At 40.0% G+C, this 144,179-nt stretch overlaps 5 protein-coding genes and 1 long non-coding RNA gene across 6 annotated transcripts; 4 read left to right on the top strand and 2 right to left on the bottom strand.

The window, feature by feature from the left end:
- Positions 1-11,849: 11,849 nt before the first annotated feature.
- On the top strand, positions 11,850-21,003 carry LOC120725823 (endophilin-A1-like). The gene is given in 9 exon segments (XM_040018870.1): positions 11,850-11,924; positions 12,997-13,069; positions 13,179-13,322; positions 13,492-13,625; positions 13,750-13,908; positions 14,360-14,463; positions 14,556-14,621; positions 14,623-14,687; positions 16,168-21,003. Coding segments are annotated over 9 exon segments (951 nt in total). The 5' UTR covers positions 11,850-11,915; the 3' UTR covers positions 16,365-21,003.
- A 5,553-nt stretch (positions 21,004-26,556) lies between these two features.
- Positions 26,557-34,765, top strand: LOC120725829 (acidic leucine-rich nuclear phosphoprotein 32 family member B-like). The gene is made up of 7 exons (XM_040018876.1): positions 26,557-27,031; positions 31,043-31,192; positions 31,628-31,750; positions 32,175-32,361; positions 32,439-32,533; positions 33,750-33,816; positions 33,978-34,765. Exons 1-7 carry the CDS (start codon positions 26,978-26,980, stop codon positions 34,055-34,057), a joined length of 756 nt encoding a protein of 251 aa, XP_039874810.1. The 5' UTR covers positions 26,557-26,977; the 3' UTR covers positions 34,058-34,765.
- A 2,582-nt stretch (positions 34,766-37,347) lies between these two features.
- LOC120725820 (coronin-2B-like) lies at positions 37,348-42,795 on the top strand. The gene is made up of 13 exons (XM_040018868.1): positions 37,348-37,945; positions 38,052-38,168; positions 38,303-38,452; positions 38,763-38,963; positions 39,033-39,149; positions 39,514-39,618; positions 39,722-39,818; positions 41,132-41,247; positions 41,325-41,415; positions 41,510-41,664; positions 42,288-42,455; positions 42,536-42,604; positions 42,682-42,795. The coding sequence occupies exons 1-13, from the start codon at positions 37,745-37,747 to the stop codon at positions 42,745-42,747; spliced, it is 1,653 nt and encodes a 550-aa protein (XP_039874802.1). The 5' UTR covers positions 37,348-37,744; the 3' UTR covers positions 42,748-42,795.
- A 2,335-nt stretch (positions 42,796-45,130) lies between these two features.
- Positions 45,131-53,633, bottom strand: LOC120725821 (acidic leucine-rich nuclear phosphoprotein 32 family member B-like). The gene is made up of 7 exons (XM_040018869.1): positions 53,159-53,633; positions 49,008-49,157; positions 48,447-48,569; positions 47,835-48,021; positions 47,663-47,757; positions 46,382-46,448; positions 45,131-46,220 (listed from the first exon to the last, which is right to left on the bottom strand). The coding sequence occupies exons 1-7, from the start codon at positions 53,210-53,212 to the stop codon at positions 46,141-46,143; spliced, it is 756 nt and encodes a 251-aa protein (XP_039874803.1). The 5' UTR covers positions 53,213-53,633; the 3' UTR covers positions 45,131-46,140.
- Positions 52,312-53,386, top strand: LOC120725822. Its single transcript, XR_005694222.1, has 2 exons — positions 52,312-52,396; positions 53,065-53,386. It is a non-coding gene; the product is annotated as an uncharacterized LOC120725822 (long non-coding RNA).
- Positions 53,634-64,717: 11,084 nt separating the features above from the next.
- Positions 64,718-114,308, bottom strand: LOC120725808 (endophilin-A1-like). Its single transcript, XM_040018856.1, has 9 exons — positions 114,014-114,308; positions 70,054-70,122; positions 68,912-68,984; positions 68,659-68,802; positions 68,356-68,489; positions 68,072-68,230; positions 67,516-67,619; positions 67,293-67,423; positions 64,718-65,808 (listed from the first exon to the last, which is right to left on the bottom strand). The coding sequence occupies exons 1-9, from the start codon at positions 114,056-114,058 to the stop codon at positions 65,612-65,614; spliced, it is 1,056 nt and encodes a 351-aa protein (XP_039874790.1). The 5' UTR covers positions 114,059-114,308; the 3' UTR covers positions 64,718-65,611.
- Between the last annotated feature and the right edge of the window lie 29,871 nt (positions 114,309-144,179).

Here is a 144,179-nt window from a genome sequence, read left to right as displayed (position 1 = left end):
ATAACATTGGCTGCTGCTGGTAAAATAAATGGACCGTGTGTAGGAACCTGGCTCCGAGACAAAAGGCTCTCGGCACTTTGTGTAATAAAATCACTTCTGCCTGGCAGCAGTGCACAGAACAGGAGATTATACCGTAACACCTAATGAATCATATAAAAGCAGCACTGGACATTGTTTTAAGTGAAACTGTAGCTGACTAATGATCATGTTTGTCCAAACTGGATTCAACATGACACCAGGAAGTAATTAAAGTGACACCTGAGCTGTTTCACCATCGTGAATATTGAATATGAGGGATTTCCAAAGTTTTTTTAAGTTTCCTTAAAACTTTCCAATCTCAGACCTACAAATAAGTTAACATAACTCTTTATTGTCATTGCACAGTCATACTTAGCACAATAGTACAACCAAATTGGAAAACTGTCCCACGTTGACACTAAACGCAACACAATAAACTTTAACGTGGATAAAAAGTGCAAAAAAGGTATGAATAAAATTAAAGAATCAATATTCAGTGCGCATTATTGCCCCCCCCCCCCCCCAAAATCCAAGGGGGTAATTAATGAGGTCAGCTGTTAGCCTTGATTAGTGTTGCAAAAGCTGTCCTTGAGTCCTAACCCTAATCCTGCTTTTTACAGTTACAAAGCAAGTCAAATTTCTGTAATGTTTTATTTTAATACTATATTAGTATTTGTTATAATCAATTAAAAGGGTAAATCTTAACATTGAGATTAAACTGTTTACATCTCACAAAACTAAAATCTTTTGATGTAAACAGAATACTTCATAGTTTAGTTTCTTAGGGTTTTGGCATGGTTTGTAACTGAACAAATAAAACCAGAAAGCATTTTAATAACCAATGACTGAGTACTGTATTATTCGGAGGCGCATAAGGCGCATTAAGCGTAACAAAACAGTCAGATAAGCCAAACTTTACTCAACTAATTCAAGTTAAGTCATCTTTGAGTCAAGTCAAGTCATCTTTATTTATATAGCACATCTAAAAGACATCAAGTGTCAAAGTGCTGAACAGAGGAATATAATGAAAAGAATTCTTCTTGCTTCCTCAACTTCCGCAGTGTTCATTTGACTTTGGGACCTGAAGCGGAGTTTGGACCCAGATTACTCCGCGAGGCTCCTGACTACAGTAGCCGTAATGCTCTGACAATCCATCAAGTGGTGCGGCATGAGCGCCGTGTACCACATAAAATCGGTTCGAGGTCAGTAAGCACAACCAGAATTCATACATAAGGTGCACCGGATTATAAGGCACACTGTCGATTTTTGAGAAAATTAAAGGAGTTTAAGTGCGCCTTATAGCCCGAAAAATACGGTAATGGTTAATGTAGATTTATTAGCTATTTTGGCTTTGTTTCAGATTCCTGTCTGTCCTAGAAACCAATGATTCATCTGAAACTGGATAGGTTTGAATTGATTTTCTGCGTGTTGAAGGGTTCTTTCTCATCAGATGTCCTTTCATAAACCTCCTGAAACTGCAGTGGCTCCACACTCATTTGAATCTGTACATTTGTGTCGCAGCATCAGCTTCCTGCCAGATTCACACTTAAATTGTAAACGTACTGAATGAAAGGGCCAACTTGCAGCTGATGAATCAAACAAAGATGAACCTCGTATGCAGATGGCTGAGGATGGCGTGCTTACTCTGAAGCATTATTACTTCATTTAAATGAAACGCCCTACAGTGAAAAACTCCTGACCCCCCCGATGAAAAAAACATTATCTTGTGAGGCAGAGCTCCTTCACAGTGGCAGTAAATGAAGCAGCTTTAATGGTTTAAAGTGGTGCTTTGTCCTTGTGTACTTGAATGTATCACACTAATAATTATGGTAAATTATTTTTCCATAATAATTATGAACTACAAGTAGGGCTGGGTGATATGGCCTAAAATTCATATCGCGATATAATTAAAGCACGTGCGGTAACGATATATATCACAAATATTCTTTTGTTCTGTATAACGTATTTTCCACACTATAAGGCACACTTAAAATCCTTTAATTTTCTCAAAAATCGAGATTGTGCCTTATGTATGAATTCTGGTTGTGCTTACTGACCTCGAACCGATTTTGGCGTGCAGAAATCTGTTAAAAAATGTTTTAGTACAACTTTGGTAAGCCGCACTGCGTGATGGATTGTCAGAGCATTACGGCTGCCGTAGTGAGGAGCTTTGTGGAGTAATTGGGTCCAAAACTCTGTCCTCTTAGGTCCCAAAGTCAAACGAACACTGAGAGTTAAAAACGGTCTAAATTCTTTCATCTTTAATAAAATCATCAGCGTTGCTGCTTTAGCGGGTAACAATTAAGTTTAACATCCAGGCATCCATGAAAACAGAATTATTAAATTTAACTGAGTTAGAAGTTAACAGGAAGTTAGCTCGCTAGTTTCCACCTAAACATAAATATTTTTGGCCATATCTCCCCTGCTCCAAGTACAACTTGGTAAGCCGCACCTAAACACGACATAGCATGTTCTGACAGAGATTTTTGAAACTATTCAACGTACAGCTCTGCTACCACTTCCAACATAATAAAGACAGGAAACTAAACAGCAGTGGCGTTTGCAGGGTTGCTGAAGTTGGACTACCTGGTATATAATGTTGTGCTACGTGATTGCTAGCGACACAGCTATGTTAGCATAATATTAGCACAGTGAAGCTGGAGGATGAACGCCAACTTTTTTGATTTTTTTCCACTCGATAAAAGTTAACGTGAGGGATTCTGGTGGTCAGGGACAAAGCAATTGCATAGCAGGATGCTGTACACAGGCCAAACTTCAGTCAGGAGAACAACTGAGATTATTCATCCACAATACGAGGTTAGTTATTAATATACTGCAACAACATGGGAACAGAACAGCTGCGAGAGAATTCAACATTAATGAATCAATGTTACGGAAGTGGAGGAAGCATAGTTTTTGGCTTTCCCCCATATTTCAAAAGTGCTTCATCTCTTTGCTATGACTGTCGCCCGCCATAATTTGCAGATGATAATGGTTGTAGCCGCTGCGATGCTTTCGACCAAAACAGGCGCAGTTTGATGACATCATCAACATGCGCTATCGCGATAGAGCGATATAGTCAAAATCTCTATCGTTGGCCAAATTTATATCGTTTCTATCGTATATCGTTTCTATCACCCACCCCTAACTACAAGTTCAGCTGTTCTTTCCTAAATGCAGTAAAATGAAAACTAGTGATACAGCGTGCTGGGTTGAGGGTCATTAAAAATGCTTAATTATCTTTTATTACCAAATAAATTTTTTCAAAGGCCAGAATCACCAGAAATTTCAAAATATTGATGGAGATATACATGTTTGTTTTTCTATAAATCAACCTTATTACATTTTGGCATAACAGCCTGCCATCAATCCAGCCTTTTATCCATCTACAGTTCAAGATGGCGTTTGAGTGTTTGGCAGCCGTTCAGACTGATAGATGAGCTGACTCCGGCTGCCAACCTTTACTCTCCCTGATTGCCCAATTCCCTTCCAAACAAGATTTATGTCAGCTGGAGGAAAAGCTATCTTCTCTCTCTGCTGGCAAGGTGCCACAACCTTTGACCTTTGACCTCTTCGCTGTCGTTCCTGTTATGGCAGTCTTGTAATTAGGTTTATTTTTTTGTGGCATCAGTTGGAGTGAGTCAGCAAAAAAAAGAGAGGGGTGAGGGGGAAATCAAGGACAGAGAGAGGATGGAAAGGAGAGAAAATGATAACGAGCAACTGTGGAGGTGGAGAGATGTAGAACAGATGGGGTTTGTTAATGCCTCAGTGGTCTAAAAGGTGGTTAGCTTCTACTGTCTGTGTTTCTGTTTGTGTGTGGGAGGTTGTGGGTGTGAATGACTTTCTCTAGAAGCACCCACTGGGTCCATTTTTAGTTTTTATGTGTTTAAAGCCAAAAAAGTAACTTTTTCTGTGATTTGAGAGTAAAAAAAATCCAAATCCACTAATCCTCCAAGGGTAAATAAGGGATAGACACAACTACCAGGATGGCACCTTTTCTAACTTTTTTGGAGTCTGAATTTTGAAGCCTTAACATTAGCAAATGGTTGCTGCCACTTTGACTTTCTTGAAGTCAAAAGTGAACATATTCCATGAGAAGGTAGAGTCCTAAGTTGTCAGCTACTGCTAGCAAACATGGTTAGCAAGCTGTATCCGTACAGTAATTAGAATATCACTCACCAAAACTACAGCTGGAGGATTTGTTGGATGGTATTTTAGTACAAGTACAATAATATCATGAAAAATAGTCATAAAGGCACCAACAACATAAACAAGAGGTCCTTTAAAAAAGAAAAATCACCTAGTGGGGAAAGTGTATCCATAAGGACTAAACCATTATTTACTTGGAAGGAGCTTGGAAGGAAAAGGACTCTCCGCCATTGTTCTTAGAACTGAAGAAGATTCTCGGATGAGAGGTTCAGTCCAGCTGCTTTTCTTTCCAAGCTCCTTAGATTACCAAGACCTGGATGACTGAAAACCTCCCCAACCTTGCACCATTAACATGTTTATTTTTTATTTGAAGTTGGCCTTGAACCTCTATGGCAGCAGTGTCCAACTCCAGGCCTCAAGTGTCAGTGTCCTGCAGGTTTTAGATATTACCCTGGGTCAGCACACCTTAATCAAATGATTAGTTCATTACCAGGCCTCTGGAAAACTTCATGACAGTGTTGAGGAGGATTGCAGGACACCGCCCTTGAAGCCTGGAGTTGGACACCCCTGATCTATGGTGATCAACTTACTTTTGGAGCCACCTTCAAGTGGCCATTATGGGAACTGCAGTTTATGACACTTTCTGCAATGGCTTCATTTTTCAGCTCTGAAGCCTTGGAGGCTAAGCAGTAACCTCCTGGGCTGAAAACTGAGAAGCAGTTTCAGTTCAGCAGTTTAGCTCCTGCTTCTTTAAGACAACTTTCCTATGATGCCTGCTCCCTGTAAAGTTCATTGGAGGAAGCAAGCTACCCTAGTGGTGACCCCTTGTAAATAAGGGAGCGGCATTATTAAACCTCGTTAAACGAAACCTAGCTCAGTAGACTTGTCTACCAATTAGACGATCAGTGGTTCAATCCCCAGTCTCTTTAGGTAAAGCCCCCAGAATTCCCCGTATGCATTCATCAGGGTGCAAGTCTGTATGTGTGATATACAGAAAGTGTGTAAATGTTAAAATAAAAAGGGTGTAGCCTGTAATTAAAAGCATTATAAGTGCTCAGAAAGCAATACATGAGTAACAGTGCAGTCAGTTTACCATAAACACTCATGTTTATGCAACAGGAAATAAGAAAAAGCAGTATCGGTCCTCTTGAAGGCATGTGTTTTGTTTTTCAAAATGACGCCTAAAGCATAGAGCTGCTCATGTGTTCATGATCGTCGGTAGTGCGTATGCTTTTTGTGACCTGACAAAGACTGAATGGCACAGAAATGTTGTTCGTGTTAATCAGATTGTATTTCTGCTGTAATCTGTCATGTTACACTGTGCTCGAGGTTAAATGTGTTGTCATCACTTTATCAGGGTTTTGTTTAGTATCTGGTATCTCCGTGAAGGCAGCTTTGACTCAAAACAGACTAATGTCATGTTTGTAAAATTAGATGTGACAGCCTGGAATTGGTGAAGGAGTGATAATTTGATTAGCGCCTGTTGCTCCGGTGTTCCCGGTAGAGTAAATCAGCTCATCAGTTATATGTAATTGTGGTGTTAAGCAAATCTCTCTTCTATCTGTGCTGTGATTCACTCTTTGCATTATCAAGTACAAAGATAAACTGTATCTAAAAATCATGCTGTTATTGAGACGTAGACTGTGCTGTTTTCCACAGTTGGTTGAGGTATTTTACAGTAAAACACTGTGTGTTTGTGAAAGTCGCCGCTCCTCAACAACTGCAGCTGCACACTGTTATTACCATGCTGTAATGAAGGAGTGTAGGAAGGTGCTTTAAATGTGTGCTGTCAAATCAAAGAAACACTCCCCCAAAAAATTATTTTTCTAGTGCCAGTAGCACTTGTAGGTGTAGGTTGTTTCTGTGTTTAAAAACAGCCTAATCGTCTGGTGATGAAGTTTAATTGGTTGGTGTTTACTGCTGTGGAAATTATAGTGAGATGCCTTGTGAATTGCAGAGGCACCCACACAAAGGTATAATTCTTTTATAATAGATTGTGACAAAAGCCATATTTGTTTATGTTTTTTCCTCTTGATATGCTTGGCCTTTCTGGGTTAAACGAAAATGTAGTGATCTGGTTTTCGCTTCATACAAGTCTAACAAAGGGTCGGTCAGATCTGTGTTCAGTATACCAAAGGGGTCGGTAACAGCAGCGGTCCCCAACCCCTGTGCCATGGACCGGAGTCGTTTGGTACCGGGCTGCAAGAGTTGAGGCTTGGGTGTGAAATCTTTTGGTTTTCAGGGTTTTTATCAATTTTTGCATTATTTTTTTAATTGTTTTTTATCGTTAACTTGGTTTCCCTGGGTCTTTTCAATCAATCAATCAAAGCTTTATTCGTCACATGCAAGTTGCCCTGCAGTGAAATGGGACCCCCCCCGACCTTACACATATAGCACAAACACATGTGTGTTATGAATAAATCTTCTCTTTTTTTTGGTACTGGTACTGGTTTTATTTTGTTGTATTTATCCACGACACCTTAAAGGCCGGTCCCTGAAAATATTGTCGGACATAAACCGGTCCGTGGCACAAAAAAAGGTTGGGCTGCTGGGTAACAGGAAAAGCTAGCATTGCGTGCATGGATGGCGAAAGCTAACAGTGTCAACAGGTTGGAGATCTAAGAACCCTAATCCCTAGAATCATGTGATCTTGGACTTTTGAAAGACGTTCACTGAAGTTAGGCCCTGAGCTGGCAACACTGTTGCCTCACAGCAAGATGGTTCGAGGCTATAAGCTAGCTGGGGGTTTGCATGTTTCCTCTGTGCCTGTGTGGGTTCCCTCCTCCAGTTTCCTCGCACAGTCCATACACCTGAATATTGGGTTATCTAGTGATTCTTTATTGGCTAAAGGTTAGGTAGAATGGTGACCTGTCCACCTAGTAGCAACTGAGATTGACCTAGAGCTCCTGCGACCCTGGAGTGGATAAGCTTTGGTGAATTGATGGAAGTTTCTCAGAGTGTTGAAGACTTTGAGTTTTCACATTTTGCAAAGCCAACCAATGGGACAGCCAGTCATCGAGCTGTAGGTTTAAAGCGCTGAAGTTTAGCCTCATGTTACCTTATTAGCCTCTTCCTCAGGCTGAGGGATACAGCTTATTAAATTAACACTGGTGTCAGATCAGTAACCAGTATCAGCAGATGCCTAAAGCCCTGTATTGAAATAGGAAAAAGGTTAAAAACATTATGGAGGTACAGTGAGACCTCGAGAGCTCCAGAAATGTGAATTTTCCCTCAAACCAAACTTACATCTTTTGCTAACATGGTGTGAAACTCTGTGAAGAAAACCTGACTTTGCACCTTTCTAGATGATGTACAGCTTGCAGTGTTTCCATTCTAAAAGATGGAAAAATAAACATCAGCGAGGTGTAAACGTGGGTCGTCACATACAGCATGGAAGGACAGTAAGAGGGAAATATTACAAGAAAGCAACACTGCTGAGAGAGAAGCAGTTACGTAACAGCGTGTCAGCGCGCCGCTCTGCAGCCGCCTCGCAGACGACAGGAGGGCTGCCAATGTGTGTGTTTGGTTCTCAGAAATATGAAAGGATGCAGTCAGCTCCCTGTCTCCATGGTAACTGCATCTTCCTCCTCATCTGTCTGTACTGCTCACTTTCTTTCCCCGCTATTGTTTTTCATTATTTTTACATTTTCATCATTTCTATTTTTTCATTATTATGTCGCCTCGCTCTCTCTGCCTGTCTGAGAGACCCACTCAGCCTTGTGTCATAACAAGCACACACAGGTGCTCAGGTGCACAAGCCGTTACATAAACGCGCACATATTTATCTTTATGCTTGCATGGCTTGTTGCTTTGATGAAGATGTGTGACATCTGCTGTACCAGACACATATTTAGCTGCTCATTCCACGAATTGCATGTTTTCATAATTTGCCTCCATGTGTGCAGAAATGGAGAAACAAGTCTTACCAGAAAAGTCCACTTTAATTTGTACCTTTGGCATGACTACATATGTTACTGTTGCTGCTAAAGTGGAGTTACTTTTGACTACTGCATATCCAGTTCATTGGCTCCTATCCAAGTGATCATTTTAGAGGTTATGAAATTCAATCAGTCAATCAAATGTTTATTTCGAACATATAAGCAACAGGTCTTAGTAACCATAAAACCAAACCAAAAACAAAAAATAAATAAACATAAATCACTGAAAGCATATTTACACGAACAAAAAAACAAATGTTGATGATTTCCTGTTGGAAAAGGAGTCAGAAGAACCAAATGTTTATTCATTCTTGCCTCCCGATCTTCACTGTGGGTTGCAGTGGGTAGGGATATCTGGGTCTAATTTGGGTGGTTGATGGGTGTAGGAGTTTCCTCACTGAGTGAACCACTATACTGCCTGTTTGTATTTGTTGTTGGGTTTTTGTTTTTTTTCTTCTCTGGCCTTGCTCGAGTGTTTTGTTTCTGGATGTCTTTTGCCTTTTTAGGTAGAAGAGATGGTAGTCGGGGTTGCTCGTGCCATAATGCTAAACAACATTCACACAGGATTCATGTTAGCTGAATTTGGTAGCTAGAACAATGGGGTATGTTGCTTAGTTTTCTTAATTAGTCTTATTTGTATACTAAACAATGAAATTACATTATTCTGTTTTGTAAAAAAATCAAAATCCAAATTGCAGACTGTTAATGTTTACAATATGTATATTTAATTAGTTTTTACTTTATTTGATGAACTTTATTTTTTGTCATTCTAACATCATACTTTAATCAATGCAGCACATTTGGTTGAATCGTGTATGAAACTTAAGAGAAATGTTTGGCAACTGTTTGCCGATGAGCATTACAACGGTTTCTTATAGTACTGCAATAGTGGCAACAGCAGTTCAGATATTCATTTCACCCCGTCACGCATGAGCATACATAAGTGCAGCTGTCTGCTGTTGTTGCCATAATGTTGTTTTTATGCATTTGTTTACTGGTATCTACTGCATAGATAAGTGGAAAGGTGCATATGGGTTCACTAAGCTGTGGGTGTCTGATATGAGTCACGATTGTGGAAAATCCCTCTCTACTCCTTCCCTGCAACCTGAGGCGATTAGCAAGCAAGCAGTGTCACTCTGCAGCAAGTCCCTCTCCTACAGTGACAAGCAGAGCAGAACAAAGATCTATATATAAGCAAGGCAATATCTATAACTCACTGAGCGTCAGTGTGATTGCAGTCAGATGGAGGTCACAGCATTTGTGATGAGTCTGCTGTCTTTGCTGTGCAGACTTCATTCGCTTCACTATGTCTTTGTTATTACAGACAGGGCTGTAGTTGTGTAACGTTAAGTCCTGCTTTTTTGTTCAGTCTGAACTCTACAAGAGGAGATTTTTAGAGGAAATAATCACATTTTGGTTAAGTGAAGAAAAACTAGTACTGCTTGTTTTGAAAGAGATGAATTACTTGAGGTTACTTTGTGTCGTTTGTTGGTGGTCTGTGGACTCTTTGTGGTTAATTATGCTTGTCTTTAGGATCATTTCAGTAATTAAGTGTGTCTTTGTGTTTGTTTTGTCTCTTAAGTGTTTAATTTCCTTACTTCACAGGGGTGTCTGATATATGGATATTTCCCTTTCCTTGTTACTCATTTCTTTTTCTTCTGTGTCTCTTCAGGGTTGTTCTGCTTGTGGTGGGGATTATTTTGGTAATTTCAGTCGTCTTTGTGGCCATTTACTGGTGGCTTTTGATCCTTTTTGATTGTTTTGAGTGGTTTGCGTTGTCTTTGAATGGTTGGTTTCTGGTTGTTTGTATCTCTTGTCTCTGATTATTTTGCTTGTCTTTAGGGCCGTTCTGGTAACTTTGTGTTTCTATGAGGCTGTTTTTTGTCCCCCCCCCCCTATTTTTTTTTTAAGTTTGTGTCTCTTTGTGGCTGTTTTCCTTCTCGTTTGGTTTATTTCTGTAATTTTGTGTGTCTTTGTGGTCACTTTGTGGCTGCTTTGGGTCTCTGTAAGCTTTTGTCTTTTTGTGGCCCTGTTGTTCTTTTTTTGTCCTTTATGATTGTTTCCTCATCATTTTGGTGTCATTTAGATTACTAAGGGTGTTTTTCTCGCTCATTTTTTTGGGTCTCTTTGTAGTTAATTTTGGGTCTTTGTGGGTCTTTTGTGTATCTTTAAGGTCATTCTGTGGGTGTTTTATTGTTTGTTAGATTGGAGCTATTTGGTAATTTGGGGTCTCTTTGGTGAGTTTGGGACAGACATGAGTGAGGGATAGGAAAGGGAGAAAGAAAGAGGAAGGAAAAGAAAAACAGAAGGGGAGGGGACAGTGAGAAAGGGGGGGAGGAAAAAAAAATCTCCTGGATCACCTGTTGAGAGAGAGAATAGAAAACAAGCAAAAAAAACAAAGCAACATACTAAACACAACACCATCGCATTAATCTAGCTAAGTGTAAACAGCAGTAAATAAAAATATTCAATGTTGTTGTGCAGGCACGCAAGGACAGACAGCGCACAATGTGGCTTTGAAGTAGCAGCCAAGAAAGGTGTAATTTAAGTCTTACGAGATCAGTGAACATCGCGTGTGCACCCCTGTGTGGATCAGCGCGCTTGTATTCAAATGGTTTCCACATGTAATGGTCTGCAAGAGGATGTAGCGAGCCATAGCCCCGTCCCCCAGGGCATAATTGAGCAATCTTCTGTTGTCCTAACCCGTATTTTAACATTTTAAATGTCCACATTTTGATAATATCCACACCAAGACTGCAGTAACAAAAGAAAAAATTCAAGCAAAAAAGTGATTTATTCTCAGAACAAGTGATTACAAGTTTTAACCTTTTATTATTTTATTGAATAATGTAATATAGTCAGCTGAATATTCCCAGCTGGAGTTCCTTTGGTTCTGACAGGGCTCTTACAAAGAAATGAATTCAGCTGCAATAATAGCGAGAAAGGTGCAGGTTTCAAAACAATTGTAAAAACATCTGAATTGCTTTCTTGTGGTGCGCTGCAGCTGACTTACAGGAAATATCCATGTCTGTCTAAAAGAAGACCGCGGGGAAAGAAAAATCACATTATTATGTTTTCTTGATACATTCATCAGTTAATAAGCCTTAATAAAATAAATTTTAGCGCTGGAGGTTCAGTGTTACGGTTCATTGAGACATCTAATGAGGGTGAACATAATACCAGGTGAACGCAGATTCAGATTGTCTGCTGTCTATGAACTCAGTGGTGCCACTGGCTTGAATGTGTTTCTGAGAAAAATATTGAAGCATTGCAGTGAAAGCAGAAAGCCGGCTCATCAGTCGAGAGATGCTTGGCCATCTGAAAGAGGTTTATTTAGGGATGAAGAGACTGTCTGAGAATTTAAACTGCTCAATTTCTGCCTGCACAGGCCAAGGACACAGATGAAAATAAACTGTTATTGACTCACTCTGAAACACTGTATTCTAATGGTATTAAAGTAGAAGAAAAAAAAATCGAGGAATCAAAGGTTGAGTGAAAGCTGTTGTCACTGCACCGACTTTCCTTCTCGTCTCTTTTTTCCTGCATAAATTATTTTGCACAACACTTTTTTTTTCTGCCTTTGCTCTTATCACACAGCCAGACTTTCTAACTTTCTTCATTACCACTTTAAACGCAATTTGGTGTTTCTTCCTCTGAGGGTGGGTTTGAGTAATCAAAGCTACTCAAATATGAAAGTATTAACCATATTTCTTCCCCTTTCTGTCTCTTTCCTCTGATTTCTTATTACAGAAAGTCAGCGAGAAGGTTGGAGGGGCGGAAGGAACCAAGCTAGATGATGACTTTAAAGAAATGGAGAAGGTAATTACCTGTTTGTCTGTGATCTGATACCAGATTTAATCTTAGCTTAGTGTTAAGCGTAGAAGCAGAGAGAAACTGGATCTCTCTTACCTCTGCTGGTAGAGGTTAGCTAATTTAAAAGTTATACTTGTTATAATCACCCAAATAACCTGGAAGCTTCAATGACAATTTTCTGAGAGAAGGTTTGGTGCCAGAATACTTCTTGGATCTAATCCACAAAGTAAGTGGGCACAGCAGAGATAGACTAGCATACTTTTGTTTGTTTTGTTTTGTTTTTTAATTAAACAAGACATACGTAAAGGTAAAGTTTGGTGCTCTAACTACAGCCTAACTGGCTGCTATGTGTTGCTTCACTTTGACCACATATGACTAACTTGTAAACCTGTATTACACCAGCAGATTTTTTAATGTATATCTAAATATATCTAGAAAATATTGCAAAGCTGTATTCATTGTAGTATATAGAGCAACTTTATTACTTGATTAATAACTGATGAGCTGTTGGCCTTCATCGTGGTCATTAACAGAAACAGAGCGTTCACCTTCAAAGTAAAAGTGCACTTTTTAAAATGCATTGGTTTCGACATTAAGGTACAGCTTCCAATTTGAAGGTGAACATTCTAAGTTTCTAGTTTGTAGGGTTGGGGAATACACATTTTTCCCCTAGTAATATTTGGTAGAGGGGATGGCAGACCTATCTATAGGCCTATGTCACTGAGGGTGAAGTTGCACCTTTCCAGGTTATGGCTATATAAGGTACCACCCAAGTTTTCTATTGCCAGAGATAATCACTCTGTATGAGTGTTGGTCCCATGTTGTTGTTTTGATTTATTTTTTCTGCTTTATGAAATATCCTACGAAACATGTTATTAATAATATGTTTCATAATTACCTTAATGAAGGCCACAAGCCTAAATACACAGGAAGAAAAATAGTTATACTGCATACTGAAAACGTTGCTGGAGCTGCTCTATGCAGTTTGGAAGTAGTTGAAGTTGTTCCTGGACTTTCTACTCTGTTTATACGAGTGAGTATCTGTTGACATGCTGATAATCTGGTGTTTCCCCTGCAGAAGGTGGACGTCACCAGCAGAGCAGTGTTGGACATCATGACCAAAACTACAGAGTACCTTCAGCCTAACCCAGGTATTAAATATACAAAGGTTGCAGTATACTAAAAAAAATTGCAAAACTATTATTTTGTAATTCAAATTGTGACTCCTGATGTTACTGATGTTATTTCTGCTTTTTAAAGCATCAAGAGCCAAGCTGAGTATGATCAACACCATGTCAAAGATCCGTGGGCAGGAAAAAGGACCTGGTTATCCACAGGCTGAGACAGTCCTAGGAGACGCCATGTTGAAGTTTGGACGGGAGTTAGGAGAGGAGTCCAGCTTTGGTAAATGTATACCTGTTAAATGACTTAAGATAGTATCAGAAAGTTAACCATTTTAAATTATTTTTTCCAATTCAAGATTAGATAATAGAGGAAAATAGGTCATAAGCAGGTAGCAACCTTGGCGGCTCAGAAAAATTGGCTTTTTGCTAATTTCTCACTTCACTTCCAGGCTTGGCCCTCATGGATGCTGGTGAGGCGATGAAGGAACTCGGGGAGGTGAAAGATGCTCTGGACATGGAGGTCAAACAGAACTTTATTGATCCACTGCAGAATCTTCATGATAAAGACCTCAAAGAGATACAGGTCAGTAACAAGTAACATTAGATATGTGGGAAATTGAATTTATAATGGTGACATGTTGTTGAAGTCTTCTTCAACATGAATCTTAAATTGTTTATATCACATGTTCCTTTCTCATCTATTCCAGCATCATTTGAAGAAGATGGAAGGCCGACGTCTGGACTTCGACTACAAGAAGAAGCGTCAGGGGAAAGTCCAGGATGACGAAATCAAACAGGCACTGGAGAAGTTTGATGAGAGCAAAGAGATCGCAGAGCAGAGCATGTTTAACCTACTGGAGAGTGACGTAAGGATAATGTAATATATGTATTCCAATTCCACCATAACTTATTATTATCAGAGTTGAAGGTAAATATGTTCCTTAGCTCTACAGAGAAAAGCGTTAAATAATCTCAGATCATTAATACCAAAACAGAGTTTTGAAGACCAATCAGAAGAAGAAAAACTAATCATATTGTGCCCTCAGCAAATTAAAAGAAGATTTTATATTACAGCCACAAAAACATGTTCAATGTTATTTTTTTTTTAAAAAAGGGGGAACATATGAAATCAAATATTAAGGTCTATTCTTGTTACTGATATGTTCCAAGTAAAAAATTTGATGCTATATACAAACATGGAAAAGACAAGCAATCTTGTGCCTTGCTGTGCCAAACCAGTGCCAGCCCAGCGTGGGTATGGAGGATGGGTTTGAAAGAATAAAAACAACAAAAAACACGTTTATGTGTGTGTTGCAGATAGAGCAGGTGAGCCAGCTCTCAGCATTGGTCCAAGCTCAGTTTGAATACCACAGTCGTGCCTCTGAAATCCTCCAACAGCTCTCCAGGAAGATGGAGGACAGGTATCGATCCAGCCTCCTACTCAGGATAGAAATAAAGCTATAAAAATAGACTGTGTGGTTAGCTAGAACTTAACTGTGTGGCTTCCTTCCAGGATAAAAGAAGTGTCCAGTAAACCGAGGAAGGAGTACACTCCAAAACCCAGAATGACACTGGAGCTGCTGCCACCCCAGCGAAAGCCACAATGGAGGGATACACTCTGCCAAATCCCCAGGAAGATCACCAGGTAGAGAGAGGGTGTCAATCTTCGATGTGCAGTTAGATGACTGCCAGTATCCAGCTCAGTGGTATCTGTCAAATAATGTCCAGTAGAGATGAGGTATCTGCAGTAGTGTCTTGGTAAGTCAGGATCTGGGATGCCTCATGTAGTCTGAGCAAAAAGACGAGCACGTCTACCAGATAGAAGAAGCCGTGGGAGTTCAGATGAGATTTAGAAGAACGGTTTGGCCTACTAATTGCAGGGTTGGCAGTTCAATTCCTAGCCCTTCCTGTCCATGTTGCCAAGTGCAAGGCACTGAACCTTAACATACGATGCATCCTGTAAAAGCGGTAGATACTACAGACTCTACATAAAAGCCTTGAGGAGTGAACCAGTGCAGCAGTGCATTAACCCTATGTTAAGCAATCAGCAGGGAATAACTCCACCGGTTAAAATAAGTCTGGTTGTATTTAAGCGTATAAGAAAATTGCCCCAGTTCTCAATTGCTTGATGTTTTTAATCTTAGTCGCTATTTCAAAGTCATCTTTAAGAGAGTTTTGTGTTTATTTTTTAATATATATTCCTGATCTAGGTCAAAATTGTCAAAAATGATTTCGGAAAGGCCTATAAACAGACTTATTGGCCACATACCCACTGGTTTGTGAAGTCCTGTTGTGAAGCCTTGTAAATTCATAATTGTGAGGCAAATCGGACTGATTGGCATCGCAAACTTGTGATTGATAAGTCGTTATCTATCTGTCTATCTAATTTTCAGTCAGACTCCATGTTCAACACCTCAATTGGAAAAACACAGGAACGACATCAGAAATGCTTATCTCAAGGTTTCACAATGAGTCTTCACCATCAAAAAAAGGCCATCACAGTGGCTCATTGCTCTATCTGCCAGCCCCCCCCCCCCCCCCCCCCCCCCCCAAAAAAAAAAAAAAATTATTAATTAAAGCATGTCAGAAAGGAGACACAAACCAAGCCTCGGGGCTCGCAAGCTAGTGTACTCCCAGTGCTCGGCATCTGGTGTAAAGATGAGTTCCAAATTAGCATGCGCATCCATCCACTGTGGCATCCCCTTGGGAAATTATTTAGCAGCTGAAAGTTTCTTTCTACCTTCCAGAGTAGTATTAGAGTCTGTTAAACTTGTTTCATATTCGAGACAATTTACTTGTATGGACTTGCATGATTTTATTTTAAGTTTAATTATGAAATATACAAAGTTATTTTAAAGATTCCTGACTTTCTCTGGATTTTAGTTGTGCAGGATTTCAAATTTAGTTAGAATGGTTTTCAGTTAACAGGTGAGCCTTGTCAAACCATTATGTTGATATCCAGCAAATTAGCCCCGTTCAATGCACAGCAAGAAATTCTTAAGTAAAACAAAATAGGCCTCGTATGTAACAGTGTCATTAAGCTAAACCAAAACAAACCAGATAACCAAAAATGCCTCATAGAGAGTGAAACTGACTCGCTATGTTTTGCTTCTGTCCATTCACAGCCCCTATGGACCAGCCATGTTGTCGAGCGCTCTACGACTTTGAACCAGAGAATGAAGGTGAGCTGGGCTTCAAAGAGGGGGATGTCATCACCCTGACCAATCAGATCGATGACAACTGGTACGAGGGTATGATCAACGGCCAGTCGGGCTTCTTCCCCATCAATTATGTGGATATCCTGGTGCCGCTCCCTCATTAGGTCCTGTTACCAACCTTCCCCTTCCCCTCGACCAATCCAGACACCCAGAAAACAGCCTGTATTTGCATAAACAACAAACCACGCCCTCCTTCTACTTCTTCTTCTTCTGTGCTTCTGTGCGATTCTGCTTTCACAAAATGGACTGAAACGAGAGAGAAGCCCGAGATGGGATACATAAGATGCGGCAGTAGAACAGCGATTAGAGTAGAAGAAGAAAGGGAGAGGAGGATTATAGCGTGAGAGCTGCATAAGCAAGGGACTGAAAGAGATGAAAAGACAAAGAGATGATGTTCTTTTATAGCGCAGTGCTTGGCCGGGCAGCACAGAATACTGTGAGGTTATGGAGACTTGCGAATAAGGCACGGTGTATATGTACGTGCATGTATGTGTCTGTATGTGCGTTTTGACCTGTTCTTACTGTATTTATGATCAAGCCAGCACAAATTCCTGCTTGTCGGTTTAGCTGCCTGACAGCTTTTTTGTGAGACTGTCTTCTTTCTTCTTTTCTTGCTGTATTTCTCTAAAAGTAACTGTTCTTTCTACCTTAACTTGCCTTCTTGTGCTCTTTTTCATACCTAGATTTTTCAGAAACTGTCACAGTTTTACCAGCTGTCTATCTTTGTTACTTTCTCTTGTCTTGTTATTTTCTTTCATTGGGTAGCACTACCTTTTAGAAAGGCTCCATAGTCCAGATTGTAGACCATCAAAATAACAACCCAGAGCCACAGATCCATAGAGTTTACGATTTAGGTATATTTCAACCTCTTTCTAGCTCTTTTTGTAACACCCTCTGCCTTTGCTGACACTGCATAGCATTTAAATTCAGTGGCTGAATGCATGATCCAGCCAAAAAAAGATTGACTGTGTTGAAGTAAGCTTGGTCTTGCTAGAATGGAAAAGATAACATTTATCCACTTGTTTTTAAACCCATTTATCTTGTAAAATGGAACTTTTAGGAGGGTTTTGAGGCTTGAGGATCAAGAAACTCATTCAACACATCACTAAGCAGGAGTTCAAGTGATGAAAAGGAGAAGTTTGGGTTACTCTTTTTACCAAGCAGCACTGATTTGCCATCACAGCCACAGATGAATGTTATTGAACAGAGCCTTGTTTGTTTTTGTTTTTTATTTGATACACATTTGAACATTCCAGTATGCATAGTGAGAAAGAAGTTTGTTTGTTTTTTCCTTTCTATATACTGTGGTTTCCTTGTACTCTGTGGAGTAGGAGCTTGCTGATTTGTCTAAATATGTGGCTTTTGCATGCATGACTGTGTGTGGCTAGATGGCTTAAAAAACAGCAATTTTAGATTTCTTCAGATTTTCAATAACTCATGCTCAGAAACATAATTAAGTTTGGGAGGTGATACTCCCTTGCCAAAAGGCACGTCAGTAGGACATGTAGTAGCTGATGAACAGTTACAACTAGTGCTCCCAGCGTTAATCTCATTAAAATGACATTAATGCCATTTTAACGAGATTAACGCTGGGAGCACTAGTTACAAGAATTAATATCTACCCAACAATCTGTCTGAGAAGTATCAGTAAAGTCTACTGTGAATGACCATGGCAGACCCGATGACATGAACGTGCTTTGCATCCTTTATTTACACACAAACACATAGAGATTTAGCTCTCCTGCTGCCAGCTCAACAATATCACAACAACTAACCATCACAGGACCCGTCAGCGGGGCATGATTGCAGATGCTGTGAAGGTGCATCTGCCTTCCTTGCATGGCACCGCAGGCCCCACCCCGCCACATACCCCCATCGCCCGACTGAGGCCGGGCAGACATCCGGCCGAACCTACTCCACCACCACGAGCGGGAGAGGGGATCAGCCCGGATCGTCGGTGCCCCTGGCCCCTGGCCAAGGGGTGTCAGTTCAGGTGGCCGCCCACGAACCCAGCGGCGCCGGCGAAGCTGGTCCGGAGGTCAGCCGCGTGGCAGGTGGACGCGGCGCAGCTGGCACGGTCGTGAGCCCCAGCTAACAGGCGGCTGGGCAGATGTTCGGTGTACACCGGCCACTGGTTGGGGTGAGGCCGGTCTGGCGTGCACGTCCAATTGAGCAGGCTCCCCTGGCACAGGGACCTCCATCTCCTCGCGCGGCCCCTCCGTCACCACCACCACCGCAGCTCCAGGCTGGAGCAGCCCCTCGCGCGGCCCCTCCGTCACCACCCCCGCTTCCGGCTGGCGGGGACCCTCACATGCCTCCTCCACCACCAGCGATGGTGTAGCAAGTTCCTCCCACGCTGACCTCCAGCTCGGGCTGGGCAGGTGGGTGAGCTAGTGGTGGGCTCAGCAGTTGCTCCTTGTCCCTCCTCCGGAGAGCAGGAATGGGAGCTGGCCCCTGCCGGGCACAAGCTACTCCCACCCGAGGAGTGGGGAAGGGTGCGGTGACAGGCTGCGGACCGGCCACCCCAGAGGTGTCGGGGAGCACCTGTGGGGGTGGCGGCGGTGTCGGGCAGGACCGGATTACCACCGCCAGATCCTTCATTCTCTGCAGGTTCTGCTCTGTCTGGTCCTTCAGCTCTTTCTGCTGCCGGCGACACACCGCCGCCTGCTCCCGCTGCATGGCTGCCAGCTCAGCCACCATTTGCACCATCTCCTCTCTCTGCTTGCCCAGTCCTGAGTCTGCCGAGCCTCCCGTCCTGGGTTTCGGCACCACTGTGAATGACCACAGCAGACCAGGTAACATGAACATGCTTTGCACCCTTTATTTACACACAAACACACAGAGCTGCAGCTCTCCTGCTGCCAGCTCAAAATTACCACAGCAACCAACCATCGCATGATCCAGCGCTATGCTTAAGTCGGCGGGTGTATCCGCCTTCCGTGCACGGCACCGCAGGCAACGCCACATCTACGCTTTAATCTTTAGAGTGCTGTTAGGGGCCCGACTATTTTACATGATCATAGTTCCCACTAAACAAAGTATCTGAAATTCCGTGGTGAATATTTCAGAATCTTTCCAACTTTATTGTTATTTGGCAATTAAAAACTTCTAGTATTTTGGTCTCAAACACTAAAACTCTCTAACACTAGTTGCTAAGCTTTATGTTGAAACAGTAAAGCAAGATCAAAACATTTTGCTGTCATGAAACCTGTTGTAATGCTAATACTAGATTCCAGATTGTTTATGTCAAAATCCCGATAGCTTACCAGGGAGAATATACTATATTTTTGCCTGGTCATGATACCAGTTGCCTGTTATAGCTGTGTTTAATGGCAACTAACTGGGCCGACAAAGGTCAGTGCAGCTCAGATGTGCCATATTCACAATGGAAGTCATTCGCTAAACCATCTGCATTGAATAATATCTATAATGTAAAAAGTTGCACACAATGGAATTGATTCATAGCAATGTGGCAACCAGAGGCCATAAGAAGTCCATGACCTTCAGTGACTTCAAGCGACTATGGCCAAAGTAACCACTGGCAATGGGAAATGGATGGGATCCAAGATAAACTTTTCTCATCTTCCAGGTGAGCAACTGAAGTATATAACAATGAAGAGTGAAGTCTATTGAGTTTGGAAAGAAAAGCTTCTGGACTTTCATCTAAGAAGCTTCTTCAACTCTAAGAACTGAAGGACCTTCTTGGATGAGAGGTGAAACATCATCAACAAACTTAAAGAAGTCCAGACGCTTTTCTTTACAAGCTCCTTAGACTGCAGTGACCTGGATGACTGAGAGCCAACAGACAATGGATAGTGAAGAATATCTGTATTGTCATATGACCTGATAGTGAATAACAATAGAAGGTAACCTAGGCAACCAGTGGCCGGAACACTCACCAGCAACCAGCTGTCAGCTTCAAAGTAATGCGTGATGACCAAAATTGCTGTTTGATGACCAAACTTTTTTTTAGGTTGCACTCAAGTTTTAGAATTTTGTCTGCCTTCTTGTTCATAGAATGATACATTTTGTTATATCAGAAGGTTGTTAATGCCCTTAAACATCTCACTAAATTCAAGATTTACTCATTTATTTATTTTAACCCTACGATCGTGACATCTTTTTTGCTTCTGAACCTGTTGTCATAATCTCAGGCACAATTATACCATTCTTTAGCCAAATGCTTCAGATATCTCATTCTAGTTTTCTCTTAAACAGTTGCTGGAATAGTTAAATGTTAGTAAGAACTCTGTGTTGGTGGTAGCTCCCTGCTGCAAACGCGATGTGTAGCATCTAGCAGGATGGCTACAATGCCAAAATGCTTCTCATTATTCTCAGTTTCTGGACAGATCTGCAGTATTGTTAAAAGCAGTGTAAAGGAGTCTACTTTGACAACGACCATATGAAAAAGGTTGATATTATTTACTGTTAAAGGTTCTCTGATAAAGCAACTTTTAAAGATCTGGACTCACAATTAGAGAGATGACTCAGTTTAAATAACTGAAACATTCCAGTAATATTAAGAGCTCTCTTCGAAATAGAGGACAGAACTACAAACCTAACATGTGTTACTTGTTGAAATAGGCATCTAAGTATAGTTCTGGGTTTATGTCAAATCAACTGATAAAGGAAAACGACAACACCTTGGTCATCTCTGCTTTGAATTCTAGTTGTAATTTACCAGTCACACATTTTTTAAAACGGACTGTTTGATACTTATTGTACAGAGTTTAAGAATAATTTTAAAAAAAAATCTTAGGGTTCTAGGGTTTTCTATCTGAGCATTATTTATGAACCAGCAGGAATCTGTGTTAGCACGGCTGATGCTAATGTGCCAGAAGTGGCTAACCAGCTAGCCTTTAGCTTAACATTCCTGTACTCTTGCTTTGTTGATGCAGTGTTGAGCAGAATACGTTAGAGTATTTAGTGCCTGATTACTGAATACCTCATCTTAAATGTAACATATAGGCTATTGAAAACAACAGAGAAATATAACATGTTCCGAATTTTTCTAGAATACTCCGCCAGAAGAGCGGCTTTCATGTTAAACAGGTTATACTACAATCTTTTTTTCCTATTACTTACAGACCATTAACATATATGATCATTTTATACTACTAAAATCAACATACTAAGATCTATTAGCAGGTTAATGGTTTACATGTATAACGTGGACCATATTAAAATATATAAAATCTTTACGGTTTTCTACCAAACTTTAGGCAAAATGACGGGTTTGATTGTCTGCTTGTTAAGTAATCAGGTATTAAACCCTATTTCCAGGTATCAAAGCTCAAGACATTGAACTTAGGACCACAGTTTTTCATACTAAGCAATCCAAAACATGCAGTAACACACTGATTATTATTCATGTGTAGTGGATGGTGTCATCTCTGACTTCTAGGCTGATGTTTTATCTGTGTCCAGTGTTTTCTGTCTTCCATATGAAGTTTATATCTGCCAGCAGCGCATCCTCTTACATTTTTATTGAGAACAATTTAAGCCGCATCCTACATCCTCATCCCTGTGCTGATGTGTTGATATTAGCCTACCTATTGCTCTGTAGCCAGCTACAAAGGAGTAGATCATTATGTCAACTAACCCAACTTCAGTGACCCTCTATATGTTACTGCTAGTTTCCATAGCAGTCTTCATTTGCATCTAGAAGTGCTGTATGTTTATAGTTTTTTCAGAAAGACGTCAGTAAAACATGGTATACAGTCTTTAAATGACAACTATCTCAGTGACTAAAGTCAGCTTACTGCTAACTCTGCCAAACCCCATAGATCACTGTTTTAATGGATGCCTGGATAATAAATTATAACACCTGGAAAACACCACACTGATAATTTTATCGGGATCTAGACCTTAAAAAAAAAAAAAAAAAAAAAAAAATAGTGTTCAGAAAGGACATTTGGACCTGGAGATGGCTGATGAGGTTAGGCTTAAAAAGCAGATATAAAAAATCATGACCATTATAATTATATTTACAATCTTATTGCCTTCTCTTGCTAAAGTCTAATGATTAATCAGTGCATAACACATACCAGAGAAAGTCTATGCCACCTAAAATGGCACAGATACTTAAGAAGTGTGACAGAGGCAAGACAGAAAACAACAAAAACAAAATGCTTTAGTTGAGATATTTGTCAAGATAAAATATTTGATAGAAGTTTGATTGAAGGACGGGAAAACCTAAAGCTACTATACAATCCTTTTGAATAGTAATAATAATAATAAAAAAGGAAAAGTACTGGTTCAGACTAAACAGTATCTTCTATAAACTGTCAATAATACTGAATATAAAGGCAATAAGTTCTGATGGAACAATAATATTTAAGGTTTCATCAAAGGAAGAGGTATCTACCCATCTGTCTATTTATCTATCTATCTATCTATCTGTGAAAGAGCTAAGACATCTCTTCCATTGCCAAAGCACATGCGTGAAAACAACAATACAATCATCAAATAAAACTTTATAATAATCTCTTTCCAGTCTTCAATTTTTTTTCTGCCATATACCTGCTTCTGCATAAATGTTACAGGTTTTTGTAAAACACAGAGGTTTGGTTGGTGCAAACATATGTTCAGTGTTTTCTTTTTACTTTATTCTGTCTGTAAGTTCTGTGTCTGAAAACCTGATTTTTCTGAGTCTGCCTGTCGAATGTGTGTGAGCTGCATGCAACTGGACCGCTTCACGTCTGCTTTTTGAGATGGATTTTTTAAAAGACAAAACATTCAAAAAGGGAAAAAGAGAAGGGGGAGATGTTCGTCCTGCTGGCTTTTGTCTTGCAGTGCAGTGAACCTAGGTTAACTCTGCTACTCTTGTTTTTTGTTGTTCAGTTATTGTACTCTTTGACCTGTTGAAAATTCATATGGCACTCTTCTTCAACTTACAAAGTGCTTTAAGACTTTTTGTATTTCTTTGAATGATGTTTTTATTTTTGCTTTTTTGTTTTACTTCCACTGCGATTTGCCCTCTATGGCGACATGTATTCTAACCTCAATGAGGGACTTGTACAGTGTTACCCTCCATTTCCCCTGTTCACCTTGGTAAGAGTCAGACCTAGGCCACATTACCTACCTAAAGTCAGTTTCACCTCTCCAGTTGAGAGATCAGTCATGACACTCCAAACAAAAGCTGCAGGTCTCCAGTCTTTCCTCAGAGGTACAGCTGTTCTGAAAGGAGAAACACCGTCATTGTCTGGGGCTAAACTTGAGAAGCACCAGCTGGCAGATTCTAATATACTTTACATTTGGACTTCTGCTAAAAAAAAATCATTTTACATTAATTATGTATTAATAAGCAGGTTAATAACCTAAAAGAAAGCATTTGCGAAATTGTATAAGTATTGGTGTCTTGTGATAACTGGTTGGAGAAATTACAGGCTTAATTATTTTCTTGCTAACAGTAGCTTTAGAAGATTTAGGGGCTTCTCATAGCTGATGGTTTCCACCAGTGTACAGCAACAATGAACTAAAAAAATATGTTGTATAATTTAACAGTAAGATACAATAGTTAATATCACCTCCCACTTCATTATGGACATCTGTTTAACCTCTTGTTACCCATATATAAAATCAACCAATCACATGACAGCAAATCAGTGCCTTTATGCACTATGACTATGAATACTTAGATAATGCTGAGGGAAGAAACAATATTCACATGGCTTTGAATGTGGCATTGTTGCCACACAGGGATCTCCAGGGTTTTTAAAAATGGTCCAAAAAAAGACAAAATATCCAGTCAGTGGCAGTTCCCTGAGTGAAAATGTCTTGTTAAGGTCAAAGGTTGGAGCTGATAGGAACGCAACAGTAACAGTAACACTGTGCCATTCCTTTCAGCTAAGAGCGGGAGACCGAGATAGCAATTCACATAAGCTCACCAAAATTGGACAATAGAAGAGGGAAAAACATTTCCTGATCTGATCAGTCTCAATATCCGCTGTGATATTTAGACAATAGGATCAGAATTTGACATAAACAAAGCATCTTGCCTTGTATTAACAGTTTAGGCTGGTGATAGAGTGATATAGTGTGGGATATTTTTTTGGCAAAGTTTGAGCTCTTTCTACTAGGTGAGCATCATTTAATGTGACTGCTTACCTGAGTATTGATGCTGACTGTCTTCTGATGGGTGATCAGAGTTCATTGTATTCAAATGGTTCCCCACAGTCACCAGATTTCAATTTAATAGAGCATCTTGGGTGGAAGACGAGAGTCACATCATGGGGGGCGTAACTGACAAATCTGCAGCAACTGTGCGATGCTTTCTTTTTATATGCACCCAAATAAACGAGGAATGTTCACAGAACCTCGTTGAATCTATGCCATGAAGAATTAATGCAGCTCTCAAGGCAAAGGTGGGTCCAACCCAGTAGTAGCAAAGTGTACTTAATAAAGTGACCAGTGAGCAAATATACTCTCTGTGCTTCAGAATTAGTGTTGGAGTGATGTGAAACCCCTGAAGCTACAGCCAGTTATCTCGGAGAAATAAAGAATTGATTGTCTTGCTTGGCTCAAAGACGGCAGCATACACCAATAAACTGGGCTTGATTGATCTAACTACTTGATTGATCAACAGGTTAGGATTTGAGGTGTAGAGTGTCCACTTGCAAAAAAAAAATTAATGTAAGCTACTTTCCTTTGTGCACCAAGGATGACAGTATATTTAAATAAAAATTGGTGTTTTATTTTTAACTCAAGCTGTTTTTTGCTTTTTTGAGGCTCCACCTGTGAGGTTTAACTCAAGCAGAAGGATTTCTCCCAAGGGAGCGGGTCTGCCTCTGAGAGCTGACCTGCTTCAAAGAAACATTTGCAAAACTAAATCTAATCTCTGCACCATGATTTTTGGGGTGTAATAATGTGGCCGGGGTCTGAACTGTGGCTGTGTTACATAATCATACTTTATGCCTTGTGGCTGTATGAAATGGCCCTATGACTTTGGAACCTGCTGTCCTCTGGTGAGCTACTTGTGTGTATGTTAATATATACACACCTTGTTGGTATTTATTTATTTATATATGTATTGTATGTATTGATTTGGTTATTTATTAATTTATTTATTCCTGTGTCCTATTTAATGGTTAGGCACCTGTGACATATTTGACGGTCGTCAATACATTGGTGTATGGTGTTGAGTATGGGAGGGGTAGTGATTGGGGGGAGGATGAAGGGGTATTTTGGGGGGGTTGGGGGTGGGGTTGGTCAATGGAAAAAATCTAGCTGTGATACTAACTCTAACTGTTGCTCTCCTTGTATTGGACAATGATATAATCTAAGACCACTGTATGTATAACTGCTTGTCGTGAAGATGAACTACAATGTAATGACAATAAAGATTAACACTATGATGACACGGCGCAAACAAGGCTCCAATCTGTTCTTCACAATGAGTCGATAAATGGAGGGATCAGACAAAGAGCTACAGCACCACTGACTGCACAAAAGTGGAACTGCATCAACAACCAGCAATGATTGCTAGTTTTAAAAATCCTTCCTGTAATTTCATATTGGAAATGTTTCGGTTTGAGTCTATAGCACATAATTTGCAGGTCAAAGAAAAAAATGAATTCATGAGCAAACAGTTTTAATCTGCATTTTAATCACATTTTCTCAAAATTACTGTTAATATATTATGTTGTAAGTTAAAAATGATAACCACAATGATACATTAAGCTACAACAACAACGATGATGATGATGATAATAATAATAATAATAATAATAATAATAATAATAATAATAAATATAAATAAGTGAAGGCTATAGTGTGTAGTGAAAATGTCATAAAGTCATAGTGAAAGTGAATTATCTCACATGCCAGACATTTTTTGCTAGTGATAAGCAATTCTTCATTATCGTTTATATTAATGTGGAAATAAATGAGATATGATTTTTCTTTTAGAGTTAAGTTACTGCACGTGGTCGACTTTTTATATCTGTGTAATGATTCCAAATGACAGTATAGTGGCGCTGTAGAGTATTGTTCCCCTACTGCTGCCGTTTCCCTCCATTTACAAATCAATATCTGATATGTTCAAAACCACCCTCAGAAACTCGAAATTTACATACTCAAGCTGAAAAAAACTCAAACTGTCTATATCACAGGAAAAATTGGTGAATTTATAAAGCATCTAGTAAGGTTTAAGGAATCCAGCAGTCTTGAATCAGTTTTATTATCACTGTTTAAAAATACTGTCCGCATTAAATGTTTTGGCCTATTTGTATTATTTTTAGTCATTTCTGTGCGAAGGCTAAATATCTGATTTATAACTCAGGCATTCAATGCACCATACGGCCTGACCCACTTTTCCACATGCGCCACTGGAGCGTTCCGAGCATGCGTCAAGCTAAAGCGAGTACACTAGAACCTAAAGGAGGTTTCGTGTGTTCCAGCTAAAATGAGATGAAACGTAGAACTCTCACACGCGCTGGATAATCTCAAGACGAAATAAGTGCATATACGTGGATGAATTATAGAGTGCATGGCCTGAATGTAAAGTGTGCGAACCTCTGGGCGGAATAAGCAATGTTTCTACTTCCGCTATACCCACATAACCACAACTTTATTTTGAAAGCCGTTCCCGGAAATGACGAGTATCTATTGTGGCTAGCTTCACTCCGGTTCCGCGTGTTGATGCTGAAGAGAGGACGAGAGAGAAAACAAGCTTTCCATAACGTAAAGAACCAAAGCCAGGAAAAACCGGAGGAAAATGGACATGAAGAAGAGGGTCTCCTTAGAGTTGAGGCACCGGTCGCCCTCGGAGGTGAGTCTCTCGGTTGTGTGCTTCTTTATTGGAATTGATCTGCTGTAGACCGGCAGGAGGAGGGGTGGCGAGCACATGGCAGCGTGTCTGCAGCTTGAGGGGAAAAAGTGATTTTAAAAAAAGCATATCTAAAAAAGGCAAAAGTTTAGATCTAAGCTAACACAAAGTCTGCGAAATTCTTGAATTAGCTGCTTTCCTTCAACTAAGTAGCTGTTATCAGCCGCTCGCAAACAGCGCAGTCACGCAGTTGTTTACCACGTTGGTTTTCATTTTATGCCCACGCAGTTCTCGTTTTATTCATATTACTGATGCTCTTGAAAGTTATTAAAAATTTAAATGAAAATCCCCACGCATGAAAATTAACTTAAAAACCGCCTGCTTATCAGGGAAATAAAAATATAATCGACGTCTTTTGGGCCTGGCTAATTCTAGAATTTCATTTATTTCGAAGTCGATAGATGGCATTTTAATTCTAAAACCCCCATTGCGTATTAACATTTTATTTACTTGTTAATATTTTGTTAAAAATATTTGTTCTGCAACTCAACCGAGTCACTTTTTAAAAATAACTGTTTACGGAAAACGCGTTTCCAGAGATTAGTCGGATCCAGCGAGCGTAAACGCGCTAGGGCGCGTAGCCAGCGGGCGTGCTAGCGCTACTTTTATAAAGTGGCTGAATCGTTGTGGCCCGAAATTTACGACACTCGTTTAACTCATATCATTTCTCATAGAACACCGGAATGAGAGACATTTTCCGCCGCAGTAACCTTATCATTTTAAGGTCGATAGTGAGGGCTGCCGCGGAGCGGAGGGGCTGGAGTAATAAACACGCAGCTACTAGCAACAGAGCTAACTAGCAGCGTCACGTTTTGCTAACGAGTTACAAAACAGAGCCATCGGTCTGGCCCCGTTCCAACATGAAAACAGCAACGGCTTCCTCTGTAGGATCCTATTTTGTTTTTCTTTTTGAAACAAACTGAAAAATGACGAGATTTACAACTAAATATGATATACCCTAAAGGGTTTTGGTGGTTTTTTGAAAATAAACATATTGTATGTAATGCGGTTGTATTTCAAACATTACAGAATGTTTAAAATACTGAGGGCAATGTATGTACAGGTAATCTCTGAAGCCTCAAATGCTCAGGTATTAGGCAGTGTCTCTCTCTCTCTCTTATTTTTTTCTCTCCTTTTGGCTGTCCCCAATCTCCCTACTGTGGCCATTTCAGAAGTTTTTGAACCAATAAAAATCATGGAAAGCTACTCTTGGAGTTGGTGTAATGTTTAATTGGGCTAATGTGGTTGGAGTGATAGGTTCAAGAGTGAAAGGGAATGTTTACTAGATTGTCGTGAGAACTGCTGCAATGTATGGTTTAAAGATGGTGGCACGGTCAAAAAGACAGTAGGCAGAGCTGAAGATGTTAAGGTTTCTATTTTGTAGTGAGCAGGTTAGGACAAAATTAGAAATGAGAAAACAAGAGGGACAGTTCGGTTTGCGCGGTTTGGAAGACAAAGTTGGAAAGCCAGTTGGAGGCTGAGATGGTTTGGTCATGTGAGGAGGAGCAATGGTGGATATACTGGACAAAGGGTGATAAACATGGAGCTGGCAGGCAGGAGGAAAGGAGGAAGACCACAGAGGAGGATGCAAAGTATAGGGTGATCAGTTATCAAGTTATTCCAGATTTCCAGCTGAAGCAAAATTCAGGTATGAGGTGACACTTTAAGGTTTTGCTGTAGTGCCCACTAAAGGACAGCACTCAGAGAAAGGAAAAAAAAATGTTTGAAGTTTTGTCCACATTATTCAAATGAGTGAAAATTATTAACTGATGATGCTTTTTGTACATTTTTAAATCTGGCTGAAAAATAAATGTCACTACTACGACCGGAATACTAGCACATTAATTAATTAAGGCCATTGCATATTTTTAATACAGACCACTATTTAATAGTAAAAAGCTGCCGTATGTTATTGCCCTCTGGTGGTGACTAAAATACTGCATCTTATAGGACCGGAACTTCATCCATCTTTTATGGTGTCTGTGGGTATCAGTGTTTTTCGAACTCTGTTTTAGGTACATATAGACTGAAAAAACTGATTGAATGAATCATCAGTTTGAGGTGAAGGGACGTCCTTTTTTTTTTTTTTTTTTTTTGCTTGTTTTCCACATGACCCCAAGTACTGCAAGCCAGTAAATGGGTAACTTGTGTCAGCTTAACATTCTGCAAAAGTCCTCCTTTATACGTAGGGGATGATTGGGTTTTATTACAAGGGAGGCGCTGTGATCATACAATGAAACACTGACATGTTTCACGAAAACGCCGTGGAAACTCCCGTGTTCTCGCGCTGCTTCTGTGGGTAACCACGCTTTCTATTTGAAGTCACCTTACCCGTTAGGCAGTGCTCAGTACAGGAAAATGAATTAGTCACATTGACCTCGCTATTTAATCAAACCATCAAGTGAGTCATTTGAGGTTACAGATTTGTTTCATGTCACCAGCTGACAACGAGATTACAGCGGCAGCTCCACTGATTTAGCAGATTCTTCATCCACATGTAAACGCAGAAGTGGAGTTTCTGAAGAACTTAAACTTGGAAGAGTTTCGGTGATCTAAAAAGTTGTTTACATGTGAACGAAGGATCAAAACACACAGGGGAAAAAAAACAAAATAAACTAGGGCTGGGCAATATGGCCTAAAATCCATATCAAGATATAATTTAAAGCAGCGGTCCCCAACCCCCGGGCCTCGGACCGGTCCGTGAGTCGTTTGGTACCAGGCCGCAAGAGTTGAGGCTCGGTGTGAAATGTATGGTTTTTATCGGTTTTCAGCGTTATTTTGTTATCGTTTTTATCGTTAACTCTGTTTTCCTGGGTCTTTTCACGTGTGTTATGAATAAATCTTCTTTTTTTCGGTACGGTACTAGTTTTATTTTGTTGTATTTATCCGCGACACCTTAAAGGCCGGTCCGTGAAAATATTGTCGGGCATAAACCGGTCCGTGGCGCAAAAAAGGTTGGAGACGGCTGATTTAAAGCATGTGCGGTAACGATTATATCGCAATACGTTCTTTTCTTCTGTATAACGTATTTTACACACTATAAGGCACGCTTAAAATCCTTTCATTTTCTCAAAAATCAACAGTGTGGATTGTGTATGAATTCTGGTTGTGCTCACTGACCTCGAACCGATTTTATGTGGTACATGGCACTCAGAAATCTGTCAAAAATTTTTACGGACTTTGGTAAGCTACGAAGCTGCACCGCTTGATGGATTGTTAGAGCATTACGGCTGCTGTAGTCAGGAGCCTCGCGGCTGTGATGGAATACAGCATTAATGAATAGATGGTAGGGAAGTGGAGGAAGCACAGTTTTTGCCCATATTCCAAAATGCTTCGTCTCTTTGATTTTACTGTCGCCCGCCATAATTTGCAGATGATGTTGTTTGCAGCCACTGCCATGCTTTCGACCAAAACAGGCGCAGCTTGATGACACCATCAACATGCACGGTAGAGCAGAATAGTCAAAATCTCTAACGCTGGCCAAATTTATATAGTTTCTACCGTTACTGTTTATACCGCCCACCCCTAACATAAACCCTATGAATACCTGCGTATGTGTGGAAGCTGCACGATTATTATAAGGAAGTTTTTATTTTTGCATAAACAAAGTAAGCAGAGAGGAAAAGCTCAACTAGATTAAACATACAAGAGCACACAGTGTATTCAAAAAAAACGTTGATGTTTTATTATGTTTTTATTACAACATGCTGTTACTGTATCAACCATCACGCAAAAATTGAAAATGATATGTTGAAATCTGGAGGCTAAACGTGAAACATTCAGGGTTAAAAGTGGCGAAGAGTCACAGAGTCAAACTGTAACCAGTTTAATGTGTCACTCTTCTCACATGCTGCTTAAAATAGAAATAGTGTTTACAGTTATCCACTCTTTCACCCGGTTGGCGACTTTGAGCCATGCTGGATTAACGGCGCGCTGTCCCTTCTCTCCCCTCAGGTCCAGGAGCTGGTCCTGGATAACTGTCGCTCGAGCGAAGGAAAGATCGAGGGAATCACAGAAGAGTTCTCGAATCTGGAACTGCTCAGCCTCATCAACGTCGGCCTGACCAGCGTCGCAGACATCCCAAAGCTGGCCAAACTCAAAAAGGTGAGAGGGCCTGCAGAGCGTCAGGAAACCAGATGTTCATGTAAATGTTTGAAGAAGGTGCAGATGTTCAGCTTTGCAGAGCTTTCAGTTCCTTTTCCAGCACGTTTTCTCTTTGTAGTTTCTGAAAGGTGATTCAAATTTGATTGTTTGGTTTGTTATTGGTGAATTTCTCAGTTACGTAGCCTGTGGACAGCTGCCTCTGGTATACTTTGCTTGCTTTTTGGTGCAGCAGAGGGTTGAGAAGCTTTGTGTTTGGCTTCAACTGTCACACGTTTGATGGCTTTTTGTGTCTTTCTTTTTGTCCTGTCAGCGCTCTAAAAGTAAAAGACACTAATGATGTAATAATATAAAGCTGCGATATCACCAGGTTTTTAAAAATATATATATATTTCTGTTTGATTTTTTGATTCACAGCTTTTCTTTGTGTCTCTGCAGTTGGAGCTCAGTGACAACAGGATATCAGGTGGTCTGGAGGTCCTGGCAGAGCGGCTGGTGAACCTAACGCACCTTAACCTCAGTGGGAACAAGTTCAAAGACATCAGCACCCTGGAGCCGCTGGTGGGTGGAGTCTACATCGTTATTTAAAAAAGAAGTGACAGATCACTGCTGTGTGCTTTTGTATGTGAATAGGTTGTAACCATCAGTAAATCATATAACAGCATGAAACACAAACACATTTATATATGTATATATAAACAAACAGTTTCTATAGTAACAGCCAACATGGACGACAGTCAGCAGCTCTGTTATCCTTATACTGACATGTAGGTATACATATATGTGCTGGTCTCAGGTGTCCATAATGCAATTTCAGCTTGTAGTGACATAATAGTGCACGAGCTGTGGGTCGTCAGTATTATGTCCAAAGCAAACTTGCACACAGTGTGCTGTAGCCAAACGAGGGCAGCACTTTGTACTTCTTCATTAGTTCTTTGAAAATGTTTTCAGAAAACTGATCGGATGTCCGTCTTTGTCCCTCCAGAAAAAGCTGCCCCAGCTGAAGAGTCTCGACCTGTTTAACTGCGAGGTGACAAACCTGGCCGACTACAGGGAGTCCATCTTCAAGCTGCTCCCCCAGCTCACCTACCTGGACGGCTACGACATCGACGACTGCGAGGCCTCCGACTCCGAGGGCGAGGGAGACGGCGTCGACGATGAGGACGAAGAAGGTGAAGGTTTGATTTCTAGAAAACTGAGAGAAAATTAAAGCGACAGTAATATTAAGATAGTTCTTTTTATTTTGCAGAGGGCGAGTCAGAGGACTTTGAGGAAGAGGAAGAGGAGGATGAAGAAGACGTAGTGGCTGAGGAGGACGACGAAGACGACGACAGCGGTGATGAGGTGAGTTTGGAGTTAAATCAGTAACATTTACATAGAAATGCTGAAGAACGATGAAAGGAGGGAAAATGAGATGCAAAGTGTCTTCTGTTTATCTGTGACGTATTTGCTCGTCTGTCCTCCACATGCTGTCTAAAACCACTTTCATCACAGCATCACAGTCAAATGCCCTCTGTCCTGTGAATTTGGTGCATTAAGACTACAATAAGATGGAGTCAGTCTGCAATTTAATGAGGTTAAGTTGGCGTTTACATGTTACAGTTCGTGATGAATCTCTGAAAAGTCCAGGCAGAACCTCAGAAATGTAACCAGAATGCAACCAGTTAAGTGCCATACTGCACAGAGACGTGTTGCATTCAGGGACACAAGAGTTGCTCAGTATTTGCAGCATGTTGGGAATCTGTCTGCATATATAAATAATTAATTGTAAACTCCTCGACAAAGTGACTGCAGGCACACTGGGATTGGTTGGAGGCAGGTTGGCTCCCACCAGGAGACCCGTGCAGTTAAACACCCATATGGATAATTTATATACAACAGCTCTGTTTGTTTATAGGTACACACATGTGCTTTCATGTAGTCCTCCAAAACCCGACAGGTGTCTGTAGGTTAAACACAGATTGCTTGGAAAGGAACAGGGAAGCTTGTGGTGCGCTTGATGAGTCAGGAGAGGGTCTCCTTAATTCTTGTTCACGAAAATTAAAAATCGTCATGTTTGATAACAAGAAAGGAAACTGGCTACACTTAAAAACAATACGGCGAGAAAACACGTACACAAAGTCTGGCGAAAAGCTGTATGCCAAGCACAGTTTGCTATAACAACCCCACACACTATAGGTGGTTCCAGTAAAAGCAACGAAAGGCAGGATTTGTTTGGTTCTTAGCCAAGTAAAACCATTCAGGCGTCACTAGTAAAACATCATCATGCTTTTCTCATGTTCATGAGTAGAGGCTGGTCAGTGTTCTGCGCATGGCTGAGTCGGTCAAAAACACACAGCTTTTGCAGTAGTACAGTTTAAATGTTCACAGTTTACGTTCAGTAAACAGTAGTAAAACTTTGATTGTTAGCTTGTGGTACATTAGTCTGCTCTGACTTTCCGAGCGGGGTAATCCGAGTTGAGGGAGCGTTCCACAACACATTTCCAACTGGGAACTCGGACTTTCCGACTGATTCGGAAGAGGCACTGTGAGTTTGCATCAGCAGTCTTTGTCCCTGCAGGATGGAGAGGTGAACGGAGATGTGGACAGCGAGGAAGAAGACGATGATGAAGATGAGGAGGAGGATGGTGAGTAAACCTGTATTTTTCCTCACTATTACTTCTCTTTGTTTTGAGGAACACTCGAACACTCATTTATATCTGATGGTGTCTGTTGAGTTGGTTCAGTCAGGTGTAGCCAAGTAGTAACTAATCAGCCAAATAAAAGACTCCCATTGTTCTTCCTGCAGATGAGGACTCGTCTCCAGCCAAAGGAGAAAAGAGGAAGAGGGACCCCGAGGACGAGGATGATGATGACGATGATGAATGAGGGCCTGCAGAGACCCCTCCCTGACCCCCGCAAACCCTGCTGACCTCTTATCCACTCAGTCTAAATGTCTCATCCCTGCTGCCAATTCTTCCCCCTCTGCCTCCTCCCACTTTCACTCTGGGCCACGTCCCATTTCTGACTCTGGTCTCCTCGCTTGTCGCCTGCCAAATTGACATCCGTTATTGTCTAAAACGCCTCATTAATTATTTGTTTTGCTGTTTTTTTTGTTTTGTTTTTTTTTTTTTTTAAATACTTTCATTTCCACAAGTTGAGCCAAATTTTTTTTCCCATTGTCATCAACAACTTACAGCCTCCATTTAGTCCTCTGTTGTTTTTGCCGCAGTGTTTTCTTTTGGTTTAATGGCAGCACGTTTATTTTTTGTGAACTCAGGAAAGAAGAAAACACTTTAACAGAAAAGTATCTGTTTTCTCGTCCCACCATCAACTGTATAAAAGAGTTTGTTTAGCTATTAAAATAAGAAGCTGCAGAGAGATTCTCACATTTTTAGAAGCTGGAACCAGAGGATGTTTCGCCTTCTTTGGAAACCTGCAAATCTTCCATCAGAATATACAGCTAGACAGTTTTTTATTTGTTTATTTGTTTGTTTCATCACAGTTTACATTTAAAATGGGGGGGAAACAACCTAAACTTGTGCTAACAGGAAAGAAACCATCTGAACTCTAAATTCCAACTCTTGTTTGTGGGCAGTAAATTACAAGTAGGTTTAAAGTATTTAAATCGCATTCTGCCACTGATAATGTACAATGTTTATTACAGGTACACTTAGTCGAATTGAAATAAAAAAAACAAAACACTTAAACTGCTTTGATTTCACTTGTTGTAAATTTTATTTAAAAAAAAATCCCCTTTGATTATCATCTTCTTTTTCCTTTACTATTTCTTTCCTTCTCCTCACTCGACAGTAAGGTGATCTGTCTCAGCCACAGTAAAGGTCAAAGGTCAGGTTAGGGGAGTTTGTAACAACAGGAAGTGTGTGTGTAGCCAATAAATATTTAATAGAGACAAACAAGCTGTCTTGGAGGATGGATATATCACTCTGTGTGTGTGTGTGTGTGTGAGAGTAAATGATTAGGATCATTTATTGAAGAAACTGATTTATTATTGATAAGATTATGAAAGCCATTAATAACAGCAAATTGCATTATTGATTAGAGCCAATAATGCAGCTGCTGAGGTTCTGAAGCTCTTTCCAAAACAAACACATGCAGTCGTTTCTCCATTGCTTCAGAAGACATTACAACTGTCTGAAAATGAACAATAGGCTGCTAAATGTTTTTTACCTGAATGGCTTCATATTGTGAGGTTATTATCTTACAATCAATTAGCTTATCTTCTTATTTATTAGTCCTTTATTTATCCAGGTAAAACATCTCATTGAGATTAAAAATATCATTTCCAAGAGAGACCTGGCATCATGGCAACAAAAGTCAAAATACACATACCACATAAGTATATAACATTTAAAACAAATACAAAATCCCATACCAACATGTGAAAAATATACAATAACATATCAAATTAAGAGTGACATTAAAAACAGTCACACTGAGTAAAAGAGTTATTCTCTCGTTCCTTTAAGACAGACTTAAACTCTTCCAAACCAATTCTGATAATTTCAGTTCCTTCTGCAGATTATTCCAGGAAGCAGGGGCAGCGTATTTAAAAGCATTTTTCCCCAATTCTGTTCTGAGTTTTGGGACAATCAGTTGTATGATATTGTGAGAACGAAGGCTGTATTGGTTGTGGTTTTTACACATATAAACACATAAATAAGATGGAACCAGCCCAAGGAGAGATTTATAGATAAAGATCAACCAATGGGAGAGTCTGCGAATATGCAAAGAACAATGATGTACACGATTTCCACAGCCAGTAATAAAACATAAAGCACAATGGTACACAGTATCCAACCTCTTTAGGTAGTGGGCAGGTGCATTCATAAAAAGCAGGTCACCATAATCCAATAAAGGTAAAAAAGTTGCATGAATCAAGTGTTTTCTCACTTGAGAAACAATTTCTAAAAAAGTAACCTAGTTTTAACTTCGACACAAGCCTTTGAATGTGAGTTTTAAATGACAAATTCTGATCTATAATGATCTCTAGATACTTGTAAGATGTGACCATTTCAATTTCAGTTCCTTGAATTGTTTTAATCTTAGGAGACGTAGCTAACAACTCTTTGCTATTTGAGAATAACATGAACTTGGATTTCTCTGGATTTAACACCAACTTAAGTTGAGTTAAATGGGACTGAACATGATCAAAGGCAGACTGCAGAAATTGCAGGGTTTGTGCTACTGAAGGGGATGAACAATAAATAATTGTATCATCTGCATAAAGATGGAATCCTGCATTTGACAAATTATCACAAAGGTTGTTTATGTAAAGAGAAAATAGCAATGGCCCTAATATGGAGCCCTGTGGAACTCCTTTGGATACTGGGAGAAAAGAGGAAGAAGACCCAGCAGCATGGACACACTGTTTTCTTGCTGACAAGTAATTTGAAAACCAACTAAGAGCATTTACAGATAGACCAATATTGTTTAGTCTATTTAATAAAATAGCATGCTCAACTGTATCAAAAGCCTTTGACAAGTCAAGAAAAAGAGCAGCACAGTAATTTACACTTACTCTGATCTTCACATGGCCTAAAACTAATCTCACTCTAAGTTTTTTGTATCCAAACAATTCCTTCCTTTCAATCTGATTTTAACCTTAATTTATTAGGATACATCTTTATCCTAATCTTAAATCAAAGCTTTAATACCAACATTAAATTAAACCTAACTTGAACCACAACTTAGTGTCATGGCTACTGGACGGACTCACGCGCAGACAGTTCTTTCTTTGAGAACAAAAGGAGATTATATATCTACAACAGGGATCACCTCAGTGCTTTAAATGTACAGTGAGTTGGGAGGGGGGGTCCGGGGATCCACACACACGCTTTCTCTTCCACACAGTCACCGCCACAGCTCCTCCGCACACACGCACTCCTCTTCAGCCGCACTTGCTCCAAAACTCCACACACGCTGCCACACTTGGGCAGGTCCCGTGATTTGGTCCAGGGATATCTACACACAGAATTCAACGTTAGTTCCACAACAAAATACATGTAGGGGATTCTTTTGATAATGCCGAGAGCACAAACTCAGGAGGTTCAACATTCCAGCGGTGAGCTGCTCTGTGCCACTGCCTTAAATAGCAGCTGGGGAAATCAGCCAGAGCAACAGCAGGGGGAGACAATCACACAGGTGCGTGGGCCAAGAGCGAGAGCCTGTAACGAGCTCCACCCAGGCAGAGAGGAGGAGGAGAGACAAAGAAAACAAAAACAAAAAAGAACAACAACAAAACCTGTAGCCAGCGTGAGCCAACCAGAGAGACACGGGGACCGTGACACTCAGCCTATATCTAAACCAACTAAGCCTTCGCTTAGGTTCATCTTAAGTCTTCGCTTGACCCAAAATTAGCCTGTATTTATCCTAACCTTAAACATTATCCTAACTTCCCCTAACTTTAATCTAGTCAAGGATTAATCCTTCAATGATTAACATTAATCTAACATACCCCATTAGATTTCCCCCCATTTTCTGATTTCTTGATATAAATCTGCACCAAAACTTAAACTCCTCTAAGCTTGATGCTACTGTACTCTTGTCCACCAGATGTCATGGCGATCATCCTTTCGCTGCTCAAAGTTTCGTCACATTTTTGGAAAGTCTGCCACCAAGGAGCACAGCTACGACGGGGTGCCAATCACGCGTAGTGTCCATGACAACCACTACTGCTCAGCCAATCCCTGCTTCATCGCTGTGGTGACTGAGTGCGCGGGAGGCGGGTCCTTTTTAGTCCTGCCCATCCATCATGTACATAGGCCTTTTAAATTTAATTTCCTCTGAATTAACATAATAAAGGATAAAAAAAAATGGGGAAACCTAAAGTTTTAAAATAGTTTCATGTTCTCTCTCTCAGACAGGCAGAGTAGATCCTCAGCATCCGAGGGTTTGTGGCCACAGCGGCAGAGTCCTGGACGTCAAGTGGAATCCATTCGATGATTACTGCATCGCCTCATGCTCAGAGGACTGCACTGTATGGCAGTTAGTTAACGACTAACTAGGATTAACTTTGGAATTAGGTTTAGGATAAGGATGGGGTTAAATTATTGGGAATTATATAACGTTTAGTCTACAGCACATACACTTTGGTCCTGTGCATGTATTCAGGTGAAGATCTGGGATATCCCAGTCTGTGGAGTCCAACAGAACCTCACCAAGGCCAGGAAAACCCTGATTGGCCACTCCAGAAGAGTGGGGCTAATTGAGTGGCATCCAACTGCTGAGAACCTTCTGCTAAGTGCTGCCTATGACTACAAGGTCAGTGCCAATCATATAACATTCTGGCTTAAATGAGTACCGTATTTTTGTTAAAATAAACCGTCTTTGCTTTTGTGTTGTATTCAACTTCCTTCAATATATCTTATGAACATAATGCACAGAAATTTTAGAGAAGAAGCCAGTGGTTGGCATAAGACGTTTTCTATAATAGACACCTTACAGGATTGAACCAGTAAAGAAAGTATCAACACAAGAGAACCAAATGTTAAAGAGCTACACTCTACAATCAGTAATTCCAGTGCATTTAGGCTTCAAAACAGACATGAATTTGTCTCACTTACTGCTCCAGGTTCTTCTCTGGGATGTATCCCAGGCTGGTGCAGTTATCAGGTATCCAGTTCGGGTGGTGCTGATGCCCATCCACCACCGCTACCCATCTGAGGCACTGCTGCTTTCAGTCAGCTTCAACAGTGATGGCAGCAGGCTGGCAGTCACATCCAAAGACAGACACGTTCGAGTCCTGGACCCTCGGACAGGAAAGATTTTACAGGTATGATTATTGTATCTGAATGCGAATCCTGACAGAAAATTGCCAGGAAGGTAACTGATACTTCTGCAGGTATCAAGCAGTAACTCACACAAGGCCAACAAAGTTTTATACATCGGGGGGTTGAAGTTGCTTCTGTCCACTGGCAGCTCATCTTGGAACCACCGGCAGATCGTCCTGTGGGACCCTGTAAGATAGTTTTTTTCCCTTCAACTGTAATCTGAAACTTAATCTAAGCTGTGCTTGTTCTTAAACCTGAATCCAATTACCAGCATTTTCTAGGAGTAAGAATACTTGTGTCGTAAGACATGATTAAAAAAGAGATTGCTGAAAATGAGGCACATAGACAAAAACAAATAAATATATAATAAATATATAAAATTAAACAGCTGATAATAAAAACTGCTGCCTTGTGAAATGATTTAAGAGAATCTCACTGGAGAATTAATTATATAACTGTATATCTCAATTGAGCAACTTTTGCATATTTTAACTTGATTTTTTTCCCTTTACAATTTCCTCTACATTCATTCCCATATGTGTTTTCATGCAGGATGACTTATCTGAACCCTTATATGAAGAAGATCTGGATGGGTCAGCTGGAGTACTCTTCCCGTTTTATGACCCAGACACACACATGTTGTATCTGGCTGGAAAGGTCAAAAAACATAAACTGCTTATGGCAAAATGTGCCGTTAAATTTGAGTAACCATCATCAAGGAGGTTTAGCACCACTGTATATGTTGTATTTATGCTTGTAGGGTGATGGAAACATCCGGTACTATGAGCTAAGTGCTGAAAAACCTTACATCAGCTACCTGACTGAGTACAGGTCCCTGCTCCCACAAAAAGGACTTGGTGAGACCAACACACACACATAAGTGTGTTAGCTAGTAAATGATATCATTTATACAGCTGCCAGTCCAGCTTTGTTCCAGCTCTCACCTACAGTCATGAAATCTGGGTAATGACCAAAAGAGGAAAGTCATAAAATATCACAAAATAAAAGAGTAGGTCGACTCTCCCTAAGAGCTAAGGTGAGGAGCTCAAACATAAAGAGTAGAACAGCTGCTCCTCCATGTTGAACTCTGGGCATGCCCAACTGGGTGGAGACCCTGGAGTAAGACCTGCTCATCAGGTAGAACCAGAACAAGACGGGGCCAAAGACCCTTCTAAGTCTACTCCCACAACGACCCAAACTCAGATAAGTGGAAGAAAATCAGCAAATTGATAGATATTCCTCCTTTTCCAACTTATCATGAAGTCACGCAAATTCTGGCTTCATACTATGACAATTGGGAATCAGGTGAGCCTGGTATCAAAATGTAGGTAAATAAGAGAGTTTTGAGTTTCCATGACTTCTTCTGACCAGACATCTAATCACATGGTGACATGACCCTTTGGATTTTTACCCAAAATGCTGTTTGAGTCAAACTTGGGTAAATCATCAAAGCAGATCAAACATGCTTGTCTCTTTTACTCTCTCACAAACATTAAATTGGTTCCATTTTGTTATTATAACTATCAGATATTCAAGGATATTGGTTCTTTGATTGGATATGAAAAAAATCATAGAGCATTGTGATCCTCTTGAAGTGGATGTAACAGTGATTTGGTTGCAGTTTTTAACAAACCTAAAACTTTGTATCCAACTCATCATCTATACCTATAGTCATTTCAAGGTACTGACACAATTTTAAGAAAGCTTGTCTAAGTTCATTCACAGGCACTTTGATGCTGATCTAACAAACTTGACTTAAATGTCGACTTTGATGGATAATTTCCTTCACTGTTTCAATGCTACATCCTGCGGTCATGTTAACAGCTGGAAGACACCAAGAACCAAGCTTCTGCCCCAACAACTCAACAAATGTTGGTCAATCGTCGTCTTTTCATGCCTGTTGGTCATCCTACATTTCTCAAACTGTCTTATGTCTGGTTGCAAGACTGTTAAGGCATTCTATACAGGACCAGTCTTCTGCCTGAAAAACCCATGCCTTGCTCCACTACCCTCTCACCAACCTTTAAATATTGATGTTGTCGTTCTTTAAAGTCTAGACTTTCATGTTGTAATGATAGAAAAAGGCAAAGAGTTTAGTGCCACTTTTAGAATATCCACAATACTTTATGATACAGGACTAAAATGTGTTTTGACGTCTGACTCACTCCAGGGGTGATGCCAAAGCGTGGCCTAGATGTGACCGCCTGTGAGATTTTCCGGTTTTATCGCCTGATTGCCATCAAAGACCTGGTCGAACCGCTGTCCATGATCATACCACGCAAAGAGGTTGGGATGATGTACTTATCTTGAGTATAATCAGAGTACAAGAAGTATTGGTCCAGTTTTTTTCTTGTTCCTTCCAGTCAGGAATTTTTCAAGAGGATCTGTACCCAATGACAGCTGGAAACCAGGCAGCCATGACCGCTCAGGAGTGGCTGTTGGGGGTCAACAGAGGTCTGTAACCTAGCTGGGCCATCAGGTACACTAAAGATATTTACTCTCTATAGATCATTCAGTTTATCACTGATCTCTTACATTTCCTCACCAGGCCCAGTGCTGATGTCCCTGAAGCCAGACCCTCGAGTACCCAACCCTTACCCAGAAACCCCAGCTGAGAAGGGGCTGGTGAGGCAGCTTAGCTCCCTCAGGTTTCAGAGCAGCCCGGCTGCAGTGACAGAGATAGGCCAAGACTTTATAGAGGAGGTAAAGTGTGATCTGGTTATTTTACCTGACATTGCAGGGTAAAATATACCAATCTGGGGTGCCTTTTCTTGATTTTAAAGTGGTACACAGTTGTGTGAAAAAGTGCTTGGTCCCTATCTTGTTTTCTGTTTTTTAGTATGTTTTTTCACACTTAAATTTGTAACAGTAAAAGGCTGTAAAAATATCTGTAAAGATCACCAGTTATTGTAAATACTCGATTGGTGTTGTTGCTGCTAAGTATGGCCCAACAGGTTATTAGGTTTAGGGGGCAATCACCTTTTCACACAGGGCCATGTAGGTTTGGATTTTTTCCCTTTAATAATAAACACCTTCATATAGAAACGGCATTTTGTGTTTACTTGTGTTATGTTTGCCTAATATTTAAATTTGTTTGATGATCTGAAACATTTAAATGTGACAAACCTACAAAAAACAGGAAACTGGGAAAGAGGGGAAATGCTTTTTCATGCCACCGTACTCTTTTTAGAAACTTCTGTTTCCTTTAGACAAACTAGGAAATATGTTTTGCTACAGTAACCGTCACATCCTTCGAAACTGACCTGAGACCTGAGCTTTTTTTGGAGAGTAGTTCTCTGATACTTTTGTTGCTGTTCTCTGTTGAGGTTTTTCTGGAGGAGCAGCTGTCCTATCAGGATGCCAAATATCCCAAAGATCTGAGCGATCTGTCGGGGTGGCAGCCAGACGAGACCCAGGTCCCACTGTGGACATACTGCTGCACCCCGCACTGCTGCGAGCCTGCCGAGAGACCGCCACCAATGACCGAGTGTGAGGTTGGATAAATAAAAAAAAACTTCAGAAGAGTGTCTTCTTCTCTTGCACACAAACTCAGTCCTAGTTTTTTCTGTTTCAGCTACTCCAGGCATTTTACAAGCAGCAGGATGAGATCAGAGGCCTGAAGGAGGAGCTCCATCAGAAAGACGTGAGTTCACAAACAGTACGTTATCAGAAGTTCTTGTCAGATACTTTTTTATATTTTTGTGTTTTCACGTTCTGCAGATGAAAATTGCTCAGCTGGAGCAGGATATCAAAAACACCAGAAAGAACATGAGAGCGACCTTCTGATTCAGACCCTGCTGTGTAGGAGGGGCTTACAGAGACAGCGTGACCCACAGACAGCGGAGTTATCCTCCACAGACTGGACTTTGTAGATGAAGCCACAACTCTTGTTTTCCTAAAATTCCTGAAATGGTTTATTTGGGAGCAGAGACTATTTTCCTTCATACTTCACAAACTACCTGAAACACAATGGTCACCATCGAATATAAGAAACCCTGCGTCTGGGATGATGGGATGCAAAAATGCAAATTTCTTAAACCTCTTGAATTAAAGCTGTCCAAATACTTATGGAGCTAAGTGTAATTATGACCACATGCAAGGTGCAGTGATGTCAGGCAGAAGACACACACCACCTGCTCTAGTGACTTTAACTGGTGCAAGCAGGTTGGAAACAATGGAAGGGGCAGAAGGACACAGCAGATCTTCTTGTTAGCAGTTTGCAAACTAACTTCAAGGGTAAGATACATGGCCTTGCTGTTTTGGTAGGCCAAAAGAGCTAAAATGCATAAATCGCAAAACTCATGAAAAACACAGTGTGAGTGTGCAAAAAATGTTGAATGAAGTTTGGAACTGAACTGCATGAAAATGTTTGATGTAGTCACCCAGGGTTTCTGGACTCTTTGAAGCCTCAGTCCTGGTGTTTCATTAAAATGAATGTAAGACCAATAAAATATGAGTGTTTCCCTCAACAAAACTGAAGCACTATTCGTTTTGGGTGGTCTGCAACACACATAGAGCCATATCATTAGTCAGGTAATTACATTATGTAATATTATGTTCCAGATCAGCACACACACAGCTCCCGTGTGCCGGAAATTTAGTTATGAAGACCAAAAATGTGTTTTGCACCAGGCTGTAAATGTTCTTGTTTCTGCTTTAAAGTTTGCGATGAGTGAATCACTCCAGTGGCCATTAGAGGAACTGCAGTTTTCTGACTTAATTGTGTTTCATATTTAAAGTTGATTGATCTGTGATGTCACATCAGCTTGCAGAAATAAATATTTTAAAATCCAGCACAGACCTGACACAGAATGTCAAAGATGAGAAAAGGCTGAGGGACAAAAATCAGAACTGGACTGAACAATCAGTGAAAACAGATCTGATGGAGTCATGAATCTGATCTATAGAAGAACATGGGGCGGCTCTGTTATGGTTTTGCTCTGCATTTCAGCCTGTGGGGTTCTTGTCACAGAACCATTTGGTCCACTGTGTATATGTCCGCACAACTGCAATTGTGCTAAAAATTGGCCAAAAAAATTCAGTAAGCTACATCAGTGTCTACTGTTTACTATCATAGCCAAGTGGCTAACAAACATAAACAGAAGTTTTCACTATCCGTACTAATTAATGTTATCTTGTTGTATCCCTGTTGTGGTCAGTGCTATCCTCTATACTGTTGCATGCTGGGGCAGCAGGTTGAGGGTCACAGATGCCAACAGACTAAACTGATCCACAAGGCCAGTAATGTTGTGGGGATGGAGCTGGACTCCATTAGGGTGGTGTCTGAGAGGCAGATGTTGTCCAAGATAAGGACAATTATGGATAATACCTCCCACCCACTCCATGACATGCTGGCTAGTCACAGGAGCACGTTCAGTGAGACTGAGATTCCCAAAAAGCACCTAACCTCTGTTAATCCTTGATATGTATAATTGAATGATCTGTATATATTAGTGCGGGTTGGTTATTAGATGCTGCTCCAACCAGCCAGTGAATAACCCGCTGCCCCGCCCTCTCCTCCCTGTGCCCCAAGCAGCAGGTGCACCTCGCATACGGAGGGCGCCCTTCCAGCAAGTGGCCGATAGAAAATAGAGCAGTGCCAATGCCATTCCCAATATGCGCTCATGATGTCGGGGCAGCATGAGAACGAGCAACTTTTTTTGCCGATGCCCGTGATGCCGCCCTGGGCAACTGCCCATGTCACGCATGTCAAAAACCGCTACTGACTGTGAGCAGCGCTGGCTTTAAAAGACTAAACGAGACGGGGGGGGGAGACGAGGACACAAGAGAGCCAGGAGCAAAATGTTAAGATTTTATTTACAAAGTCCTTTTTGTATGTATTTTTTGTTTGCTTTCATTTAACTTACAGAAAGTAAAACACAAAAAAACCAAAACAAAAAGAAAACAACCTCGACTAGTCAGTGTAAGCTTGAAGGAACATCTGGAGCTCTCTACTGAGGAGACAGAAACTAAAGGAGGCAGAAAGAGGGAGAGGGGGGAGGAAAGAGGCAGAGCGTTTCCCCAGACAACCATACAAAAATTAAACAAAAACAAATTCCTCTGAAAAATATTTCTTTTAAAAAGCTCTGTTGGCAAAAAAAGACAACACGGTTTGCCCTGAGCAGGTTTGGCCTTGGCAACAGGAAGAGGGAGGAGGAGGGTGGGTAGCTTTTTTTTGTTTTTTTAAGATTGGCTTTAACACAATGATGTCATCAGAGCGACGAGCTACATCACAGACCGATGACATCAGGGAAAGAATAAGGAAATGGAGTTGGGTTCAAATTTCATTAATTCATTTATTAACTCCTCATGTTTTTATTGTCTTGTAAAAAAATAAAATAAACCACGCCCACATGCAATGGAAAAAAAGTTAAGGAGAGACATTTATTCTCAGGAGGAAGAGGAAAACTGACGTAAAGTCTGCAACGTTTTGTTTTTTTGAGCTTTTCCAGACTGGTGATGCATTTACTGCCCACAAACAAGAGTTGGAATTTAGAGTTCAGATGGTTTCTTTCCTGTTAGCACAAGTTTAGGTTGTTTCCCCCCCCATTTTAAATGTAAACTGTGATGAAACAAACAAATAAACAAATAAAAAACTGTCTAGCTGTATATTCTGATGGAAGATTTGCAGGTTTCCAAAGAAGGCGAAACATCCTCTGGTTCCAGCTTCTAAAAATGTGAGAATCTCTCTGCAGCTTCTTATTTTAATAGCTAAACAAACTCTTTTATACAGTTGATGGTGGGACGAGAAAACAGATACTTTTCTGTTAAAGTGTTTTCTTCTTTCCTGAGTTCACAAAAAATAAACGTGCTGCCATTAAACCAAAAGAATAACACTGCGGCAAAAACAACAGAGGACTAAATGGAGGCTGTAAGTTGTTGATGACAATGGGAAAAAAAATTTGGCTCAACTTGTGGAAATGAAAGTATTTAAAAAAAAAACAAAACAAAACAAAAAAAACAGCAAAACAAATAATTAATGAGGCGTTTTAGACAATAACGGATGTCAATTTGGCAGGCGACAAGCGAGGAGACCAGAGTCAGAAATGGGACGTGGCCCAGAGTGAAAGTGGGAGGAGGCAGAGGGGGAAGAATTGGCAGCAGGGATGAGACATTTAGACTGAGTGGATAAGAGGTCAGCAGGGTTTGCGGGGGTCAGGGAGGGGTCTCTGCAGGCCCTCATTCATCATCGTCATCATCATCCTCGTCCTCGGGGTCCCTCTTCCTCTTTTCTCCTTTGGCTGGAGACGAGTCCTCATCTGCAGGAAGAACAATGGGAGTCTTTTATTTGGCTGATTAGTTACTACTTGGCTACACCTGACTGAACCAACTCAACAGACACCATCAGATATAAATGAGTGTTCGAGTGTTCCTCAAAACAAAGAGAAGTAATAGTGAGGAAAAATACAGGTTTACTCACCATCCTCCTCCTCATCTTCATCATCGTCTTCTTCCTCGCTGTCCACATCTCCGTTCACCTCTCCATCCTGCAGGGACAAAGACTGCTGATGCAAACTCACAGTGCCTCTTCCGAATCAGTCGGAAAGTCCGAGTTCCCAGTTGGAAATGTGTTGTGGAACGCTCCCTCAACTCGGATTACCCCGCTCGGAAAGTCAGAGCAGACTAATGTACCACAAGCTAACAATCAAAGTTTTACTACTGTTTACTGAACGTAAACTGTGAACATTTAAACTGTACTGCAAAAGCTGTGTGTTTTTGACCGACTCAGCCATGCGCAGAACACTGACCAGCCTCTACTCATGAACATGAGAAAAGCATGATGATGTTTTACTAGTGACGCCTGAATGGTTTTACTTGGCTAAGAACCAAACAAATCCTGCCTTTCGTTGCTTTTACTGGAACCACCTATAGTGTGTGGGGTTGTTATAGCAAACTGTGCTTGGCATACAGCTTTTCGCCAGACTTTGTGTACGTGTTTTCTCGCCGTATTGTTTTTAAGTGTAGCCAGTTTCCTTTCTTGTTATCAAACATGACGATTTTTAATTTTCGTGAACAAGAATTAAGGAGACCCTCTCCTGACTCATCAAGCGCACCACAAGCTTCCCTGTTCCTTTCCAAGCAATCTGTGTTTAACCTACAGACACCTGTCGGGTTTTGGAGGACTACATGAAAGCACATGTGTGTACCTATAAACAAACAGAGCTGTTGTATTATAAATTATCCATATGGGTGTTTAACTGCACGGGTCTCCTGGTGGGAGCCAACCTGCCTCCAACCAATCCCAGTGTGCCTGCAGTCACTTTGTCGAGGAGTTTACAATTAATTATTTATATATGCAGACAGATTCCCAACATGCTGCAAATACTGAGCAACTCTTGTGTCCCTGAATGCAACACGTCTCTGTGCAGTATGGCACTTAACTGGTTGCATTCTGGTTACATTTCTGAGGTTCTGCCTGGACTTTTCAGAGATTCATCACGAACTGTAACATGTAAACGCCAACTTAACCTCATTAAATTGCAGACTGACTCCATCTTATTGTAGTCTTAATGCACCAAATTCACAGGACAGAGGGCATTTGACTGTGATGCTGTGATGAAAGTGGTTTTAGACAGCATGTGGAGGACAGACGAGCAAATACGTCACAGATAAACAGAAGACACTTTGCATCTCATTTTCCCTCCTTTCATCGTTCTTCAGCATTTCTATGTAAATGTTACTGATTTAACTCCAAACTCACCTCATCACCGCTGTCGTCGTCTTCGTCGTCCTCCTCAGCCACTACGTCTTCTTCATCCTCCTCTTCCTCTTCCTCAAAGTCCTCTGACTCGCCCTCTGCAAAATAAAAAGAACTATCTTAATATTACTGTCGCTTTAATTTTCTCTCAGTTTTCTAGAAATCAAACCTTCACCTTCTTCGTCCTCATCGTCGACGCCGTCTCCCTCGCCCTCGGAGTCGGAGGCCTCGCAGTCGTCGATGTCGTAGCCGTCCAGGTAGGTGAGCTGGGGGAGCAGCTTGAAGATGGACTCCCTGTAGTCGGCCAGGTTTGTCACCTCGCAGTTAAACAGGTCGAGACTCTTCAGCTGGGGCAGCTTTTTCTGGAGGGACAAAGACGGACATCCGATCAGTTTTCTGAAAACATTTTCAAAGAACTAATGAAGAAGTACAAAGTGCTGCCCTCGTTTGGCTACAGCACACTGTGTGCAAGTTTGCTTTGGACATAATACTGACGACCCACAGCTCGTGCACTATTATGTCACTACAAGCTGAAATTGCATTATGGACACCTGAGACCAGCACATATATTGTATACCTACATGTCAGTATAAGGATAACAGAGCTGCTGACTGTCGTCCATGTTGGCTGTTACTATAGAAACTGTTTGTTTATATATACATATATAAATGTGTTTGTGTTTCATGCTGTTATATGATTTACTGATGGTTACAACCTATTCACATACAAAAGCACACAGCAGTGATCTGTCACTTCTTTTTTAAATAACGATGTAGACTCCACCCACCAGCGGCTCCAGGGTGCTGATGTCTTTGAACTTGTTCCCACTGAGGTTAAGGTGCGTTAGGTTCACCAGCCGCTCTGCCAGGACCTCCAGACCACCTGATATCCTGTTGTCACTGAGCTCCAACTGCAGAGACACAAAGAAAAGCTGTGAATCAAAAAATCAAACAGAAATATATATATATATTTTTAAAAACCTGGTGATATCGCAGCTTTATATTATTACATCATTAGTGTCTTTTACTTTTAGAGCGCTGACAGGACAAAAAGAAAGACACAAAAAGCCATCAAACTGTGTGACAGTTGAAGCCAAACACAAAGCTTCTCAACCCTCTGCTGCACCAAAAAGCAAGCAAAGTATACCAGAGGCAGCTGTCCACAGGCTACGTAACTGAGAAATTCACCAATAACAAACCAAACAATCAAATTTGAATCACCTTTCAGAAACTACAAAGAGAAAACGTGCTGGAAAAGGAACTGAAAGCTCTGCAAAGCTGAACATCTGCACCTTCTTCAAACATTTACATGAACATCTGGTTTCCTGACGCTCTGCAGGCCCTCTCACCTTTTTGAGTTTGGCCAGCTTTGGGATGTCTGCGACGCTGGTCAGGCCGACGTTGATGAGGCTGAGCAGTTCCAGATTCGAGAACTCTTCTGTGATTCCCTCGATCTTTCCTTCGCTCGAGCGACAGTTATCCAGGACCAGCTCCTGGACCTGAGGGGAGAGAAGGGACAGCGCGCCGTTAATCCAGCATGGCTCAAAGTCGCCAACCGGGTGAAAGAGTGGATAACTGTAAACACTATTTCTATTTTAAGCAGCATGTGAGAAGAGTGACACATTAAACTGGTTACAGTTTGACTCTGTGACTCTTCGCCACTTTTAACCCTGAATGTTTCACGTTTAGCCTCCAGATTTCAACATATCATTTTCAATTTTTGCGTGATGGTTGATACAGTAACAGCATGTTGTAATAAAAACATAATAAAACATCAACGTTTTTTTTGAATACACTGTGTGCTCTTGTATGTTTAATCTAGTTGAGCTTTTCCTCTCTGCTTACTTTGTTTATGCAAAAATAAAAACTTCCTTATAATAATCTGCAGTTGTGCTTCCACACATACGCAGGTATTCATAGGGTTTATGTTAGGGGTGGGCGGTATAAACAGTATACGGTAGAAACTATATAAATTTGGCCAGCGTTAGAGATTTTGACTATTCTGCTCTACCGTGCATGTTGATGGTGTCATCAAGCTGCGCCTGTTTTGGTCGAAAGCATGGCAGTGGCTGCAAACAACATCATCTGCAAATTATGGCGGGCGACAGTAAAATCAAAGAGACGAAGCACTTTTGGAATATGGGCAAAAACTGTGCTTCCTCCACTTCCCTACCATCTATTCATTAATGCTGTATTCCATCACAGCCGCGAGGCTCCTGACTACAGCAGCCGTAATGCTCTAACAATCCATCAAGCGGTGCAGCTTCGTAGCTTACCAAAGCCGTACTAAAACATTTTTGACAGATTTCTGAGTGCCATGTACCACATAAAATCGGTTCGAGGTCAGTGAGCACAACCAGAATTCATACACAATCCACACTGTTGATTTTTGAGAAAATGAAAGGATTTTAAGCGTGCCTTATAGTGTGTAAAATACGTTATACAGAAGAAAAGAACGTATTGCGATATATATCGTTACCGCACATGCTTTAAATCAGCCGTCTCCAACCTTTTTTGCGCCACGGACCGGTTTATGCCCGACAATATTTTCACGGACCGGCCTTTAAGGTGTCGCGGATAAATACAACAAAATAAAACTAGTACCGTACCGAAAAAAAGAAGATTTATTCATAACACACGTGAAAAGACCCAGGAAAACAGAGTTAACGATAAAAACGATAACAAAATAACGCTGAAAACCGATAAAAACCATACATTTCACACCGAGCCTCAACTCTTGCGGCCTGGTACCAAACGACTCACGGACCGGTCCGAGGCCCGGGGGTTGGGGACCGCTGCTTTAAATTATATCTTGATATGGATTTTAGGCCATATTGCCCAGCCCTAGTTTATGTTTTGTTTTTTTCCCCTGTGTGTTTTGATCCTTCGTTCACATGTAAACAACTTTTTAGATCACCGAAACTCTTCCAAGTTTAAGTTCTTCAGAAACTCCACTTCTGCGTTTACATGTGGATGAAGAATCTGCTAAATCAGTGGAGCTGCCGCTGTAATCTCGTTGTCAGCTGGTGACATGAAACAAATCTGTAACCTCAAATGACTCACTTGATGGTTTGATTAAATAGCGAGGTCAATGTGACTAATTCATTTTCCTTGTACTGAGCACTGCCTAACGGGTAAGGTGACTTCAAATAGAAAGCGTGGTTACCCACAGAAGCAGCGCGAGAACACGGGAGTTTCCACGGCATTTTCGTTGAAACATGTCAGTGTTTCATTGTATGATCACAGCGCCTCCCTTGTAATAAAACCCAATCATCCCCTACGTATAAACAGGAGGACTTTTGCAGAATGTTAAGCTGACACAAGTTACCCATTTACTGGCTTGCAGTACTTGGGGTCATGTGGAAAACAAGCAAAAAAAAAAAAAAAAAAAAAAGACGTCCCTTCACCTCAAACTGATGATTCATTCAATCAGTTTTTCAGTCTATATGTACCTAAAACAGAGTTCGAAAAACACTGCATACCCACAGACACCATAAAAGATGGATGAAGTTCCGGTCTATAAGATGCAGTATTTTTAGTCACCACCAGAGGGCAATAACATACGGCAGCTTTTTACTATTAAATAGTGGTCTGTATTAAAAATATGCAATGGCTTAATTAATTAATGTGCTAGTATTCCGGTCGTAGTAGTGACATTTATTTTCAGCCAGATTTAAAATGTACAAAAAGCATCATCAGTTAATAATTTTCACTCATTTGAATAATGTGGACAAAACTTCAACATTTTTTTTTCCTTTCTCTGAGTGCTGCCTTTAGTGGGCACTACAGCAAAACCTTAAAGTGTCCACCTCATACCTGAATTTTGCTTCAGCTGGAAATCTGGAATAACTTGATAACTGATCACCCTATACTTTGCATCCTCCTCTGTGGTCTTCCTCCTTTCCTCCTGCCTGCCAGCTCCATGTTTATCACCCTTTGTCCAGTATATCCACCATTGCTCCTCCTCACATGACCAAACCATCTCAGCCTCCAACTGGCTTTCCAACTTTGTCTTCCAAACCGCGCAAACCGAACTGTCCCTCTTGTTTTCTCATTTCTAATTTTGTCCTAACCTGCTCACTCAAAATAGAAACCTTAACATCTTCAGCTCTGCCTACTGTCTTTTTGACCGTGCCACCATCTTTAAACCATACATTGCAGCAGTTCTCACGACAATCTAGTAAACATTCCCTTTCACTCTTGAACCTATCACTCCAACCACATTAGCCCAATTAAACATTACACCAACTCCAAGAGTAGCTTTCCATGATTTTTATTGGTTCAAAAACTTCTGAAATGGCCACAGTAGGGAGATTGGGGACAGCCAAAAGGAGAGAAAAAAATAAGAGAGAGAGAGAGACACTGCCTAATACCTGAGCATTGAGCTCAGAGATTACCTGTACATACATTGCCCTCAGTATTTAAACATTCTGTAATGTTTGAAATACAACAGCATTACATACAATATGTTATTTTCAAAAACCACCAAAACACTTTAGGTGTATATCAGTTTATTTGTTGTAAATCTCGTCATTTTCAGTTGTTTCCAAAAGAAAAACAAACTAGGATCCTACAGAGGACGCCTGTGCGGTTTCATGTTGGAACGGGGCCCGACCGAGGCTCTGTTTGTAAACTCGTAGCAACACGTGACGCTGCTAGTTAGCTCTGTTGCTAGCTGCGTGTTATTACCAGCCCCTCCGCTCCGCGGAGCCCTCACTTATCGACCTAAAATGATAAGGTACTGCGGCGGAAAATGTCTCTCATTACGGTGGTTCTATGAGAAATGATATGAGTAAACGAGTGTCGTAAATTCGGGCCACAACGATTCAGCCACTTTATAAAAGTAGCGCTAGCACGCCGCTGGCTACGCGCCCTTAGCGCGTTTACGCTCGCTGGATCCGACTAATCTCTGGAAACGCGTTTTCGTAAACAGTTATTTTTAAAAAGTGACTCGGTGAGTTGCAGAAAAATATTTTTAACAAAATATTAACAAGTAAATAAAATGTTAATACGCAATGGGGGTTTTTAGAATTAAAATGCCATCTATCGACTTCGAAATAAATGAAATTCTAGAATTAGCCAGGCCCGAAAAGACGTCGATTATATTTTTATTTCCCGATAAGCAGGCGGTTTTAAGTTAATTTTCATGCGTGGGGATTTTCATTTAAATTTTAATAACTTTCAAGAGCATCAGTAATATGAATAAAACGAGAAATGCGTGGGCATAAAATGAAAACAACGTGGTAAACAACTGCGTGACTGCGCTGTTTGCGAGCGGCGATAACAGCTACTTAGTTGAAGGAAAGCAGCTAATTCAAGAATTTCGCAGACTTTGTGTTAGCTTAGATCTAAACTTTTGCCTTTTTTAGATATGCTTTTTTTTAAAATCACTTTTTCCCCCTCAAGCTGCAGACACGCTGCCATGTGCTCGCCACCCCTCCTCCTGCCGGTCTACAGCAGATCAATTCCAATAAAGAAGCACACAACCCGAGAGACTCACCTCCGAGGGCGACCGGTGCCTCAACTCTAAGGAGACCCTCTTCTTCATGTCCATTTTCCTCCGGTTTTTCCTGGCTTTGGTTCTTTACGTTATGGAAAGCTTGTTTTCTCTCTCGTCCTCTCTTCAGCATCAACACGCGGAACCGGAGTGAAGCTAGCCACAATAGATACTCGTCATTTCCGGGAACGGCTTTCAAAATAAAGTTGTGGTTATGTGGGTATAGCGGAAGTAGAAACATTGCTTATTCCGCCCAGAGGTTCGCACACTTTACATTCAGGCCATGCACTCTATAATTCATCCACGTATATGCACTTATTTCGTCTTGAGATTATCCAGCGCGTGTGAGAGTTCTACGTTTCATCTCATTTTAGCTGGAACACACGAAACCTCCTTTAGGTTCTAGTGTACTCGCTTTAGCTTGACGCATGCTCGGAACGCTCCAGTGGCGCATGTGGAAAAGTGGGTCAGGCCGTATGGTGCATTGAATGCCTGAGTTATAAATCAGATATTTAGCCTTCGCACAGAAAATGACTAAAAATTAATACAAATAGGCCAAAACATTTAATTGCGGACAGTATTTTTAAACAGTGATAATAAAACTGATTCAAGACTGCTGGATTCCTTAAACCTTACTAGATGCTTTATAAATTCACCAATTTTCCTGTGATATAGACAGTTTGAGTTTTTTCAGCTTGAGTATGTAAATTTCGAGTTTCTGAGGTGGTTTTGAACATATCAGATATTGATTTGTAAATGGAGGGAAACGGCAGCAGTAGGGGAACAATACTCTACAGCGCCACTATACTGTCATTTGGAATCATTACACAGATATAAAAAGTCGACCACGTGCAGTAACTTAACTCTAAAAGAAAAATCATATCTCATTTATTTCCACATTAATATAAACGATAATGAAGAATTGCTTATCACTAGCAAAAAATGTCTGGCATGTGAGATAATTCACTTTCACTATGACTTTATGACATTTTCACTACACACTATAGCCTTCACTTATTTATATTTATTATTATTATTATTATTATTATTATTATTATCATCATCGTTGTTGTTGTAGCTTAATGTATCATTGTGGTTATCATTTTTAACTTACAACATAATATATTAACAGTAATTTTGAGAAAATGTGATTAAAATGCAGATTAAAACTGTTTGCTCATGAATTCATTTTTTCTTTGACCTGCAAATTATGTGCTATAGACTCAAACCGAAACATTTCCAATATGAAATTACAGGAAGGATTTTTAAAACTAGCGATCATTGCTGGTTGTTGATGCAGTTCCACTTTTGTGCAGTCAGTGGTGCTGTAGCTCTTTGTCTGATCCCTCCGTTTATCGACTCATTGTGAAGAACAGATTGGAGCCTTGTTTGCGCCGTGTCATCATAGTGTTAATCTTTATTGTCATTACATTGTAGTTCATCTTCACGACAAGCAGTTATACATACAGTGGTCTTAGATTATATCATTGTCCAATACAAGGAGAGCAACAGTTAGAGTTAGTATCACAGCTAGATTTTTTCCATTGACCAACCCCACCCCCAACCCCCCAAAATACCCCTTCATCCTCCCCCCAATCACTACCCCTCCCATACTCAACACCATACACCAATGTATTGACGACCGTCAAATATGTCACAGGTGCCTAACCATTAAATAGGACACAGGAATAAATAAATTAATAAATAACCAAATCAATACATACAATACATATATAAATAAATAAATACCAACAAGGTGTGTATATATTAACATACACACAAGTAGCTCACCAGAGGACAGCAGGTTCCAAAGTCATAGGGCCATTTCATACAGCCACAAGGCATAAAGTATGATTATGTAACACAGCCACAGTTCAGACCCCGGCCACATTATTACACCCCAAAAATCATGGTGCAGAGATTAGATTTAGTTTTGCAAATGTTTCTTTGAAGCAGGTCAGCTCTCAGAGGCAGACCCGCTCCCTTGGGAGAAATCCTTCTGCTTGAGTTAAACCTCACAGGTGGAGCCTCAAAAAAGCAAAAAACAGCTTGAGTTAAAAATAAAACACCAATTTTTATTTAAATATACTGTCATCCTTGGTGCACAAAGGAAAGTAGCTTACATTAATTTTTTTTTTGCAAGTGGACACTCTACACCTCAAATCCTAACCTGTTGATCAATCAAGTAGTTAGATCAATCAAGCCCAGTTTATTGGTGTATGCTGCCGTCTTTGAGCCAAGCAAGACAATCAATTCTTTATTTCTCCGAGATAACTGGCTGTAGCTTCAGGGGTTTCACATCACTCCAACACTAATTCTGAAGCACAGAGAGTATATTTGCTCACTGGTCACTTTATTAAGTACACTTTGCTACTACTGGGTTGGACCCACCTTTGCCTTGAGAGCTGCATTAATTCTTCATGGCATAGATTCAACGAGGTTCTGTGAACATTCCTCGTTTATTTGGGTGCATATAAAAAGAAAGCATAGCACAGTTGCTGCAGATTTGTCAGTTACGCCCCCCATGATGTGACTCTCGTCTTCCACCCAAGATGCTCTATTAAATTGAGATCTGGTGACTGTGGGGAACCATTTGAATACAATGAACTCTGATCACCCATCAGAAGACAGTCAGCATCAATACTCAGGTAAGCAGTCACATTAAATGATGCTCACCTAGTAGAAAGAGCTCAAACTTTGCCAAAAAAATATCCCACACTATATCACTCTATCACCAGCCTAAACTGTTAATACAAGGCAAGATGCTTTGTTTATGTCAAATTCTGATCCTATTGTCTAAATATCACAGCGGATATTGAGACTGATCAGATCAGGAAATGTTTTTCCCTCTTCTATTGTCCAATTTTGGTGAGCTTATGTGAATTGCTATCTCGGTCTCCCGCTCTTAGCTGAAAGGAATGGCACAGTGTTACTGTTACTGTTGCGTTCCTATCAGCTCCAACCTTTGACCTTAACAAGACATTTTCACTCAGGGAACTGCCACTGACTGGATATTTTGTCTTTTTTTGGACCATTTTTAAAAACCCTGGAGATCCCTGTGTGGCAACAATGCCACATTCAAAGCCATGTGAATATTGTTTCTTCCCTCAGCATTATCTAAGTATTCATAGTCATAGTGCATAAAGGCACTGATTTGCTGTCATGTGATTGGTTGATTTTATATATGGGTAACAAGAGGTTAAACAGATGTCCATAATGAAGTGGGAGGTGATATTAACTATTGTATCTTACTGTTAAATTATACAACATATTTTTTTAGTTCATTGTTGCTGTACACTGGTGGAAACCATCAGCTATGAGAAGCCCCTAAATCTTCTAAAGCTACTGTTAGCAAGAAAATAATTAAGCCTGTAATTTCTCCAACCAGTTATCACAAGACACCAATACTTATACAATTTTGCAAATGCTTTCTTTTAGGTTATTAACCTGCTTATTAATACATAATTAATGTAAAATGATTTTTTTTTAGCAGAAGTCCAAATGTAAAGTATATTAGAATCTGCCAGCTGGTGCTTCTCAAGTTTAGCCCCAGACAATGACGGTGTTTCTCCTTTCAGAACAGCTGTACCTCTGAGGAAAGACTGGAGACCTGCAGCTTTTGTTTGGAGTGTCATGACTGATCTCTCAACTGGAGAGGTGAAACTGACTTTAGGTAGGTAATGTGGCCTAGGTCTGACTCTTACCAAGGTGAACAGGGGAAATGGAGGGTAACACTGTACAAGTCCCTCATTGAGGTTAGAATACATGTCGCCATAGAGGGCAAATCGCAGTGGAAGTAAAACAAAAAAAGCAAAAATAAAAACATCATTCAAAGAAATACAAAAAGTCTTAAAGCACTTTGTAAGTTGAAGAAGAGTGCCATATGAATTTTCAACAGGTCAAAGAGTACAATAACTGAACAACAAAAAACAAGAGTAGCAGAGTTAACCTAGGTTCACTGCACTGCAAGACAAAAGCCAGCAGGACGAACATCTCCCCCTTCTCTTTTTCCCTTTTTGAATGTTTTGTCTTTTAAAAAATCCATCTCAAAAAGCAGACGTGAAGCGGTCCAGTTGCATGCAGCTCACACACATTCGACAGGCAGACTCAGAAAAATCAGGTTTTCAGACACAGAACTTACAGACAGAATAAAGTAAAAAGAAAACACTGAACATATGTTTGCACCAACCAAACCTCCGTCTTTTACAAAAACCTGTAACATTTATGCAGAAGCAGGTATATGGCAGAAAAAAAATTGAAGACTGGAAAGAGATTATTATAAAGTTTTATTTGATGATTGTATTGTTGTTTTCACGCATGTGCTTTGGCAATGGAAGAGATGTCTTAGCTCTTTCACAGATAGATAGATAGATAGATAGATAGACAGATGGGTAGATACCTCTTCCTTTGATGAAACCTTAAATATTATTGTTCCATCAGAACTTATTGCCTTTATATTCAGTATTATTGACAGTTTATAGAAGATACTGTTTAGTCTGAACCAGTACTTTTCCTTTTTTACTATTATTATTACTATTCAAAAGGATTGTATAGTAGCTTTAGGTTTTCCCGTCCTTCAATCAAACTTCTATCAAATATTTTATCTTGACAAATATCTCAACTAAAGCATTTTGTTTTTGTTGTTTTCTGTCTTGCCTCTGTCACACTTCTTAAGTATCTGTGCCATTTTAGGTGGCATAGACTTTCTCTGGTATGTGTTATGCACTGATTAATCATTAGACTTTAGCAAGAGAAGGCAATAAGATTGTAAATATAATTATAATGGTCATGATTTTTTATATCTGCTTTTTAAGCCTAACCTCATCAGCCATCTCCAGGTCCAAATGTCCTTTCTGAACACTATTTTTTTTTTGTTTTTGTTTTTTTTAAGGTCCAGATTCCGATAAAATTATCAGTGTGGTGTTTTCCAGGTGTTATAATTTATTATCCAGGCATCCATTAAAACAGTGATCTATGGGGTTTGGCAGAGTTAGCAGTAAGCTGACTTTAGTCACTGAGATAGTTGTCATTTAAAGACTGTATACCATGTTTTTACTGACGTCTTTCTGAAAAACTATAAACATACAGCACTTCTAGATGCAAATGAAGACTGCTATGGAAACTAGCAGTAACATATAGAGGGTCACTGAAGTTGGGTTAGTTGACATAATGATCTACTCCTTTGTAGCTGGCTACAGAGCAATAGGTAGGCTAATATCAACACATCAGCACAGGGATGAGGATGTAGGATGCGGCTTAAATTGTTCTCAATAAAAATGTAAGAGGATGCGCTGCTGGCAGATATAAACTTCATATGGAAGACAGAAAACACTGGACACAGATAAAACATCAGCCTAGAAGTCAGAGATGACACCATCCACTACACATGAATAATAATCAGTGTGTTACTGCATGTTTTGGATTGCTTAGTATGAAAAACTGTGGTCCTAAGTTCAATGTCTTGAGCTTTGATACCTGGAAATAGGGTTTAATACCTGATTACTTAACAAGCAGACAATCAAACCCGTCATTTTGCCTAAAGTTTGGTAGAAACCGTAAAGATTTTATATATTTTAATATGGTCCACGTTATACATGTAAACCATTAACCTGCTAATAGATCTTAGTATGTTGATTTTAGTAGTATAAAATGATCATATATGTTAATGGTCTGTAAGTAATAGGAAAAAAAGATTGTAGTATAACCTGTTTAACATGAAAGCCGCTCTTCTGGCGGAGTATTCTAGAAAAATTCGGAACATGTTATATTTCTCTGTTGTTTTCAATAGCCTATATGTTACATTTAAGATGAGGTATTCAGTAATCAGGCACTAAATACTCTAACGTATTCTGCTCAACACTGCATCAACAAAGCAAGAGTACAGGAATGTTAAGCTAAAGGCTAGCTGGTTAGCCACTTCTGGCACATTAGCATCAGCCGTGCTAACACAGATTCCTGCTGGTTCATAAATAATGCTCAGATAGAAAACCCTAGAACCCTAAGATTTTTTTTTAAAATTATTCTTAAACTCTGTACAATAAGTATCAAACAGTCCGTTTTAAAAAATGTGTGACTGGTAAATTACAACTAGAATTCAAAGCAGAGATGACCAAGGTGTTGTCGTTTTCCTTTATCAGTTGATTTGACATAAACCCAGAACTATACTTAGATGCCTATTTCAACAAGTAACACATGTTAGGTTTGTAGTTCTGTCCTCTATTTCGAAGAGAGCTCTTAATATTACTGGAATGTTTCAGTTATTTAAACTGAGTCATCTCTCTAATTGTGAGTCCAGGGCCCTATTTCAGGAAGCCGGTTTAGAAAACTCAGAGTGAAAAACGATACTCAGGGTTGAGTAACCCCGAACTGTCCAACTCGGAATATTCGGGTTCAGAAAGGCTGATAACAAGTAGTTCAGTCAACGCGGAGTTGCTTTAACCCCAAGTTAAGCGCGCGCATGAGGATACATAAAGCCCTGATTAGTGGAGCACAGATTAAGCGAGTCACCATGGAGACGGAGGGAAAGAAGGCGCGGTCAATGTATTTTACAGCGCTTGAGGCCGAAATTCTTATGGCAGCATATGCCGATAACATGCAAATTCCGCGGAAAAAAAGTAACACAGCCTCAGCTGCGAAAGAAAGGGAGCATGCATGGCAAAACAAAGCCGACAGAGTCAATGCGTGAGTGTTAATTTAAACATTGATCTAGGGATTTCCACCCATTTAACACGTTATTTTATTATATTTTATTTTATTTTTTATTTTATACATTTGATTTTGTGATGTGATTTGAGCGCAGGTGCAACCCAACAGGCCCCAAACGTTCCTGGCAGCAAGTAAAAATGAAATATAAAAATATAGTCCAAACAGGTAAGGTGTAATTGTATTATGAGCCATAGTGCTTGGTCTGTTTGTCCGATGTAAATCAATTGCAGTTAGAGGCTACATTAATTTCCCCTCTGTAAGCACTTATTGAAATTATCTGAGCACATTACAAGTACATATTTGCTTACTCTGTATGCTCAAATGTGACCCGTTATAGCCAACAGAAAAAAAAGCGGAGGCCCGAAAAACAGGTGGGGGTCCTCCACCACCACCACTCACAGAGGCTGAGCAGTTGGCTTCCACATTTGTGATAATGTTGGCAGCATCACATATGATCTTCACAGTGCAGAAAACACAAATTAGCATCCATCACTATAATGAAATAATTTGTTAGTTTGAAATGCTACAGGGAACTATGTACCTGTACATTAATGCTGTGGAAAGACTTCCTGTTCACATAGTCTCCTTCATTTACTGAAGGAGCAATGATTGGAATGTGAGTGCCATCTATACAGTCAATCACGCCTGGGAACCGTGAGAATAAATGTAAAATTTAAGTAGTAGTTCAAGTATCACCACATCATGAATTAAGTTTCGTTCATCCTGCTACCTGCAATTTTGTGGAATCCCTCTTTGATAAATCTTGTGGGTCTATGACCGGGGAACACCACAAACGAGTACACGAGACGTTTCAGTGCAACTGTAACATTCCTGACTGCCCGACAGACGGTAGCCTTGGAAACGTGCTCAGCGTCACCAATATTATACAGAAAGCTCCCGTTTGCAAAAAACCGAAGTGCAATACAAATAATAAGTACAGAACTGAGAGGATGTCCGCGATGTGTCACATGAGCAATATTAGGCCTGAGGATGTTATTCAAATAAATTATAGATTGTGCTGAAAAACGGTAACGTTCACACAGGAAATCATCAGGAAATGATAAAATGTCCGAACGCGCTCTAATCACTCTCTCCCGGCGGAGAGCTCTGCGGAGAATTTGGGCTTCAACATCTACTGGCTCTTCAAGGAAGGAGCACGCCATGTCTGACACTTCCTACAGTCAGGTTTCCGACAAAGAGGCGGAGAACGTCAGGGTTAGTTGAAGTAAACCTGCTAGGGGGCAGGTTAGCTTCACGGAGTGTGTCGTCATGGTGACTCACTGAGGCTTCATCTGAACTCGCTTTGTGAAACCGAAAACCCAGAGTTTTCGTTAACTCAGGGTATACTTACTCAGTTTTTCCACTAAACCGGCTTCCTGAAACAGGGCCCAGATCTTTAAAAGTTGCTTTATCAGAGAACCTTTAACAGTAAATAATATCAACCTTTTTCATATGGTCGTTGTCAAAGTAGACTCCTTTACACTGCTTTTAACAATACTGCAGATCTGTCCAGAAACTGAGAATAATGAGAAGCATTTTGGCATTGTAGCCATCCTGCTAGATGCTACACATCGCGTTTGCAGCAGGGAGCTACCACCAACACAGAGTTCTTACTAACATTTAACTATTCCAGCAACTGTTTAAGAGAAAACTAGAATGAGATATCTGAAGCATTTGGCTAAAGAATGGTATAATTATGCCTGAGATTATGACAACAGGTTCAGAAGCAAAAAAGATGTCACGATCGTAGGGTTAAAATAAATAAATGAGTAAATCTTGAATTTAGTGAGATGTTTAAGGGCATTAACAACATTCTGATATAACAAAATGTATCATTCTATGAACAAGAAGGCAGACAAAATTCTAAAACTTGAGTGCAACCTAAAAAAAAAGTTTGGTCATCAAACAGCAATTTTGGTCATCACGCATTACTTTGAAGCTGACAGCTGGTTGCTGGTGAGTGTTCCGGCCACTGGTTGCCTAGGTTACCTTCTATTGTTATTCACTATCAGGTCATATGACAATACAGATATTCTTCACTATCCATTGTCTGTTGGCTCTCAGTCATCCAGGTCACTGCAGTCTAAGGAGCTTGTAAAGAAAAGCGTCTGGACTTCTTTAAGTTTGTTGATGATGTTTCACCTCTCATCCAAGAAGGTCCTTCAGTTCTTAGAGTTGAAGAAGCTTCTTAGATGAAAGTCCAGAAGCTTTTCTTTCCAAACTCAATAGACTTCACTCTTCATTGTTATATACTTCAGTTGCTCACCTGGAAGATGAGAAAAGTTTATCTTGGATCCCATCCATTTCCCATTGCCAGTGGTTACTTTGGCCATAGTCGCTTGAAGTCACTGAAGGTCATGGACTTCTTATGGCCTCTGGTTGCCACATTGCTATGAATCAATTCCATTGTGTGCAACTTTTTACATTATAGATATTATTCAATGCAGATGGTTTAGCGAATGACTTCCATTGTGAATATGGCACATCTGAGCTGCACTGACCTTTGTCGGCCCAGTTAGTTGCCATTAAACACAGCTATAACAGGCAACTGGTATCATGACCAGGCAAAAATATAGTATATTCTCCCTGGTAAGCTATCGGGATTTTGACATAAACAATCTGGAATCTAGTATTAGCATTACAACAGGTTTCATGACAGCAAAATGTTTTGATCTTGCTTTACTGTTTCAACATAAAGCTTAGCAACTAGTGTTAGAGAGTTTTAGTGTTTGAGACCAAAATACTAGAAGTTTTTAATTGCCAAATAACAATAAAGTTGGAAAGATTCTGAAATATTCACCACGGAATTTCAGATACTTTGTTTAGTGGGAACTATGATCATGTAAAATAGTCGGGCCCCTAACAGCACTCTAAAGATTAAAGCGTAGATGTGGCGTTGCCTGCGGTGCCGTGCACGGAAGGCGGATACACCCGCCGACTTAAGCATAGCGCTGGATCATGCGATGGTTGGTTGCTGTGGTAATTTTGAGCTGGCAGCGGGAGAGCTGCAGCTCTGTGTGTTTGTGTGTAAATAAAGGGTGCAAAGCATGTTCATGTTACCTGGTCTGCTGTGGTCATTCACAGTGGTGCCGAAACCCAGGACGGGAGGCTCGGCAGACTCAGGACTGGGCAAGCAGAGAGAGGAGATGGTGCAAATGGTGGCTGAGCTGGCAGCCATGCAGCGGGAGCAGGCGGCGGTGTGTCGCCGGCAGCAGAAAGAGCTGAAGGACCAGACAGAGCAGAACCTGCAGAGAATGAAGGATCTGGCGGTGGTAATCCGGTCCTGCCCGACACCGCCGCCACCCCCACAGGTGCTCCCCGACACCTCTGGGGTGGCCGGTCCGCAGCCTGTCACCGCACCCTTCCCCACTCCTCGGGTGGGAGTAGCTTGTGCCCGGCAGGGGCCAGCTCCCATTCCTGCTCTCCGGAGGAGGGACAAGGAGCAACTGCTGAGCCCACCACTAGCTCACCCACCTGCCCAGCCCGAGCTGGAGGTCAGCGTGGGAGGAACTTGCTACACCATCGCTGGTGGTGGAGGAGGCATGTGAGGGTCCCCGCCAGCCGGAAGCGGGGGTGGTGACGGAGGGGCCGCGCGAGGGGCTGCTCCAGCCTGGAGCTGCGGTGGTGGTGGTGACGGAGGGGCCGCGCGAGGAGATGGAGGTCCCTGTGCCAGGGGAGCCTGCTCAATTGGACGTGCACGCCAGACCGGCCTCACCCCAACCAGTGGCCGGTGTACACCGAACATCTGCCCAGCCGCCTGTTAGCTGGGGCTCACGACCGTGCCAGCCGCGCCGCGGCCACCTGCCACGCGGCTGACCTCCGGACCAGCTTCGCCGGCGCCGCTGGGTTCGTGGGCGGCCACCTGAACTGACACCCCTTGGCCAGGGGCCAGGGGCACCGACGATCCGGGCTGATCCCCTCTCCCGCTCGTGGTGGTGGAGTAGGTTCGGCCGGATGTCTGCCCGGCCTCAGTCGGGCGATGGGGGTATGTGGCGGGGTGGGGCCTGCGGTGCCATGCAAGGAAGGCAGATGCACCTGCACAGCATCTGCAATCATGCCCCGCTGACGGGTCCTGTGATGGTTAGTTGTTGTGATATTGTTGAGCTGGCAGCAGGAGAGCTAAATCTCTATGTGTTTGTGTGTAAATAAAGGATGCAAAGCACGTTCATGTCATCGGGTCTGCCATGGTCATTCACAGTAGACTTTACTGATACTTCTCAGACAGATTGTTGGGTAGATATTAATTCTTGTAACTAGTGCTCCCAGCGTTAATCTCGTTAAAATGACATTAATGCCATTTTAACGAGATTAACGCTGGGAGCACTAGTTGTAACTGTTCATCAGCTACTACATGTCCTACTGACGTGCCTTTTGGCAAGGGAGTATCACCTCCCAAACTTAATTATGTTTCTGAGCATGAGTTATTGAAAATCTGAAGAAATCTAAAATTGCTGTTTTTTAAGCCATCTAGCCACACACAGTCATGCATGCAAAAGCCACATATTTAGACAAATCAGCAAGCTCCTACTCCACAGAGTACAAGGAAACCACAGTATATAGAAAGGAAAAAACAAACAAACTTCTTTCTCACTATGCATACTGGAATGTTCAAATGTGTATCAAATAAAAAACAAAAACAAACAAGGCTCTGTTCAATAACATTCATCTGTGGCTGTGATGGCAAATCAGTGCTGCTTGGTAAAAAGAGTAACCCAAACTTCTCCTTTTCATCACTTGAACTCCTGCTTAGTGATGTGTTGAATGAGTTTCTTGATCCTCAAGCCTCAAAACCCTCCTAAAAGTTCCATTTTACAAGATAAATGGGTTTAAAAACAAGTGGATAAATGTTATCTTTTCCATTCTAGCAAGACCAAGCTTACTTCAACACAGTCAATCTTTTTTTGGCTGGATCATGCATTCAGCCACTGAATTTAAATGCTATGCAGTGTCAGCAAAGGCAGAGGGTGTTACAAAAAGAGCTAGAAAGAGGTTGAAATATACCTAAATCGTAAACTCTATGGATCTGTGGCTCTGGGTTGTTATTTTGATGGTCTACAATCTGGACTATGGAGCCTTTCTAAAAGGTAGTGCTACCCAATGAAAGAAAATAACAAGACAAGAGAAAGTAACAAAGATAGACAGCTGGTAAAACTGTGACAGTTTCTGAAAAATCTAGGTATGAAAAAGAGCACAAGAAGGCAAGTTAAGGTAGAAAGAACAGTTACTTTTAGAGAAATACAGCAAGAAAAGAAGAAAGAAGACAGTCTCACAAAAAAGCTGTCAGGCAGCTAAACCGACAAGCAGGAATTTGTGCTGGCTTGATCATAAATACAGTAAGAACAGGTCAAAACGCACATACAGACACATACATGCACGTACATATACACCGTGCCTTATTCGCAAGTCTCCATAACCTCACAGTATTCTGTGCTGCCCGGCCAAGCACTGCGCTATAAAAGAACATCATCTCTTTGTCTTTTCATCTCTTTCAGTCCCTTGCTTATGCAGCTCTCACGCTATAATCCTCCTCTCCCTTTCTTCTTCTACTCTAATCGCTGTTCTACTGCCGCATCTTATGTATCCCATCTCGGGCTTCTCTCTCGTTTCAGTCCATTTTGTGAAAGCAGAATCGCACAGAAGCACAGAAGAAGAAGAAGTAGAAGGAGGGCGTGGTTTGTTGTTTATGCAAATACAGGCTGTTTTCTGGGTGTCTGGATTGGTCGAGGGGAAGGGGAATGTTGGTAACAGGACCTAATGAGGGAGCGGCACCAGGATATCCACATAATTGATGGGGAAGAAGCCCGACTGGCCGTTGATCATACCCTCGTACCAGTTGTCATCGATCTGATTGGTCAGGGTGATGACATCCCCCTCTTTGAAGCCCAGCTCACCTTCATTCTCTGGTTCAAAGTCGTAGAGCGCTCGACAACATGGCTGGTCCATAGGGGCTGTGAATGGACAGAAGCAAAACATAGCGAGTCAGTTTCACTCTCTATGAGGCATTTTTGGTTATCTGGTTTGTTTTGGTTTAGCTTAATGACACAGTTACATACGAGGCCTATTTTGTTTTACTTAAGAATTTCTTGCTGTGCATTGAACGGGGTTAATTTGCTGGATATCAACATAATGGTTTGACAAGGCTCACCTGTTAACTGAAAACCATTCTAACTAACTTTGAAATCCTGCACAACTAAAATCCAGAGAAAGTCAGGAATCTTTAAAATAACTTTGTATATTTCATAATTAAACTTAAAATAAAACCATGCAAGTCCATACAAGTAAATTGTCTCGAATATGAAACAAGTTTAACAGACTCTAATACTACTCTGGAAGGTAGAAAGAAACTTTCAGCTGCTAAATAATTTCCCAAGGGGATGCCACAGTGGATGGATGCGCATGCTAATTTGGAACTCATCTTTACACCAGATGCCGAGCACTGGGAGTACACTAGCTTGCGAGCCCCGAGGCTTGGTTTGTGTCTCCTTTCTGACATGCTTTAATTAATTAATTTTTTTTTTTTGGGGGGGGGGGGGGGGGGGGGGGCTGGCAGATAGAGCAATGAGCCACTGTGATGGCCTTTTGTTGATGGTGAAGACTCATTGTGAAACCTTGAGATAAGCATTTCTGATGTCGTTCCTGTGTTTTTCCAATTGAGGTGTTGAACATGGAGTCTGACTGAAAATTAGACATACAGATAGACAGATAGATAACGACTTATCAATCACAAGTTTGTGATGCCAATCAGTCCGATTTGCCTCACAATTATGAATTTACAAGGCTTCACAACAGGACTTCACAAACCAGTGGGTATGTGGCCAATAAGTCTGTTTATAGGCCTTTCCGAAATCATTTTTGACAATTTTGACCTAGATCAGGAATACATATTAAAAAATAAACACAAAACTCTCTTAAAGATGACTTTGAAATAGCGACTAAGATTAAAAACATCAAGCAATTGAGAACTGGGGCAATTTTCTTATACGCTTAAATACAACCAGACTTATTTTAACCGGTGGAGTTATTCCCTGCTGATTGCTTAAAATAGGGTTAATGCACTGCTGCACTGGTTTCACTCCTCAAGGCTTTTATGTAGAGTCTGTAGTATCTACCGCTTTTACAGGATGCATCGTATGTTAAGGTTCAGTGCCTTGCACTTGGCAACATGGACAGGAAGGGCTAGGAATTGAACTGCCAACCCTGCAGTTAGTAGGCCAAACCGTTCTTCTAAATCTCATCTGAACTCCCATGGCTTCTTCTATCTGGTAGACGTGCTCGTCTTTTTGCTCAGACTACATGAGGCATCCCAGATCCTGACTTACCAAGACACTACTGCAGATACCTCATCTCTACTGGACATTATTTGACAGATACCACTGAGCTGGATACTGGCAGTCATCTAACTGCACATCGAAGATTGACACCCTCTCTCTACCTGGTGATCTTCCTGGGGATTTGGCAGAGTGTATCCCTCCATTGTGGCTTTCGCTGGGTGGCAGCAGCTCCAGTGTCATTCTGGGTTTTGGAGTGTACTCCTTCCTCGGTTTACTGGACACTTCTTTTATCCTGGAAGGAAGCCACACAGTTAAGTTCTAGCTAACCACACAGTCTATTTTTATAGCTTTATTTCTATCCTGAGTAGGAGGCTGGATCGATACCTGTCCTCCATCTTCCTGGAGAGCTGTTGGAGGATTTCAGAGGCACGACTGTGGTATTCAAACTGAGCTTGGACCAATGCTGAGAGCTGGCTCACCTGCTCTATCTGCAACACACACATAAACGTGTTTTTTGTTGTTTTTATTCTTTCAAACCCATCCTCCATACCCACGCTGGGCTGGCACTGGTTTGGCACAGCAAGGCACAAGATTGCTTGTCTTTTCCATGTTTGTATATAGCATCAAATTTTTTACTTGGAACATATTAGTAACAAGAATAGACCTTAATATTTGATTTCATATGTTCCCCTTTTTTAAAAAAAAAAAAAAACATTGAACATGTTTTTGTGGCTGTAATATAAAATCTTCTTTTAATTTGCTGAGGGCACAATATGATTAGTTTTTCTTCTTCTGATTGGTCTTCAAAACTCTGTTTTGGTATTAATGATCTGAGATTATTTAACGCTTTTCTCTGTAGAGCTAAGGAACATATTTACCTTCAACTCTGATAATAATAAGTTATGGTGGAATTGGAATACGTATATTACATTATCCTTACGTCACTCTCCAGTAGGTTAAACATGCTCTGCTCTGCGATCTCTTTGCTCTCATCAAACTTCTCCAGTGCCTGTTTGATTTCGTCATCCTGGACTTTCCCCTGACGCTTCTTCTTGTAGTCGAAGTCCAGACGTCGGCCTTCCATCTTCTTCAAATGATGCTGGAATAGATGAGAAAGGAACATGTGATATAAACAATTTAAGATTCATGTTGAAGAAGAATTCAACAACATGTCACCATTATAAATTCAATTTCCCACATATCTAATGTTACTTGTTTACTGACCTGTATCTCTTTGAGGTCTTTATCATGAAGATTCTGCAGTGGATCAATAAAGTTCTGTTTGACCTCCATGTCCAGAGCATCTTTCACCTCCCCGAGTTCCTTCATCGCCTCACCAGCATCCATGAGGGCCAAGCCTGGAAGTGAAGTGAGAAATTAGCAAAAAGCCAATTTTTCTGAGCCGCCAAGGTTGCTACCTGCTTATGACCTATTTTCCTCTATTATCTAATCTTGAATTGGAAAAAATAATTTAAAATGGTTAACTTTCTGATACTATCTTAAGTCATTTAACAGGTATACATTTACCAAAGCTGGACTCCTCTCCTAACTCCCGTCCAAACTTCAACATGGCGTCTCCTAGGACTGTCTCAGCCTGTGGATAACCAGGTCCTTTTTCCTGCCCACGGATCTTTGACATGGTGTTGATCATACTCAGCTTGGCTCTTGATGCTTTAAAAAGCAGAAATAACATCAGTAACATCAGGAGTCACAATTTGAATTACAAAATAATAGTTTTGCAATTTTTTTTAGTATACTGCAACCTTTGTATATTTAATACCTGGGTTAGGCTGAAGGTACTCTGTAGTTTTGGTCATGATGTCCAACACTGCTCTGCTGGTGACGTCCACCTTCTGCAGGGGAAACACCAGATTATCAGCATGTCAACTGATACTCACTCGTATAAACAGAGTAGAAAGTCCAGGAACAACTTCAACTACTTCCAAACTGCATAGAGCAGCTCCAGCAACGTTTTCAGTATGCAGTATAACTATTTTTCTTCCTGTGTATTTAGGCTTGTGGCCTTCATTAAGGTAATTATGAAACATATTATTAATAACATGTTTCGTAGGATATTTCATAAAGCAGAAAAAATAAATCAAAACAACAACATGGGACCAACACTCATACAGAGTGATTATCTCTGGCAATAGAAAACTTGGGTGGTACCTTATATAGCCATAACCTGGAAAGGTGCAACTTCACCCTCAGTGACATAGGCCTATAGATAGGTCTGCCATCCCCTCTACCAAATATTACTAGGGGAAAAATGTGTATTCCCCAACCCTACAAACTAGAAACTTAGAATGTTCACCTTCAAATTGGAAGCTGTACCTTAATGTCGAAACCAATGCATTTTAAAAAGTGCACTTTTACTTTGAAGGTGAACGCTCTGTTTCTGTTAATGACCACGATGAAGGCCAACAGCTCATCAGTTATTAATCAAGTAATAAAGTTGCTCTATATACTACAATGAATACAGCTTTGCAATATTTTCTAGATATATTTAGATATACATTAAAAAATCTGCTGGTGTAATACAGGTTTACAAGTTAGTCATATGTGGTCAAAGTGAAGCAACACATAGCAGCCAGTTAGGCTGTAGTTAGAGCACCAGACTTTACCTTTACGTATGTCTTGTTTAATTTAAAAAAACAAAACAAACAAAAGTATGCTAGTCTATCTCTGCTGTGCCCACTTACTTTGTGGATTAGATCCAAGAAGTATTCTGGCACCAAACCTTCTCTCAGAAAATTGTCATTGAAGCTTCCAGGTTATTTGGGTGATTATAACAAGTATAACTTTTAAATTAGCTAACCTCTACCAGCAGAGGTAAGAGAGATCCAGTTTCTCTCTGCTTCTACGCTTAACACTAAGCTAAGATTAAATCTGGTATCAGATCACAGACAAACAGGTAATTACCTTCTCCATTTCTTTAAAGTCATCATCTAGCTTGGTTCCTTCCGCCCCTCCAACCTTCTCGCTGACTTTCTGTAATAAGAAATCAGAGGAAAGAGACAGAAAGGGGAAGAAATATGGTTAATACTTTCATATTTGAGTAGCTTTGATTACTCAAACCCACCCTCAGAGGAAGAAACACCAAATTGCGTTTAAAGTGGTAATGAAGAAAGTTAGAAAGTCTGGCTGTGTGATAAGAGCAAAGGCAGAAAAAAAAAGTGTTGTGCAAAATAATTTATGCAGGAAAAAAGAGACGAGAAGGAAAGTCGGTGCAGTGACAACAGCTTTCACTCAACCTTTGATTCCTCGATTTTTTTTTTCTTCTACTTTAATACCATTAGAATACAGTGTTTCAGAGTGAGTCAATAACAGTTTATTTTCATCTGTGTCCTTGGCCTGTGCAGGCAGAAATTGAGCAGTTTAAATTCTCAGACAGTCTCTTCATCCTAAATAAAACCTCTTTCAGATGGCCAAGCATCTCTCGACTGATGAGCCGGCTTTCTGCTTTCACTGCAATGCTTCAATATTTTTCTCAGAAACACATTCAAGCCAGTGGCACCACTGAGTTCATAGACAGCAGACAATCTGAATCTGCGTTCACCTGGTATTATGTTCACCCTCATTAGATGTCTCAATGAACCGTAACACTGAACCTCCAGCGCTAAAATTTATTTTATTAAGGCTTATTAACTGATGAATGTATCAAGAAAACATAATAATGTGATTTTTCTTTCCCGCGGTCTTCTTTTTAGACAGACATGGATATTTCCTGTAAGTCAGCTGCAGCGCACCACAAGAAAGCAATTCAGATGTTTTTACAATTGTTTTGAAACCTGCACCTTTCTCGCTATTATTGCAGCTGAATTCATTTCTTTGTAAGAGCCCTGTCAGAAACCAAAGGAACTCCAGCTGGGAATATTCAGCTGACTATATTACATTATTCAATAAAATAATAAAAGGTTAAAACTTGTAATCACTTGTTCTGAGAATAAATCACTTTTTTTGCTTGAATTTTTTCTTTTGTTACTGCAGTCTTGGTGTGGATATTATCAAAATGTGGACATTTAAAATGTTAAAATACGGGTTAGGACAACAGAAGATTGCTCAATTATGCCCTGGGGGACGGGGCTATGGCTCGCTACATCCTCTTGCAGACCATTACATGTGGAAACCATTTGAATACAAGCGCGCTGATCCACATAGGTGTGCACATGCGTGTTCACTGTTCGTAGACTTAAATTACACCTTTCTTGGCTGCTACTTCAAAGCACATTGTGCGCTGTCTGTCCTGCGTGCTGCACAACAACATTGAATATTTAGTATTTACTGCTGTTTACACTTAGCTAGATTAATGCGATGGTGTTGTGTTTAGTATGTTGCTTTGTTTTTTTTGCTTGTTTTCTATTCTTCTTCTCTCAACAGGTGATCCAGGAGATTTTTTTTTCCTCCCCCCCTTTCTCACTGTCCCTCTCCCCTTCTGTTTTTCTTTTCCTTCCTCTTTCTTTCTCCCTTTCCTATCCCTCACTCATGTCTGTCCCAAACTCACCAAAGAGACCCCAAATTACCAAATAGCTCCAATCTAACATAACAATAAACACCCACAGAATGACCTTAAAGATACACAAAAGACCCACAAAGACCCAAAATTAACTACAAAGAGACCCAAAAAAATGAGCGAGAAAAACACCCTTAGTAATCTAAATGACACCAAAATGATGAGGAAACAATCATAAAGAGACAAAAAAGAACAACAGGGCCACAAAAAGACAAAAGCTTACAGAGACCCAAAGCAGCCACAAAGTGACCACAAAGACACACAAAATTACAGAAATAAACCAAACGAGAAGGAAAACAGCCACAAAGAGACACAAACTTAAAAAAAAAATAGGGGGTGGGGGGGACAAAAACAGCCTCATAGAAACACAAAGTTACCAGAACGGCCCTAAAGACAAGCAAAATAATCAGAGACAAGAGATACAAACAACCAGAAACCAACCATTCAAAGACAACGCAAACCACTCAAAACAATCAAAAAGGATCAAAAGCCACCAGTAAATGGCCACAAAGACGACTGAAATTACCAAAATAATCCCCACCACAAGCAGAACAACCCTGAAGAGACACAGAAGAAAAAAGAAATGAGTAACAAGGAAAGGGAAATATCCATATATCAGACACCCCTGTGAAGTAAGGAAATTAAACACTTAAGAGACAAAACAAACACAAAGACACACTTAATTACTGAAATGATCCTAAAGACAAGCATAATTAACCACAAAGAGTCCACAGACCACCAACAAACGACACAAAGTAACCTCAAGTAATTCATCTCTTTCAAAACAAGCAGTACTAGTTTTTCTTCACTTAACCAAAATGTGATTATTTCCTCTAAAAATCTCCTCTTGTAGAGTTCAGACTGAACAAAAAAAGCAGGACTTAACGTTACACAACTACAGCCCTGTCTGTAATAACAAAGACATAGTGGAGCGAATGAAGTCTGCACAGCAAAGACAGCAGACTCATCACAAATGCTGTGACCTCCATCTGACTGCAATCACACTGACGCTCAGTGAGTTATAGATATTGCCTTGCTTATATATAGATCTTTGTTCTGCTCTGCTTGTCACTGTAGGAGAGGGACTTGCTGCAGAGTGACACTGCTTGCTTGCTAATCGCCTCAGGTTGCAGGGAAGGAGTAGAGAGGGATTTTCCACAATCGTGACTCATATCAGACACCCACAGCTTAGTGAACCCATATGCACCTTTCCACTTATCTATGCAGTAGATACCAGTAAACAAATGCATAAAAACAACATATGGCAACAACAGCAGACAGCTGCACTTATGTATGCTCATGCGTGACGGGTGAAAATGAATATCTGAACTGCTGTTGCCACTATTGCAGTACTATAAGAAACCGTGTAATGCTCATCGGAAACAGTTGCCAAACATTTCTCTTAAGTTTCATACACGATTCAACCAAAATGTGCTGCATGATTAAAGTATGATGTTAGAATGACAAAAAATAAAGTTCCATCAAATAAAGTAAAAACTAATTAAATATACATATTGTAAACATTAACAGTCTGCAATTTGGATTTTTGATTTTTTTTACAAAACAGAATAATGTAATTTCATTGTTTATGTAATACAAATAAGACTAATTAAGAAAACTAAGCAACATACCCCATTGTTCTAGCTACCAAATTCAGCTAACATGAATCCTGTGTGAATGTTGTTTAGCATTATGGCACGAGCAACCCCGACTACCATCTCTTCTACCTAAAAAGGCAAAAGACATCCAGAAACAAAACACTCGAGCAAGGCCAGAGAAGAAAAAAAACAAAAACCCAACAACAAATACAAACAGGCAGTATAGTGGTTCACTCAGTGAGGAAACTCCTACACCCATCAACCACCCAAATTAGACCCAGATATCCCTACCCACTGCAACCCACAGTGAAGATCGGGAGGCAAGAATGAATAAACATTTGGTTCTTCTGACTCCTTTTCCAACAGGAAATCATCAACATTTGTTTTTTTGTTCGTGTAAATATGCTTTCAGTGATTTATGTTTATTTATTTTTTGTTTTTGGTTTGGTTTTATGGTTACTAAGACCTGTTGCTTATATGTTCGAAATAAACATTTGATTGACTGATTGAATTTCATAACCTCTAAAAATGATCACTTGGATAGGAGCCAATGAACTGGATATGCAGTAGTCAAAAGTAACTCCACTTTAGCAGCAACAGTAACATATGTAGTCATGCCAAAGGTACAAATTAAAGTGGACTTTTCTGGTAAGACTTGTTTCTCCATTTCTGCACACATGGAGGCAAATTATGAAAACATGCAATTCGTGGAATGAGCAGCTAAATATGTGTCTGGTACAGCAGATGTCACACATCTTCATCAAAGCAACAAGCCATGCAAGCATAAAGATAAATATGTGCGCGTTTATGTAACGGCTTGTGCACCTGAGCACCTGTGTGTGCTTGTTATGACACAAGGCTGAGTGGGTCTCTCAGACAGGCAGAGAGAGCGAGGCGACATAATAATGAAAAAATAGAAATGATGAAAATGTAAAAATAATGAAAAACAATAGCGGGGAAAGAAAGTGAGCAGTACAGACAGATGAGGAGGAAGATGCAGTTACCATGGAGACAGGGAGCTGACTGCATCCTTTCATATTTCTGAGAACCAAACACACACATTGGCAGCCCTCCTGTCGTCTGCGAGGCGGCTGCAGAGCGGCGCGCTGACACGCTGTTACGTAACTGCTTCTCTCTCAGCAGTGTTGCTTTCTTGTAATATTTCCCTCTTACTGTCCTTCCATGCTGTATGTGACGACCCACGTTTACACCTCGCTGATGTTTATTTTTCCATCTTTTAGAATGGAAACACTGCAAGCTGTACATCATCTAGAAAGGTGCAAAGTCAGGTTTTCTTCACAGAGTTTCACACCATGTTAGCAAAAGATGTAAGTTTGGTTTGAGGGAAAATTCACATTTCTGGAGCTCTCGAGGTCTCACTGTACCTCCATAATGTTTTTAACCTTTTTCCTATTTCAATACAGGGCTTTAGGCATCTGCTGATACTGGTTACTGATCTGACACCAGTGTTAATTTAATAAGCTGTATCCCTCAGCCTGAGGAAGAGGCTAATAAGGTAACATGAGGCTAAACTTCAGCGCTTTAAACCTACAGCTCGATGACTGGCTGTCCCATTGGTTGGCTTTGCAAAATGTGAAAACTCAAAGTCTTCAACACTCTGAGAAACTTCCATCAATTCACCAAAGCTTATCCACTCCAGGGTCGCAGGAGCTCTAGGTCAATCTCAGTTGCTACTAGGTGGACAGGTCACCATTCTACCTAACCTTTAGCCAATAAAGAATCACTAGATAACCCAATATTCAGGTGTATGGACTGTGCGAGGAAACTGGAGGAGGGAACCCACACAGGCACAGAGGAAACATGCAAACACCCCAGCTAGCTTACAGCCTCGAACCATCTTGCTGTGAGGCAACAGTGTTGCCAGCTCAGGGCCTAACTTCAGTGAACGTCTTTCAAAAGTCCAAGATCACATGATTCTAGGGATTAGGGTTCTTAGATCTCCAACCTGTTGACACTGTTAGCTTTCGCCATCCATGCACGCAATGCTAGCTTTTCCTGTTACCCAGCAGCCCAACCTTTTTTTGTGCCACGGACCGGTTTATGTCCGACAATATTTTCAGGGACCGGCCTTTAAGGTGTCGTGGATAAATACAACAAAATAAAACCAGTACCAGTACCAAAAAAAAGAGAAGATTTATTCATAACACACATGTAATGTTTGTGCTATATGTGTAAGGTCGGGGGGGGTCCCATTTCACTGCAGGGCAACTTGCATGTGACGAATAAAGCTTTGATTGATTGATTGAAAAGACCCAGGGAAACCAAGTTAACGATAAAAACAATTAAAAAAAATAATGCAAAAATTGATAAAAACCCTGAAAACCAAAAGATTTCACACCCAAGCCTCAACTCTTGCAGCCCGGTACCAAACGACTCCGGTCCATGGCACAGGGGTTGGGGACCGCTGCTGTTACCGACCCCTTTGGTATACTGAACACAGATCTGACCGACCCTTTGTTAGACTTGTATGAAGCGAAAACCAGATCACTACATTTTCGTTTAACCCAGAAAGGCCAAGCATATCAAGAGGAAAAAAACATAAACAAATATGGCTTTTGTCACAATCTATTATAAAAGAATTATACCTTTGTGTGTGGGTGCCTCTGCAATTCACAAGGCATCTCACTATAATTTCCACAGCAGTAAACACACCAATTAAACTTCATCACCAGACGATTAGGCTGTTTTTAAACACAGAAAACAACCTACACCTACAAGTGCTACTGGCACTAGAAAAATAATTTTTTGGGGGAGTGTTTCTTTGATTTGACAGCACACATTTAAAGCACCTTCCTACACTCCTTCATTACAGCATGGTAATAACAGTGTGCAGCTGCAGTTGTTGAGGAGCGGCGACTTTCACAAACACACAGTGTTTTACTGTAAAATACCTCAACCAACTGTGGAAAACAGCACAGTGTACGTCTCAATAACAGCATGATTTTGTTTAGATACAGTTTATCTTTGTACTTGATAATGCAAAGAGTGAATCACAGCACAGATAGAAGAGAGATTTGCTTAACACCACAATTACATATAACTGATGAGCTGATTTACTCTACCGGGAACACCGGAGCAACAGGCGCTAATCAAATTATCACTCCTTCACCAATTCCAGGCTGTCACATCTAATTTTACAAACATGACATTAGTCTGTTTTTGAGTCAAAGCTGCCTTCACGGAGATACCAGATACTAAACAAAACCCTGATAAAGTGATGACAACACATTTAACCTCGAGCACAGTGTAAACATGACAGATTACAGCAGAAATACAATCTGATTAACACGAACAACATTTCTGTGCCATTCAGTCTTTGTCAGGTCACAAAAAGCATACGCACTACCGACGATCATGAACACATGAGCAGCTCTATGCTTTAGGCGTCAGATTTTGAAAAACAAAACACATGCCTTCAAGAGGACCGATACTGCTTTTTCTTATTTCCTGTTGCATAAACATGAGTGTTTATGGTAAACTGACTGCACTGTTACTCATGTATTGCTTTCTGAGCACTTATAATGCTTTTAATTACAGGCTACACCCTTTTTATTTTAACATTTACACACTTTCTGTATATCACACATACAGACTTGCACCCTGATGAATGCATACAGGGGAATTCTGGGGGCTTTACCTAAAGAGACTGGGGATTGAACCACTGATCGTCTAATTGGTAGACAAGTCTACTGAGCTAGGTTTCGTTTAACGAGGTTTAATAATGCCGCTCCCTTATTTACAAGGGGTCACCACTAGGGTAGCTTGCTTCCTCCAATGAACTTTACAGGGAGCAGGCATCATAGGAAAGTTGTCTTAAAGAAGCAGGAGCTAAACTGCTGAACTGAAACTGCTTCTCAGTTTTCAGCCCAGGAGGTTACTGCTTAGCCTCCAAGGCTTCAGAGCTGAAAAATGAAGCCATTGCAGAAAGTGTCATAAACTGCAGTTCCCATAATGGCCACTTGAAGGTGGCTCCAAAAGTAAGTTGATCACCATAGATCAGGGGTGTCCAACTCCAGGCTTCAAGGGCGGTGTCCTGCAATCCTCCTCAACACTGTCATGAAGTTTTCCAGAGGCCTGGTAATGAACTAATCATTTGATTAAGGTGTGCTGACCCAGGGTAATATCTAAAACCTGCAGGACACTGACACTTGAGGCCTGGAGTTGGACACTGCTGCCATAGAGGTTCAAGGCCAACTTCAAATAAAAAATAAACATGTTAATGGTGCAAGGTTGGGGAGGTTTTCAGTCATCCAGGTCTTGGTAATCTAAGGAGCTTGGAAAGAAAAGCAGCTGGACTGAACCTCTCATCCGAGAATCTTCTTCAGTTCTAAGAACAATGGCGGAGAGTCCTTTTCCTTCCAAGCTCCTTCCAAGTAAATAATGGTTTAGTCCTTATGGATACACTTTCCCCACTAGGTGATTTTTCTTTTTTAAAGGACCTCTTGTTTATGTTGTTGGTGCCTTTATGACTATTTTTCATGATATTATTTGTACTTGTACTAAAATACCATCCAACAAATCCTCCAGCTGTAGTTTTGGTGAGTGATATTCTAATTACTGTATGGATACAGCTTGCTAACCATGTTTGCTAGCAGTAGCTGACAACTTAGGACTCTACCTTCTCATGTGAATATGTTCACTTTTGACTTCAAGAAAGTCAAAGTGGCAGCAACCATTTGCTAATGTTAAGGCTTCAAAATTCAGACTCCAAAAAAGTTAGAAAAGGTGCCATCCTGGTAGTTGTGTCTATCCCTTATTTACCCTTGGAGGATTAGTGGATTTGGATTTTTTTTACTCTACAAATCACAGAAAAAGTTACTTTTTTGGCTTTAAACACATAAAAACTACAAAATGGACCCAGTGGGTGCTTCTAGAGAAAGTCATTTCACACCCACAACCTCCCACACACAAACAGAAACACAGACAGTAGAAGCTAACCACCTTTTAGACCACTGAGGCATTAACAAACCCCATCTGTTCTACATCTCTCCACCTCCACAGTTGCTCGTTATCATTTTCTCTCCTTTCCATCCTCTCTCTGTCCTTGATTTCCCCCTCACCCCTCTCTTTTTTTTGCTGACTCACTCCAACTGATGCCACAAAAAAATAAACCTAATTACAAGACTGCCATAACAGGAACGACAGCGAAGAGGTCAAAGGTCAAAGGTTGTGGCACCTTGCCAGCAGAGAGAGAAGATAGCTTTTCCTCCAGCTGACATAAATCTTGTTTGGAAGGGAATTGGGCAATCAGGGAGAGTAAAGGTTGGCAGCCGGAGTCAGCTCATCTATCAGTCTGAACGGCTGCCAAAACACTCAAACGCCATCTTGAACTGTAGATGGATAAAAGGCTGGATTGATGGCAGGCTGTTATGCCAAAATGTAATAAGGTTGATTTATAGAAAAACAAACATGTATATCTCCATCAATATTTTGAAATTTCTGGTGATTCTGGCCTTTGAAAAAATTTATTTGGTAATAAAAGATAATTAAGCATTTTTAATGACCCTCAACCCAGCACGCTGTATCACTAGTTTTCATTTTACTGCATTTAGGAAAGAACAGCTGAACTTGTAGTTAGGGGTGGGTGATAGAAACGATATACGATAGAAACGATATAAATTTGGCCAACGATAGAGATTTTGACTATATCGCTCTATCGCGATAGCGCATGTTGATGATGTCATCAAACTGCGCCTGTTTTGGTCGAAAGCATCGCAGCGGCTACAACCATTATCATCTGCAAATTATGGCGGGCGACAGTCATAGCAAAGAGATGAAGCACTTTTGAAATATGGGGAAAGCCAAAAACTATGCTTCCTCCACTTCCGTAACATTGATTCATTAATGTTGAATTCTCTCGCAGCTGTTCTGTTCCCATGTTGTTGCAGTATATTAATAACTAACCTCGTATTGTGGATGAATAATCTCAGTTGTTCTCCTGACTGAAGTTTGGCCTGTGTATAGCATCCTGCTATGCAATTGCATTTGTCCCTAACCACCAGAATCCCTCACGTTAACTTTTATCGAGTGGAAAAAAAGTTGGCGTTCATCCTCCAGCTTCACTGTGCTAATGTTATGCTAACATAGCTGTGTCGCTAGCAATCACGTAGCACATCATTATATACCAGGTAGTCCAACTTCAGTAACCCTGCAAATGCCACTGCTGTTTAGTTTTCTGTCTTCATTTATGTTGGAAGTGGTAGCAGAGCTGTACGTTTTAATTAGTTTCAAAAATCTCTCAGTCAGAACATGGTATGTCATGTTTAGGTGGAAACTAGCGAGCTAACTTCCTGTTAACTTCTAACTCCGTTAAATTTAATAACTTCTGTTTTCATGGATGCATGGATGTAAAACTTAATTGTTACACCTGCTAAAGCAGCAACGCTGATGATTTTATTAAAGATGAAAGAATTTAGACCGTTTTTAACTCTCAGTGTTCGTTTGACTTTGGGACCTAGAGAGGACAGAGTTTTGGACCCAAATTACTCCACAAAGCTCCTCACTACGGCAGCCGTAATGCTCTGACAATCCATCACGCAGTGCGGCTTACCAAAGTTGTACTAAAACATATTTTTTAACAGATTTCTGCACGCCAAAATCGGTTCGAGGTCAGTAAGCACAACCAGAATTCATACATATAAGGCACAATCTCGATTTTTGAGAAAATTAAAGGATTTTAAGTGTGCCTTATAGTGTGGAAAATACGTTATACAGAACAAAAGAATATATTGTGATATATATCGTTACCGCACGTGCTTTAAATTATATCGCGATATGAATTTTAGGCCATATCACCCAGCCCTACTTGTAGTTCATAATTATTATGGAAAAATAATTTACCATAATTATTAGTGTGATACATTCAAGTACACAAGGACAAAGCACCACTTTAAACCATTAAAGCTGCATCATTTACTGCCACTGTGAAGGAGCTCTGCACTCACAAGATAATGTTTTTTTCATCGGGGGGGTCAGGAGTTTTTCACTGTAGGGCGTTTCATTTAAATGAAGTAATAATGCTTCAGAGTAAGCACGCCATCCTCAGCCATCTGCATACGAGGTTCATCTTTGTTTGATTCATCAGCTGCAAGTTGGCCCTTTCATTCAGTACGTTTACAATTTAAGTGTGAATCTGGCAGGAAGCTGATGCTGCGACACAAATGTACAGATTCAAATGAGTGTGGAGCCACTGCAGTTTCAGGAGGTTTATGAAAGGACATCTGATGAGAAAGAACCCTTCAACACGCAGAAATATCAATTCAAACCTATCCAGTTTCAGATGAATCATTGGTTTCTAGGACAGACAGGAATCTGAAACAAAGCCAAAAATAGCTAATAAATCTACATTAACCATTACCGTATTTTTCGGGCTATAAGGCGCACTTAAACTCCTTTAATTTTCTCAAAAATCGACAGTGTGCCTTATAATCCGGTGCACCTTATGTATGAATTCTGGTTGTGCTTACTGACCTCGAACCGATTTTATGTGGTACACGGCGCTCATGCCGCACCACTTGATGGATTGTCAGAGCATTACGGCTACTGTAGTCAGGAGCCTCGCGGAGTAATCTGGGTCCAAACTCCGCTTCAGGTCCCAAAGTCAAATGAACACTGCGGAAGTTGAGGAAGCAAGAAGAATTCTTTTCATTATATTCCTCTGTTCAGCACTTTGACACTTGATGTCTTTTAGATGTGCTATATAAATAAAGATGACTTGACTTGACTCAAAGATGACTTAACTTGAATTAGTTGAGTAAAGTTTGGCTTATCTGACTGTTTTGTTACGCTTAATGCGCCTTATGCGCCTCCGAATAATACAGTACTCAGTCATTGGTTATTAAAATGCTTTCTGGTTTTATTTGTTCAGTTACAAACCATGCCAAAACCCAAGAAACTAAACTATGAAGTATTCTGTTTACATCAAAAGATTTTAGTTTTGTGAGATGTAAACAGTTTAATCTCAATGTTAAGATTTACCCTTTTAATTGATTATAACAAATACTAATATAGTATTAAAATAAAACATTACAGAAATTTGACTTGCTTTGTAACTGTAAAAAGCAGGATTAGGGTTAGGACTCAAGGACAGCTTTTGCAACACTAATCAAGGCTAACAGCTGACCTCATTAATTACCCCCTTGGATTTTGGGGGGGGGGCAATAATGCGCACTGAATATTGATTCTTTAATTTATTATTCATACCTTTTTTGCACTTTTTATCCACGTTAAAGTTTATTGTGTTGCGTTTAGTGTCAACGTGGGACAGTTTTCCAATTTGGTTGTACTATTGTGCTAAGTATGACTGTGCAATGACAATAAAGAGTTATGTTAACTTATTTGTAGGTCTGAGATTGGAAAGTTTTAAGGAAACTTAAAAAAACTTTGGAAATCCCTCATATTCAATATTCACGATGGTGAAACAGCTCAGGTGTCACTTTAATTACTTCCTGGTGTCATGTTGAATCCAGTTTGGACAAACATGATCATTAGTCAGCTACAGTTTCACTTAAAACAATGTCCAGTGCTGCTTTTATATGATTCATTAGGTGTTACGGTATAATCTCCTGTTCTGTGCACTGCTGCCAGGCAGAAGTGATTTTATTACACAAAGTGCCGAGAGCCTTTTGTCTCGGAGCCAGGTTCCTACACACGGTCCATTTATTTTACCAGCAGCAGCCAATGTTATATCATCTGATGTAGAAAGCTGGTGAATGTTCAGGAAAATTACGCAAGCTTTCGCCATCAGCTTCACAATGAGAAACCTAAACACCAACCGCTCCTTGCAGCTTTATTTAGCTGAGGAATTATGAGTCGTCTCCTCGCAATTTACTCCTCAGAGAGAAAATGTGACGCGCAGCAGGCTTTCAATTACCACACTGAGGGAGAGGGAGGTGTAGTTACTAGACCTGCAGTAAATCAGGATGAAAGACTGAGAGAGGGGAGTGATAGCTTTTTGATATTTTATGACACGCAGGGCTGAAAATCAGTGTGAGGGGATAAAAGTACATCTACAGAGACAGAGGGGCAATGAGTGAGCAGGGAAGAGGTCAGAGAAGTAAGAAGGCTAGACAAATAAAGAGAAATTACACAATCTCGGAAAACAAACCAAGAAAAGATGTGATTTACCCTTCTGTGTAAGAAATCTATATAACAGTTTCATCAGCATGGGATTTCTCAGTTATCCAATGAAAAATATTAATTCTAGGACAGTAAAAGCCATTGTCAGTTATGGGTTATGTGCTGTATTTAATAGTTTTTTTAAATCCAAAAAACAAGGTCCAGTCTGTAAGTTTCTGCTGAGCAGGTGGAAATCGCAGGCAGTTCCTTTTGTGCAGTTTGGAGAGCTGCAGATGTAACACGTTACAATGTAAACATTATGTTTCTTTAGCTTAATTACATATATTGCCAGCCTAAACTAAAACTTTGATGCTAAAGTAAACCCACCAGAGCCAGTTGTCTCTTTAAACCAAACGTTAAGCCTTTGAAAAATTACATTTTTGGCTTCTTGGGAGCAGAACAACATTGTCCTTCTTGATGAATATGTTACATTTGGGACAAACCAAGAAGAAATAGTCCAGCAAACCACCAATCACTGCACACAAAGCAGAGAGAGCACCCTGAGCATCAGGAATACAATAAAAAGACATCCACTGCCAGCCATTCATTAATAAACGGAGTATTTTGGCTTTATGCTTTGAACGAGGATTTGAAAACTGACAAGTGAGTCTGAGTGGAAGTAAATGACCATAATTTATCATCTTAATCAATAAATAATAACATTTACAGTAAATTTCAACAAATATTTTGGCTGTAAAACTAAAGAAAAGTGCTGAAAGAAGCTAAAACACAGTGTCATAATTATCTATGGGTTTGCTCTTCAAAAACTTTTATTTTTGGCCTCTGAGCTCCTGTTCATTAAAAATATTGACTTTAGCACTTTTTTTTGGATCAATTTAGCTTCTTACACGTGTCCAGGAGGAGACAAAAATCCCACTATAGTTGTGTCATGAAAGGCAACCCCTGGTGGCTACCCCTAGTGAATGAGCCAAAAGTAGCTTTATGTGTGAAAAACAGTATTCATGGGGTGAAATTAATATTTATATTTTGCAGGAAAGATCATATTTTTCATCCAGGTGTTTTAAACTGATTTTAAATAAGTTCTTTAACCTGATAATATTAACTAAGACACTGCAGTTCTCAGGATATGAAGTTTATTAATTTATTTGGTACAAATGCATAATTTCCTCTCAGAGGAATAACACTTTAAGAATCATATTTCCTTTATAGCTGTATTTTATCTCTTCTGATAGGCCTTCGACTTCAAGAAAATGAGCATTATGGCTGATTTTTTTTTTTTTATTATTCTGTACTACTGACCCCACCCTCTCTACAGACCCCAAACAGGAAGGCAGAATGAGACACATATAGAATGCATGAAAAGGATGTTGGAAAAAACACCAGAAGCATGAATCACTCCGCTTTGAAAACCACAAAGCTTTGAAGAAGTGTGTGTTTTGGATGAATACCCCCCAAAAAAATTCAACCCAAGGGCAGGAAAACCCTCGGAAAGACGGAGATCACACACCCTGCAAGGTCTTTGGAGGACTGTTTATTCCCGTTATCTGAATCTAAACTCTTCCTCAGAACCTCTCTAAATGATTCTAAAGAGATTGTAATCTAGACAGGACAGGAAAAGATCGGATCAGGGGCCTCATGGTGAATTAGAAGAGATAGAAAGGATAGGGAGATGAAAAAGTTGAAGACTGGAGGACATGAAGGGGCGAAGAAAAACAAAGCAGGAGCAGAGGATCATTGCCTCACGTGTTGCATTATAATTCTTGCAGGTTGCACTGCTCTGCAGACACATATTTAATTCTCAAGAGGCGACATTCAGATTCCAGCAGAAAGCCCTTGACCAGCTGCACTGCAGCAGCTCACAGACAACACAAGCACCTCACCAACCAACACTCATGCATTATTAACAGCAGCGGTAGAGGGAAAAGGAGAAGAGCAAGGAAATGCAGCAGGGCCACAAATCACCTCATAAACTCAATCCTTTCATTAATAAAGATTTGATGATGTCAAACACAACCTAATTTATTAACACAGAAGAAAACATGCTGTTTGCCCTGTTAAGTTACTGCAAGCTCTTCATATAAATGCAACACTTCATTTAAGAGTTTGGAAGCCCTCTTTTTTATCAGTAGGGCCGCTATTGTGAGATATTTGCAGCCATAAAGCGAGCAGCAGCAGTCAGGGCTGAAAGGTGAAGCCAACGCTCAAGTATTAAAAGCTGCAGTTCCACTAGTGGCCACTTGAGGCTCGCTCTAAGAAGTGAGTCACTCTCCATAGAGTCTCATGTTAAAATGTCCAACTCTACAGCAGAAACAAACATGATTACAGCCTGCTACAAACACCAGCTTGGTCTATATAGATAATTTGACCCTTCATTAGAACTGCACAGGGTATTATTGTTTTTATAACTCATCCATTTGGATTTACTTTAAAGCTTAAAGTTGGAGTTTACATAGATAGCTGCTAATAGAGTTGGGACATATCCACCAGATGAGACCACAGAAAAAAAAAAAAAATTCACAACATTTTCAGGCTTGGATGTGCCCCATCTCAGCTTGTCCACCTGACAGTAGAGCTCATTAACCCTTTAAAGCCGGTCAGAGCAGGCAACTATTTTTAAATCCCTGTAGAACTGGAACCACGTAAGCTAGCGCAATAATTTTTTTGCATATGAAACCGGACGAGTTGTACTTACATCTTATGCCATCAGCTTGTGCTAGGTCACGGTTTCCTTCCACATATAGCTTTGCAAGAATTGCATAAAAAGCGCTTGCAGCAACAAAAACATAATATTCCAGAAACACGCTTTGCCAATCCAATCAGCTGTTTGTAACACTTCCTACATTGAAATAGACGTCAGTGCGAACTATTGCATGTCCGCCATTACCTCCCCGAAACCGGAAGTGACATCATTTTCGCGGAAAATGTAGTTTTTTACTTGTAGGCCTTATAAGCCTTTACTGGTGTTTTTATAAGTCAGTGTTTGCTGTTGTCTTTACACTGTCTAGACTCTACTGACTCCTTTAAAAAGCAGCTGAAGACATTTTGTATGTAGTTACTATGGACTTAATGCATACATATTATTACAATTTGGGCTATAACAGTTGTATTGATGTATAGCAGCTTGAAATGCTCCCAAAAATGGGAGTAAGCTCTGGTTCTATGGTAGGTCTTAAAGGGTTAAGCAGGAGCTCACATCACTTAGACTCACTTCACAAATTACAGCTATATTTGCTTTTAAAAACTCGAAACCGAAAAGCAAAACACAATCCTCCTGCTACTTAACAACCACTTGCTCACACATAAAACACTCTGCTCTGAGCAGCAAGCCTGCAGAGGGCGATTTCAAGGGCATTCTTGTATTTTAACTTCTTTAACTTCTCTACTTTCTTTACCTCATGCATGGTGTCTTTTGGTGAAATTATTAAATCAGTCTCCCTCCAACTCAACAGACTAAGGTTCAGTTATTCACTGTTGACTACTACAGTAACTCAAAACCCTAAAATAATGGTACTTCAGTATTCTCTCCATACATGGATATCCAATATTATCATCATCTAATGAGTTCTACGTGTTAATGCAGAACAAGTGGCAGATTGCAAATGCTTATAACAATGGGTAAAACAAGCATAGCTGGGATTAAAGACAGCATTTGGGCGATTGTGTTGTTTCAGAGAAGAAGCTGGTTTAAACAGACTTCAGTCAGATCAAAATAAAAAGAACATAAATGGCCACAAACAAGTGAGCATGAAACTCAAAGGGCTTTTTAATGTTTGTTTTTTTTTTTTTCAGCCCTTAAGGCATTCCTATGGAAGTCGTGTTAGTTCACAATCAATGCTCGATCAATAGCTGGTCTATAAGCAAAGGGATCCATAACCACTCTTGCTTGTGTCCTTGGGGCGCGAGCACTCAGGATCAATACGTAGAAAACAGAAAAGAGGTGCAATAGAGAAAACACACTGCAGCTAACAAAGCTTTAAAACTCACGTGTCTGCTTTTCATCTTCATCCCGCTCTGTCTGCAAGGTTAATGATGCTGCACAGAGCTCTTTGTTGACATTTCTCTTTTTGACAGGATAACACCTCTGTATAATTAGAGCGAACTAATAAGACATTATGCAGGATTCGTTATCTCAGGTAGCACATTTCCGATGAACCCACCTATAGAGAAAATCCACTGACTTTATCACTCATATTAGTTGCTCCCTACAGGCTTAAATCTAAAAAGCTGGCTCTGGAGTAGAATTGAAAGCTGGTTTTCACGAGTTCAACCGCACTTTGAAAGGCCATGCTAAATCTATTATTTAAAAAAAAAAGAACAAAAACACATCTACCGTTTAAAGCGAGTGTTTCAAGTTCATGATTTTGCATTAAAAACATATGCAGCTGGGTTTGTACCCCACATTTGAAAACCTTGACATTCACGTTAAGCATATTTGGATGAAATGGTGGAAATTAAGCCAACACAAGCTACAGTTGGTCCAGTGGTCACATGAGGATGGCTCAAAAAGTGACTCAGTCCCCGTGACTCCTATGGTAAAATGCCCAAATTTATAGCCTGCTACAAAAAACAGTCTTGGCCTCTATGGACAGTTTCCACCCTTCATTACAACTATGTAACTTAGCCATTTGAATTGTGCTAAAATTAACATTAGGGACTCTGCTGCTCTAGTTGACGTGTCCGAGTGCTGTTGGGTGGCTTCACTTACTCTAATGTACGTGGACCTCTGTGTTTGTGCTGTTGGTGCTTTGTGAACCATTTTGAATGGCGTTATCAGAGTAATAATATGCCTTGGTTTGAGTTACAGCCTGTTTTATTAATCTGCTGCAGAGCATCAAGTAAGATAAGATAAGATAACCAATATTAGTCTCACACATGAGAAATTTGTTTTGTCACAGCAGAAAGCGGACAGTGCAAAGTTACATAGCAAAAATGAGAAAAAACACTGGAATAGGATAATGTTAAGGAAAATGTTCTAAAACACTTCTTCAGTAAAGACTCAGAGAAGAGAAACACACAGAACTTCTTGCTAGCAAGGGCAGCCTCCAGACTGAGAGACTCGCGCTGAGAAACTGCCCCGGTCTTTATTTATACTTCAGCGAGCGAGCGAGCGAGCGTGCGTGCGTGCGTGTCCCCTGCTGATCAAAGGGTCATGAAAGCACAAAAGGTAAATCCTTGGTCAGGAAAGGGCAGTCTCCCCCTCACCCTAAATAACATGGTGAGGAAGTCCAGCAGTTCATCTATATGTAAAGTAGCACTTAAACTAAAACAGACATAGCTACGTTAATCCTACCGTAAAACAATAAAACAAGGTACGACCTCTCCCATGCTCCTAGGATGTGGGGGTGAACACCCTAGAATGTTACAGACCTCCTAGGATGAGACATTCTTTCAATATGCCACCAACTATATACTTCTACACACAAATGATTACATGCAGCATTCTACCAAATGCAAACTTATATCACTAAAAGATTTTACTGACTACTAAATACAATTTTCCATTGACAGATAAGAATAAGATACTGTACAAAATTGTACACAATAGAATAGAATAAAATAAAATACAAATGCTATATACAACTGAGTATAATACAACAATGTCAGAAAAGAGTATTGCACTTAGTGTTATTGCTGCTACACGTGTGGATTTGTGTGTGTTTGGTCAGTTGAAGTCTTTGTTGTGGAGTCTGACAGCAGTGGGGAGGAAAGACCTGAAAAATCTCTCCGTCCCACATCGTGGGTGCCGCAGCCACTGAAATAGCTGCTCAGTGCTGTCAGAGTCTCCTGCATGGGGGGGGAAATGTTGTCCAACAGGGACGACAGCTTAGCCACCATTCTCCTCTCACTCACCACCTCCACTGGGTCCAGATGGCATCCTAGAACAATGCTGGCCCTCCGGATCAGCCTGTTTAGTTTCTTCCTGTCCCCAGCAGAGATGCTGCCACCCCAGTAGACCACACTGTAAACAATGGCTGAGGCCACCACAGAGTCATAGAAGGTTTCAGGAGTGGGCCTTTCACTCCAAAAGACCTGAGTCTCCGCAGCAGGTACAGCCTGCTCTGTCCTTTTCTGTAGAGGGCGTCTGAATTATGAGCCCAAGTAGCAGGTGTGGCGTCGGCATTATGGATGAGCTCCGGGGGTCGGTGACCCCTAAGCTGAGTTCTACTTACATATCACTATAAACCAAATATGATTTATACATTTGTTTTTTTGTTTTTGTTTTTTTAAAAAAAAAGCTATCGTAGTAACAATCAAGCCCATGTAAATTTTTTAGCTAATAGTATTAGTGTTACAAATAAGGACACTGATTTTAGAGACCATGGGTCTGTGCTCTTGGGTCATCAGCTTCTCCTTATAGGCTACAATATGTCTCTTTGGGACTACAAAAAGGTCATCATCAGCTCATGAGGCGTTTTTTTAAAAGCATGATCTCACCTTTAATTTCCAAAATAAATTATTCTGAGTGTACCGAGTGTTTATGGTTATTATGCATACTGTGGTTCCAGATAGGTTGTTTATGTTTGAATTTGTCGAGTAGGCTATAAAAGTGGCACCATTAATCTGTCCTCGTTTTGTTTATTTGCTTTTTTCCTGTGTGTGTTGCTCATGTGCACTTTATAAATGCAGCTGATAATGCAGCACTGCATACATGTATGGTCACTACTGGCTCAAAAAACAAAAAAAAAAACAAAAAAAACCCCACAATCGACCAGCCAAAATACAAATGCCGAAGCTCTGACATGTGTTAGCCAACGGTTGATGTGATGGTGGCTGTATTATTTTTTTATATAAAGCCTGCAGTCGGGACTTGATTATATTTACAGTAGAAGCAACCTTTTATTAACTGTTAAATAATGAAATGCAGATATCAACTTCTAGGAGGAGGTTGGGGTGGATGGTGGGTATATAAAGCACAAAAAATGGATTCCAGAAAACTGTTTCATAAAGTGCATAAAATAAAATGTTTGGATAAAGTCCACACCATGGAGATGAAGACGTTGAGGTGGCGCCTGGGTCTTGGGGCCACCTCAGCTTGACATCTTCGATCATCACTCGGTTACCTCTCGACCGATTTCTCAGGAAATGATGAAGAGTGGCGCCGATCACTGACAAGATACAAGAGTCGCGTGTCTGATGGTACAGCCATGTTGGCCGTTGTGATGAGAACTCTGTCTCGGACACAGCCCGGGGATTAGACCCAGGTGGCAAAAGGCCATGAGGAAGACCACAAAAAGTGCTGGATGGACCAAATCAAAGATGATATGACTGTGACACTGTAAGATGCTCTGGATAGGAAGAAGTGGAGGAAGGCATGCAAAACAGTGGACTCTCTATTAAGCGGACATGAACCACTAGGAAAGAAGAATTGTTCTGCAATCTGGTTGTAAACATATGAAACAACTGCAAACAAGCATTTTATTCAGTGTTTTTATTTTAGACTTTTCCAGTGATTACAAAGGCTGCTTGACAGCTGAAGAGCACATAAAATGAATGCGGTTAAAAATATATTTCCCCTACATTCACTCTAACGTTATGACTTTAGTCATATAGAAATATTAAAACAAGGGATCATTCATAGCTACTATAGAGCTCATAAAAATGATGTCACATTACACCCACAGCCTCAGTCGTGGTGGAAAGTGTGAAAGAAAAAAGGTGAGAAACAAGATGAAACAGCGAGAACTGAGACATTCAGGCAGACAAAGAGACATCAAAGATCCGCCGGACTTATTAAAAGAAATCGAATTTGAAAGAACAACCAGAGATAAACTTCAAGGAAAGACAAGTATCTTAGACCTACTGAACCCAATACCACATTCATTTATACTAACACCAGACAGCGGCTTCTTCATCCTGTCAGCATGCACGAGTCACGATTCACAGGCTGTACAATGAATACTAAATCCTTTCACACCAATCACACTAACAGATGTCTTCCAATAAGCAACACAGCCCTGGGCTAAATAAATACAGCAGGTTTTGGTCGTCTGTGGTGTTTCAAAGCAAAGTATTTTATGATCCTAAAGTCCTTCTTTTACACAATTTTATATTTTCTTCCAAATCTACAGCTACTTTAATGCCACTGTTGTACAAATATTTAGGTCAGACAGGTAGACGCACACAGTAAAACCTTCCATGAAACTTTCAATAAGCCACCAACCAAATTCTGTGCAAATTTCTGGGGACCTCCGATTGAGAAAGCCTTCATCAGTGGCAACAGATCAGTCGGGAGTAAGGGAAAGGGATGGCTTGCGAAGCAGCTTGCACCACACAGCAAATCCTAAACGTTATGTAATTGTTCAAAAACTGTCATATTTTCCAAAATAATTACTCCTAAATTATGAGGACAGAGTGGAAACTGAGATTGACAGATGGATTGATGTAACAGTGGCAGTGCTGCGGATTCTGTATTGATCCTGTGGCAAAGAGATGGTTGAGTGTGAAAGGGAAGCTGTCCATTTACAGGTCGATCTACTTTCTGACCCTCACCTGTGTCAACAAACTGTGGGCAGTGACAGAAAGAATGAGAGTGTGGAAACCAGCAGCAGAAACGAGCTTCCTCTGAGGCGTGCCTGGACTCAGCCTTACAGATATGGCGAGGAGCTCGGCAGTAGTTCCAAGCCCCATCTCTTTCAAATTAAAAGGATGACTAAGACAAAATGCCCTCCATAATGTTGGAACAGATAAAACCATGGAAACAATTTCGTCATCATGCACTTGAGTTGTTTTTTGTTGAATTTAATAGGATGTTTTTTCAGCCCGATGACGTCCTGCTTCTCTTCCACTGATGCCTCTTTGGGCCTCATATTTAAAAATGACATTAAAATTACAGTGAAAAGCTGTTAAACACAAAAATTCAACAGTGAACAAACTTTGGATGTTATGTCTGCTTCATTTGTCATTAAACAACAAAGGAGCGAGCCTCACCTGACCGTGAAACTGCTTTCAGTTTATCGTCTGATTAAGAAAATGAAACGTGTATAAAATGGCTGGTTTATTCTAAATTTTAAATCCTTGGAATTAAAGAAATTATTTAACTTTTTAGGAAATACACTGAAGTCAGGAACGCTATAGCGAAAAGAAGGCTGTTATTTCTATATGCACTAATTTATATTTAAGTTGAAAACAGCATGAAAGGAGACGCTGGAGTGGAGTGGTGATATATACATACATATACATATATTTTAGGGGTGCAACGATACACAAAATTCACGGTTCGGTTCGATACTTTGGTGTCACGGTTTGATATTTTTTCGATATAAAAAATGTTCATGCCTTAATTTTTTAATTTGTCATTTATTAAAATTATAAATATATATTTTAACTCAAAAGTACAGTTTTTATATTTAATGTTGCTGAAACAACAAAGTAATAAAAAAATAAATCTATCTGATCGAGAAATCACTCATCTTTGGAAAAGAGAGTTTATTACAGAGAAATGGCTCTTTCCAAAATAAAAGCTATACTATACGCTTCTTCTGGGCTATATTCTCAGCAGCATATTAAACATATCAGGTCCCCATAAGGAGAATCATTTGCTAACGGCTGTCTAAATGACTCGGGTAAAGTTAGTAGCATGCTTGTTGTTTTTGTCTGCTTCCACTTGTCTTTGCACTAGGATGATGTCGGCGTAAATGTTCAGTCATATTCGTTGTGTTCCCACTAGTGCTGTCAGCGTTAATCTAAAATGACATTAACGCCACAACACGGCAAATCTCCGTTAACGAGCTACCGCGGATCTCCCCGTGGGTGGGGCTGGACGGCGTCAACACGTTAACAAGAAAACTGTGCAAACGCAATAGTTCCCACCCATGTAATTGAGCATTGCGTGGCACATCCGACGTACTGTTTTACTTTTACCATGACGCGCTTACCTTCAGGGTCATACGTCACATGAACACCAAAATAGTTCCAAAGGCCAGATCTGAATGAGGGTGGGGGAGGTTCAATTTGCCATGTTGCAACGAGCTTAGCTTCTGTCTTGCTAGCTTGCGCTGTGCTCAGTGGATCTGCGCTCGACAGTGCAGCCTAGGCGGAGTAGTCGAACGCAGATCCACTGAGCTCTCAACACAGACAGCATCATCAGAAGAAAAGTTGATATAATAAATTAAAAATTTTGCATTGTTTGATACATATGCGTACCGAACCGAAAGCACTGTATCGAACAGTTCAATATCGATACGAGTATTGTTGCACCCCTAATATATTTATATGTATGTATATATCACTGTTGTTGATTCTCTGCCATTCTATCCATTTCCATGTATTTCCCCTCTGATGTTTTGTGTTTACCAGAAATTATATTTCAGGAAATGTCTGCACGGCTCAGCCTGCATTTGACCAGCCAGCCGTCCAGTACACGGCTCTGACTCGACTTTATTCAGAATATGAGAGGGCTTTTTGTGCTCGAGCCCTGCAGGGCTGCCCTGTTGTTGCTCTTCAGAGAGCTGCTCAGGATTGATGGGGCAATAACAAAGCCAAGCAAAAGGACCCATACTGCAACAGAGCGTTACTCTGAATTGGGTTTTTGGGAGTTGGAAATATGAGAGAGAGAAAGCTTTCAAAAGAAAGAGAGGGAAGTAAAGCAGAGATTGATGGTGACACATTAGTATGCATGAGCGCTCAGGAGGACGCGGAGTATGACTTTGTAATGTGACAGCAAACAATAGGGATGAACAAGAAGCATCCAAAGGAAAAAGAATGTGCGATCGGATATAATCGGTTCATCCACTGCACTTAACTGCAAAACGGTGTCTTCAAACCTTTGATGTATATAAAATGGTCTTTGTCCAATTTTGAGTTTGACCAATCAAACTTTTTACAAGATGATGGATGATAATGACAGTTGGCAGTAACTTTAACGTTTTTCTGATGATGGCAGTGTTATCTATGTCACAGTGCTAAAACTCAAACACAGTGATAAAGAAACGTGTCGAACTGTCACAGCAATATGGCGGCGCAGCACCTGGGCAAAAGGTTTAGTGAAGTGCAGCATTTTCTTTGATAAGTGGACCTGTCCCCCTCAGCAAACCAGCTTTATACAGCAGGAGAGAGACGGGTGGGGTACGCTACAAAAATGAGCATTTGTTGGCCAAAAGCAAAAACCACAGAAGTAAAACACACAAGCCGGCAAAGACAAGAATGAAGACAGAGAGCTAACTTCACCTGTACATCTGTACCTCTTCAAAGCCAACTAACCTGTCAGCTGGACACAGCTAGAAGCAACTGCGAGACCCACAGAGATCGAGTGCACTCAGTTCAAAATGATTAATCTACAGAAACACGTCAGAATTTTTACCTTTTTTAAGGTGTCAAACATGTGGCCTGAAGGGTTAGGCCCAGCAGAGGGTTTGCAATGCGTGAAAAACCGCAGTGAAGTCAGTGAATTATTCCAGTTTTATATAAAATATAATGATGCCAGGAATGATGTCGTGCCTGTACAACAGGGGGGTGCAAATGGTTTGTTACAAGGACTCTGAAGGCTTCCCTTCCCATCTCTGCCCTTTCTCTCAGTTTTATAGCAGAAAGACTTTGCAGAAACGTGAACCTGGACCTTTTGCTGTAAGCACAAGTGCAGTTTTCAAGCACTAAAGTAGAAAGATCTGATAAATCCATTCTGGAAAATCAGCAACTGTGTCACAGCTTCCAAAAGGACAACTGGCCTCATGTATTTATTATTTATCACACTGGACTGTAACGAGCAGAGCAGTGGAGTATTGTGCAATAACCACAATCACAGGACTGTGGTTATTGATTACCGGGGACTGAACTTTTTAGCAGCAGTTTCCTGAAATGTGTCACTCAGGAAAATTTCCAACCCCTCTAAATGATTGTTAATGTTAGTGCTGCTCTCTGAAGAGGTTAAAAGCTGAAGCAGCCTTATATAAGTGGGAAAAAAATAAACTGGCAAGGTTGTAACTCTTCTGCTGAGCATCGATTTTCCTGCTTGAGAGGATGAATAGTCTGCAATCACTGCGACCAGTTGTTTTTGCAGCTGCACACAAACGCACACACAGAAGCACAGATGCACGCTTCGATCACTCTGATATATTTAGAGCCGAGCGCGCCGTCCCTGTCAGAATTACTAGTGTGTCATCATGTCAGCGGGGCTGGCAAGCAGGGCGTTTATTTTGAAAGAGGGAACCTTGGGTCGGAGCACCGGGAGAAGGAAAAAAAAAAAAAAAAAAAAAAATCAGCATGCACACCTAGCCTTCTTGTTTTTGTGTTTTTTTTAAATTAGTTTGGTGGCAGAAGGCTGACCTTGAACAAAAGTTGGTAAACATTTCAAAATGCAGCACAAAAAATAAATATCTATGACATGAATTTAAAGGCTTTTAATTTGAGTAAACACGGCAGCTTGAACAAAATCCACCCATCCACTTAGTCATGTAACTGATGCTACTCAGTGGAAATTTAACACTGGATTATGGGACTGAACCATCTTCACTCATGCTTGGTGAGACTGGTAGTGTTTGCACATTAGATTAGCCCTAATTACCAGACTTCACCTCAGTGCTTAAAATAGAAACACAAGTTTTTTTGCTTCATCATAGCTAAGTAATTGCTAATTGTACAATGTGGTGGCCATACCACAATGCCAGTATTCCCCTGTAACCCACTGGGCACAAAAAAAGACTGTATAAAAAAAAGTGGACACGACTTTAGCATCAAACCTGCATTCTTCCTAACAGTCAGCAGGAAGCGACTTCTCTGGTTGCAAAGGGACGTTTGATTGTTTATAAAAACATAATATCGGTGGCCATTACTTTAAAAAGTTAATTCACAAATCCACCCGTTTTCATGGTCATGATGAAGAGGGGTCTGCATATCATACAGCACATAGCTAACCTCCAACAATGATGAGGTGATTAGGGCACGTGAGGAGGTGATGCTAGCAGCTGGTAATGTGTCACCCAAACAAAAACAAATGGCTCAAATGAGCATCGCTGGAGCACAAAGGGTGGATGGAAACTATGATCTGCTGCCCCTCCCTGAGTCTGGTTCTGCCGAAGGTTTCTTCCTGTTAAAAGGGAGTTTTTCCTTCCCACTGTCGCCAAAGTGCTTGCTTGGGTTTTTCTCTGTGTGTTGTACAGTCTACATTACAATATAAAGTGCCTTGAGATGACCGTTGTTGTGATTTGGCGTGTATAAATAAAATTGAATTGAATTGATACATAATGGAACTATAAGCAGCTGGAAATACATAAAACAACACTGTAACACTTTTGTGCAGCACCTCATCAGTTCAAAGGTTAAGTTACTTCAGCTATTGTTAAAATATTACTCAGTAATTTTATACTTTAACATTTCCAGAGAAAAGCACCAGTGAGGTGACTTTTATGCTTAGGTTAGACTTATGCTGTGTCACTACTATTGCACTGTAATGGCGCTGCAGCCGACGCCTTGTTTCAATTGATTCACAATTTTGTGAAAAAAAAAAAACAAAAAAAAACACACAAACTTTGTCCAAAAACCTCTCATGTTTAGCTGTTTTCCACTTTTTCTTTGGTCATTTTAGCCTTTTTGGCCAGGGTGAAGGGAGTATCTGCCATCAAACAAGAAGACAGCCGCATGTAGCTATGATGATGTTTGCTAGTTCACCTTACATGCATTAATGTAATAACGTGGTTAGCCTACTCAACGTAAATTACACACGAACAATTAAGCTACTCACGCAGAGAAGAACGGCTGCTGCTGCCGTCATCATCCGTCATCATTTCTGCCACACTGGCAGGGCTAGGGGCCAGGACTCTCCTCTTCGGGTTCTTGGGGGATGTTGCTAACTCCGGGTCCGATAACAGGCACCACACCCGGAGTAGATGTGCTCAGTGTGAGGTCTCGCAGCAAGCTATCAAATACGGCGCATTTCTCAGCTTTTAAAAAAACGCTATGCGTCGCCAGGTGTTTCATCAGATTCGAGGAGTTACCTCCTTTGCACAGTATCACCTTAAAGCACTTGTTGCAGGCTGCTGAGTTTGCATCTTTTGCTGTGAAGTACAGCCAGACTTTGACTGCTTCGCCTTGGGCATTTTTAATCTGTAGCTCTGCTCTAAAAGAACGTACGTACCTGGGCCCGCCTACTACGCTTGCAAAGGTAAAATGATTGGCTGGAATCCAAAGTGTATGACATCTCAGGAAAAAAAAAAGCACAGAAATAAAGCACCGAAATGTGCGCTGCTTTTCGGTCTGGTTGCCATCATGGCACCGGATACCGGTACCCATCCCTTGTCGTTAATAGCAGTGGCTCACTGAAAGTGGAGAATGGAAACTGTCCTTCATTTTATTTGCACTAATAAATTCAGCTCAGTCGCAGCTGCGAGCATTGTTCATTGTTTTCTTCCACATCAATATCAGTGTTTCCTAGAAATATTGTGATATAATTTCAAGGCCAGATTGCCCACTCCTATTGTAGATGATGGACTTTATAGTGATACTTTTTCAAAATAAAACCCTCCAGTTCATCTTTGGATGTTTCAAGATTCTTTAAAGTGATTAGATTTTCAAAATAAGATGCCCCAAACCAAGTTGGTCCAATTTAGTTACTCTGCAACTATTATCGGCTATCTACCTTAGCCAACTGGCTACATATGTTTAAATTAATAAATATACTACATATACAGCATTTATATTGATACATATATAGCAGGCCAGCAATGATCTCACCAGTTTCTGAAGAAAGAGTTAAAAGTGCGTTCCTTAAGCTGTTGTAGATAACTGTGAGGTGCATATTTAAAATGTGGACTGTGACCTGTTCAGCCTGCTCTTTTATTTCCTTATTTTAGTGTAGCTAAAGCAACATGTTGGTTCTACTTCTAGTAATTAGATTATTCAGATGTGTTAGTTTTTGTCCTATTTGTGCTTTTTAAAAATATGTCTTACTTTCCCAATCTGTAATTAAATGGTCAATGCTATTCTTAAAATGTATGCTAGGTGGAAGAAAAAAAAACTATGAAATAGATAAAATCAGAGTGATGGTATTCAAATGAACTGTTATTTTTAATTCATTTAACCTACCTGATGGTTAAATTGCAGGCATCAGATCAAGTAAATGTGTTGGTGAGAAAAAGTGGTGTGATTGCTGTCAGCTGGTAACAATAAAAATAATAAACAAAGAAAACCTCACGATTAGATACAAAAACAGAGACAAAAACAAGGACGTGCTGATTTTTTGTGGATTCTGGAAGATTTTCACATTTCAGTTTAGAAGATTTCAAAGTTTTTGTCATCATCTGTTAAACAGATGTTTAATCTGTAAGACTCTTAATCTGGATCTTAAATTGTTTTTTTTGTCAAATCTGATGAGTAATTTTAAGAAATTAAATACAAATGAGCAATTTAAAAATCATGGAGGTCAAAATGACAGCACTCGTCTGTTTTCCACACTGTAATATACAGCATATTGATTACACCCACACAGCCTGAGGTTCATCTCAGCCAATGGGATTCATTCTGCCCCCAGCTGGAGCTTTGCCTCGGGCAGCAGAGCTTCTGTCTTCTTCCAGCTTTCATTGATTTTAGGCTGAATTCCCTTACAGTGGCTGATGGCTGCAGCCACATCATCAGCACGCAGTGAGGAGGTCAAAGGTCAAATTGATGAAGTGACTTGAAAACAAAAGGAAAGGACACGGAGACACGCGGGTCCTCTGCTCACGTGTGAAGCCCTCAGGGACAATCAATTATTGAGCGAGCCAACCAGAGCTCAGCCTGGCCTGTGTGTGTGTTTGCATCAAGCCTGCCTTCACTTCACACGTGTGTGGTTGCCAGGACAACACGTCCCTCGAAGGGAGAGAGAAGCATGTTTGATCAGGAAGCAACAGAGAAGCAGAGACAGACTGATTAACATCCTTTTTATCCTCAATCTTTGTTCAAATTCACATCTTTATGTCTTATTAAATCTGATTATTGACACATTATTTTCTATTTCCTCATTTTTTTGAGTGTCCTGTCACCATAATTTGAATTTAAGAGAGACAAACTGTGCTCCCATCTGCTCCCACTTAATAGCAGCTTCTTCAATCTGCTCCATCAATCCTCTTCACCTCTTTCTCTCTAATTATCTTCAGGGTGCTTCCTGTGTCTTTCTCTTCTTCTATCATTCATCGTCAAATACAAGTCTAGGGTCAACACAAACAGAGACTGCAAGCTGAAAGAAAAATGTGGAAAGAGAACTACCACGCAGTGAAATACAAGATGAATTCACTATGTTTTCACAGAAAATAAATACCTCATTGTGAACTTTTATCAACATAACCAGGGATGATCAGAGATCATTCTGAACCTCAGCCTTTAAGGAAACCGAAAATCCTCAAAGAAACTTGAAGCACCCATTCATTTCCTTTACTCTTGATGCAGAGCAGGGCTGTGGGTTCAGAATATAGTGAATATAAGTGTAACAGCCTGCAAACGTAATCTCAGGACCATTATTTCTAAATTAGCTCATTGAGTGTTTCATTCATAACAATCTCACAAAAGACTTACTTTGCCACATTAACAGTTCAAATTTCTCAAATATTGCATTTAGATTTATGTAGAACAAGGAAAACGCAGAACTTACTCAATCTTTAGTATTACTACTACTAACAATAATAATATAGTAACATAACTGCAAGGTACACGCAGGCACACACACAAGAAATATTTCAATACTTCCTTAGGTAGAGCAAACTATGAAAGATGACTATTTTTAGGCTCTTTGAGGAAATGCTTTGCTTCTGGTGCTGATCAAATACGGTTGCTAAGGAAGGCAGCCACTGTTTCCAACTGCTGAGATACTTTCTCTGGTACAACCAGACAGACAAACTTGACACTTTGTAGGCATATTAAGCTGTGTTATCCTGTTCATTTAACACTGTCTATTACTGTTACAGATGGGCAGGACTGGTAACATTTACTACACCTGATATCTTTTGATATGAAAATTTGGAAAACAACACTGAGGGCAGCATATAGACATAATGACTCTAAACCGTAACACTTAGTTGGATACTCAGCAGTATTGATACTAGGAGTGCCGTATTCACCTCATTCAGCTGATGCACAACTGGCAGGTGCACAGCCCCTCCCCTCACTAGCAGCTGAACACATTCAACACATTCAACATTTTCATTTTACACAGCTATCATCGACATTAACCTGACCCATGATCACATGTTAATGTTAGCCACTTAAAATGATCAGAAAACAGAATTTTATTTATATAGCCCATTTAATTTCATGTAAACTCAGTGTGCTGAACATGAAAGATAAAAACAACTGATGTGGGTCTACAACATGTAAATTGACTGATTCTTGTATAGTGCTTTTCTACTCTCTTGGAGTACTCAAAGTGGTCTATACAACATGCCACATTCACCTTATCACACAAGCACTTTCTTTCTATGCTTAGTGCTTCCTAACTACATACACACATTCATACTCATACACACATTCATACTCATACACACATTCATACTCGGAGAGCAACTTGGCATTAGTATTTCCAAGGATACTTGACATGCAGACTGGAGGAGCCAGGAATCAAACCACTAACCTTCCGATAAGTAGGGGACCTGCTCTACCCCCACATAGCTTATAACAGTAAAAAAAAAAAAAAAAAATCCACAAATCAATGAAATGCACATGTGCATACACACTGTTATTAAGTGTGCAACTGTGAGAATAAAAAAGGTTCTGAGTCTGTCAGTGGGCAGCTTGTTCCCAAGAACAGGACCACAGTAATTGAAAGCACTTTGAACACACTTAGATCCAACTCTAGTAAAACAGTTCACAGACCTGCACCTGACGACCTGCAAAATCTAATCAGGTTATAGACACTGAAGAAGTCAGAAATGTACTGAGGGACCAAACCACTGAGAGCTTTAGAATACAATAGCATATAAAAAAATAGCTTCACATAAATAGTTAGACAACAGGAATGAATAACAAAAAAGAGGAATATATACAAAATAAGAGGAAGACACACATTAAAAGGACAAGTTACAAAGTGCCTAAATGTAGTGCAAAGGACTTGGTCCAAGTATAGAGTCTGTGTGGTAGTGGTCTGAGTGACTGTGGGTGGGCAGGAGTGGGGTGTGGGGGGATAGTGTTTGTTTACAGTCCAAATGGCCCAGAGGAAGAAGCTGTTTGTGAGTCTGGAGGTGTGGGACCTGACTGACCTGAGGCACTGTCCAGAGGGCAGTGAGTCAAATATGCAGTGGGCATAGGGCAGGGGTCACCTGTGATGGTGCTGGTTTTCCTGAGACAGGAGGATCTGGTGATGGCCTCCAGGGTTGGCATAGGGCAGCCAGTGATTCTTTGGACAGTGTTTATTACCCTCTGCACAGCCTTCCTGTTCTCAGCTGTGGCCCCTGCGTACCAAACACAAGGCAGTAGGAGAGCATGCTCTCCACTGTGGAGTGGTAGAAGGCCAGCAGCAGCTTCCAGTCCAGGTTATTCTTCCTCAGGACATGAAGGAAGCGCTGCTGCTGGACCTTCTTTACCAGGACATTGGTGTTGTAGGTCCAGGTGAGATCAGTGAAGATGAGGCAGAGAATCTATTATGAAATACTAAATGGATTTAAAGGTAGTACTGAACTGAAGGTCAAACTGAAGGTCAAATTTCCATGTATGCGTAAGGACGACTGCATTCTGAATTACCTGTATGTAGCAATACTGCTGCTAATAAGGATGTAATATGATAGTAGTTTATTATCAAGCCTATGCGGAACATGTTTCAACTGAAGAGCTCAAGGAAAGAAACAGTGGCTAAACCAAAGAAACATGGCAGAAAACAAAAAGGGGAGATGAAAAGATTACCTTTGAAGAAGCAGGTGGATTCACTGCAAATGAGTCTACTGCCACAAAGGAGTGAGGGAGCCTTTCATTACCTTTGATTACCTTCGTATTTTCATTTATATAAATTCCTGCCAAATTAAAGTCAACAAAGCCTATAACATTCTGTGGTCATGTTTCATATCGAAGGTTTACCTGTTGTAATTTTCATTAATCATCAACTATCAATCCCCGTGTCCCTTCACATTAAAAAGTCTTCCAGAAATGACATCTCGGCAAAATTAAAGGGAAATAAAGCTGTCGATTCACAGGTTGATCTATGCTCCATCACTTATGGTCACGAGCTCTGGCTAATCACTGAAAGAGTGAGAGTGCAGATGCAAGAGGCAGTAATGAGTTTCCTCTGAAGAGTGGCTGGGCTCTCCCTTTGATAAGATTGTAGTTTGGCTATCAGGAGGCCACTTGTTTTGCGAATCATTGTAACTAGCAAAGATAAACAAATGAAGATAAGTGCAAAATTTTTCTACAATTGGAGCTAATGCAATGAAATCTCAATCTTATGTGTACTGTAATGGGTAAATTTGAATAACAATTAAGTATGCTTGTATCTAAAACATGCAAAATTACAACTAAAATGGGAATTTGTGCATCACTGAGTGGCTTATAATGGCTATAACCATCAAAATCTGTAAAGTAGAAATAACTGGAGACACCTGTTAAATAAAACAACAAAATATTACTTTAAAATGCCACATTTCAAACAATTGGGAATACTAAATGAATGAAGGCAAATTCAGTGAAGGATAAGTTAAAAATCAGGGATGAAGATTTAAAACGTATGAAATTATTAAATGAAAGGCCTGTTTATGATCTACTTCCTCTTTGATCTTTTGTTTATTGTTCTTCCTCTTTCTTTGACGTTTGTACAGTTGGATATCGATCTCTGTCCTCTCTCCCTCTCTCATGTTTTATTCAACCGTTTAGACCGAGGTGTCCCATTTCCTGCTTGGCGGCCATCTTGGTTGGTGGCACTGCGACTTGGCAGTTGGCTTCACACTGCCACTGCTTGCTTAGCTCAGCTCTGATTTTTCTTTTCCCATCTGTTAAAGCACACACACACACACACACACACACACACATGCTGGGATGTGTCCCAGATTCACGTCTCAGCAGGCAAAAAGTTCAAATCAAGTTTTAATGTTCCCAATTCTCGCGTGTGATTGGCTCACACACCCCATGAGCAAGAAGTGGAAAACACGAAGGTTTTTTTTTTTATGCTCTCCATTTGAAAAATTTTCTGCTTGCAAGGTTTCTGTCACAGATAAGACGAGCCTGGTCAAATGAGGTGAACAGATTGTTGTTAAAGCTGTCGCAACATATGACTCATCTGTTGAGCTCTGCCTAATTCATTTTGCTCTACAATCTCACCTCAATTATAGCTAAAATTTATATGTTAACCTTTTAATCTAATTTTTGCCTGGAGCCTATCCCATCCATTGTAATCTGCTATACACAGATTTAAAATCACAAGCTAGCCTCACGTGCATGGACTGTGGTTGGAAGCTGGAGTATCAGACAAGAATCCATGCAGGCACAGGGAGAACCTAAAAACTCCATCCTGGATTTGAACCCTTGACCTACTTGTTGTGAGGCAACAAGATCCACAACACCAACGCTGGAGTACCAAAACCTGCAGTTTCTTCTAACAGCTTCTTGACAATGGCTCCAAAAGTGAGTCAATACCAGTTGACTCCTGTTAGAGCAGAAATAAATGTGTTTACAACCTCATACAGTTTTACTCTCTTAAGCTAGTTTTGCTCTCTGTCTGACATAAACCATGGCTGTGAACTAGATCATGGTTAATTCATCCTCATGCCAAAATACAAACAAAGGCTGAAACAGGAAGTTCCGGTTCAGAGGAAGGTCGCGCGCTGGACGGATCAATCGGTGGCCGCGTTACAGGACGCACTCGATGACGCAGACTGGGGCATGTTCAGAAACAGCTCCGACGATGACGTCAACGTGTTTACGGAAGCGGTTGTGGGATTCATCGGGAAACTAGCGGATGATACCGTGGAGACAAAGACTATCACAACGTTTCCCAACCAGAAGCCGTGGGTGGATAAAACCATCCGCGACGCTCTGAGATCCCGCACCGCTGCCTACAACACGGGACTCATGACGGGGGACATGGACCCGTACAAAGCCGCGTCATATAACGTGCGGAGGGCGGTGAAAGAGGCGAAGCAGCGCTACGGGAGGAAACTAGAGTCACAACTCCAACAGAGTGACTCTAGGAGCCTGTGGCGGGGACTAAGGACAATAACGGACTATAAAGCACCAACAACCGGTATGACGAACGCGGCCGTGACTCTGGCAGACGAGCTGAACACTTTTTATGCTCGCTTCGAGGCTGCAGCTAAGGTCTCCAACAATGCTAGTGTTAGCGGCGCTAATGGCTGCAGACAGGAAGATACTGCCAGCACCGGAAACGTGCTCGTCATCTCCGAGCATGAAGTAAGGAGAGCCTTCAAGAGAGTGAACACCAGGAAAGCAGCAGGACCAGACGGCATCCCAGGTCGTATCCTAAGAGACTGCGCATACCAGCTAGCTCCTGTGTTCACTGAGATATTCAACATCTCTTTATCTCAGTCGGTGATCCCCACATGCTTCAAAGAGTCCATCATTGTTCCTGTCCCGAAGAAACCCCACCCTGCTTCTCTCAATGACTATCGCCCTGTAGCCCTCACCTCAGTAGTGATGAAGTGCTTTGAACGCCTGGTCAGAGACTTCATCATTTCTTCACTACCAGACACACTGGACCCACTACAGTTTGCTTACCGTCCAAATCGTTCCACAGACGATGCCATCTCTCATCTCCTCCACACATCACTCACTCACTTGGACACTAGAAGGGGGAATTATGTTAAAATGCTCTTCATAGACTACAGCTCTGCATTTAACACCATAATTCCCTCCACACTCACCACCAAGCTGGAGCATCTGGGACTCAGCTCATCTATGTGTCAGTGGATCTCCAACTTCCTAACTGGCAGACCACAGGCAGTAAGGATGGGCGGACATGTCTCAGCCTCCACCACTCTCAGCACTGGAGCCCCCCAGGGGTGTGTTCTGAGCCCCCTGCTGTACTCTTTGTACACATATGACTGTGTGGCCACTACCAGCTCCACCACCATCATCAAGTTTGCTGACGACACCGTCGTGGTGGGCCTGATCTCTGATAACAACGAGACGGCCTACCTGAAGGAGATTAGGAATCTGGAGAACTGGTGCCAGAGGAACAACCTCCTTCTAAACGTCAGTAAGACAAAGGAGCTGATAGTGGACTTCAGCACTAAGCAGGAGAGGAACTACCAGACCCCCGTCATCAACGAGTGCCCAGTGGAGAGAGTGGACAGCTTCAAATACCTCGGAGTTCACATCACGCAGGACCTGTCATGGTCCTGTCACATCAACACCGTGGTGAAAAAGGCCCGACAGCGTCTCTACCACCTCAGACGCTTGAGAGACTTCCAACTGCCCTCCAAGGTGCTCAGGAACTTTTACTCGTGCACCATAGAGAGCATCCTGGCGGGAAACATCTTAACCTGGTTCGGGAACAGCACCATGCAGGACAGACGAGCTCTACAGAGGGTTGTGCGATCAGCTGAGCGCACCATCCGCTCCGAGCTCCCTGACCTGCACTCAATCTACAGCAGGCGGTGCTGGACCAAGGCCAGGAAGATCGTGAAGGACCTCAGCCATCCCAACAACAGACTGTTCTCTCTGTTGAGGTCAGGAAAGCGATTCCGCTCCCTGAAGACCAACACAGAGAGACTGAGGAGGAGCTTCTTCCCGCAGGCGATACGGTCTCTCAATCACACCACCACACAGTACTGACCCACACATACAGTTCTTACACACACTGGACTTTCTGGACTTTGTTTTTGCACAACACTGGTCACTATATTCTTCATTTCCGGTTAATACTTGTACAGCTGCTGTTATTGTGTATATATTTATTTATATTTAGATTTCTTCATACATTCTTATATAGTTCTATATTGTGTATTGTGTATTTTGTTGTACAGTTATTTTATTTTCAACTTTAATTTATATATTTATCTTATTCTTCCCAGTTAAATTTACCCTTCATTCTAATTTGTGTTGTACAGTTATTTCATTTTTAACCTTAATTTATATTTTATTCCTTCCTAGTTAAATTTACCCTTTTTAATTTTTCATATTTATTTCCTATCTTATTCATAGCCTTTTCCTTTTTGTTTTCTTTAGGTCACGAGCAGTTGTCCAAGCATTTCACTACATATCGTACTGTGTATGACTGTGTACGTGACAAATAAAATTTGAATTTGAATTTGAATTTAATAACAAATGAATGGAGGACGTGGTTTTTTTTCTAAGGATTTTCACCACTGTATCAACCCCTGCAGTTAATTATGCTAATCAGTTTCAGTGAGTTAAATTCTGGCATTTTATTAGTATTTTTTTTTTTTTTTTTTTTTAAATATCTGTGTCTATGGCGAATAACTAATATTTCTGGGTGTGCCTCTAGTGGCCAGTGGATGAATTGCATTTTTTGTCCTTTATTTTTCTTACACAACATTAACTTGACATTCCTGAAATGAGACAGAAGCTGAAAATAAACAAACACATAAGTTCTAATTTCATAATAATGTGCTATGTCTTTTAATTTTCTGAGTTCAGACTTTCCTCAATGTGTTATTTCTCCTATTGAATTAGGTTTTTCCAACCTGCTATTACTTAGTAAAGCAGCACACTGTATTGCCGCGCTGCTGCATGTAATCACGGGTTATTATCTCTCACCTCTGCAGCTCAGCATCTACCCTGTCGTTCAGACTCTGTTCTCTCTGCTTTGTGCTTGTGTGTTTGCACTCTGCCTGGTACAGCCATGAATAAACCATGGCTGTGAACGACATCACAGCAGTCAGAGTGTCGATGGTTAATCAGCACCAGAGAGATGACAAATCGGGTTTATATTTCAGTTTACACACAGAGAGAAACTCATAGATACAGGCAGACAGACAGTCCCTCTTTTCTGGTTTCCAGAGTTACGGGTCTCTGACGTCTCGTGCTGCCTGCTGCCCCCTCACTTTCCAATAACGCCTACTGGTGATTCACAGATCTATTTCAGGCCTCGCTACCTGCCTGCTAGCTGTCGACATCTCACCTCAAAGATCCGTCGCCACCTCAAATCAAATGGGAAATTCATATGTGACAAGTCAAAGGTGTTTTTAAAGAAACACCTGTAGAACCTGGATTTATAACTGAGACAATACCTCATTCATACACTTAGCTTGTGATCCACCATACACAGCAACACAACATGACAAGTTCATTCATGATTTTAGTTTATTTTGACTCAGCCTGCTTCTGAAAATAGTCACTACGGCACCAAATGTCAATAATCTGCCACTGAAATAGTCCCGAACAAGGATGATACTCAGCTTTATTCCAGAAATAAAACTGTATATTTACAAGTCATTTTAAAAGATTTCCATGTTGAATAGAACAGAGAGTCCAATCTGAAATTACTGGGGGCTAAACTCAACACATACTGATGCTTCTGCTCCTTTTCTATGTAGCAACACCAGATTTATCTTTTAAGTTTCCCTTTAATCCTCTGCTTCCATTTTTAATTGTTTGCCTCCTTTAAAATGTTTTAGGTTCATAGAATTGTTCTCCATCCAGAGTTTCATCAGCATTGTTCTTATTTAGCAGTTACTATCTCTGAGTTGTAACATCTGTACACTACACTAATATTAAAGTACTAGCTTACACAGTCTCTTAATCTTGAATTTAGGTATTTTCCAGTCCCACTGCCACAAATGCCAGATGCCTTTCAACATTTATGAAAGAACAGGTTGTTCTTAAGCGCTCACCGAATTCAACTCTGGCACTGTAACAGGATGCCACAGTTGCAACCAGTCAGTCTGTGAAATTTCTTCCCTTAGATATACCAAATTTACAAATTTGACAAGCTGAATTACAAAATCTTTGATCACTATCAGTGTGACTTTGAAGTGCTGTACTGTATGTTTGTAAGTTTTCTCAAAAAGACACAACAATGTCGATGAAACATTTTGCACCATCAAAGACAACCGCCGGTGCCTTTGGGTTCATTCTATCTCTGGACTTATTTTTCTACGACGGTTTGAACTTTGAGAGTGTTTAAACAAGAGTGAAAAGTGTGAAAATGTTTGTGCCTGTCGGAGAAAAGTGTATAAAGTGTGTAGTGAGGGGTTTTACAGCCTTGAAACATCTATAATAATTGTAAAAAGTAAAGTTGGCTACTTCGCGGATTTTACCTATCACGGGTTATAGAACATAACTCCAGTGATAAACGAGGGACAACTGAACTGCAAAACAGAAGTGTTTAGGAGCCACAGCAGCTCATTCACAAAGTGGCAGGTCATGTAAAGTTATAGAGCACAGTTGCTGAGTGCCGAGGAGCATTATGTATAAAAGTCAACAACACTCTGCTGAGTCAGTGACTCTGGACTTCCAAACTTTCTTTGGCATTAAAATCAGCACAGAAGCTGTGCTCTGGGAGCTTCACTGTGCTGGTTTCTATGGCTGGAAGCCTGACATCGCCACATACAATGCCAAGCCCTGGATGGAGTTGTGGAAAGCATGCCACCGCTGTTCTCTGCAGCAGTGGAAATGAGGAGTCATGTTTCTTTATCCAGCAATCATCTGACGAGTCTGACGAATGTGTTTGGCGAATGCCAGGAGAACGTGCCTGAAGGTTTAGTTCCAGTCAAAGGAAATCTTAATTCTTTAGCGTACCAAGATAAGATGGCCAATTCTAAGCTTCTGACTTTGTGGGAACAGTTTGGGGAAAACCCCTTTTCTGTTTCAGAGTGACTGTGACCAAGTGACACAGCAAGGTCCATAAAAGCATGGTTGGATGAGTTTGACGTGGAAGAACTTAAATGGCCCTCACAGAGTCCTGACCTTAACCCCATTGAACACCTCGGGGGGGGCTGTGGCTCAGGAGGTAGAGCAGCTCATTTACTAATTGGAAGGTTGATGGTTTGCTGGCTGCACCATTCTGCTGGCCAGAGCATCCTTGGGCAAGATACTGAACCCAGACTCACTTCTGCTGTGTTCATTGGACTGTGAATGTTAGATAATAAGCACTTTGACATAGAAAAAAGTGCTTGTATGAATGTGTATGTGAATTGAAGAATAAAGTATGTTGAATGCTCAGGTAGAGTAGAAAAGAACTATGCAAGAACCAGCCCTTTCAGTTTTGGATGAACTAGAACAAACAATGAATGCTTTGGGAGAATGAGATCCAGGCGCTCGTATCCAACATCAGTGTCTGACCTTACAAATGCTCTTCTGGATAAGTGGGCACACTCCAAAATATTGTGGAAAGCTTGATGGGATGCCATAAGAGCTACTGTAAGTGTAATGTGTAGAATAGTTTTGTCCATACAGTGTATTTATACCCTCACAGAGAATCATGTATAAGAAGATCACTTTTTACTTTGCACACATCTTTCCAGCCTTTGTAACTGCCTGCTTAGACATCTGAAAGGTGAAAAACAGCCTTCGATAAATGAGTATGACACGAGTACCAATCCAGAACCAGCCAAGCCAGCTGGTCGTCTCTTTTGGATAGACTGTGCCACAAAGAAACAGAGACTGCCTTTGGTGCACCAGTTTCAGAGTTAACGCTGTCCTCTGGAGCTGTCTGAACCTGCAGGACGCCCTCCGTCTCTGTTGCTGTACTTTTTATTTTTGCTTTTTGCTCTGCTCTGCTGCAGTGACCCAGTTTCCCCCTCAGGGATCAATAAACATCATCTTCTCTCTTTATCAGCACCCGCAAACGCAACGAATGTGTAGGAATTTGTCCCGATGACAGACGAGACGGAAAGCAAACATGGACAACATCGATCGGCTGTTTTTGTTCCTCTCTCTCTTCCTCCTATTTTATTTTTTACACTTTTTAAATGACATTAGTGAAGCCCTCGGGGTCAGATTACTGCATGAAAATGTCATATTAATAACATTTTCATTGATTTCGACTCTCTTTAAGAACAGCGGGAGGCCCAGACAAGCACAGACACACATTAATTTACCAAAGAAGAGCAAAGATAAGAGTAATTTGTGTGTCACAACTTTATTTCCTCTTCTTTCCTCTCTGGTAATCGTCTGTGATGTCTCCAATTTATGAACCTTAACAGCGCGTGACTATCCAAGTGTTTATAGCACCACTACCAGCTACAGCAGTAAAAGTGTCTTACAGTGACTCTCTGCAGACACTTAGCTGTTAATATTTCTTGCAAAATAATCAGAATAAGAGCTGTTTTAATAAGTATAGGAGCAGCAGGGGCATCAGCTGCATTAGTAAGAGCGGTAAAAGCAGCAGTAAGAGAGGAAGTCCTTTTAATTTATAGACAAGTGAGAAGTTGTTTGACCACTTTGAGTAAGACTAGAAATGCACTGTGCAACTGTGGTCTTTCCCCAATCACATATAAAAAAATGCTAATTGGTACTATGCATAGAAGTTCTGCAACATTTTTCACAAAGTCCATTTTTGTAGTGTGCAACACTGTCAGTGGAGGTTAAAGACTGGCCTCTGAAAGGTACAAACCACAAGCATTCAATGAAAAGGGGAAGCGCTCCAGTGACAAGCACACGCTAAGCAATTTGTTGTTCAGCTTGTTTCCCGATGACACTTTGACTAGAGGAGCTGGGTTATTAAAACTCCGACCTTCCAGCTTCACCTCCTGAGCCTCAATCGACCCGTACAACTGAAGGTACAACTGGATACTCGGGTTTGTTGACCTGCTCCTGCCGTTATCCTGCTGCGAGATCGCCAATAATCAATAACCAACCACTGTCCCTGAGGAGGGCTGTGGAGGAGGGTTAAGTGTACTTGTTAATTAAACTGTAATTTAAAGTCAAACCAGATTAAAAAACAAACCACACTTCCTTCTGTTTTCTCTAACTCTGGATCAATAAAGACACTCTACACACATTCATTAATGTCAAAGAGGAAACAGTACGAGCCCAGGTCTGCAGGGATTGTTTAAATGGACAGGTGTTGACATGAATGGTATCAAGGCACATTGAATCTGGAATCTTGAACTAAAATAATTAATCTAACAATTCTGAGAACAGGAAATTAATGCATTCATAATAACAAGCTGAAAAACCCCCACAGTTACTTGAGAGCTAATGGCAAATCAATCTGACCATCTTTGCTCCCCAAGATCTTTATCCCGCAACACAACCTTATAATTTGCTTTACTTTCACAGGGTCAAACGCTTTATTGCAAGGATACAGAGAAAACAGAGAAAAACCCAAACAATCACATCGGCCCCTTTGACCAAATGCTGTGGTGACAGTAGGAAAGAAAAACTCCCTTTTAACAGGAAGAACCCTCCAGCTGAACCAGGTGCAGGGAGGAACAGCCGTGACTAGTTGGAGGTGAAGGGAAGAAGATTGGGCCCCAACCTTAAGCGTGGTGTAGTTATCAGCAAGCTTGGTGAGCTTATGAGCAAACCCCACCAATAAATGAACACGAATAATAACTACAGATTAATAAAATACTAGAACTGATGGTGTGAACCACACAGTGGAGGAAATTTGTTATGTAATTCCATTAAAATGGCACCACAGATGTAGTGGAGAGGTCCACTTCCGCGATTTAATTAGTTCAGGTGAGCTAGCTGTCAATTAAGAGCCCCGCCCTGTTCTTCAGTTTCCAAATGCAGGAGCTATGGAAGCACAGTTATTATGAAAGTGAAACCATCCACAGGGGCTAACACGGTTTTTGTAACCAGGCTCTAAACATAGACACAGCCTCAAGTGGAGGCTTGTTGCTTGGGCTCTAGGGCTGCAGCTATCGTTTATTTTAGCAATCGAGTAATCTATTGATTATTCCACCAATTAATCAAGTAATCAGATGAAAACTATTTTTTGTCTTATTAATGAGCAATAGTAAATATTCAAGAGAGAAAAAACTGGTCTTTCAAAATGAACTGCTTATTGGTTTCCATTTTAGAAATTGCAATTTTTAAACGTTTAACTGCAACCAACATCTCAAAAAACAAAATAACTAAACCCTTTGACTGTATTTACGCACCATATTAAATTTTTATTTTTTTAAAGAAAACATTTTCTTAAATGGAAAAATATATATAAAAAAAATCTCAAGTACAGTCAAAGGTCAAATCAAATATAATAAGATAAATAAACAATCTGAACTAAGGCATAAAAATTTACCTTTACTGTCTATTTTTAAGGTTTTCTGACATTAATTGAATTTTATTTCAGTTTTATTTAGCGGCAAATCACAACAACAGTCACCTTAAGGCGACTTATATTGTAAGGTAGACCCTACAATAATACATACAGAAAAAACAACAACGATCATATTAGCAAGCACTTTGGCGAAAGTGGGAAGGTAAAACTCCCTTTTAATGGGAGGCAACTTTTTTGTGCTGCTGAAAAATGGTGTAGATGTTAATAATTAATAATAATTCAGTGTCCAACAGACAGTGTCCAATTTGATATCGTTTCACTTTCAATCTGAAAAATGTTACGAAAGCTTTGCAATACACCCTATGCCCTTCTTAGACTCAACTCTGTTCGCTTCCATGTAAAACAGGACAGCTGTCAGCCTTCAGCAAGCTGTCTAATTAAACCAGTGTGACTAAGTTAACAGTTTTGTATATTTTAATACAACTTCTGGAGGCTTACTGCTGATTTTTCTCAGCATAAAACAAACGGTGGTGGATGGAGGAGTAAAACGTTTGCTTTTCTTCATGTTGGAGTTTGTTGATCAGGTGATTTAATGAAGGACTAAAAATGTAAAAGGTGAGTGCAGGAACAGCGCTGATGTTTTGGATGTTTTCTTTCACTCGGCCTGAAATTTGGGGCACTGTGGCCTTGATGTTGTTTAACTTTTTAATCATACGCTACTCCTAAATACATATCTATTGCAGGTCTGTTTTTAGTCTCAAATGTAGGTGAAACACTCTAGTTTACATAGTTTATTACATCAGGGTGCAACAGAGCCATGCGTTAAACTAAGCACTGAAGCAAAGAATTTGGGTCAAGAATTTATTTAATCAAATTACTTGATGAATAATTGCAGCCCTAACAAACTTCAATATAAGGAACCCGAGTCCCCCCCTCCTCCTGTCCCTTACTATTTTTCACACACATGACCATTCAGCTCAAAGTCCTGCCACTTTTCCATCTGCAGCCTCACAGAGCTGCCAGCATGACCGACATCACTCCACAGCCGACATGATGAGTGAGGAACCGTGTGGGGAGGAGGCCGGACGGACAGACGCCGGGTCATACAGGTTCTGTCTGTCTGTCTGTTTGTGCTTCACTCTTTGTATTCATCTCACATTCAGATTCAACCACCAGAAAACAGGCTGAAAGGTTAAAGCGGTTCCCCCAAAAGCCTCCAAACAAAAACATGTCAGCAAGTGTTAAAAATAAATCCTAATCATTAATGAGACTGAAATCTGAGCCTGAGTTATGATTACGCTGTAATGATGGACAGATGATGGAGGGCGGTAGGAGGTGGATGTGAAGTGGAAAATGAAAAATGGAGACATGATGATCAGAAAAAAAGAAAAAAGATTAAACAGAAGGATCGATGGTGAAGAAATCTAGGAGCAGAGGATGAGTGTAGGAGGAAGAAAGAATAAAGGAAACATTGATTAAAATGATGATCAGAGGGTGGATGAGGGGATGTTAAAAGACAGAAAAATAGCACAAGGAGGGGGAGAAGTGAGAAGAGATGGAGGAACGTCTCAAAGAACAGGAGGATGAGGAAGAGTGGAGGAAAAGATGAAGGGAGGACTGAAAAACAGATTTAAAAGTAAAAAGAGAAAGAAGTAAAAGAAGCAGAGGGGATGTTCAGGTGTCTAAAGCTAAAAGATGTTGGGTTGGTAATGGATGGATAAAAAGAAAAAGAAGCGTGTGGAGAAGGAGACAGGATGGGAAGATGGGAAAGATGGAGTGATAGAGGGATTGGAGCAAGAAGAAAAAGATGGAGGGATAGGAAGGAATACAGAGGGTGGATGGAAGGAAACAGAGGAGAGATCAGGAGAAGGAGGTGATGCAAGAGGCACAGAGAGAAAAGGAGGGATGGGTGGAGATATGATGGTGTGAAAGATGGAAAAGATGATAGAAGGAGGACAAGAAGGAGAAAGATGAAGCAGCGTTATAGAGGAGGGATGGATAACAATAACACGAAGAGGCGAAGAAAGTGTGGAGGAAGAATGGAAGGATGAAGGAGAAGGAAGAGGGTGATGAGGATGATGAAGGAAGTTTGTATTTTAGAGGTATGTAGATTTTTTTTAAAAGGATGAAGGAAGATGAAGAGGATGGAGAGATGGCGGAAGAAGAAGAAGAAGAAGATGGAGGGATGTGAAGGAGGAAGGAGGGAATTCCCTGTTGCGTGGATCAACAGCCAATCAGCTGCACACACACACTTTCAGCTCACACAGTGTTACATAACATTACATGCAAACCTCGCAGTGTGTGTGTGTTTGAGGGGGGCATACCCCGCTTTTAATTCACACAAAACATCGCGAGAAATCTGAATAGTTTACACACAAATCTCGTTTTTATCTGAGGAAAATAATCAGACAATTCTTTACACAAAAACAAATTTAAAAACATCTGAATGAGGTAAAATGTAGATTTTTAATACTAACTCGCAGCTTTTAACGGAATAAACGTGATTTCATTAAAGACTAAACGTGTTTTTGTTGATATGAGTGGATTTATGTGCGTCCACAGGTTTGTTTGTTTTTTTCCGCAGAGAAATGTACAGACACATGAAGGGAAACAGGAAGCGGGTCTCTCGCTTCTTCTTACCTGGGTGGCTTTATGGAACTGCTTCTTCAACCCCGCGACAGACATCACTTCAGCGGCGGAGGCAGCAACCACAGAGAAACGGTGTGTGAAATATTTATGTGAAAGCTGCACGGACAGCACGGAGCCTGGGACGGGAGCGAGGTGGAGCCCGAAGAGACGGCGGTAAATCCTCCGGTTCGCTTTAAAGTCGGTACTGTCCGCTTATTGTGGAGGAAAATGTGGTGGAAACGCGAGCCGCTGATCGCCAAACCAAACCCAGCTGGATCTATTTTCAGTCAGAGAGAGAGAGAGGAGGAGAGGAGGAAGAGGAAGGGCAAAGATCCTCTAATGAGAAAATGGATCACACCAGCCTCTTCATGCTGGCACTAAAAACTCATTTCATATTTATGATCTTATTCTTTTGCCCTTTTGTCCACCAGTGATGTGATGTGCTTATAAACCAGGATGTCCAGCTCTCAGTTTATGGCTCATGGAAAACTTTCTCTATTCAATCACATGCTTGATGAGACCAAAACTAAAAGCTGGACTTCAATGGGAAAACAAGCTTGTTTAGTCTCAACATAAAGTTCAGCCAGAGCCCAGCATACAGCTCATGTGTTTGATTTGGCAGATGTGCACAGATGTGTCAGTGTGACATCATGAAGCGGTTTAGCAGTGAAGCAGACTAACGGAGTTTTACGTTCATTAAATCCCCGCAGCTTCACAGGACCCAGAGGTGCCTCTCCAAAGTGAAACATTTACATAAGTTCACACTGTGGCGCAGCAGCTGCAGCTACAGTTACTACTGCATTATTCAGAGAGGATCACTGTAAGTCAGTATATCTGTTTCTCTACACCTAAGACAGGTGAGCTGTCACTCACAGTCACAGTTTGAATAAGAAATTATTTCTTACACATCGACTGACTTGATGTTTTTTTTATTTTAACAGTTTTTTCTTTTCTTTTTTTTGTGTTTTTTTTGGGTTTTTTTAGCATTCACAGTAGTGGTTATTATTAATATTGTGTGGATCTTAAATATTGTGACCTCTCTAGTCACTTAAATTTTGTGGTATTTATGTGAAACCTTCAACTTTTAGAGCTTTTTCTGGGCACACCAAACCTCCAAGAAGATATGGGGATGCTTCTCAAGATCTCCCACAAGAACATCAGGAATAATTAAAATCATCAAAATCGGAATATTTTATTAATCCTTAAAGAAATTATTTCCCTATCTATCTATCTATCTATCTATCTATCTATCTATCTATCTATCTATCTATCTATCTATCTATCTATCTATCTATCTTATTCAGCAACTAATAAACATTTTTTCTGAGCCCCACAGGCAGCAGATTTTAAGATGATCTGAGGTGTTTTACTCTGTTTTGTTTTGTTTTTTCTCCTCTGGATTATTTAAAGGGCCAGTTCACCCAAATGTTTACACTGTCTGACAGCCCTATCAATTTCTTATAAATTAACCTGACTTGGCTGTGGGCATGGTGGGTAATTAATGCAGCCTCTCTACTATATTTGAGCATTAGCACTGACGATTTAAGGTCCAGTGTGTCCTCTACCAAAGGAGGTAACAAAGGGAGTTTGTCTCCTGAGTATTTAGAGAATATACTGCCACAGAGGTGCTTTGGGGACAGTTTAATGGGTTAGGAACCTTTCTAAGAAGAAATGAGTGTTTGACTGCAGCCAGAAACAAAGAAACACAGAACACATGGGGAAGACATAAAGACCTAGCAATACAAGAAAGAAGAAATACCATCAAACAGTGACCAAAACTCAAATATCAGACAGGAAACAAAACCACAGAAGTAATATTTGCTCTGAAGTTTTAATTATCTCCCCTGACAAACAACACTAATATCTGAGCAACAAAACAAAACACCATGGAGACTTACTGAACTCAGGGGAAAACCAAAAAGAAGCAGTTGTAAGAACTCAGAAAATGTTGCTGTGATCAAAAAGAGCTTTTGCAGATGTTTGATGAAGTTTCTGGAATCCCTGCACAAGTTAATTTCGCGTTCATGGTTTTGATTTCTGTCCTCGGAGCCTCCATCTTTCATACGAAAACGATCTTCGGCGGGGAGGGGAGCCTCACGTTATTTGAGTGACGTCAGCACGTCGGCCCTCGCCACCTACGAGCGATCCCCGCGACGCCCCCCTGAGCACGAGACACCCGCGCGGGCTCGTGCTGCTTGTTGGAGACGAATAATAATGATGTCACGATGCTCGCGCGACCTCAGTGCGCTGGCAGGATACGAAACTACATCTGGATGAGAATAGAGAAGAGGAGGAGGAGAGTTTGGGGTGTTTGCGTTTCAGCACCAAGGACAGCGCTTTAGGGGGTCCAATGGCGCGTTCAAACACTACTGGGAAATATCAGATTTCATCAAAACAGGAGGGAAAAATGATTTGAAAGCTGAAAGCTTGTGTTAAATGAGCTGTTAGCAGATAAACACAGATTAAGGACAGCAATATGAAAACTTTTCGTGTGAAAAAAATGGTGATGTCTCACACATCTTTTCTTTTTAATTTCCGTAGCGACAGTGCACATTAGAATAGAAGGCATTTATTGTCACTATGCAGATGTACGATGAGATACAGAGCATAAAGAGCATGTCTCAGTGCAAACATGTTGGAGAAGAAGGGGCGCGCACCTCTATGTGTGTGTGTGTGTGTTTGTGTACAGATATACAGAAAAAAAGAGGAAATAAATATGTGATGGATAAATAATGTTGTGTATTTACAGTTTGGGTTATTTCACAGTGGTGGTGGTATATAGAGGGAAGTCTTTGGAATGGGGGTGGAACTGTGTTATTGGTGCTTGTGTGAGTTCAGGGTGGTTATGGCTTTTGGGAAGAAACTGTTCCTGAGTTTGTCAGTCTTTGTGCTGATGCACCTGTAGCACTTCCCTGAGGGAAGCAGGTTGAACAACGCAGCATTAACACATCCATGTAAACATGTAAGATGTAACTATTCCAAAATTTAGCACACATACAGCTAATATAAAGCCACAGTCCGTCAGAGAGTTACATTAAACCATAAAATATATAAAATACTTTCAGATATAAAAGAGAAAAATAAAAAATATAATACATCAGACTAAAATGATCACAGTGTTGGTTTGTTTGAGGTGTGCTTTCAAAATTCCGGTATGTACCTGCCTGTGGTGACCGCACAGTTTGTCTAAATGAGACACTCATGGTGCCCTCTAGTGGTGGCCGTGGCATATACATCACAGCCAGCCCATCAGTTAATAATTTCATTTAAAGCTCAAAAGATTCAGTTTTTCCAAAATGTTACACTGATGTCTAAGTTCTTCTTGAAAAGTGATTCACTTGAAGAAAGTGTTGTTCCACCAGCAATGGTAAATAAAAACAAAAAAAAACCAAAACCAAAAAAAAAAACACCCAACAGGTTCACTTAAAATTATACAAAACAAATGTTACATTAATGGATACTATTTTAACACATTTTAATGTGCAGTGTGAAACTAACCGAACAGGATCACATTAAAGTGAATCCCCTCGACTGACCATTCTTTAATTATCTCAAATTTAGTCCCCAGTTTTTAATAAAAACAGCAGCAAACCTATATAAACAGCAGTGAGAGAATCTGAGCATTTGTTTATATGTAAGAATAAAATGTGTGTAATTAAAATGTTCTATACTAAATATATGTCTACATACACTCACCAGCCACTTTATTCCTTAAAGATTTTGGTCTGCATGGCACCAACAACCATGACATGTTCAAAGTCACTTACATGACCTTTTGTCTCCATTCTGATACTCAGTTTGAACTTCAGCAGGTCATCTTGATCAATCTTTACATCCCCAAATGCACCGAGTTGCTGTCATGTGATTATCTGAATAGATATTTGCTCTATTGCGGGTTTAACACGTGTACCTAATGAAGTGGCTACTTCCTGCATATGTGTTTTCCTGTAATCATAGTTTTCCCCCTCTGCTTTTCACTGTGCACACTGAATTTACAGCTATAAAACAATTTCATCTTCAAATCTTGACTTCTGTGGGACATAAGATGCATAGAACAAATACGGTTCTAAAAACAGCGCTTTGCTGCTTTAAAGCCGTTCCCCTCCTTTATTTGTTCTGACAGCGAGCACTCTGAATCCACACACAATTTCAGTTCTTCTTCTGCTGTAAATGAAGGAAAAATGAGCTGATGAAACAAGCTCCGTCATTATAAACTTCCTGCTGACGTTTCCATGTGAAGCCATTTTAGACGTTCCTCCGATTTGAAACAAAATAAAGCTCAGATATTTTTCTCTACATGCCTCTACACTAGTTTATCTCATAACTTTGAATCCCCCCGAAGATACTGACAATGAAGCACATACATAATAATTCAACCTTTCAACTCTGATCTTATTTAGTTTTATTAATGTACTGAAATCTAATTTCTGTCATGAAGAAAGTCTTTAATCAAATATCAGAAACATTTCATATATGGAGTTAAACATGAATCATTGCTTCAGCTTCACAGCTTCAATTCACTGACAGGAAACAACATTAGAAATATAATCATCCTCAAGTCATCTGCTCCACTAACACTGTACTTTCAACAACAGCACATTGGCTTTATTGTTAAGTGTTAATATATGGAAACATATTGTGAGTGAAAGTGTGTGTGAAGGTGTGTATGTGTGTGTTAGTATCAGGATCAGAGAACGACAGCTGTCCTCTGTTCCAGTCCAGATTCACTCTGATCCTCTGGAGCAGTGAGAGGAGCTGATGGTGAGCGTGCATAGTATTTACTTTCATAGAACCTTATTCTCGATAATCCAGACAGTATGATTCCCTTCCTCTGCACAGACTCTGCAAACACACCCAGTCCCCACCGTATACTGTCTCCAACCTCGACATCCCAGCTGTGATTCCCTGAGTTAAAGCCCTCAGAGCCCACGACAGAGCAGGAATCATTAAACCTCTCTGGATTATCAGGAAGCTGTTGTCTTTCTCCTCCTATCACACTGGTCAGATTTTCAGACAGGATGAGGTTTGGATGAGCGGTGTTTGGGATCCAGAATGAGAGGAGTGTAGGAGATCATGTCCTTCATATTGTTCCAGATGTTGAAGGTCAGATTGCCCAGGTGTTTGGCCTGGTCTATCAGAGCTCCTGAGGGCAGCTGTGGATCATCCAGCAGGGGGCAGTGTTGTACTCTTTCCAATGCATTCTTGTAGTTGTGCAGAAATGAGAGGTCTTCAGCTCTCAGCTCCTCCTCTGTGGCTCTGACTGTGTCTGAAAGAGTTGCTATCTCTCTGCTCAGAGCCTCCATCTTCTCCATCATCATCCCACTCTTCTGCTCCTCTTCCTCCCTCAGTTCAGCCAGCCTGGGCTCCTCTTCCTCTGCTAGGAACTGGTGAAGCACCGTAAACTGCTCCTTAATCTGCCTCTCTGTGTGTCGGGCCTGGACCTTAATGTGTTCTGCTGTTTGATCAAACTTCACTTGAACTTCTTCACAAACCTTCAACTTCTTCTTTAATATCTCCGAAATTTCCTGAAGTTCCTTCTTGTGTTGTTGTTCAGCTTCATCAATGGGTCTGAATCTGTGGTTGGTGTGTTTTTCTGAGTCTCTGCAAATGACACACACTGGCTGCTGATGATCCAGACAGAATAGTTTGAGTTTTCTCCGAGTGCAGACTGCAGAGAGCCTCTGAAGCTCTCTGATCTCTCTCCTGTAAGAATGACTCACACGGGTTCTTTAAAGCCAGGTTTAAAGGTGGCTGATACTTCCTTTGAGGCGTGTTTTTGCTCAAACTCACATTCAGTGTGTGGAGCGTCAGCAGCTTGAAGCAGCAGTGTTGGGGTTTTTCACTTTTCTCTCCTGTAGCTTGACTCATTCAGGCCATCTTGCATTCCAATACTCAGACGTCAAACTATCATTGTGATGGATTGATTAGTAGTCAAAATGTAGGACGAAGTGGTCACAAGTGAATCTATTCATTTGAAAAATGGGATTAGATAAAGGTTAAAAAAGGTTGTTTTAAAACTGATGTAATGCAGAAGAGAGTGATAAAACTAAAAGAGTTAACCGAGGTCAGAAGGAGAACAGTACCAAAGAAACACCCCGGCTGTTCTGTCATTACCATCGAGCAGAGAATTCAAAATATCTGGCCAGATTGGTGAGGTGGGCCAAAACCAGCGGTTAGCATCACAATGCCAGTGTCATGTCCCTGGATGGAGCATCAGCAAGAAAATGCATTGGCTAACAGCAAATTGGAACTGAATATTCCACCCATTACTATTAATGTGATAGAAGTGAAAAGTTTAAGATTGCAGGGTGAAACTAACCAGACAAGACAAAGATTGACCTTTAGACAGAAGAGGGTTAAGCCCACAGGAGAGGCAGTAACTGTCCCAGCAGCATTACTCCCAGTGTGGTGATCCTTGGAAACTGGAAAGACTCAGTGGGTGTGTGTCTGTCAAAGTGAACACTGGTCAAAACACAGAAAGCAATACAAAAAACATTCTCAGCCTCGGGTAAACCAGCACACTCACCACAGTCACTCCTGTCTTGTTGCTCTTGTAAGGAAACGTTGTATTGAACAGAGCTGGGATTAGTGAAGACTATTAGGCTGTTGTGTGCCTCCCACCCTCACCAGCTGTGAACCTTCCTCACAGTTTCCCCAGTTTGTACTCAGGGGCTGGTGCGAAGCTCCTCGGCTGGTTGCAGTGTTGGCAATGTAGTGACTGAGCGACAGTTTCCTGCAGGTGGGGCGAAGTCTGAACAGCTCTGCTCCCTCTCACCAATACGCACACACACTTTCTGTCTAGTAACACCAGATGTGTGTGTGTGTTTGTGTGTGTGTAAGGAAAACACACACAAGAGGCCACATTAATTATTGACATGGTTTTATGACAGTGTTATCACCAGGTAGGAAAAAGAGTCAGCTGGACTTTTATCCCCCCACCCCCTAAAACATGCACGCACGTGCACATGCGCACACACGCACACCCACACGCACTGTGTAAAAAGTCATGCATGGATAATTTATAGGTATTTAGTAACATTGTATAAAATGTTAAAGAGCTTAAAATCATCTTTTACAAGCATGATTACAGATAAGATTAGTCTGAAAGACTAAAAACATGAAATGTACCCAAAATGTAAATATTAGTCAAGAAAAAGCTCAGAGATGATGCATCTACACCTGGACATGAATAAAAGTAACAAATTCAGTGTGTTACAGGTTAGCAGATTTGACAAATACCTATCATAATTTACCTTCTTAAAACAATCATAAAATAATTTAGTAGCTATTTTGAAGCACTTTGTCAAATTAGCAACACTTATAAAAAGTGAAAATGTATTATATTGTGCATTTGAAATCATGGTACATATAATACTGTAATTTTTTTGACCATTCCATTTTTCTTTCTGTTATTTTTCCTTTAATTATACAAATAACAAAGTAATTAACACGTAATACAATTGATATAAACACCCACCTCTCACTTGCAAAAATAAGCTAAACTTACCATGTCTCCATGCTAATGCTATGAAGGCAACGGCCATTATAGTAACAGCAACAGCAGCAATGGCAATGCCGGCGATGATGCCACCATTAAGTTGTACGCCAGTTTGAGGACCTAAAATAATAAATGCAATAGGTGGTCAGAAAAACAAACCTTTTACTTAAATGAAATTAATACTCATAAACAATTTGTTTAACACATTAGCTGTTATATAAGTTTCATAGTTTTATATTTTGAAAGTAAGAAACAGGATTTTAAAGTTGACACTTAGGTGAACTGGAAGCCACTGGAGCTGTTTAAGAACAGGTGTTATATGTTTCTGGATATAATATGAGCAGCTGCATTTTGAACTAAATACAGTTGATGGAGAAATTTAAGAGGCAGACCACAGAGTAGAGAACTGTCGTGATCTAAACGAGATGTGCCAAGAACAATGACAACTATGGAGGTTAGATTACACTGAGTTAAATGTGTTTTCCCAAATATTTACTTAAAGTTTCTGTGTGTTTTGGATCTCTGTATCAAACATTTACAACTCATGTAAATGAATTATTTTTCATATTTTAATACACAAAAGAACGATTAGTTTTATTCTCAAAACTGTCCTTTGATTGTCTAAAAATATACAAGTGAGAACAGATAATTAACTCAACAGTAATATCAGCTTCATTTGACTTGACATGTTTTTTTACTGCTGTCTTAATGAAATGGCGAACCCTACTGTTGGTACAGTTTATAGCCAAGTAAAAAAGAATGGGATTAATCATTAGTTAATTATTAAAAAATGTTAAATTTACTAACTTGCTTTTGTTTAACAATAAAAAAGTCTAACAAATGAAAATACACATCTTTGTCCTTTCTTATCTGTATTTCTTATCGGCGTTCGCACACTGACAGCTGGAGCTGTTGGAATATTGAGAGAAATATGAAAGTACTGACTTACAATTGTAAATACTTTGATGAAATATTTACTATTTGCTGTTCCATCCTACATCCACTTGAGATGTGTGTGTGGCACATCTTTTAAAAGATCTTTATTGGCCGAATATGAATTTGACCCCTTTGTAACATCTCTGATTGACTGACTTATTTTAAACGTTGCTGTTATTAAAACAGTTTCCCAGTGAACATACCTGGTGAGGCTGCATAAGTAAGAAAGAAAAGGAGTAAAACCGCTGAAGTCTTCATCGTGCTGAGTGAAATCAGGGAGCTGACAAATGGTTAAAGACTAGATTCAGTGCTGTGTGTGCCTATGTTCTCTTTTGGTTGTGAAAACTAGTGTCTCTCTTTCACAATGCTCCATACTTTCTTCCTCCTTTATAGTGTGTCTGTGGAAACAGAATTCAATGGTGTGGATTTTTTTTTTTTTTTAGCAACCTCTTTTTCCTAATTTTTTAATAGCAGAATGGAAAATAAATCCATTTATCAAATTATATGTGCAAACATAAATGAAAGTGCAGTACAGGAAGTCCTTCATTAGTCTGTGAGTGTGTGTATGAATGGATGAATGCAGGTTATTGTGTAAAAGCACTTTCAGGGCTCACTAATGAACTTCTTGGATGAGAGTTGAAGCATCTTCGAAAAACGCATGTGGGAAGCTCTTTTGTAAGTCACACTGTTTGTCAGTTTTGATTGCAACACAAAGCTTTGCCCTCTTCAAAGAACTGACTTGAAAATTGAGAATTTCATAAAAATTTTGCTCCTCCAACTAATGTGCAAATAAGAGATTGAAGGTGAACAGGAATCCACGGGATCCACAAAGACCATAAATTCTTTTTGCTTTTCTAAACTCATGATTATTAATGCGTATGAAAAATAATGAGTGAGACATAAGTAACTTACCTAAAGCTTCTTTGGTGTTTTATTGTAGGTTTATTTGTATTTATCTAGTATTACGAGTGTGTATTTTTAGCTGAGGAAGGAAAAAGTGGATGAATGAAAACAGGACCTGGTGTGCGGAGATGTGAGGAGCACAAGAGGTCCCCCCCCCCAAAAAAAAATGTCTGCTGTTAATGCAGATACAAAAAGAGTATACTCTTACCAAAATATCTTTTGAAGGATACAGGAGTTTGATTTTGGCTGTGTAAGAATTATCTGTTGTAGAAAGAGATTTGCAGTTGCATAGATGAGAGTGGTTAGGAAGGAAAACAGAAACTAAACCAGGGGCGGATCTAGAAGGGTGGCATGGGGTGGCAAGTGCCACCCTAAAATGATCCATTGCCATCCCAAGTGCCACCCCAGTTTTGCATATGACAGTGTTGTTTATTAACATAAGATAGCATTAACAGTTTGAGCATAGTTACAGTCAACAGTGAATATAAATGCTAAAACTGAATATATTGGATAGTGTTCCCCCCCTGCACCATTAACAAATGGTTTAGCCCATAGCAGGACCGTCTTTTTTCTTGTTTTCTGTAGCAAGCGATGCTTATGATTGTGCCAGAGCACATTTTGAACAACACCATGGGAATTTCGGATTTTACACAGGTGGTTGGATGTTACACTCTGGAAATGGGAGCCTCTGTGGTCCACGGACACGCTGCACCTCCAAATCACATGACTATTTTAAGCTGACATAGCAACAAGCTGCAGCCACGCTGAGTCTCTATTTCAGCCCACACTGAAAGTTCGGACTTCAAAGTTTTTGAAATTTTAATTACAGGCCAGTAAATCCAGAGTTATGATAACATATATATAAGCCACGCTTTTTTCTAAATACTGTCGTCACGTTTTTGTGTGTGTGTTTTTTAAGCGTTTTCTAAGGACATGTGACGTTTAGTGTGGAGTGTATTAGTGTACAATACACTTAGTGTATTGTGTTGTCTTGTGTAGCTGTTCTGTTGTGTAGTCGTTTTGTTTTGTGTGTCAGTGAGGGCACTAATGAATGTCACTAAGGCACAGTTGCAATGTAAACACTGTCACTAAGTAGAAAACCAGTGGAGTGATACACCTCCTGTTGTCAGGCCTGCAGGTTTCTCCCTGTGCTCTTCTCCTCTGTCTTTTGGTAGACAAACTTTTTTTTATTGGCACACATCATTTGTGGGCCATCTTATTGCGAAACCTGATTGTTCTCTCATTTTAGTTTTAGTAATATATTTAAATGGTTGTAGAAAAAGGCAGGTGTATTGGCTGCATTTTTAGATAAATAGTTGTATATGTTTACAAAATGTACAATTTATATTTGCGTTTCAAGTTATAAAAATTTACTCAACATATCTGTGGTTTTGTTTTTTTTTTACAATAAAATATACTACTAGGATTTTAAGTTGTTCGTGTGATTTCAGATCAGTAATAGTAATAGTAGTACTAATGCAGTATGTCAGTGAAAAAAACAACTAAATTCAGTTGAATCAGCTGAAAAGAAAGATACCAAACAAGGCAAGGGGAAAAAAATAAAATGAAACAGTCTGAGGGTGAAATACAAACGTGAACTCAAAAGGAGTCAAAAATGGCAGATTGTATTTCAGACCTCAGTGGATTAATCCAACAAATCATGAAAAATTAGGTTTCAATTTTTGTTCATGACAGTGCAGATTTCTGACATTTTGTGTAATTTAAGCTGTAACAATGTGATTGTTTTCTAACAAAAAAACAGTGTGAAATTTAAGTTAGACTTGTGTTTGTAAATGAACCGCCCCATGTTGTGTAGCTTTCTGTATTTTATACTTATTGGGCTGCATATTTATTTATTCAGGCTATACAGTACATAACATCAAAACTCACATGTTTTATGTAACTAAAGTATTTGGGCTACAGACAATAATTAAGTTATAGACTATATTTATGTGAAATGCAGTAAGAATTTACTTACTGCATTTGAATCATTTTAACCATATGTAACCACCTGCATGTGTGTTTGGGGAAAAAAAAAAAGGCTTGATTTTGCCACCCCATTTGATTTCTTTGCCACCCTCATGCCACCCTAACAAAATTTCTCTAGATCCGCCCCTGAACTAAACTAGCCTAAAATTTAATTCTGGCACTCTTTGATTAATGAGTAGGCAAAGCTGTTCGGTGCTTTAACGCGTAATGTCAAGTAAAAACATATTTTGTTTCCCAAAATGCTTAAAACAGAAACCTTGCAGATACCAAATTAACTATGACAACCTCTCTTTTCCTCTGTCTCTCTTTCTCTGTATAATTAATTATTATAAGAAGGAGACACTTCTGCACTACACTGAATATTATATTATATGAATATAATATATTTTGTATGGCACAAATTCTAAATATGAGTAATTTACTATGAAGTGAGTCCATCTTAAATGAGAACAATATAAAAGTTGTGAAACTGTTTGCATCTTTATTTCTGTGGGACACACATTCAGTTCAATTCATTTTATTTACATAGCACCAAATAACAATAACAGATGCCTCAAGTTGTGTTATATTGTAAAGTAAAGACTGTACAATAATACAAACGAAACAGCGAAAACCCCTACAACCATATGATCCCCTATTAGCGCTTTGGCAACAGTGGGAAGGAGAAAAATCCCTTTCAACAGGAAGAAACCTCCAACAGAAACATGCTCAGGGAAGGGAGGCTTTCTCCATGACACAGAACAAATCATCAAAGAAAAAATGTGTTTTTTCACACTAAAGTAATAAAAAAGGGCACACACAAAGTAAAATGGATAAAAACTAAATGAATTAAGAAAAGTACAAAATAAATTCACAGGTGAAACGTAAACATAGAAAACAACATTTACAGCATGAAGGCTTGGTGTCTATATTTTCCCGTATAAATCACAGCAATCCTCCTGCTTCTTAACATTATACACAACATTATTCTGTTTATGCCGAGGGACCTGATTCTGGGGGTGGACCAATTTTTGGCGCTGTGTGTTTCTGGGGTTTGAAAGCCTGGTTTGAGTGTTTCTTTGAGATGATTTGGAACCAACAATTTACACCTCCAAGATGCTGTCCAAAAATCTGTGTTAAATTATAACGGAACAAACTTTCTGAGGAGCCAAACATCCCCAAATGTAACATAAATATAAAATGTACAACTGCACCACCTGCTGTTTAGTTGTTCAGCTCTAGCCAACAAAGGGAGCCAAAAGTAAAGTTGTTTTGAATATGAATGTAGTTTTGCAATCAAAATGCAGCATTAATGTAAAATGCAACATCAAAAATATAATAACTGATTACAGTGGAGTAATATTTCAATACAAGACATGGAAAAAAATAAGGACAGAAATAGAAACACATGAGGGTGACAAGGATATGTTTACACTCAACAGACCCGAAAGCTTGCTGAGGTTTTGCTTGGCCAAGTATCTGCTGCTGCTCTCATATTTGAATGTGTGACATGATTGCGGTTCATGAAGTATTTCACGGAAAATGTCATGAAAATTCAAGGAAACTCTCTTCAAGAGTGATTGTTCAAAAGTGCTGTATGCATGTGTGGATCTGTGTGAATGTTGCTTGTAGTAACCACACAGCAGTGTCCACTAATTGTAGAAAACCACAACATAAATGCCACTTAGTTTCATTAACTTCTTAAACATCTGTAGGTGAAACATAAGAAGAAATGGCAGTTCTTCAACTTTTGAGGTCTTTTCTTTGACAGAAATAGAAATGATGTTGGATTAGAACATGCAAGAATAAACATGTGTAGCACAACAGATGTAAAAGAAAGATTCAATAAAAACAGTATGATGGAAAAATCTTCAATATCTAAAAGAGCAAAGAGCAAACTCTTTTACTCAGTATCTTCCATTATGACAACCACAAACTCAAAGCACGCCAGACAACAGCGCAAACAAGAGCAAAGTATGTCGCAAAATGTTGTGATTTCGCTGTCTGTTGCACCTATAAAAACACACACAAACACAGTCAGTGTCAGTGACCTCAAACAGAATTTACGAGTGACTGTGCGAGCATATGCACTTGTTATTTTGGATAAATAGAAAGCTTAAACACAATCATTTATAGCACAGTAAACATGAAAGATATAGCAGAAAGAGTAAAAACATCAAATTAAGCCAAAATATGAATATTAGTTTAAAACAAACTCAGAGATAATGATACATTTTCTTTTGAACGCATTGCAATAAAAGTAGCACAAATTGACAATTTTAAAAAAATAATTTACCTGCTTATAATAATCATAAAAAAAATTAAGTGTCTCTTTTGTTGTATATTCCCTCTTTTCCCTTTTCTTTTTTTCCCCTTTTGGTTTGTTTAATAAGTATGGAAGCCCATTCCTGCCACTAAAATAAAAAGAAAAAAAAAGGATCCATAACTTGAAATTTCAAGTTATTTTCTCGAAGTTTCGACTTATTAACCCGAAATTTTGAGAAAAGTAAGTCAAAATTTTGAGAAAATAACTTGAAATTTCGAGTTATGGATCCTGTCTTTTTTTAGTGGCCGAAATGGGCTTCCATAAATAACAATGTAGTTGATATGTACACAAGATGAGCTATAATAAAAAACAAACAAACTCCCAAATGCAAAAAATAAACTTACCACACTTCTGGGCTATTACATAAAAGGCTATTACGACTGTTGCAATAACAGCGGAAATGCCAATTGCAATGGCAGCGATGATGCCACCATTAAGCTGTATGCCAGGTTGAGGACCTAAAATATACACAAGAACGGGTTCAAAAAACAAACAAAAAAACAAACAAACAACTTTTTACTTAGGTCTTACTTAGGTTACTTAATGAAATTAATGCACTCAGATGAAAAAAAAAATGCCCAAAATGCTGACTTTAGTAATCTTATTACAAATAAATTTGTATATTATTTCTGTTTTTGTTTTTTTGTAACAGAAGTACAATGTCAAACATTATATTTCATTGTGTCAGATCAAATTAAACACAAACTTTCCGGTTAGTTTCTGTTTAAATGTTCAATTCAATGTATACTGAGCATATTTTAAACCGAGTTTCACAGCAAACTTTGTATAATGCAGGTCTATGTGCCCTTTTGTGAAATGGATATTTCATTTCAAGACAACATTATACAATATATACAACATTATATAATAGTCATTTTTTAAAAGTAAAGAAATCCCAAACTTTAAAAACTGTTAATTGATTTTTGTCTAAAGATAAAGAAACAAAATCATTTTCAAGTAAATTAATTTGACACATTTGACATTTTTTCTCACGTGCACTTGTTTGTGTCCGAGTAGTTTCCATCAGAGCTGTTGGAATATTGTGACAAAGGTTAGGATGGTCTTAATCACATTTGGGTCAAATATTCTTCATTTGCTGTTGTTGAACAACATTTAGTGTAACATTCACCTAATTATCTGATTTGGCTGGACTAGATGCAATTATTATTTTTCATTTTCATTTCATTTATCATTTTTTCCCCTCTAAACATTAAAGCAGGAGTACGTTAAATAAAATTACTCATGAAATAAGTTTTAATGTGGTTTCGTGACATATTTACTTAAACTTTCTGTGGGTTTTGGATTGCTGTCTTAAAATTTTAGAAATGAATTCTTTTTAATCTCAGCTGGCACTACACTTAAAGCATAATTATTTATCACACACAAAACGAAATATTTTTTATCTTCTCAAAGCTCTTCTTTGATTTTCTAAAAATAAAATTACAACAACTGTAAGTTCATAAATTAAAATTGAACATTTACAAGTAAGAGTAAATTCATTTTCATTTGACTCTGACTCGTTTCTTACTTGTTGGTGTCCAATCAGTGTCCACTGGAGCTGTTGGGAAATTGTGACAAATGTTAATACTCAAACACTTTTTACAATCTTCTCTGTTGTTGAACTTCTACTAATCCGAAATAACAATTTGGTTAGATGTATTTGCTGCTTTTTAAAATTGTATTATTTATTGCAGAAAATGAAAACATTAAATATTAAAGTAAGGGTAAATTCAGTTTGATGTTATTTTTCTTATATTTTATGTTGGTTTTGAAGCACTGCCTTAGCATTTCCCGATTGCATTTTTACAAATTTTTGCCATTTTGTTTCAGGTAGTGGCATAAACCCCAAGCATATCAAATCACATTATGTTTACTGAATTCTGATCATAACCTCTGAATGGAAAGAATGGATGGGCAGAATTTTTAGCCATGAAAAGATTAAGGGTTTCTGGATTGGATCTATCTATAATTAAGCTTTAAAGGCTGTGGAGCTCGGTAATTTGTGATGTGCTCAGAATAGAAGCAAAAGCATCAAATACCAGCCATTTAAGGTAATTCAGGCATCTGACAAGTATGTCTTCTGGGTGCCTAGGTGTGGGATAACTGGAGAAATGACTTCTCTTGGCCAGCTTGGGAAAGCCTTGATGCTCCCCTGAAAGACCTAAGGCTGTGGCAAGGGAGCGTGAGATATGTCTCTGCCTGCATGTTCCTGTTAGAACAGCAAGCAGAGAGAGCTTTTCATCCACCGCAGATGGGTTCCTGTGCACTCCAAAATCCCAAATATATGTCTGCTGATAGGATGGGAATAGGGAACCAGAATCCACAGCAACAGGAGAATAATGAAAAAAAAATCAAAGATCAAAAAGTTCAGCATGAGAATGAAAGACATTGGCTGAACACTTCGTTGTTTTTAAAAACTTAGTTTCACTTCAGTTCTTTGCATGTTAGAACTTCGTTCTTCTCCATGGCTGGCTGACAGACCAACAACAGCATAAGTTTATCACAGACCAGCTGGACCACATATTGTTTTACATCAGAGCTCTCTGCAGGTGGACTACAGGCTATCCCTGATGAACCCTGATTGGACTGCTGCCCCTGTGACTTCGGTACAGATAAGTGGCAAAACATGGATGGATGTTATCAGAATGTTATTTTAAGTCTATTCATTTAAAAAAAAGTGGATGTTACATTTAATTGCTTTCTTTTGTCTAACAACACAAAATACAATAAAAATGAAAAGATAGATTTTCATCATTGACATTTCCTTACTTGTATTTCTTGTTGTTGCTGGAGTGCTGACAGCTGGAGCTGTTGGAATATTTTGAGAAATATGAAAGTGTTGATCCACAGCCCTAAATGTTTTGATTAAATATCCACTATATTTGCGGTTACTGACCTACATCCATTTAAACATTAACTTTAACTTTGAAAAAGGGATTTGTGTCAAAGGCTTTCTATTCAAGAAATATTGCATGTGCACATTTGGCACATATTTTAAAGATCTATAATCGATGAATATGAATTAAATATATTGGAAATGCAATACACTAGAATTAACTTACATCATTCAGATATTTGAAGTGTTGCAGCTGTCATAATTGTTGGCTAGTAAACATACATACCTGCTGAGGCTGCATAAGTGAGAAGCAAAAGCAATAATCCCACTGAAGACGTCATTGTGCTGAGTAAAATCAGGATACTCACAAATGTTTAAATGCTAGATTCAGTGAAGTTTTAAATGAGCTGCTGTTTGGGTTATGAACTGTAAATGAAAGTAGACATGTTTATTTTCTCTTTTACTTGTCCAACTGTTGCATAGCTTTCATAATGCTTTGTATCTTCTTCCTCATTTTATATCTGTAGCTGTGGAAAATAGGTGCATTTATTACATGAAATATGCAAACATATATGAAAATGCAACAAGCCCTTTATGAATTTGTAAGTGCCTGTGAATGGATGATGGCAGCTTATTGAGTCAAAGTGCTTCCAGTTCTCACTAATAGATTGACTTCCTGACACACACCCAAAGGGATTTGTGTCTCCTCATGGAAATCAACCATTCACTTGTTAGGCAAATGTGTAATGTCCTAAACTACAGAGTTGTGATTTATTTAAAAATCTGTAACTGTAACATAACAAAAATGATAAAGGTTAAGCTTTATTCAGCAGTGATGTTGTGGATTATTAATATAACATTATTAAAAATAAATCTTCTCCCAATCAAAACAGGCTTGTTTAACCTTGTCTACTGCATAAAATATGCAATGTACAGTACTGTGTGAGAAGAACTACAGTGAGTGAAGTAAAGATCAGAGGTGAAACTGAAAGATAAAAACAAAAACAAAGGTCAGGAAATTACAAAATGAGAAGTGGTGACACACAGATGCTTTCATTTGTTAAATGTCTTGATGTCTGTACTTTGATTATTCCAGATAAAAAAATCTGACCATGGCAGCATTTCTTCAGTCCTTCCCATTGTTGTGTTTCGTTTTATATTCAGTTACATTTGATCAAATTACACTTATTAAGTTCTTGAAGAAGTAAACAGTATTTTATTATGAGGGAGGATTCAGGGTCACCTGGTCCAGCCCTATTTGCTTTAGCAAATAGGAAAGTTTTAAGACTAATCTTAAAAGTAGAGAGTCTGTCTCCCGAATCCAAACTAGAAGCTGGTTTCACAGAAGATTGGCCTGAAAACTGAAGGCTCTCCCTCCCATTCTACTCCCATTGGGGCGATCGTGGTTCAAGAGTTGGGAGTTTTCCTTGTAATTGGAAGGTTGCTGGTTCGAGCCCTGGCTTGGACAGTCTCGGTTGTTGTGTCCCTGGGCGAGACACTTCACCCGTTGCCTACTGGTGGTGGTCAGAGGGCCTGGTGGCGCCAGTGTCTGGCAGCCTCGCCTCTGTCAGTGTGCCCCAGGGTGGCTGTGGCTGGCCGTTGTTGGTCCATTTGATTGACCTTTGTTATTATTATTTATTTATTTTAAGTTATTACATACGGGACAGACATGACTGGGGGATAGGAAAGGGAGAAAGAAAAAAGAGAGGGAAGAGGGACAGGGAGTGAAGACACTAAAGGATCACCTGGATCACCTGTTGAAAGAAAAAAAAAGAGAAAACAAGCAAAAAAAAAAGTTCAATGACCACTTCAGTGTATTGCAATTATTTCACAGTTCATGTATCACAGAGTTAGAGAGCTGACTTATTCAATCTATCAAAGTGACATGTTTCTGACACATCACAGGATATGTTTTTATTTAATGATACAGTTACAATAATTAGAATTTATGTAATGTAAAAAGATCAATAGTGTAAAAAATATATCTTGCATTTTATGTGTGGATATGAAATGGGATCAGAAGAAATCCACAGAGCTAAGTAGCACCAGCTTTTTCATTGTTCTTTTCCACCGATTTCAGTACCTGCTGTTTCCAAATCTTTTTGTCTATACCTGCTTTTATTCATTTTCCATAGTGTCCTTACTTTAACTGAAATCAGTTGGTAACAATTTTTGTAAATAATGTAAAACAGAATTCAGAGTTTGAATCAATTCAAACCCTGGTACATGACACAGCATTTAAGAAGAACAGCACAAACTGCTAAAGCAGGGGTGTCAAACTCCAGGCCTCGAGGGCAGGTTTTAGCTATCACCCTGTTTCAACACACCTGAATCAAATGATTAGTTCATTATCAGGCCTCTGGTGGAGCTCAGTTTGGCCCCCAGGCAGGCTGATCCTGGCAGGCACTCTCTGTTTGACACCCCTGATTTAGAGTCTCTCCGAGGCCTTAATGCAGCTACTTATTCATCCTAACAAACCTGGGCCTCAAACCAGAGCTGACCACTTGAGGGAGCCACACATCACACTGTTCTGCTGCCTGCTGCTCAGCATAAAAGAGACACTGTCTGACTGCTGCCAGTAGACAGTTGGAGATAGTTGTTTTCAAGATAAGTCAATTGCATTGATTGTATGAGCACATCTGCAGAAGGCTCAGTAGAAAAACGTGGCACATTATAAATGATAGAGGAGAGTGATGCAGAATGAGTCTTAAAATCTAGAAATCATTTGGCATCAGTTATCATTTAAGTGTTCCCTCAGTTCAAAGTCAGAGGAATTGTTAAATAGATTTTTTGTAGATGATGAAGATGTCCCCCCTGGTAATACACAGATAAACTCCATATTCAGGGACAGCTGGTATGGGCTCCTGATAATAAAAGAAAAAAAGTTTTTTCACACCAAAGTCATAAAAAGTCAACACAATATAAGATGGATTTTAAAATAAAATCAAAAAGAGAAATTAAGTTCAGAGGTAAAATCCAAACACAGAATATACTTTTTTCTCACATGTCCATCACTCCTACTCTCGTCTGGGTTATTTTTTGGTCAGCAGCTCACTGCTGAACGACATTTCAGACACTGAGATTCACCCTATAGCTGTCAGCGATCATGGTCCTGTATCTTTAACACTAATGCACAAGAATAATACTACGCCAAGAAAAAACTGGAGATTTAATATATCACTACTTAAAGATGAAGACTTTATTAAATATTTTAAAAAAGAGTGGACTTCATATTTGGACTATAATGACACTCCCGAAACATCATCAACATCATTAAAGAAAAGGGCGGACTTCCATCAAATATGAATTCTGCAAACATTAATCTCCTGCTAAAACCAGGCAAAGACCCTGTATATCCCTCAAGCTATCGTCCAATACCCCTTAATGTAGACCTTAAAATAATCTGCAAAGCTCTCTCAAAGAGACTGGAGAAAATAACCCCCCTCTTAATTCATCCTGACCAAACTGGTTTCATAAAAGGTGGGCACTCATCAACAAATAGAAATTCTTTACAAATCCTACCATGTGGATTCATGGATTTTTTTTTTTTTCACATTCTGTCTCTCACAGTTGAAGTGTACCTCTGGTGCAAATTACTGACCTCTGTCATCATTTTAGGTGGGGGAACTTGCACAATCTGTGGCTGACTAAATACTGTTTTGCCCCACTGTATGTATCAGCCTAATAAACTTAAACCTACATCATGCTCCCTATTCTGATATTCTAAACAGTGCCCGAAAGTAGACTGCTTGGTCAAGTTAACCTCCTGAACTATCTACAACACACGGTGAAAACCTGAAATTAAGACAGAGAAGATTAGAGGTGAGATATGATCATTACTGATTACTGATGACAGATTTAGATATATTTTCATAAACCATTCATTTGCCACATCAATAAGCAGCATGGCAGGACAAAATATTTTTTCTAACATGGCAACCTTTAATAAGTGAAAGGAGACAGAAAGACAGGTGAGAAAGAATAAAACTTAATTGACTTTTGGATGGCATTTTACACACAGTACTGGTACAGAATCTAGAAAATGTGGGAAAATACTGGCATCATATACAGTACTTAACTACTTCTGAAGAAATTATGATGGGACCCTAAAAAAATGACTATGTAAAATAATGGATTTCTATACATTTTACATCAGATGAAAACGTTTGTTGTAAGATTCAGATAATTATTTGTTAAAAGCGAGACATTTTAAATGAGAATAAGAAAGTATTTCTTTGTGCCCCCTTTCCCTGTTAATGCCCTACCTGCCCCCCTGGCAAAACTTTGCTAGACCCTCCCCTGCACAGTTACCAGCTGTCAACTACTTAGAAAAGGATCCTGGTGTTATTTGTCTCTCAGAAACAGTTCATAAATTCCCTTCATCTCATTCATGTCACCTAAAAGGTAAACCTGTTTCTCCATCACCTGTTCAGCTCTGATGATCCAGTAAGGACATCTCCTGGTTTCATCTTCATGTTTCCCTCTCACCAGATAACCAAACCGATATCATGACCAGCAGCTTTTACAGCTGTGGCTCCAGCAAACATCAGCTGATACTAGGAATTAATATTAAATACATTCTAACAACAGCTGATCAAGCTTAAATGTGCTGCTGTTGTTTAGTGGGCGATAAACAAACAAGAGAGAAAAGCCGATCAGCTGATCATTGATCAGTTTCATAATTGAAGTAGAAACAGGAGAGGGGGGGGGAGCGAATGAGAGAAGAAGAGGCAGCTGTGCAGCAAAGACACAGAATAACTCCAGCTTTGTGTCTTTTTTATTGTAGCTGAAGTCCGGGACAAACTGTATTCGTTTTCACCTCAATACCAAACGCGCAATATTTTCTTTTCGATTACGCTTTTAATTTTAACTAACCTTATAAATAAAATAAGATAAAACAAGTTCAACATCAATAATATCATAGCACCCGCCCAGCAGTATATAAACTCCGTCATGCTAGCTAGTACGCAGTACGAGTTATTGTAACTGACTGTAAAAAGTCAGCATAACGAAAATATGCCACCTAAACTTGGTTTATATCTGACGCAGATAGACTGCAGGTCATAACTTCTTACCTGAAGTTCAGTTCACCACCTCAGGTCTCTGCTCCTCCTGCCTTTACGTCATCCACCTGCCAGCGTGTTGCATCTGCTGGCCTCCACCACTTGCTAATGTTACTGAATCTGTGGAAGCTCTGCAATAGCCACCACCAAACAATTGAGTTATCTTTACACATCTCCCAGCATCTGGCCAATCCACCACCTTCCAGTGTTTATACCGTTACAGGAAAAAACCAAAGAAAAAATCAAAACCCATCGGCCCATAAAAACGAAAAATGACTATCGGCCCACCGGGCAAATGCCCGGTATGCCCGATGGCCAGTCCAGCTATGAGGCCAGCTCTGTTCTGGGATGCACCCTGGACCCAGTGCAGGTGGTGGGAGACAGAAGGACACTGGCTAAAATAACATCTCTGATGGACAGAGTCTCCCACCCCATGCATGTAAATGTTGCTGAACTGCAGAGCTCCTTCAGTGACCGACTGCTGCATCCTAGATGCATGAAGGAGCGTTTCCGCAGGTCCTTCCTCCCTGCAGCTGTCAGACTGTACAATCAGAACTGCTCCCAACAATCATAGATGTTTATATCAGCGCTGTATCTTGCACTATTTTATCAACCGATTCCCACTATAACCAGGGTTTGCCTCTTATCTGTATTTAATTTTATTTCATTTAAAAACAGTTGAGAAAAGTTTGACTTTTCTGACTGTTTTGCTTTGCTTAATGCGCCTTATAATCCAGTGCGTTTTATGTATGAAAACAGACCTGTTCATTGACAGTGTGCATTATAATCTGGTGCGCCTTATGGTCAGAATATGGTCAATAAACCCAACAGAAGTTGGGGTAGTGTCTTAAAGGAAGGGATTGTACACTATTTTAAATTATTGTCTATTAATTGTATTTATGATGTAATTTGGTTTCATGAAAATGTATGTTTTATTGTAAAATGTACCTATTTAGCTTGTAAGCCCAACAAGGGATAATTGTTGAAAATTAGCAGTAGCTATAAACTTATGTGCGTTGTATCAGTTTCATGTCTTGCACTGTTAAACTGCACTGTCCCTTTTAAATAAATAAATTCAAATTTTAAATAAGTAAATTCAAGAACTTTTTCTTTGTTTTTTTACGTCCAGTGAATGGAGCAAACTTTTTGAGACATCCCAGATCATCAGTGATTTTTTATTATTTTTACCTAAAAGCCTGTGTATCAAATCAGACACATGCTGATACATCCCCCAAAAAAGCAAAAATGATACAATTTAAAACTCATACAGCCCAATCCGGGGGGGAGGTGTGTGAAGCCAGATTGGGCACCCCCCTTCTGGCTCTCCTCTCTGCTCTCTCCTATCTTGTCCCTTTTGTCTTACTCTCCATCACCTTTTCTATGTCTTTGAAGAAGTGAGGCTCCATAAATGTTAACGAGGTACGTATTATTTCTCAGTTGCAGTGAATAGATAGAAAAAAAACCCCGTAGAAAACTAAACAGCAGAAAGAAGAGGAGAAATAACAAATAAACATAAACCAGTGACACACTTTGGGGCCTGATCAACCCTGGCAGGGCCTCCTTGGAAGAGGGTGTCTAGCGATAAATGGCCGAAACAACCAATGAATCCAAGATCCACTACTGATGACGCTTTCCAAATTTTAATATGATAAACTAGATCAGCTCTCTAATCCCTAAACATAAACAAAGAAGAAAAAATGGCAGATTAGCATGCATAAAAGACTGAAAGTTGAGGCACATAACGATGTGTGCTGCTGGTAAAGTTTCTGGGACAAACCGACATTTTTATGTTGAAAAAATGTTTACTACAATATTTATGCAATGTAAAAAGATCAGTAGTTTAAAAAACATATTTATGATCTCATGTGTGGACATATGATGGGATACTTTAAATGAAAGTAAATCAACAGAGCTGAGTTGCACCAGATTTGTCACTAGTACTTTTTCATGTATCTTTTCCACCGACTTCAGTACCTGCTGTTTCCAAATCATTTTGTCTATACCTGCTTTTATTTAATTTGATTTTCCATACTTTTGTCCCTACTTTATTTAAGTCCCTACGGAAATATTTTGGAATACAGACTTGTTGCTCAATATAACACACGTACATACATTATTAATCTTTTTATTATTCTTTTCTTTTTTGTTTAATTGCTTTATTTTTACTTTTTGGTAAAACTGGTGCAGGACACTTTTGCTGCTCTGTGGAGAAACAATACAGGTAAGATCAGACTGATGGGCAGAGTAAACCAGGTTCCAGATAAGAACAGGACACATCTGTCTGTGTTACGTAACAGATTTGAGTTATTCTGACCAACTGTAACAAGCATTCCTAGAAAACACACCAACAGCACTATCATTATTGCTGTGATGGTGTAGAAAGCTTTCTGTTTTGAATGATCAATCTTCTCCCTGTTTGCTCCCATTTCTCCTGGACCTGGACGAATCAGAACACAGAGAACAGAGAGGCTACAAAAAGAGATGATGATTAATGAGGACACCATCATACAGAAATATGGAACATAAGGAACATCAGGCTGATACAGAGCTGTTACTCCAAGCCAACCAAAGCACATCAACCACACACACCCAATGCAGATGTTTCTGATCCTGACCCCACCCGACTGTCTCAGCCCCATATAGGTGATGGGGTGAACAACAGCCAGGTAGTGCTCCACACATGTCACAGTGTTAAATAATATCTCTGCAGGGTAGACAAAAGAAGCTGAATACATCCCCATTAGAAGCAACACTGAGCTATTAATGTATGTCCCAAGTAAGTAAGTACTGATCGCCAATACATATATCAGTTCAAAGACAGTCACATGATAGGTAAAAATGTCAGAGTGACTTGTTGCTGCCAAGAAGGACTGCCGCTGCCATCGTTGGTAAGCCACGTAGAGGATGAAGATGGAGAGACAAAGAACAACAAATATCTTGGTGATGAAAAAAGAAATGGTGATTGAAATTCCAATGCTTGAGGTAAAGCAGTCAAAGGCAGAGGAAGACGAGTTATCTGACATGCTTCTTAATGTGGCGTTTGGGGCTTGTGTGGAGAAATGAGATGCGAAAAAAGCTAGTTAGTTAACAGTTAATTAAAATCCCCCCCATATTTACATTTGCAGCACCAATTTCTATGAAATTTGATATATGAATAGCAAATAGATATGATGCATGAAGAATAGTCATTTTACAATTTGATTGCTGTTATCAGATAACAACTAATTTAATGTGTTAATTGATTGTGTTTTGACATGTCAAGTCTTAAAATAAATAAAACAATAAATAAGTAAAATTATTTCATTATATTTACTAAAATTTTCTTTTTCTTTGGTGGGCTAAAGTGTTGTAGTGAAATTACTGAAAAAATAACTACTAAATGAACTAGCAAATACATTTTAAATATATTTAAAATATCATTACATTTGAACAATTCAACAATGCCAAAAATGTTATAAACTGCAAAGATGACTCATTAAGCTATTTACCAGAGTAAGCAATATCTCAGATAAATACATAAAAAATACTGTCTTTACTTTGTATGGTGACCTGTGTGAGATGTGAACTGAAGTAAAGTTTACATGAAATGTAGAGGTGTGACCAACCTCTGTTAGTGACCAGTGAAAATTAACATACCAACACTAATAACAATAATAATGATAATAATGATAGTCTCCACTGTACCATTTATGTCTCTCGTTTTAATTTGCTTTTCCTTTTGATCCAAATTCACACGCTGCTCTTCACTGGTATTCAGCCCACAGTGTGTAAGTCTATATGTAAGTGTATTACTGAATGTGGTGATATGATGGGCGTCAATCAAACAAATGATGGACTTTGCATGATCCCACATTGAACAATGTGATGAACTCTACTTGCTGCCAGACTGGCAGGTTATTTATGATTGTTTATTTTGTGTTCCAAGTACCCAGCAGGTGTGCTAGGATTATTAATGACTGGAAACACCTGGGCCCAATTTTTCCACCATAGGGACAATTGACCATAAACTCAGCACAAACTATTCAGTGATTCAACATCTTCACTTATTCACACCAGACTCTGGAAAGCCTAGAGATGTTACTGTAGGAAAATCCCATCAAATCAGCAGTTTCTGAGAAAATCATGGCCATGTCTACATGCATAAATGCACAACCACATTATTGGCTGATTAGCAGTCAGCCAATATATATATATATATATATATATATTATATATATAATGTATATATATATACATTTAAAATCTTTGCAGAACAGGAACCTGGACCTGATTGAGATCCCGTACCATCCCTTGTAAATCTAAATCTAATGGATTTACTATATAAATGTTTTCTGTAGTTGAGGTTTACAGTTTACTGATGATGACATTTGATATATGAATATCAAATACACGTATACATGAAGACAAGTAATTTTACAATTTGATTGCTGTTATCAGATATCAAATAAACTGGTGGGTAAAAGAACCCATCAACCACTTTAATTACACTCAAGAACTTGATCTGATTGATGGCTTACAAATGAAACATTTAACAGTATTTCCTGAAGACCTTCCTTTGTGAGATCAGTGTTAAATAGATCTCATCACAGTAGATGTCTTTCTGAAAGTTAAGTTAAGAAAGTTAAGGATATATTTCATCCACTCTTATCTTCCTTAATGCCTCGTGCCAACACATTGCAGCGCAACTACCTGAAACCAACTCACACAAAAGTTGATCATCTTGTTAATATTTTTACTTCTTCACTGTGTACAACTTTTGATAATGTAGAAAGCCTCAAATCAGAACAACTTGACTCCCTGGCATAACTTTCTTGATATAGTATGATGCAATCCCATATTAGAATCTTGGTAAATGTATTGTTGTTATTCAGCCTGGTTCAATGTGCCCCTTTTTAACTTTGAGCACCTGCCCCTTTAAACGTCTCTGCATGGCCCTGTGGAGGTGAGAAGGATATATTTAGACTCAACAGACCCGAAAGCTTGCTGACGTTTTGCCTGGCCAAGTATCTGCTGCTGCTCTCATATTTGAACGTGTGACATGATCGCGGTTCATGGAATATTTCACGGAAAATGTCATGAAAATTCAAGGAAAATCTCTTCAAGAGTGATTGTTTGAAAGTGCTGTATGTATGTGTGGATCTGTGTGAATGTTGCTTGTAGTAACCACACAGCAGTGTCCACTAATTGTAGAAAACCACAACATAAATGCCACTCAGTTTCATTAACTTCTTAAACATCTGTAGGTGAAACATACGAAGAAATGGCAGTTCTTCAACTTTTAAGGTCTTTTCTTTTACAAAAATTGAAATTTTGTTGAACACAGGCATTTTATCTTCTAAATGGGATTCAGTTTATTTTAATCAGTTAAGCTTAAACATGAACACAATGATTTATGCGTAAGTTTTACCATAGCTAAGTTATCAAGCACACAAAAAGTCATACACTGATCATGGACCCTTCTTTCAAATTAAACCTAAAATCCCCCCTTTGACACATTTTTATGTGTCACGCAGAATGAAAAGGCTACACCACGTCCAGGAAATTAAAAGAAAAAGGTTAGTCATATTATTCCTCAGGAAACCTTAGTGATTCTCCTCTCGAGTATATTTGCTCCAGGCCTGCAAACCTGTGTTAAGAAATTAAATCAGTTTAATTATCATGCTAAATCTGTTGAACTCCTCGAGCTTTCTTCCACATCACCCATGCCTGAAAACAAAACCTGTTAATTAATATGACCTTCACATTTGAAACCGATTTTTTTCTTTTTGTTTTTCTTGTTTTTCCTTAGTTTTTTCCACTTTAACATTTAGCATTTCCCAACAATGACCCAATTTTATTACTCCAGAGATCAGTAACCCAAAATTAGCAGCCAAAAGGTTCAGTCTACACCTCCACAGTCTCATGTGAAACTACAATCTCCCCCTCTCTTGACCTCCTACTCATGCAAAAAACAAAAATAAATAAAACCTCCACCCTTTTTTACCGGCGTGGTGAATTGTTTGTCAACAGTTACTAATCCTAAACTTGGTCCAGTCTTTGTCTCAGAGTCAAATCAGTCAAAACTTTAATCCACCTCGTCAGTCCATCACAGTCCAGTCATACATTCATTCACACGCATTTGCACTAGATCTTGTAGATAATTGAGTGTCACGCACAAATTTTCAGATTCTCCACTCTCAGCAACATGAGCTCATTCATTTGTTTTTTCTTTTTTTTTTTTTTTAAAAAACAACAAAAAAAGTTCTTTATGATTTTGGACTGGATTGACTCGGTGCAATCCTTTTAGAGTCCCCACAGGTGGCCTTCTTCTCAGCCCATTATAATCTGGAAAAACTCACCTTATATTTGCTCACAAGGAAGTATTTTACAGCACTGTTAATTCAGTCTTGCAGGCCTGCTTAGAACAGAAATGAGAGAGCGAGAGCTGATTATTAAATCATCAAAACACGACACCTGACAGGTTTTCTCTAAGTGCACTGTGACAAAAATATTGGGTTCAGTTCTGGACATGTCCATGTATAGAAAAACTCTCTCTGCTGAAAAGAGGAAAACAACCCAAACCTAACTGGCTGAATCAACCTCTCACTAAAATAAAACCCGACAAAATCTGCCAGATTAATCACAGGAAAGTTTTTGCTTACTAGTATCACAATATGTTATGGGAATTAGAACTTCTTTTTTTTTCTTTTTTTTTGTCTCCACTCATTCAACTAATTTGCATATTGAGTCATATCTCAAGAAGTTACCAGGACAACAGAAATGCATATTCAAAACATTACCACAAAATTAAATTATTATTTTTTCTTCCGACAGTAATCACTTCTTTTGCTCAATCAGCACAGGATCACTTCCAATTTACTATTTTAAAATCAAATTTATTATCTGATCACCGTTTGGTAATACCCTATATTTTCCTTTTCACAAAAGCCCCCTGTTATCCTGGACTTCTGGAGCTATTCCTCAGCAATGGATAACCACAGCATTTAATAGCAAGTATCTGTTAAATCTACACTATTTAGCATTTATCTAATGAATGAACATTCGTGAGTGTAAGCTGGTCTTCATTGCATGTATGGGTTTGTATTCAGATTAATGCATGCATATTGGCGTGAAGCTGTGATTGTAAACTGTCTCCCCCAGCTCCTGATTCTCTTCAAAAACAATTTCACATGTTTCTATTTGTGTATGTATGTTTTCTATTCATTTATATAATTATTAGTTTATTTATTTCTTCATTTCTTTATTTATTTTATTTACCTTTCTGTTGCAGTGCTTTGGACATTTTCTAAACCTCCAGAAGTCCGCCAGCCTCAATTTTCAACCCAATTTTCATATGCTCTCACTTTAACTCGTCCAGCCTTTAACAAGACCAGGCTTCACCTCTCACCCGTCCTCATCCCCTCTTCTCACAGCTGCTTCCTGCTGCCTGACCTCTGCAGCCATGAGAGGTCCCATCAGCTGTTTTTTCTTTTCTGTTCATTCTCTCTTCCTCTTCTCAGTCTCTTATTTTGCTGGTTAACTCTGTCATGTAATTAATATGTTCTTAGTGCTTATTTTTTAATTATATTGTTTTATGTACTTTAATAATGAAGGTTTGTAAAGCAAGGCCACTTTTGACTCACAAACTAAGTGCTCAGCCAGACTGAAAAACAGGAAGTTAGTGGACAGAGATCTCCGATGTTGTTCGCAGGATCAGCTGGAGCCACTCGCCTAGCTTGGGAGTCACCGCACCTAGTGCTCCGATTACCACTGGGATCACCGTCACCTTCACCCTCCACATCCTCTCGAGCTCTTCTCTGAGCCCTTGGTATTTCTCCAGCTTCTCGTGTTCCTTCTTCCTGATATTGCTGTCATTCGGAACCGCTACATCAATCACCACGGCCGTCTTCTTCTGTTTGTCTACAACCACTATGTCCGGTTCGTTAGCCACCACCATTTTGTCCGTCTGTATCTGGAAGTCCCACAGGATCTTAGCTCGATTAGCTCGGATACCCTTGGGGGCATCTCCCATTTTGACCTTGGGACTTCCAGGTTATACTCGGCACAGATGTTCCTGTACACTATGCCGGCCACTAGGTTATGGCTTTCCATGCATGCCTTGCCTGCTAGCATCTTGCACCCTGCTGTTATGTGCTGGATTGTCTCTGGGGCATCTTTACACAGCCTGCACCTGGGGTCTTGCCTGGTGTGATAGACCCCAGCCTCTATGGATCTTGTACTCAGAGCTTGTTCTTGTGCTGCCATGATTAGTGCCTCTGTGCTGTCTTTCAGTCCAGCTTTGTCCAGCCACTGGTAGGATTTCTGGGTATCAGCCACCTCCGCTATCTGCCGGTGGTACATACCATGCAGGGGCCTGTCCTTCCATGATGGTTCTTTGCCTTCCTCCTCTTTCTTCGGTTTCTGCTGCCTGAGGTATTCACTGAGCACGCTGTGGGGCCATCTTCGTGATGTATTCGTGGATGTTCCTTGTCTCATCCTGGACTGTGGTGCTGACACTCACCAGTCCCCGGCCCCCTTCCTTCCACTTAGTGTACAGCCTCAGGATGCTGGAGTTGGGATGAAACCCTCCATGCATGGTAAGGAGCTTTCTTGTCTTTATGTCAGTGGCTTCTATCTCCTCCTTTGGCCAGCCTATTACCTGCTTTTTA

Source organism: Simochromis diagramma, unplaced genomic scaffold (genome assembly GCF_900408965.1).
Source record: "Simochromis diagramma unplaced genomic scaffold, fSimDia1.1 OVJJ01000734.1, whole genome shotgun sequence".
Classification (NCBI taxonomy): Eukaryota; Metazoa; Chordata; class Actinopteri; order Cichliformes; family Cichlidae; genus Simochromis; species Simochromis diagramma.
This window is presented reverse-complemented; position numbering and strand designations above follow the sequence as displayed.

Bases quoted from the DNA above. Each gene is read 5' to 3' on its own strand.
- LOC120725820 (XM_040018868.1), top strand. From the start codon at position 37,745: ATGTCATGGCGATCATCCTTTCGCTGCTCAAAGTTTCGTCACATTTTT. The intron at 39,619-39,721 runs GTCAAAAAACAT...TTATGCTTGTAG, and splicing joins TGTTGTATCTGGCTGGAAAG to GGTGATGGAAACATCCGGTA. The intron at 41,416-41,509 runs GTCTGTAACCTA...TTTCCTCACCAG, and splicing joins GCTGTTGGGGGTCAACAGAG to GCCCAGTGCTGATGTCCCTG.
- LOC120725821 (XM_040018869.1), bottom strand. From the start codon at position 53,212: ATGGACATGAAGAAGAGGGTCTCCTTAGAGTTGAGGCACCGGTCGCCC. The intron at 48,570-49,007 runs GTGAGAGGGCCT...GTGTCTCTGCAG, and splicing joins AGCTGGCCAAACTCAAAAAG to TTGGAGCTCAGTGACAACAG. The intron at 47,758-47,834 runs GTGAAGGTTTGA...TTTATTTTGCAG, and splicing joins CGACGATGAGGACGAAGAAG to AGGGCGAGTCAGAGGACTTT.
- LOC120725808 (XM_040018856.1), bottom strand. From the start codon at position 114,058: ATGTCTGTCGCGGGGTTGAAGAAGCAGTTCCATAAAGCCACCCAG. The intron at 70,123-114,013 runs GTAAGAAGAAGC...TTCTTATTACAG, and splicing joins AGTTCCATAAAGCCACCCAG to AAAGTCAGCGAGAAGGTTGG. The intron at 68,985-70,053 runs GTAATTACCTGT...TTTCCCCTGCAG, and splicing joins ACTTTAAAGAAATGGAGAAG to AAGGTGGACGTCACCAGCAG.
- LOC120725829 (XM_040018876.1), top strand. From the start codon at position 26,978: ATGGACATGAAGAAGAGGGTCTCCTTAGAGTTGAGGCACCGGTCGCCC. The intron at 32,534-33,749 runs GTGAGTTTGGAG...TTGTCCCTGCAG, and splicing joins ACGACGACAGCGGTGATGAG to GATGGAGAGGTGAACGGAGA. The intron at 33,817-33,977 runs GTGAGTAAACCT...TTCTTCCTGCAG, and splicing joins TGAAGATGAGGAGGAGGATG to ATGAGGACTCGTCTCCAGCC.